We start from the raw sequence: 144,179 nt of genomic DNA on the forward strand, positions 1-144,179 counted from the left end.
AGAAGCCTAGGGATTAGAGAAACTACAGGACGTATTTGAAGGTGAGATTAAACCATGAAACTACACTGTGTCATGCGCGGCACCACTTTTAAAACCTTGACGGTGTAATGTGACCAGTAAACATTTCATAATACATATGTTAATATGTAAGAATAGGTCTAACGTAGCCCTTGTATTAAACTGCAGTGGGAATAGTAAGTTTGTAAGTTGAAACATAGAACCCTAAATTCTAGGTGTGACATCCAGCCCACAGTAGATGTTACTATTGTGGAACTACATCGAGCTATACTAACAATAGTATTTACAAGTGCCCATCGTGGATGTTGGGTGTCAAGATACGTCCTTCAAGTTATCTGAATACCCTAAATTACTATGATAGTCCAGGTTTAGGGCCTATTCCATTTCATAACTCTCTCAAAGTGCAAGAATATGTCAAAAACGACTTAAGCGCGCGAATACACACACACACATACTCACACTACAGGTTTGAGGATGGTTGACAGCAACAAGCATGCAGTTTAGGCTAAAAGCTTTTCATATGACTAGGGTCGCGCACCTAGTGGTTAGAGACAAAAGCAGAGAATACCAAACTTGATCGATGGTTCGAGACTATATAGAGATCCCTAGGTATTATCAAACCAATTACTCGCACAAAGTGTGTAAAACTAGGGCAATTTCGAACTAGATTATACACCGGCCTTTATTCAAGGGGCTGTTATTTGAGGTGAGATTATTTCTTATACTAGTTTCATTAGCTGGTTAGTTCTTTGACCAGTGAGGTTCTTTTTGTCTCCTCTAAGTTACTGTGAAGTCAATGTAAGTAAGCCTTTCTGCTTCGTGGACTGTCATTGTGAACTTAACGTGAATAGATCTGTTTGATAATAGATAAGAATAAAACATGGCAATATATACAGATAATTAAGTATCGCAAAAGGAGCGGGTTTAAAATTAATTTTCTCAAAGCACCAGTGGTGTGTTTAATCACATACCATCATGGTAAAGTGTCCCTTCAGAAGTTATGGTGATTTTATTTTAAATATTATCCTAAATAAATTGTGTCTACATACACGGGACCTGGTTACACTTTTATAAGCCTTTAAAATCCTTAAGCGACTAGATGAAAACGTAGTGTTTAGAAAATGTTATAGGCCTAAAACTAATGTCTTAGGATAAGCATAATTATAATCATTTTTCGTCAGCTTATAAAAGGTTCTCGCACGCTAACGATCTACACGTCACTGCTCCTACACAAAACAATTCAAAGTTCCAATGCTCCTCGTTGGACTCAGCAGGTAGCCCGATGTGGCTTTGCTATAAGAAAAAAACACGTTTCAATCCCGAAAGTAGGTGACAGCATTACATATGACCTGAATTAAGGATTTGTTAAAGACAATCGACTTGTGGTAAATTTATTAATATGGTCATAATTCATAATACACTAAACTTCCAGTTCTATGTCCATCGTCAGTGTATCAACAGTACACGTAGTGGAAAATGTATCACGTGTGGTAAGCAACATTTTTGGGTCATCAACAACACAAACCTTTCACGAATCACAACGATCACAAAACGAAACACCTGCGATAAGAGAAAAGCTTGAAGATTAAGATAGATTTTCTATGGTGGAAAATTCATTTTAAGGTCCTAAGTTTTCAGTGGAGAAACATCGACTTCTTTTCTTCCAACGAGCAGTTGTTGTCCATTAACGTTCTCAAACCCAAACTGTCATGACATCAAATCTTGGTAAACTGTTACAGTGGATCCAAGGTGTTGTTTTTGATAAGAGCACTTTATAAGTAAAACTGGTCATAGAAATTAGATGTAATAAAGTTGAATTAACTGGATTTATTAATCATTTCAAATTGTTCGAAAACACGTGCTACTGATAACGCTCTTATTCAATTACACTGGCTTGAAGTAAAAATAAGATATTTTCATGTATGACCGGCCCCTGAGAGTGAGCTTACAATGGTGCAAGTAATAACATCTGACACTACAAACATCACGGCAATAGAATAGTTTGGTTATAAACACCCTAATTTAGCAGTGTAAGACTAGAGGGAAGGAAACTAGTCATCACCACCCGCCACCAACTCTTGGACTACTTTTTTACCAACGAATTGGCTGTCACATGTTCTCATCAATACCTTTTAAGGTTTATTTGCTAATTCATAAAGAATATTTTATGTTCATACCAACAGCTTTGAAGGGTTGTTTGCTGAATGTTTTCTTTATGTTCTCAACATCTTTTAATGTGTCAATTTGGAGTTCTTTACTTTAAATTGTTTGCAGTTATAAACTAAGATTTCGCAAACATACTACTAAGTATGTAACTAAGTGTGACGGTTGATTAAGTGAAAGTAGACATTGTGTATTAGAAACTTGTATGTAGTATAGAGGCTGTGAAACTAAAACTACTTAAAGAGAACTTTCCAAACATCTAACAATGTTAACATTCATAAAATATCACATCTTTAGGCCTAGTACTTTAATGGTTGTAATAAATTTTGTTTGTATTTTTAATACCTTTATATTTTTGTTGAAATGGTAATTTCAGGGAGAGCTGGACTCGAATACAGTTCCAACTGAACTTATGACTTAACCAGAATTGTCATTAGTTGTTCAGATACGCTCAGACATTGTGTGAAATGTCTCTCGTCAACTCTAGATATGGTGTAGTTGGCATGTTATATTGTTTCCTTTCACTTCATAGAACCTGCAAGTCAGAGAAGTTGGAGTCATAAAATTGGGTTTTTAATTTTGGTCTTACAGCGTCCTCCCATTGTTCATCCAAACAAAGTTGTCGGTGTTATTGTATACATGTACACATGCATAATTCAACAATTCCTGTATTACAGACTTGATTTTCACTTGTTCTTAACTGAAACTGAAACCAACACCACATGGATTGTAAAGAAACAAGTGACTTAATGAGAATAGCACTACAGTGTTTCATTTGTTACATTTTGAAGTGAAACACCTAGAGATCAGAATTAGAATTATTAAAAATACCTACAGGTTAAATCCTGAGTTGTAAAACCACATACATATCAGATTTAGAGCTGTTAAGTATACAGATTTGATAGAGGTGAATGTGAACACGAACACGTTATTTTTTTCACATTTTTAAAACTAACATGGATTTTAAAGTGTAAATATAAACCATTCCACACCTATGTTTGATTTGAAAGTTGGAAATTATAAATTGTAAACCTTATTTTTTCCACACAAATTTTGATTTCTGTATTTCAGATTCAAAATAGCATTTAAAATTTACCTTTTGTTTCTCACAAGTCATTACATAAGAGGCCTTTCGTTTAATACCAGAACTCTTCAGTTGTGCTGGACAATAAGAGACAAAACATTCCAGTAACATGTTTATTTGGATTCATATAGGTTGTCTCTTCAAAATTAAGCATTTACTTTGGTTATCAACTTTTGATAGTAGTTTTTGATGTATTTTTAACACTAAAATCACGAGTACAGAAACTGTCATGCTTTTGACAGCAACTTTGGGCAGGACAAAACTCAGAAAATGTCATTTTGACCATGATGATAGTTTTATATATTTATATCATGGCAGGGATTCTGTTTTAAAGAAAAATAAAGCCTTCGTCAACTGGGGTGTTTAGGGATATAGTTATCCCCTTTCTCTCTGCTCATGAATCAATATATTATTATCACGGTAATTTAAGTTTTGTATCAAGTTCATTTTAAAATTTTGGAGATTAAGTTTGAAAAAAGTAGGAAGCGTCAATATTTGGCAGACAACAGCATGACGACAGCATCTAACTACAACACGACGACTCTTACAGACGACAACATCTAACTACAACACGACGACTCTCTTACAGACGACAGCATCTAACTACAACACGACGACTCTCTTACAGACGACAGCATCTAACTACAACACGACGTCTCTTACAGACGACAGCATCTAACTACAACACGACGTCTCTTACAGACGACAGCATCTAACTACAACACGACTCTCTCTACAGACAGCAGCATCTAACTACAACACGGCGTCTCTTACAGGCGACAGCATCTAACTACAACCGGCGTCTCTTACAGACGACAGCATCTAACTACAACACGACGTCTCTTACAGACGACAGCATCTAACTACAACACGACGACTCTCTTACAGACAACAGCATCTAACTACAACACGACGACTCTCTTACAGACGACAGCATCTAACTACAACACGACGACTCTCTTACAGACGACAGCATCTAACTACAACACGACGACTCTCTTACAGGCGACAGCATCTAACTACAACACGGCGTCTCTTACAGGGCGACAGCATCTAACTACAACACGACGTCTCTTACAGACGACAGCATCTAACTACAACACGACGACTCTCTTACAGACGACAGCATCTAACTACAACACGACGTCTCTTACAGACGACAGCATCTAACTACAACACGACGTCTCTTACAGACGACAGCATCTAACTACAACACGACGACTCTCTTACAGACAACAGCATCTAACTACAACACAATGACTCTTTTACAGGGACAACAAATTAGTTGGAATCCATAAAGCCAGTGTCTCAAAATTAGCTGTAACTTTCACTCTAAGGAAGATTAGCAGCACATCAATGACACTTAGAACACTGTTTACACTGAGTGGAAACAAAAGAGTACATCAGCTATTTCGTATGATTTACACTAGTTGTTGTTGACTAATGATACATAAGTACATCAACTACTTGGTTACAGTGAAAAACAAGGTATCTTATTCCTACTGTTGTTACATCTCCTTGTCCTCTTTTGATTGGGTTCCAAAATATTAGAAGAACGCCTATCATTTTACCTTCAACAGGAATTTCATTATAACTCGATTCACGTTTGCACTTCAAGTAAACATCATACTTTCCAACGTTAAATGTGAAACTTAAAACTAGGATAAATACGAGTTTGAGACCTTCTCCCAATATATATTTATTAGTTTACAACTTGAAACAGGATCTTAATATGTTAAACTACTTTTTAAGGAAGCATTGGACGTTCATCAAAATATTGACACAAATAACACGTTTAGATTTTTCAGTAAGATGTGAATCACTTATCACATAAGTTGTATTACCTGAAAGTTCTAATATCTACTTATCAATGAAAAGCAATTTTAAGACTTATTAGATAATATGACAACTAAAACAGCCACTAGTTTTTTTAATTTTAGGGTTAAATAAATGTATTAAAAACACAAAGTTGATTTGAATTTCATTTATTAACCCAAAGAACAGTACAGTGGGAAGAAATCACAAAACATCTTTGATTTGATCACTCTAACAGAGCTGATCTCTTCTACACTTGTCAATATTGCAGATTACTGAATATTCTTAATAAGAAATCCGTTCATGGAAACATTTGACCAAAATCTGTTATACATGTTTCAATCTTATAATTAATGTACTAAGAATATTGGATTCTACATTGAGTTTTAATCTCATTGTAACTAACAATTCTTTTTCCATTACCTCACCTACCACTTCTATCAACTACTTTGAGTTAAGACATGCCCAGTCACATGTAACTCAACACTTTTTTTTACCTCTGTACTTTGACAAAGTTTAATCATATGTCAATAACCATATGGTGTATAAAACCTTATAAATATGTTTGACATTGTTTTGAAAGATCTTTTAAACCACATAGTATTAAATATTTAGCAATAATGAAAACAGCACAAATCAAACAATAACAAACAGTGCAGTATGTTAAAGCATTTCTACCAATAAGAAAACTTTTAACAGTAGATTCAAGACGAACAGCTGTTACTTTAAACACAATAAATATAGCCTGAATATTCCCTAGCTTGCTCTTCAAACTGAAATTAACTATTCTAACCAAGAGTACTGTATTATCTTGATAAATATGAAAGAGTGTTATTCTAACCAAGAGTACTGTATTATCTTAATAAATATGAAAGAGTGTTATTCTAACCAAGAGTACTGTATTATCTTAATAAATATGAAAGAGTGTTACATAATATATACACAAGTAAGAGATGACAGTTAACATCTACTGACAAAAGCAATTCCATATCACAAAAGTACAGGACCCCAGCACTTCTACCACAGACTATCACTTCTGATAGCACTGCAATAGAATGTCCTTTATTTTCACCAACAAAGAAACAGAACATTAGTATCCTCTTTCCCGATACAGTTAGCTACCAATGACAGAATATTTAACCGAAAAAAGAACAAAGCTGCCGCATTAGTCTTAAAACAGTAGGAACGTAATTAGTTATCTTAAAGAATCCTGTTCTTACGAAGAATGCTCGTTAGATTTCAATCTGAGCCCCCACATGCACTAGTATTTACACAATGACACCAGACAAGAAACTACTGTCTACTATGTAAGAAGTTGTACCATTTAACCATTATATTAACATTTAAAAAAGGGTGTGGTTCTCGCACACACACATATAGAAGTTAGATCCACGTTTAGTGTTCTTTGCAGAGATTAGAAAGACCTGCTCCAGATTAGTGTCTGGCAGAACAAATTTAAAAAAAAAAAAAACGAAGATGAACTAAACAAGACTACAGATGTGTGTAGGATCATTAATAGCCACCTTCCTCTGCAGCTGAAAAAACAAAATGATGGTTTCGTTAACCCAATGATAGTTTTAATAAATACTCAATCATAAATAAATTATAAGCATTCAAAACATTTAGCTTTGATAATTATAACAAACATATAATACCATAACAAAACCTTTCATTTATCCATGCGTTTACCCTGTTATCTTTGGTACAAAAATATTTTAATAGTTGATTTCAGTGTGTTCCACCTGTCGTGAAATGTCATAATCAAATTGCTTTAGTTTCCCTAATATTTATTTATCGGTTTTAGTAATTGTTAAATAATATTCTTTTTACTTGTCTTTACCAAACAAATTTGATTACATAAAAGAAAACTGTTAGTTTGTCCTGAATACCTGAATACGGTTTTCTCAGAATTCCTTCATTTTATTCTTTCATAAAAATGTTCACCGTAATTTATCAAAAACAATCTCTCTTTTTCTGACTACACTTTTTTTAAAGAGCAGACTAAAGAGACAGCCTATCTTCTTGAAATTTTGGTTAGAACGAACATGGTAGTCTTTTTCACAGATTAAAATAGCTGAGAAAACCACTAGGAGAATATTCTTAGTTGTTGATTGGTTGTTTACGTGTTGCATATTGAAGTAAGAGTGTACGTAAGGTATAGTTTCCACAAATGAAAAGAGGTGAACATGGAAACTGTGTTTGATTCAGTACACAAGTCATCTCAGTAAAATAATATGAGATTCTTGTTTTATATTCTAGCTTGTTAATATTAATAATTTGAGTTCGTAATTTGTACAAAACTACAGACTTAGTATTTTCACATCACAAACATCTAATTTTAAACAGTGCTACATTCAATATACCATCTAACTCACTAAAATCTATATTTGTTATTTTAATATTTACTTATAAATTAAGATATTAATTCATGTATAACATTAAAGTTTGAATTATAATCAACAGTTTCATTCCAAACTTATTGACATTAATTTGTAAAATAGTAGTTCAATAACATTTTGAATTCAAGTCAACAAATGTGATGACATATGACCTTTGATGTGTGACCTGTGGTGAAAGGGTTAAATACATATTTAGAAATGCATGTAACTCAATGTTAAGTGTGTATTACGAAATTCTTGCTTCTTCAGTAAATTTGTAGATGATTCTTGAACATAAGGATCAATCTAGATACACATGTAAATACCAGTATTGTTGTCTAAACAAACATTCGTAGAAAATCTCCTTTCAAGCTTATAAAAGGTAACCAATGTAATATGGAAAAACAGCATATTGTTGGTTTGCTAAACTTAGCATATTATAAATCTTGAAAGCTGTAATTGTGATGAACACTTATTAATCTAGAAATTACAGATACTTGATCAGGAACATTTATAAATTTTGAAAATTATAATCTGTTTAACTTTAGATGTTAGTATTTCCATCAGGACATTAAACATTTATGTCAGTGAAATGGCAGTTTGTAAATGGTGTGAGACCAGCCAAGAACAGAGTTACGTGTTAAGTGAACTCAACTTGAAATTAATTCACTCATTGTGAGCTGTCGATAACAATTCAATTCCACACCAGAGAGAAGCCTTGGGACAGTTTGTGTTGTAAAACAGATGTGTTAAAAAGAAAATTGTATCAATCTTGTTCGTAAATATAAAGTTGATAAAAATCGTCATTCAATTAGCTTCTAAATTAAAATTTCAAATAATTTGAAATTGTAATACGTACAGTTAGCAGCTACTACACACACGTACTGTTCCCTGAAATTCATACTATTAACTACTACTATACACACGTACTGTTCCATGAAATTCATACATACAGTTAACTACTACTATATACACGTACTGTTCCATGAAATTCATACATACAGTTAACTACCACTATACACACGTACTGTTCCATGAAATTCATACATACAGTTAACTACCACTATACACATGTACTGTTCCATGAAATACATACATACAGTTAACTACTACTATATACACGTACTGTTCCATGAAATTCATACATACAGTTAACTACCACTATACACACGTAGTTCCATGAAATTCATACATACAGTTAACTACCACTATACACACGTACTGTTCCATGAAATTCATACATACAGTTAACTACCACTATACACACGTACTGTTCCATGAAATTCATACATACAGTTAACTACTACTATATACACGTACTGTTCCATGAAATTCATACATACAGTTAACTACCACTATACACACGTAGTTCCATGAAATTCATACATACAGTTAACTACCACTATACACACGCGTGCTGTTCCATGAAATTCATCATACCACTTACACAAATTCACATACAGTTAACTACTACACATGTGCTGTTCCATGAAATTCATACATACAGTTAACTACTACTATACACACGTACTGTTCCATGAAATTCATACATACAGTTAACTACTACTATACACACGTACTGTTCCATGAAATTCATACATACAGTTAACTACTACTATACACACGTACTGTTCCATGAAATTCATACATACAGTTAACTACTACTATACACACGTACTGTTCCATGAAATTCATACATACAGTTAACTACCACTATACACACGTACTGTTCCATGAAATACATACATACAGTTAACTACCACTATACACACGTACTGTTCCATGAAATTCATACATACAGTTAACTACCACTATACACACGTACTGTTCCATGAAATTCATACATACAGTTAATAACTATCACTATACACACGTACTGTTACATGAAATTCATACATACAGTTAACTACTACTATACACACGTACTGTTCCATGAAATTCATACATACAGTTAACTACTACTATATACACGTACTGTTCCATGAAATTCATACATACAGTTAACTACGACTATATACACGTACTGTTCCATGAAATACATACATACACATACATACATACAGTTACCTACTACTGCACACACGTACCTCCATTACCACACCATGAATCATAAATCTGAGTTCATTAACTATTGTCATTTTGATTGATTTAGTGTTTTATGGCACAAAGCAGCTCGACTATCTGCGCCAAATGTCCAGTAAAAAGGTAAAAATAAATTAAATGTAGTAAAATACAGAAAAGGAAATGAAGGTAAAACAAGACATCATTGAAAGACAGAAAAAGCATAAACCCAATGTTGACACCTAGTCTACAATGTTAAGAGAGAAAACAGAGTAAGATAAGTTGTAAAGGACTTTCTCTAGCAAAATGGTAATGATCATAACCCTCCAGGAAGACTAACAGGTAAGTAATAAAAGTGTCAAAAGACATGCAGCAAAACTGTAATAACAACTCGCCAGGACGACTAACGGGTAGTTCAAACAGCAGCGTTAGTCACCTGAAGTTGGCCTTTCCAGTCCTGGTGTCGAGTTATTTAATGTTCTGGCCATTGTCCAATGTCAAATTGAACTAGAGAGATTGAGACTCTGAAAAGGGAACCACAATTAAAAAGGTGTAATGAATAAATATCAAACACTTAAATGAGATTAAAAAGATTAACGGCCATTAAAAAACTAAAAACTTTATCAAGGTGGACAGTGTCACCATCACCAATAACACTGTCCAATGTTACAGACAAACCCTGGGACAGAACATGTTTAAAATAGTGCCATCGTTGAGAGTCGTAACGATGGCAAGAAAGTAAAATATGGTTTACAGTGATGTGAGTGTTACACAAACTACACACTGGTGCAACAGTTCCAGATAAAAGAAAACAGCCATCGCCAAAGCCCAATATAGGGTTTTATTTGAAAAAGCTTGTTGTCACGTTCCTCACTCCAAGTGGACTGTTAGCTGGCATGGAGCCGAGCCTTGAATACAGGACCACAGTCCATGTATGGAATAGGCACAGCAGTGATAGTGCCAGAGCAGATAGATTTAGCTGTGGTGTCTGCAAGCTCGTTCCCACAAATACCAACATGGCCTGGTATCCAGAAAAACTGGATAAAAGTACATGTTAATGAGAAATGGGCCAGTCGGTTTTGAATATCAGTGAGAACAGGGTGTGATCCAATGTGAAGTGATTCCAAGGCAAGTAGAGAACTAAGGGAGTCAGTATAAATAGTGCAGTCGGAGTACTGCTTAGCTTCAATATGATCCAGGGCATACAGTTCAGCAGTGAATATAGAAGCTGTAGAGGGGATTCTGCACACAACCACTGAGCCACAACAAACCATGGCAGAGCCCAGAGAATTACCTGATTTGGAACCATCTGTATAAATTAGAATGGAATGATTGTTCGAAAGATGTTCAGTAAATAAAAGACGGTACTTCCAATCGGAAGTATTTGCCTTTTTCAGATAACTAAAAAAAAGGTCACATTTGGGGGCTGTAATAAGCCATGGGGGATGGGCTGACCAGTGGATTCTGCAATGTTATCCAAGGACAGACCCAATTCATCCAATTTCGCCTGGATGCGAAGGCCAAAAGGAGCAATGGCAGATCATCTGTTCTGAAAAAGTATGGCCCATCGAGGAAGGAAAACACATCCCCAGGTGGGATATTTTGGTAAGGAATGAAGTTTAGAAGCATACAGTAAAGACAGCTGCAAACAGCAGAGGTGCAAAGAAGGTTCGTGAGATTCCATATATAAGCTCTGAACTGGGGAGGTGCGGAAAGCCCCAGTGCAGAGTCAAAGTTCTTAATGATGAATGGGGTCCAGCATCTTTAAGGCCGAGGGTCTGGCAGAGCCATAGACCATTGATCCATAGTCAAGTTTTGAACGAAAAAGAGCACGATATATCTTTAACATAGAACATCGATCCACTCCCCAAGTGGCAGAAGAGAGGACACAGAGGATGTTCAGTGCTCTTGTGCATTTGACCCGTAGCTGCTTTAAGTGTGGTTGGTATAAAGGTCAGCTTACCGTCAAAGATAAGCCCCAAGAACTTGGTTTCAGGGACCACTGGCAGCGAAACTTCACCAATACGGAGTTCAGGATCAGGGTGAATACCCCCCGTTGGCAGCAAAAGTGCATGCAAACGGTTTTAGAGAGAGAAAAATTAAAGCCATTCGCTGCAGTCCACTTCAATATATGATTGAGGTCAGTTTGTAGTTGCCGTTCAATATATCTCATGTCTCATGTCAGTCGTCGACATAGAGCCCGTTTACAACAGTGAGAGGAAGTTGTTCAGTGATGGCATTTATCTTTATACTGAAAAGTGTGACACTCAAAACACAGCCCTGAGGGACCCAAAGTTCCTGTACAAAAGAACAGGAAAGTGTCGAACCAACACGAAATTTTTAATAAACATGGGTAAGTGGTCACATAGCCCATATATATATATATGGAGGTCTCGCAAAATGCCATACCTCCATGTTGTGTCATAAGCCTTATCAATGTCAAAGAATATTGATACAAGATGTTGGTGTTTGAGAAAGGCTTCTCTGATTGATGTTTCAAGTCGAATTAGGTGGTCCGTGGTGGAGTGCTGTTGTCGGAACCCACACTGGGTGGGTGAGAGAAGGTTGTTTGATTCGAGGAACCAAACAAGACGAGCATTAACCATCCTCTCTAAGGTCTTACAGAGACAGCTCGTCAAAGCAATTGGACAGTAGTTTGAAGGAATCTTGGGATCTTTCCCAGGTTAAGAGAAAGGTAAGATAATAGCCTGGTGCCAGGCATCAGGAAAAACATTCTCCTGCCAGATCCGGTTAAAACCAATTAGAAGAATATCAAGAGAAGCAGGAGATAGATAGCACAGCATGTCATAGTGTACATCATCAGGTCCAACAGATGTACTGCCAGACCAATGAAGGGCCATTTTCAGTTCCACCACTGTAAAAGGACAATTATAGTCAAAGAGACAATCAGTTTGAAAGAAAAGAGGTGAACGCTCTGCCCAAGTCTTGATGGCCAAGAAGGTGGAGTAACAAGCAGAATTGCTAGATACCTGGCAAAAGCTTTCACCTAGAGTATCGGCGATGCTCCAGACATCAGCTACCTCTTGGCCATCAGAGAGTAAGATGGAGAGGGGGACAGAATTGTAGTGCTCACTGACCTTTCGAATCCTGTCCCATATGACCTTGGAACTGGTGGTAGAAGATATGCTAGTTGTGAACTTAATCCAAGATTCCTTCTGGCTTTGACGTCTTACCTACCTAGCACGTGCACGGGCCGTTGGAAAGCGATGAGGTTCGAAAGTGTGGGATATCTACGGAAAGTATCCCAGGCCTGTTTTTGAGCCTTCCGTGCCAAGTGGCAAGCAGGATTCCACCATGGACAAAGATATCGTGGAAAACGCGTCAAGGTTTTAGGAATACACTGAGCAGCTGCTTGTATAATACAGTCAGTTACCGCTGCCACACAGTCGTCTATTGATGGCTAATTCACGATGGCAGCTTCAAGTTCTGCGAGAGTAGTGAAAGTGGACCAGTCTGCCTGATCCAGCTTCCACCGGGGCACGAGGATAGGGTGGCATCGACCACGGCCAGTCTCTCTCAAAAGGATCGGAAAATGATCACTGCCTAGTGGATTATTGTCAACCCTCCATGAAAAATGGGAAAATAATGAAGGGGAGCACACCGAGAGATCAATAGCGGTAAAGGACTGACTAGATGCATGAAAATAAGTGGAAGAACCAGTATTGAAAAGAGGGGTTGTGATCAGAGAGCATCCGCTCTACAGAGTGACTCCTTCTATCAATAACAGTACTTCCCCAGAGGGGATGATGTCCATTAAAGTCCCCCAGGATTAGAAAGGGAGATGGCAACTGTTCAACGAGAGAATCAAGGTCTGATTGATCATATGTCTCTCCAGGGGACAAGTAGAGAGAACAAACAGTGATGGTACGACCCAAGGAAACACGGATGACTACAGCCTTCAAGGGTGTGTTGATTGACAAAGACAGGGTGGGCACATGCTGATGAACCAATAGTGCCACCCCTCCATGTATTCGGCCATCACACAGCCTGTCATTTCTGTACAGAGAAAACTGCCGAATGGTGACTGTATCAGCAGGTTTTAGAAATGTTTCTTGTAAGGAAAGACATACAGGATGGTAGGAAGCAATCAGTGTTTTCATATCATCCAGATTAGAACGTAAACCTCGACAGTTCCATTGTATCAAGGTGGCCATTGTTAATGACGGGTAGGCGAAGTGGCTGGAGAACCCTTCTGTTTACGACCACGTCTTTTTTCCTTACTGTCCTTATTTGGAGGAGGTCTATCAACCTCCATGGATCCTGCCCTGGGTCGATTGGGCAGGTTTTTGTTATTGGAAGGGGAATCTAGTGACTGAGGATGCAAACGAATGATTGTTTTGCATTGTGGGGTTGGAGAAAAAGATGTATCAGAAGAAATGCCTGTATTTAAAACCGAAGGATGTGGATCTTGAGGTTTGTTGGAATGTATAAGAGGAACAGAGATGGGTGTAGAAGTCAATTCATCAACCTTTTTAACCATGGAGGCCAAAAGGCTTTTCATTTGTTTTGAAAACAGAGAGATCTGTCTGCACTCCCACTGTAGTTGTGGAACGAAGTGCAGCAGCATATGTCCGAGATGGAGTGGTGGACAGCAATTTCCGAGCCTCAGGATAACTAATGTTGTGAGTCGTTTCCAAATGCTGCACCTCTTTTTCCTCCAACCATTTTGGACAAGAACGAAAGTAGGAAGGGTGGGAACCATTGCAGTTGACACAATGTGGGTCCATGTGACACTCATAGGCATAGTGGTCCTTGCCATCACAATGAGCAAATGTCAGAGAACCACGACAGGATGTCTTTGAGTAGCTGAACCTCTGACATTGGAAACACCGGAGAGGGTTTGGAATGTATGGCCATACGCTGCAAATTAGATAACCGGCCTTGATGGTGGCAGGTGCAAGTGGTGATGTAAATGTCAAAACGAGGGTATTTGTTGGCAGTGTAACTCCATCTTTGAGAGTGGAGATGCGCCTCACTGCAGAAACTCCTTGAGTGGAGAGACCAGTGGGAATCTCTGACTCGGGGACGTTCTTCAAATCCCTTTCAACAATAACTCCTCGTGAAGAATTCAAGGTAGCATGGGGTGTAACCTCAATAGGTATATCCCCAATTGCCTTTGAATTCAAGAGGAGTTCACTGTGTTGGGATGTGGATGTTTCAACCAATATGTCACCAGATCGAAGTTTCTTTACTGACTTTGGAGAGCCAGCAAGTCCCTCTTGTCCCTTCTGAATAAAAAAAGGGGGAACATTTACCCTAAAGGTTTTTCTAAAAGAGAATGTAATATAAGAAAATGAGGTACGTGTGTTACAGATGTTGAAGATTGCTGTTCTGAGTCTTCAAGACGTGGTCGTTTACCTATTGACTGTTTTTTCACTATTTTATTTAAATTTTTTGTTCATAGGATCCATAGGAAAAAAGGAAAATTTCGGTACCCACTGACCCCACCCACCATGGAGCCCTATGAGGGGACGCACTACAATGTCATGCAAGGACATTGCAGAGACACCAGGGTTTTGTGAGCACTATACCCAAACACCAGCATCAGACACAATGTCCACAACACCCATTGAAAACTTCCAACACTGGTACTTGGTTGACTCTAGCCCAAGTGGACTAGCCGATTGACCCAAGGGGGGCCACCCAAAGGCCACCCGTCTACAGGATCCTCTCCTCCCCTTCACGGGTCACCACGCACAGCAAACATGTGGGTGGATGTTTAGATCCCAGAGAAAGGAAACTGAAAGAACAGAACCTTCCCTGGGAGGTTCCCTCACCACGTACAGGAATCCGCACCGAGGGGATTGTCATTTTAACCCCAACACAAATTTGTTTGATGATATGTAAATAATACATATTTACTTTAATTATGTCACACTCTTCTCTTGAGTTAATAGCTACGGTAAAATGATTCAAGTGTTGTCCAGCACATATATTATTTACGTTCATTTTTATTTAACTTTTTATAAACAAACTTACTTGATGACCTTTAAAAAAACATTAATTAAATACTGTTATTTTGTACAAAGTATTGGTGGTTATTGACAAATAACCTACCGAAACCTTAACAAATATTGTTAATATGTGAACACAGAAAGTGAACTTACACTTCGAAACATTTGATGATTTTTTCTTTGCTTTCAGGGCTGCTAGCTCAGCTTCTGTGATGGTCTTCCCTAAAATAACATATATCAAGTTATCAGTAATTCCTGTTCAATAGATATTTCTGTTCATTTTATTCAAATGAAGTGGAAGAGAATGTATGAGAAATAATAAGAGTACAGAACCTTAAGTTAAACTGTTTAGAAACTGTAGAGAGATATGGTCATACAAGATTACATAATAACAGACAATACTGTTTCACAGACAAAAGCATTACAGATCTTACCCCCAACAACGACTCTTGCTTCTCCAGTATTCCTGTTGTTCATAGCCCTGAAAATGAACACACAACAGTTCATAAGAACATTAAGTGAATCAAACCTTTCTAATTGAGACTTATATATTCCATGCATCTGACAGATATTTTACAGCATTTGTATAGAGACTGGTGACACAGAATATTATATTAGTACTGGTAGAAACATTTAACATTTTTAATCACCTGAAAACGTTTTGTCAAACTATTCAACAGAACAGAACAGATGGTTTAAAATCCCAGGTTATGATAATTTTGAAAATATGTAATATCCACATCTCACTCCATCTCTTATGAATTAAAGAAACTTTTTTTATTTGCTGCACTACTTTAAGAGAACCAATTAACACATTTCTTACGTTATTAACAAAAATCTTTTTTCTGGTTCATACAGTCTATTTATTTATGGTTTTATACAAAAATCAAAGACGACTTTTGTGTTTTACACTTTGTATCAAAACTTCATAAAGGTTAAAGACCTGTAAAATCTATGTGAAAACTGGTGTTCACTGTAAACAGTTTTAAGTACCACTGAAGTTTTTCTTACATTTTGTCCATGGCCATACCACCACCACCTCCACGTACACCCATACCACCACTCATTGCAGGATTATGTCCGGCACGAATTGGCTTAGCTGATGAGAGAAAATAATTGTTAATTATAACCGTTTTTAGAATATATATACATGTTAGTGAAATTAAATAATTTGTATTTATGTGAAGTTAAATGAATAAATAAAATCATGAGGAAGGACTGCATTAAAAACAACAAATCTCAACTTATGATTAATTATAACTATAAAATATTAATGCTATAAACCAACACACATTAACATGAAATTTTTTTTCCCACATTAATGTGTTTTGGTTTATGGCTTGAATATTTTATGTTTATAATACATGCACGCACGCACGCACGCACACGCACACACACACACACACATACATATATATGTCCTGATGACCTAAAGAAATGCTCAGGACACCTGGTACTTTTATGAAATCACCTCACTGGAGTTTGCTATTCCAAGGTACTGTGCTACTCAAAGAATCAACAAACCTATCTGTTCAATACTGCAAACATAAATAGTATTATGTAATGTGTCTAACAAAATACTGGTGTCAGACTTATACTGCTGTAATTTTATTGTTCGTCTGTACACACACACGCAAAAAATATATTCTTCAACAAACAGTTTAGAAAATGTATTCATACCAGGTTGGCAGCAAAATGGGTGGCAACCACCTATTAAAGAAACTTGGAGAAATAAATTGGTGACTATACACTCTGTTTATGTAACTCAAGTGTTGAGAACAGCATTTAAAAAGTCTTCCACATTAATCTTTCAAGTACAGTCATCATCACAGTTCTAGTAGTGTTCCTTTAATAGGCAGTTGCCACATTCCACAGTCACCATGTTATTCATTCAATTGTTTTTCTTGTAATGCCATTAGCAACATATAAATTATTCTAGCTGGTGACGTATTTATCTCTGTGTACCAACAGATGACAAAACAATGAGTAGAAGGTAAAAAAAAAAATATAATTATGGACAGTTAAGGTGGCTGTGATGAAAAACCACAAGCTTTAAAAGAAAGACTGCAGCTGAACAATGTGTTATTTTACTTTTCATTTTGTTTGTCTAAATTTATATCTTCCTTAAATATTTTGTTAATTAATATATATCACAATTTTATTTTTCCTACATGGCCTTTCCTTGTTAAACTCTTCTGTGAGTCCAGTTAAAATAAACTTTACTCTTACTAATTTGAGCTGCATGACCTCTCTTTGTTAAACTCTTCTGTGAGTCCAGTCAAAATAAACTACATTTACCAATTTGAGCTGCATGACCTCTCCTTGTTAAACTCTTCTGTGAGTCCAGTTAAAATAAACTACACTTACCAATTTGAGCTGCATGACCTCTCTTTGTTAAACTCTTCTGTGAGTCCAGTTAAAATAAACTACACTTACCAATTTGAGCTGCATGACCTCTCTTTGTTAAACTCTTCTGTGAGTCCAGTTAAAATAAACTACACTTACCAATTTGAGCTGCATGACCTCTCTTTGTTAAACTCTTCTGTGAGTCCAGTTAAAATAAACTACACTTACCAATTTGAGCTGCATGACCTCTCCTTGCTAAGCTCTTCTGTCTGACTGCTTCTTTGATTCTGTCCACCTCAGTCTGATATCTAGAGGATAAACCAGAATACATTTAACACACTTTCAACTGTACAAGAGAAATCTTCTTAATAACCATAGTATACAGTAAATGTGTGTGTATCCTGTTTGATTGTTGTTTTTGTTTATTTGTTTTAAATCTGGAAGAGACGTAATATGGCTTAAATAGTCATGGCTGAAGAAAGTGTACAATGTATTGACAGTTTATGACACTACAATTCAAGGTTCATCTCCAGTGGTGGTTACAAAGACAGCTTACTACAGAGTTAACATGCAAGCATCAGCCATTCCACTGACACAGATAACAGCCAATAGTAGGCCTAGCAAGTATGAAGTTTCAGCACTATATTCATTTAAAAAGCATAATACTTCAGATTTGTAAAGGGTTGTTTACATTGTAATATTAAAAACTGTTACACGATGTAGGGCTATTTTTGGAAGGAAACAATTGTGCCATGTGAATGTGATGTTTTCCTGAAGGAATAAGTAACAAACCACTGTTTAAAAGCACCAGGAATATCTAAAACTAAAAACCACAGAACCTACGTTTTAAGCCCATAATATTAAGATACACGAGAATAAATACCTCTTACGATCTTTCATAGCACTCTCCTTAGCATCTTTCAGGGAAGATTCCAAACACTTCACCCTCTCCATAGTTGCACGTAATCTTTTCTCCAACTTAGGTAACTCACATCTCAAGTCAGCATTATCCCGCACGAGCTGATTAAAGAAATGAATGCTAAACTTATTAACCTTTGGGTAAGTTCTAAAGCTACTCCTGTGATACATAGTCAAATAAAGAATCTCATTGATAATTTATGCAGTTAAAAGGTGGAAACGTTTTGAGGCTTCTAAAGTAAACAACCTGAAATTAAGTCATTTTTACTTATGTTTTAAATAAATATAATACTTATTTTGATAAATTTATTTTAAAAGTGATCTATACATATTTAAAAAAAATCCACATTTATTACAAAAATACATACGTCAAATTTTTAATAATGCAAAACACTGATTACCATAACAGTCAGTAACAGTATAAACTGTTATGCAATTGAAAACATAACATGTTTAAAAATAAAAACCAAACAAATTAAACTACCGCTCGTGGGTTGTTGTTTTTTTAACAAGAGGTGATGAGGGTTAAGGACATTATGTCATCAGTGTTTTAAGGCTGTACTAGGTGGCTCATCTATCTCACCTGCTTATGGACTTTGGTTAACTGGTCCAAGTTGTTCTCCAAGAAAACTATCTTCTGTTTCTGAGCGGGACTTCCGCCAGTATCTTCATTCTCGTCTCCAGCAGCAGACTTTTTCACTCGACTCTGGAGGTCTTGAACAAATAATCTACGCAAGTTGTGGAGGGTCTGAAGTTCTTTGGCCTAACAATTAACACAGAGTAACACATGTAAATAAATCTTTAATGGTAAGTTACCTTTGTTTCACCCATGATGATTAAACTTTAACAAAATTTACAGTAATAATATTACAAATAATAACCGTACTCATATAATTAACTAACTATGCTACTAAAATAAGGCGATCGAAACTCTTTTCATATCATCAACAACATCTTATTGGCTTAAAAAAAAAGTACCATAATGATAACTCTTACCAAAACAATATTTTTTGCCTTAGTAACAACCAACATTTGTAGATATTTTACCGGTTAGGAATCATTAGCTGGTGCCATTGTGTTTTAAGTTGTAGAATCCGAGAATTATCTACAACAACATATACATGATACCATGCGAGATAATAAAAAACCTTGTGGGATAAAACTATATTTAGATCTGAAGGATAATTATGCAAAAATAAAAGGTCTAAGTATGGGGAATCCCGTAACACTAGCTCTAGTCAACATTTTTATGACGCAGATTGAATCTAAAGTAACAAATTCAGCCTTACACCCACCACTATACTGGTACAGGTATGTTGATGATACAATTGTTGGATTATCATCTACAGAACATATATTTTGTTTATTCAGCCATGTCAACTCAATACCTAACATTAAGTTCAGTTATGACCAGGAAAAAAACTAACCAAATAGCATTTCTCTACCTCAAGATCACTAGAACTGATACACAATTCAAAACGGAAAAATCACCCATACTGGATTATATATACCCTGGGACTCAGCACATGACACAAAACAAAAACTCAAGGTATTAAGAAACCAAATAAACACAGCCACGAAACTATGCTCACCTGATAAAATTAACAATGAAATCAACAAAATGAACACTTCATGAACATCAACAAATTTCCTCCAAAAACCGTGGAAAAAATTATACGCACACACCTAGACAAACAATAAATCTCAAGATACAACAAACAACAGAACCTTACACTGCTGCATACCGTATGTTCCCAATATCAGTGAAAAAACAAACAAACAAGCAACAAAAACAGTATTTGAAGAAAATTTATAACAAAACACAACATTTCAGTAAACACCAAGTTTACTCAAAAACCAGATACAAAACTAAAGTCCTTAATATGTAAAAACTACACTGACAAACACAACACCAACATAATTTATGAAATACAATGCAACAAATGCCGTGACTTCTATGTTGGAGAATCAAGCAGAAATATGGAAACTAGATTCAAAGAACACAAAAAAACACCTTTGCACGTTTGTGAACACTGCAAATCAAATAAAACACAACATAACCATAGAAAACACCCAGATATTAAATAGGGAAACAAATATAAACAAATGCAAAATCAAAGAAGCCCTACTTGTACAGCAAATAAAGCCAAAATTAAACTAATATAAAGGAACACCTTTATACCAATACTAGTTAATAACCTAATATCCACCTGCAACGCCCCCTACAATCCGGTACTCGTTTATACTATCAACCCTAAGTCATGTGTCCATCAACGGTCACATTTAAACTCTCTATCTTGTTTAACCTGAAGATGACATAGGAAAGACAAAACATTGTTCTCTCCTCATCAGTAAAAGTGTTAATACCCATACCAGCCATTCTGAGATACATTTTTATTTCAAGTGGGTTTCTCATCATCCAGAAATGAAGGATAATTAGTTTTGTTGATTTATAAATCTTTGAAAATTACAATAAAAAAATTATAGTTGAGAGGGCGCTACTACACAGCTGTGTTAAGACGCACATGCATTTTGAATATCAAAAAAATTCAGCATTGTCTTTGATACAGAGTTCAAGGTATAAAACTAGTGATTGTATTAATACTTAAGTTATTTTTGCTAAACTACAAAAATCCAAAAGAAAGACAAGCTTCCCAAAAAGACAGGTTTGGCCAATCAGTATGACAACAGACATCAAACAAGTGATAAAAATAACGTGATCACTTACCACAGTCTCTTCTAACCCTTTCAGATCTTGCCGAAGCTTGTTCCCGTCGGTCATTGAGTAAACTGCAAATAGATGGAAGTAAAAAGTTAAGCCTAAAACAATAATAAACTTAACATTACATACAAGGATACACCAAACTTCTATAATGTTAAGAAATCAGGAAAGCTGCCACAAAGAACAGTATATTTTATCTTATGATACGCTGAAGCAGGATGTTAGGCTAAACTTTCAGGATTATTATTTAACCCTTTCACAACAGATCGCAGGTCAAAGGACATGTCACTGTGTTTGTTTACTTGCATTCAAAATTTTACTATACTACTATTTTGCAAGTTTTTGTCAGTAAGTCTGGAATCAAACTGCAGATTATAATTCAAATTTTAATATTATATGATTTAATTTCTTAATTTAAAATGAAATATTAAAATAACATTTAAATATAGGTTTTGGGAGTTACATGGTATGTTGATTGCAGCACTGTTTAAAATTAAATGTTTGTGATGTCAAATTACTAAGTCTGTAGTTCGTATAAATTAGGAACTCAAATTACTAATATTGAAAAGCTAGAATATAAAATAAGAACCCCATATTTTTTTATTTTGCTGAGATATGGCTCATGTACTGAATCAAACACAGTGGCCCCCATTCACTTCTATCCAGTTTTGAAAACAGCCTACTTGCTTCAACATATAACATGTGTGTAACCAATCATTCAGCTCAGATTGTCCCCCTAGTGGTTTTTAATCCAGTTTAATCCGTGAAAAGGCTACCCCATTCTTTCGAACAAAGATTCCAAAAAGGTAGGTTGTGTCTTTAGAGTGCTTCAAGTTTCTTTTTTTTTTTAAATCTAAATGCATCTTAGTTACTAAGTTTAATAAAATATCATGGTATTCTATGGTAATAGTATAGTTATTTAAAACTGTATACATAAAACCTAAAAAAAAATTTGTTTGATATCACCCACGTGTGAAATTTACAAAATATAATAACTGAAATGTAGCTGTACATTACAAAATATAATAACTGAAATGTAGCTGTACATTACAAAATACTAGTGCACCAAAACACAGTCGAGACAGGGAAAACTAAAAGTCAGTTTTATATTATAGGACAGCGTGACATGAGTGCATGTGCACTACATCAAGTTGTGTAATGTAAGCTAGACATGACTTGAAGGTCAGTATAATAACATATAATGTTATGAGACTTAGGCTACTTAGACTCAACATTTGTGTTATAACATGTGGTCATTCTATCTGGTATGAAAAAAACATAATTTATACTTCCCAAGTTTTTTATGACAGTTACGAAGTTGGTCAAGTGACAGACCCCACATTGTTATAGAAAATAACATGAAATGTAAAGTCTTACTGAAAACAAAAGTTTGAAATGTATTTAGGAGGTTTAAAAGATTACATAAATAACATTTGAGATTTTTGGAACGAAGAATAGTTGTTGTTTTTTATCACAACACAAAATCACTTTGCACTCAGACTAGTAACAGATTCGATATTTTCACAAAGAAATCTTTAATGAAAATATTTCATTAAAAAATTTGATTTTTTGTATGCAAAATAATTGTAATCTTTACTAAAAAGTTACCATATTTTATGAATATACACATGCTGTATCAAAAGTTATAGTGTGAATACTTAACATGTGCATACGTGTAGAGGAACCCGTGTATATTACTCCGAGCCTATTGAAAAAAGGTTATATATCATAAACCTAACATGAGGAACAGGAAAAATATTTTATTTTAAAAATTAATTATGAAAACAAAGATTGATTTACAAGAAGAATAAAGAAAGGGTAATATTTGTCAAGACAAAACTTTACTGTAAAACTACTTACGTTAGTTCTTGAAGTTTCTGGCTTTTTTCTTGTTCTTCTTGTTTCAGTTTTTCGTACTCATTATGTAACCTTTCTTGTGCTAAGGACAGCTTCTGGTTTATGCTAAAAGAAGTAAAAGTAACATTATAAGCACTCAAAAACTGTAACGGAAAATACAGGTTTTCACACTACACTTAACATTTGCAAGTAACTATTTCCTACATATCCAACATTAATTTATTTATCTAGGAAGATTCAAGTGAACAACATTTTAGACTAAGAAGTAAATATCTGTTTGTTTGTTCTAAATCTTACGCAAAGCTACATGAAAGCTATCCGTGCTAGCCATCCCTAATTTAGCAGTGTAAGACAGCTTGTCATCACCACTCACCGCCAATTCTTGAGCAACTCTTTTAACAATGAATAGTGGGATTGACTGACATATTATAATGCCCCCATGGCTGAAAGAATGAGCATGTTTGGTGTGAGCAGATTTTGAACCCGCAACCCTCAGATTACGAGACGAGTACCTTAACCACCTTGGCCAGGCCAGGGCCCAACTAACACTATAGTAATACATACTCTTTCAGTTCATCAATTTGTTCTTGTTTCCCTGAAACTTCATTTCTTAGTGTTGACAGCTGTTTCTGGTGGGCATCTCTGTGTTTCTCTATCTGCTGTTCTAATGCCGTCTTCATCTTCTCAGCACTATCCTTCAACTTTTCTTTTTCCTTCGAAGCCATTATGTGCATTTCCTCTGTACAAGGAATAAAAAAATATTGTTTCATATATCAATCAATCACAGCAAAGGTATCATTACAGTACGCTTCCGCCAAAACGCTCCCTTTCTCTTTGTCTAAGTTGTATGTTTTCTTCCTACCAAGGATTCTTTGCTTGAGAAAAACAGTTTTACATGTCTGTCTACAAAACCTAGAAATGATGTGCAGTCTTCACATAATTAATTTAAAGGTGATCCTTGCATACAACTGATCATTATGAAGTGAAAACCTATTCATGAAATGCAAGTGCTGAGACTTTCTAACAAATAAATACAACTAACAATGAAAGATATGTAAACTGAATTCTACTTCTTTTAAGGTATCCAATAACAAACTATTATTCAAAAAGATGTTCCTGGTGAAACCAGAAAATGCTGATACACTATGTCTGTAAGTTTTGTTTTGTTTTAGTAGTTTCCTAACACTCACCTGTACAATAAGAACTGTAAAAAAACATTTAATACATGAATACAAGGAACTATATTCCAAGCACAATTCACAATCAGAGGTTAAATGTTTTGTGCCGATTTTTGATATTCACTAACAAATGTACACCTATCGTAAAAACATTGTACAAAAATTGACAGTTATTTAAACCACATGAATTACCCACCAATCACATCCGCATCTAGAACCCCAAGATTTTGGGCCAAGTGGGTATGCTGGAGAAATGAGAGTTTTCAAGGGCTTCTATAACAATGATTTGAAATCCCCCTTGAAAATTGCATGTAGGGAGGAGAGGATCTCCCCGAGTACCTCACTAATACTGATCTGACAAAACTCACACGGATCTAACTATTAATGTACAAAGTCAACCAAGTTTTTAAACTTATTTCACTGTCAAACTGTTTAAACAACAACTATAATTTCTTGCAAGGAATGAGGTTCCACAATGAGTTCAATAAAACTATACCATGTATCACTTTCAAGTTTCTTTTATTTCTGTGGGGAGATCCACAGAACAGATTTTCTACAAATAATAAATAAAATAAAAATGCTGAATGTAAACAGTTACGTTGAAAAAAGCCATGACATTGTTTGAAAAATAAAAATGTAGTAAGATCATTCTTAACAAGTTCTTTAACAAAATGAAAACCCCACAAGAACTGTTTGAATAATATGAAGGTACAATAAATTTTGGAAAACATAGGTGGCAGAAACAGATGGTAGGGGGGATGTTTTTTTGTGTTTTTTTGCAAAATAGTAAAATGTTTCTCTTCAAGAAATAAAAAAACTCTAAAGTGTAAAATGTAATAAAGTTGGTAATGACTAAAAATATAAAGTAGGTTGTAGCTTCCAGCATTCTTTCTGGCTCAAATTAAGTTTGCATTCTTTTTCTTTCTTTCTTTTTAATGAGTGGAAGCCCTTTGTTAATTAAAAGTGTTTCTACCACCTATGTTAGAATACCTAATTACGCTACACCGTAAACCTTACCGGCTGCTTTCAGTTTAGCACACTCTTCATTCAGTTGGTCGACAGCTTCCTCCAGGGTTCTCCTTCTGTTTTCTATGTCTCGCATAGATTGTTGAAGAGACTTCACCTTGGCTTCATACTAAACAGAAAATGCATTTTAATAACACAGACCAATATTAGTTAATTTCAGGGGAGGAAAGAATTAGAAGTTTCTAAGATTTTGTTGTTCTCTATTGGGTGTATTTTATGTGAACTATTTCAAAGTGAGATGAAAACACACACATACATATTTCATGATATTAGTTCTGTAACTGTAATGGTGATTCCAATACAGCAATGCTCAATAAGCCTTCCATTTTTCAGCTTTCAACACAAATCGCTTAACTAGAAAATTAAAACAAGGTCTTTCTCTTAACCAGAGATAAAATCTTTGTGTTTTTTTTTGGGTGGCAGACCAGGGATTGTTGCTTGAAAGTGTTGTATACATTGTTAGAAAGTTCAAAATCTGTTGTGTCCAAAGATACAATCAATATAATAGTGTCATATTTTTGATTCTCAAATGAAACTGTGGAATCTTTATTCACTGATTGTTTAAAATCAGACACCTTGACCCTGACCTTTGGTCTGGCTGAAGGCTACCACTACTACTGTCCTTGTCAGGTTGTAAGTTGAACATGTTGGAATCTTACACGTGCATGCAACAGAGGGAATAATAAAGATTTATGACAATGTATTGAGGATAAACAAACTTCCAGTCACGGTCAGCAAGACTTACAGTTATCTGTTGAAGATCTTACCTGAGAAACAGATGCAATGATAGACAAACTACTGTCAGTATTAAAGTATGGGTTTCTCCTGACCATATGGTCAGTCATAACCTGGTCAATATTCGTCTAATTGGGAAAAGTGTAAATTTTTATTACTATATATAATTTTATGCTACACCCTGTACTAGTTTTTCAAACATTAAACAAATTATAAGACTTGTTACATCCAACTCTTGTCTCTGGTTGATGAAAAGATCTTATATTAACATACAGTAAATATTAAAATATTATTTTACAGATTCAGAAACTACACATAAAGATAACATTATCATAAAAATAATACTAAGTAGAACTCAACCATATTTAATATACACAAGTTTTACAAATAATATACAACAATAACTATTCAACTTTAGAACTGACAACTTTATAATAGTTTTCACAAAAACAGCCAGGTACGTTTTGTGTGTTAGAGAACTTATTTTACGCAGTAAATCAGTTACTACACTCATCTGACTGATCAGTAACCAGCTTGTACTTTGTTTCTTCAACTAATTTCACACAGTAAATCAGTTACAACACTCACCTGACTAATCAGTAAACGGCACTCTACCAGTTCCTTCTCATTGGCTTCAATCTTTTTATTACAGTCTGACTGGAAAGTCTCCAACTGACCACAGCGCTTTTAAGAGAAACCACAACAAACAATTATGCTTCTATATAAGGAATACTAATTGTGTCTGTATGTCATAGATGTTGTATCCTAAATATAATATATTTAAACCAAAATCAGTAGTATCTATGTCTTAGTTCAATTACTAGTTTTATAAGTTCTGTTTGGGTATTATATTGTTCAGTTATTGGTGTAAAAGAAATAGAAAACCTAAGAAAGATAAACAGGATATAATATGACAACTGTTTCTCTTGTTTGACTTAGTTTAAAAATCTAAGAACATTTTTGTGTGCTGTTAATAGAACAGAACAGACATTTTTCTTTTAAGCATAATAATTACCATACAACATCTCAACTTTAAGAATGTCATATTCTCCTGTATAATGTTTTAAAATTTCTCTATACTAACCTTCAGAAACTTTAACAGTGTTATCTACTTAAATGAATGAACAGAAATGTTCTTCAAAAATATTAAACTATAAAGAGTTAAAAGCTTGACATATCCTTCATTTTAGAGCCATTTTTGGAAGCACGACTAATTGTGATTGTGGCCAAATATACCACTTACAGCAAGAATATCTTAAACAATAAATTGATGGATTCTTGTTATTGTGAGTATGAATATAAATATGAAATCAACTATGTTTGTTACTACAATAAATTTTAATTCTGTTCCAAATTAGGTAGTGTGCTTTTATCAATAGTCAAGAATAATTATTAATACTGTCCAAGACTAAAGCAAACAAATGTGAATATTAAAAATGTAACTAAAGAAGACTGGAATGGATATTAAAACTGTTTTAAAAATGGAGAACAATGTTTTGACCTTCTTAGGTCATCTACAGATTTAAAAAACCTGTTAACTTGAAGATGTCCTAGGAAGATCAAAAGGTCGTTCTCTACTTTATTTTTAAAACAGTGTTAATACCCATACCAGCCTTCTTGAGTTACATTTTTACTTCAAGTGGGTTTCTCGTCATCATGAAACAAACATTAAGTACAAACTGAAAATTACAAACAACAACACTTTAGGTAGATGTTTAGAAATTTATTGAAGAATAAAAAACTGACATGTAGCTATCCATCCCACCCTGAAAGCTTCTTACCTGAGCTAACGCCTTCACCTCAGACTTCATCTTACTAATATACAAACGCAACTGTAAACTCTTCTTCAAGTTTTACATTTACATCTGTTGTAGGCTGTCAAGAACAAACATTACAATAATATTAATACATCAGTAACCATACTAATAAAACAGTCATCTGGACATCTACAATTAGTTTTATCATAATAATACCAGTGATAAGAATGTTTTTCACATATGCTTTTTTAATTTTAATCCTAAGTGGAACTTACTACCTTAACTTGTAAAATAATAAACCTAAGCCTTCAGTTGAACAAGTGAAAATTTAAATACATTACAATGGATCTACCCAGTTCAAACGTTTAAATTAAAATTTTTATATAACGTCTTCAACCACTTGCATTTCTACACATACAGAGAAACTACGAACAAATGAAACAAAGAATATGGTAACTTTTAAAGTATTGTTGATGATCCAAAAGTGTCAAAAAACAGCTCTGAATATTAGAGAATCTGTCATTTAACTCATACTTGAAGTTAGATTATAAAACCTATTCTATTGTTCTTCAGCTAGTGGTTGATAGACATTTTTCAGTAAACAATTATTAACAAACTAAGATTTTGACTGAATTTTGTTTACACTTTGAATACCCTAATAACTTAATGAAGTTTAATTTCATTACCAATGATTATTATATAATTAAGAGTATTCTGCATTTATACTGGAGACATTAAAATACCACAGTTAACTGATGCCAAAGTGGCATAACCAACGACTGTTGAATTAAAGTCACCCATGTGAATAATAAAAAAGCGTATTTTCACAATGTGCTTTCACGGGATTATTAAATTGAAATTATAAACAAGGTTTTAAAAGATGCTTACTAATCAGTAGGTAATTCATAGTTTTTCTGTTGTAGATCTTTCTTACAAACTTACGAATAACAGTAACAATAGTTAATGTTTACTTTCAAGATATAACAATACTGAAAAGATATAAACAAATATTGTACAAATAATTTTACTATAATGTCTCTAGTAACAATAAAAAGTGCAACACAACTCTTACAAAGTAAGAAATCATTGTATTAACTCTACACAAAACCCATGAACCTGAACATTTTTTAACCCCTTTTGGGAATAAGACGTCTTTTTTCTTTCACTTTTTTCATTGTTACATGTTTAAATCATGTTGTAATACTTAAAAATTACAACTAGAAGTTTCAGAATAATATTTTAGCAAACATCACACAAGTCCAGTAGTTATGGTAGAAAGATTTCTTAACACTCAGTTAATTTCTGTATCTGTTGAATGTTTATAAATAACTACTTAAGTTCAAGTTCGTTACTTTCATGTCTGCAGCATTTCCACCAATAACAGTCCCAATCTCTCCAAGGTCCTTTAGTAAGTTCGTTAACATTTCAGTAATTCTCTTCCTCTGGTGAACATTTTGATCCTTTTGTTGCTGCAGATCATTCTGAGTTGTGTTTAAGTGAGACTAAACAGAAATTAAAAATTCATGATTTAGAATGATATATCTAAAGCTTGATGGTATATTTATATAAGTAGTAAATCTGGAGGTTCAAGAACAGATTTATAATTTACTATAATCACATAATTCATGATACTTGTATCATCTTTATGTTACTCCCCATTTTTACTTAAAATAACTGTGTCAAATTTATGATTTTTTAAAAATTAATTCATCAAACCCTAATTTTATTTTATATCAGCAGTAGTCTTCCACCAATTTTTTAATCACATCTGACAGTTATAAACATTCCAAGATCATCTAACAGAGAAAGAATTTCAGATACGTACCAGATTATAAAATAAATATGGCTACAGATTCTAGCTCAATATCAACCCTGAATCGTAACCTTACTCAAAGCTACACAGAACAACACAGATTCTAGCTCGATATTAACCCTGAATCGTAACCTTACTCAACACTACACAGAACAACACAGATTCCAGTTCGATATTAACCCTGAATCGTAACCTTACTCAACACTACAGAGAACAACACAGATTCTAGCTCGATATCAACCCTGAATCGTAACGTTACTCTACACTACACAGAACAACACAGATTCTAGCTTGATATTAACCCTGAATCGTAACCTTACTCAACACTACACAGAACAACACAAATTCTAGCTTGATATTAACCCTGAATCGTAACCTTACTCTACACTACACAGAACAACACAGATTCTAGCTCGATATCAACCCTGAATCGTAACCTTACTCAACACTACACAGAACAACACAGATTCTAGCTCGATATCAACCCTGAATCGTAACCTTACTCAACACTACACAGAATAACACAGATTCTAGCTCGATATTAACCCTGAATCGTAACCTTACTCAACAATACACAGAATAACACAGATTCTAGCTCGATATTAACCCTGAATCGTAACCTTACTCAACACTACAGAGAACAACACAGATTCTAGCTCGATATCAACCCTGAATCGTAACCTTACTCAACACTACACAGAATAACACAGATTCTAGCTCGATATTAACCCTGAATCGTAACCTTACTCAACACTACACAGAACAACACAGATTCTAGCTCGATATTAACCCTGAATCGTAACCTTACTCAACACTACAGAGAACAACACAGATTCTAGCTCGATATTAACCCTGAATCGTAACCTTACTCAACACTACAGAGAACAACACAGATTCTAGCTCGATATTAACCCTGAATCTTAACCTTACTCAACACTACAGAGAACAACACAGATTCTAGCTCGATATCAACCCTGAATCGTAACGTTACTCTACACGACACAGAACAACACAGATTCTAGCTTGATATTAACCCTGAATCGTAACCTTACTCAACACGACACAGAACAACACAGATTCTAGCTTGATATTAACCCTGAATCGTAACCTTACTCAACACGTTCTTGTCCACCACTTTACAATGAAACTTACCAGTTTTTCATTTAATTCTTCACTAAGGCTCTCGTACTCTCTGTTCTTTGTTTCAACCTCCTGTGATTTTTGGTCGTAGTTCACAGCCAGCTCCTCCAGAGCTTGAAGGACCTCCTTTACCTCCTCCTTGGCAGATTCATTTTCCTGTTGCAGCTTGTTCATTTCCTGCTGAAGGTTCTCGTAATCTCGACGAGTGGTCATAATCAACTGCAGAAATAACAGTTATAAGTGGGTTAAAGTTTTCGTAAACACTTCTCATGTGCAAGCCTGTTTATTAATGTATTGCTAAGTAAAGTGTAAACTCATTAACTGATGTGTAAATCTATTATTTACATTGTTATAAAGTTAAAGTAATACATAACTCGATTAAAAACATTAAGTTTCAAATAAAACACAAAATAGATATTTCTGAAAACATCTTAAACAATTTAATCTTTAATAATGGTAATTTATATATTGGCCACAAAACATATTACTGGATTTATTAATTAAGAAACACTACAAGAATTCAAGTCTGTATGAAAACAGTGAACAGCTTTGTATAGAATATTTACCATCTGGACATTTACCCTAAATAACCTTTTTTTCAAATCTAGAAGCATGCTATTAAGAGCTGTGAACACCGAGATAAAAAGAATTACTGTCTCTTTAAATTTGACTTTTCATTAACTGGTTACAGTAGAACCTGGATGTTTTATTATCTGGTTAAAGTACGATCTCAGCTTTTCCTCACCCGATCAGAGTTCAACCTGAGCTTCTCATTGCTTTGTTAAAGTAAAATATATTCATACCTCTCCCTGCTCTAACATCTGTTCCTTGAAAGACTCAATCAGCTGACTCTGGCGATCTATTTCATCATCTTTCTCATCCATTTGTGCATACAGGCGGGCCCTCTCCTCTTCAAACTTAGCTCTTTCCTCATTGGTCATTGGTTCAGCAGACACCTGAGGTGCTAGATTTGGTAAACTGACCACAGAAGATGATTCTGAGAGACTCAAAGTGCTGGTCTCCAAGTCTTTACTAGACAGTTGTTCATCTTGAGGCACCGATTCACCTGAACAAAAGATAACATTTGTTAATTCATGAAGGACTCCTACAGTTCTGTGAACATTCTAAGTGCTGTTGCTGTTCAGTTTCTCTACCTTGTTTTAATTAAGACACTTCTACCCATAACTTCACAGCACCCCTAGAAGAAAACTACAGCACCCTAGTTGAGAAACATGAATTAGCTGAACACAGTTCTGCTTGTATACATTTGCTCATGAACAGAGTTCACCAACATAAAATAAATACCCTACAAAAGCAATGATCAAACTTTGTTACTTTTATGAAAACTCCAATAAACTAGAAATATTAAGAATTATTGTAGAACACAACTGACAATTTATATCAAAATTAAGTCCTTTACTGTCAACACCACTCAGCTTAATTAGTCGAATGTCTTTATCAACATTTTGCCAATTTTCGATGTCAAAGATGCTCAGTTTATTAACAACTTGAGCTTTTCCTAAGTCAAAAGACTGTTTCTCTAGTAAGGATTTGTTTAAAATATTTCTTGAAGACTTTGCGTAACCTTCTATTTAAGATACATTTAAGACTCTAATTTGTTGATAGTTTATTTTAATCTTAAGAGGCTATTAGTTTTAAATTTATTTCATAATACCACTTACATTAATCCATTTCAGGTATTTATCCCTCCTTTACTGATGACGTTTTATCACTATGTCACTCTCTTAATATAAAACATTATTCAGAAGTATGAATTAACTATTGTTCTTGTATTCGTTACTCAAATTATCACTTCAATCATACATTTGTTTTTATTTCTCTAGTGTTGTCCTTATTCAAACAACACTTATGTTTGTCTTTAAAGAAAACCCATCTACAGCCAACATTATTTCTCTCACAGAATAACTACTACTAACAAACTAACCATTTCTCTCACAGTATAACAGCCCCTAGCAAATTAACCATTTCTTTCATAATACAATAATTGTTAGCAATTAACCATTTCTCTCACAGTACAATAACCACTACCACACTAACCATTTCTCTCACAGTACAATAACCACTACCACACTAACTGTTTCTCTCACAGTATAATAACCACTAGCAAACTAACCATTTCTCTCACAGTATAATAACCACTACCACACTAACCGTTTCTCTCACAGTACAATAACCACTACCACACTAACAGTTTCTCTCACAGTACAATAACCACTAGCACACTAACTGTTTCTCTCACAGTACACTAACCACTAGCACACTAACCGTTTCTCTCACAGTACAATAACCACTAGCACACTAACTGTTTCTCTCACAGTACAATAACCACTAGCACACTAACTGTTTCTCTCACAGTACAATAACCACTACCACACTAACCGTTTCTCTCACAGCACAATAACCACTAGCACACTAACCGTTTCTCTCACAGTATAATAACCACTAGCAAACTAACCATTTCTCTCACAGTACAATAACCACTACCACACTAACAATTTCTCTCACAGTATAATAACCACTAGCAAACAAACCATTTCTCTCACAGTACAATAACCACTAGCAAACTAACCATTTCTCTCACAGTACAATAACCACTACCACACTAACAATTTCTCTCACAGTACAATAACCACTAGCAAACTAACCATTTCTCTCACAGTACAATAACCACTAGCAAACTAACCATTTCTCTCACAGTACAATAACCACTACCACACTAACAATTTCTCTCACAGTACAATAACCACTAGCAAACTAACCATTTCTCTCACAGTACAATAACCACTACCACACTAACAATTTCTCTCACAGTACAATAACCACTAGCAAACTAACCATTTCTCTCACAGTACAATAACCACTAGCAAACTAACCATTTCTCTCACAGTACAATAACCACTACCACACTAACAATTTCTCTCACAGTACAATCACCACTAGCACACTAACCATTTCTCTCACAGTACAATAACCACTAGCAAACTAACCATTTCTCTCACAGTACAATAACCACTAGCAAACTAACCATTTCTCTCACAGTACAATAACCACTACCACACTAACAATTTCTCTCACAGTACAATAACCACTACCACACTAACAATTTCTCTCACAGTACAATAACCACTAGCAAACTAACCATTTCTCTCACAGTACAATAACCACTACCACACTAACCATTTCTCTCACAGTACAATAACCACTAGCAAACTAACCATTTCTCTCACAGTATAATAACCACTAGCAAACTAACCATTTCTCTCACAGTACAATAACCACTAGCAAACTAACCATTTCTCTCACAGTATAATAACCACTAGCAAACTAACCATTTCTCTCACAGTACAATAACCACTAGCAAACTAACCGTTTCTCTCACAGTACAATAACCACTAGCACACTAACCGTTTCTCTCACAGTACAATAACCACTACCAAACTAACAATTTCTCTCACAGTACAATAACCACTAGCACACTAACCATTTCTCTCACAGTACAATAACCACTAGCACACTAACCATTTCTCTCACAGTACAATAACCACTAGCACACTAACAGTTTCTCTCACAGTACAATAACCACTAGCACACTAACAGTTTCTCTCACAGTACAATAACCACTAGCACACTAACCGTTTCTCTCACAGTACAATAACCACTAGCACACTAACCGTTTCTCTCACAGTATAATAACCACTAGCATACTAAGCTTTTCTCTCACAGTATAATAACCACTAGCACACTAACCGTTTCTCTCACAGTATAATAACCACTAGCACACTAACCGTTTCTCTCACAGTATAATAACCACTAGCACACTAACCGCTTTCTCTCACAGTATAATAACCACTAGCACACTAACCGTTTCTCTCACAGTATAATAACCACTAGCACACTAACCTTTCTCTCACAGTATAATAACCACTAGCACACTAACCGTTTCTCTCACAGTATAATAACCACTAGCACACTAACCGTTTCTCTCACAGTATAATAACCACTAGCACACTAACCGTTTCTCTCACAGTATAATAACCACTAGCACACTAACCGTTTCTCTCACAGTATAATAACCACTAGCACACTAACCATTTCTCTCACAGTACAATAACCACTAGCACACTAACAGTTTCTCTCACAGTATAATAACCAGTAGCACACTAACCATTTCTCTCACAGTACAATAACCACTAGCACACTAACAGTTTCTCTCACAGTACAATAACCACTAGCACACTAACAGTTTCTCTCACAGTATAATAACCAGTAGCACACTAACCATTTCTCTCACAGTATAATAACCACTAGCACACTAACCATTTCTCTCACAGTACAATAACCACTAGCACACTAACAGTTTCTCTCACAGTACAATAACCACTAGCACACTAACTTTTTCTCTCACAGTATAATAACCACTAGCACACTAACTTTTTCTCTCACAGTATAATAACCACTAGCACACTAACTTTTTCTCTCACAGTATAATAACCACTAGCACACTAACTGTTTCTCTCACAGTATAATAACCACTAGCACACTAACCGTTTCTCTCACAGTATAATAACCACTAGTACACTAACCGTTTCTCTCACAGTACAATAACCACTAGCACACTAACTGTTTCTCTCACAGTATAACAACCACTAGCACACTAACTGTTTCTCTCACAGTATAATAACCACTAGCACACTAACCGTTTCTCTCACAATATAATAACCACTAGTACACTAACAGTTTCTCTCACAATATAATAACCACTAGCACACTAACCGTTTCTCTCACAGTATAATAACCACTAGCACACTAACAGTTTCTCTCACACTATAATAACCACTAGCACACTAACCGTTTCTCTCACAGTATAATAACCACTAGTACACTAACCGTTTCTCTCACAGTACAATAACCACTAGCACACTAACTGTTTCTCTCACAGTATAACAACCACTAGCACACTAACTGTTTCTCTCACAGTATAATAACCACTACCACACTAACCGTTTCTCTCACAATATAATAACCACTAGCACACTAACAGTTTCTCTCACAGTATAATAACCACTAGTACACTAACAGTTTCTCTTACAGTACAATAACCACTAGCACACTAACTTTTTCTCTCACAGTATAATAACCACTAGCACACTAACTTTTTCTCTCACAGTATAATAACCACTAGCACACTAACTGTTTCTCTCACAGTATAATAACCACTAGCACACTAACCGTTTCTCTCACAGTATAATAACCACTAGCACACTAACCGTTTCTCTCACAGTATAATAACCACTAGCACACTAACTGTTTCTCTCAGAGTATAATAACCACTAGCACACTAACCGTTTCTCTCACAGTACAATAACCACTAGCACACTAACAATTTCTCTCATAGTATAATAACCACTAGCACACTAACCGTTTCTCCAGCGGTTCAGTTCTGCTTCAGCTCGTGAAAGTTGACTCTTCAACTTAGCATTCCTCTCTTTCTCTCTCTCATATCGACGTTTCCACTCTTCAGCTGTCAGTTCTTCATTCACAATCACATTATTCTTAATTGTTTTAGCTCTGAAAGAAACATGAAAAGGGGAAAAATATTTACTTAATAAAACTTATGTAGCAATATACCAAAATAGTCAGAAAAGCAATGAAAATATTATTAAAAATTTCACTAGTCTAAGGTAAACTGAAAATTATGAGAGTTTTCTTTATTTCGTTGGTTTAGTGTAACACTACACAATGAATTACCTGTACTTTGTCCACTGTAAGGACCCAAACTTCGAATTGTACTGTTAAAACTTCACAAGTTACCACTGACTCACAAAGAGACATGAAGAGTCTTACCAATATGTTGAATGACTTCTTGTTACTAACATTTTAAGAATACAAACATAAAATGTAGGTTGATCTTCACTTATTACAACTTAAAATCAAATGGTTGAATATTATAATAACAAGTCTGCACTAAAGTAATGTAGCAATAAATTATCACTAAAATATTCAACAAGTTGGTCCATTTAAACTGACAGAACACCAAGACTGAAAACCCAACATCTGCACACTTCTGAATAAAGTCAATGAAGTACAGTGAAATTAAATCTTTAATATTAGTTGGTAGATCATCAAATCCTTGCTTACAAAACTAATAAAAAGCAATATTCTTGCAGGAACTAACTCTATGAGGAAAAATCAATGAATGAAAAGGTGGAATTTAAAAGGAACTTTGTTTTTTTGTTTGTTGAATTTCATACAACGCTACTCGAGAGTTATCTGTGCTAGCCGTCCCTAATTTAGCAGTGTGAGACTATAGGGAAGACAGGTAGTCATCACCACCCACTGCCAACTGTTGGGCTATTCTTTTACCAACAAATAGTGGCATTGACCGTGACTTTATAACACCTCCATGGCTGATTACAAGTCAAGTGCCTTAACCACCTGGCCATGCTGGGCCAAATTTGAAAGGATTTTTTTGTTTGTTTGTGATAACTTTTCATGCTATCTTTTGAAGGTTATTTCTGATGTAGCTTTTAAATAAAACTGTAAAATGAATCTTGAACATTCAAAGATATATAATTACAACAATTAATTTCTTATCCCTAAAAAGTTAACTAACAAAATAACTGAACCATGGAGTTGGCAACAAGCCATACCTCAAGTCTAAAATACAATTAAAATAACTTAAGCATATTCTGTGAATTACTTACAATACAGAACTAACTTCAGTGTAAAGGATACTAAAGAATAAACTGGCACATCTAAGTGATTATTCTTGAAACTTAGTTTGTCCAATATTACGATCAGATGCCCTTCATCAAACAGAAAAGACCACCACACAACATAAACTAGAAAGAGTTTTTCAACTAAACATGTTAATATATTCTTTACTGTCATTTGATATTTTTCTTCTCATGTCTTGCAAAACAATAAACTTAATAACTTCATGTCTGCCAACATTATTGTTTACTTTTCATTATACTTGTAAACCAAAAAGCAGTGAAAATAAACAGGTATTAAACTCCTAATTCTTGTTTTCTGAGGAACACTTAGAAGCTATAATTATAATAATAAATATTATTTTATTTATTTATTTTAAAACATTACTTTCAAAATACCATCAATATTCTAAAATACATCACAAAGAGCAGTGAAAAGTAAATTTGTGAAATTTATTAATTAATACATTTGATCTGTATTCATCAATCATTCCTGTTTGTTATTCATTAAAACCAAAAAGGTTTGATCAATTTGAGATACACTAGAGACAACACCAACAGATCTTACATCAAAGATAATTTACTTAGAGTACTAACATCTGGGTACAAACACAACAATTAGGCATTTCTTACCTCCTACCAAAATCCAGGGTTGACTTAGTCTCTGTTTCATTGTAAGATGCAGGAGAACAACAGATGATAATCGTGGTACGGGAGTTTCCTCCTAAACTCTCCTGAAGGATTCGGGTAAGTTTACTGTCACGATAGGGTATGTGGCTTTTCTATGCATAAAACAAATTGCAAAACAATGAGAAAAAACATAATTACACTCATTTTACTAAACAGTTCTGGTATTCTTACAACATCAAACTATTCTGTTTTTCAGTCTTATCAAACACTTAAAAATTGTAAAAAAAAAGGTTATATATTACAGAGTAGCTTTTTTTTAAAATAATTAATTACAAAACACAATAATAACAATAATCTCACATAAAAATATTTTACACAGAATACAGCAGAGAAATGTAGTAATGTTTTAGAATGACATTTCTCTGCTGTATCCTGAGTAAAATGTTTTAACTTAAAAAACTGTTATATAAAAGTAGGATTAAGATGTCTCTTACATTTCCGTCAGCTAGGGCTGAAATAACATTGCCTAAAGCAGAGAGAGATTTATTGATGTTCTTGGCTTCGTCCAAGACCATGCCCTCGGCTCCAGTTTTACTCACCTGCATGGAAAGGTCTTTATTAGAGGAAATTTGATAAAAAAACAAACAGACTACTTAACACTAACTAAAGATAAATGTACAGACAATGACAATACAAGATATGTATTTATAAAGAAAAAATTATATACAGCTAAAACATACTGTCTATATTTAAAACAGACTTAATAATAGCTAGATCCATAGTATGTATATAGAAACAAAGATTTAATATTGACTAAAGATATACTTGTTTACGTATAAAACAATTTAATATTGACTAGAGATACTTGTTTACATATAAAACAATTTAATATTGACTAGATATACTTGTTTACATATAAAACAATTTAATATTGACTAGATATACTTGTTTACGTATAAAACAATTTAATATTGACTAGATATACTTGTTTACGTATAAAACAATTTAATATTGACTAGATATACTTGTTTACGTATAAAAGAGATTTAATATTAACTAAAGATATACTTCTTTACATATAAAACATAAAATGTGTTTATAAAGAACAAGGTAACTCTTTGTTTTAATATTGACTAAAGATATACTTCTTTACATATAAAACATAAAATGTGTTTATAAAGAACAAGGTAACTCTTTCTGTTTTAATATTAACTAAAGATATACTTCTTTACATATAAAACATAAAATGTGTTTATAAAGAACAAGGTAACTCTTTCTGTTTTAATATTAACTAAAGAAATACTTCTTTACATATAAAACATAATATGTGTTTATAAAGAACAAGGTAACTCTTTCTGCAGTAGAAAAGTTTCACTTGATTATTTCCTCCACATAATAACAAAACTAGTTAGTATTTACTCTTGGTTTAATAAAATGACGTTCAGTATTTTATTCAAAAGCATCAGAAATACTTCAACATTATTTTAATTTTTTTTTATAGTGTTGATCAGAAAGTTCAATTTTATATATTTAGTCAGTTTCAACTTGACTAGTTTTCTTTAACATGTTTCTTTTGTCACTTTTGTTTACCAAATGCAGTAATCACCACTTCCAGCTATAAATCACAAAAACAGACAAGACATTGGATATCTTTTCTAATGCTAATCTAGCTTCAGGTTCTCTGGCTTGTCACGTTTTCAACAAACTGCTTTCACCACTTTATATTGATATAAAAAGTTTATGAACTGTTCTGTTCAACTGTATTTAAATTTGGTTTATGGCCATTTTCAAAACTGGACTTTTTTAGTGACAGTTCAAACGCCATGTTGTGAAGCCACAAAACAAAGGTGGAAACAAACTGCTGTGCTTATAAAACAACAGAATTACACAAACTAAACATGTTGTGAACTAAACAAACTAAATAATGTTGCAAAGTGATCAAATACTAATTCCAGCATATTTCTTAATTAAAATTATTTAAATAAACATAAAATTACTATTTTTACTTTAATTGTGAAACTGTATGTGCAGGTGGTGAACACATCATTTGAAGGATCGCTCAATCGAGTTGACACTGACTGAGGGTAAAATGAACACTTATAAAATTAATGTTGATAAAATGTCTCGAAAGAAAAACATTTAATAATAAAAAACTGTGTCTGTATACCTCACTATCTGAATAAAAATAATTTTTTTTTTAAGAATACAATAAAGTTAAAAAAGTTCTTTAGCAGTCCATTTTTCTAAACAAAAAAAAAGTGGTTAGTGTTTGTTTCTTACAGCTACAACCAGGTGTCCAGATCTCGGTATATACTTCACTTTTCACAAAAGATGGTCACTTACTTTTTCACTTCCAGCTAAATCCACCAAGTACAGTTTACCACTTAACTTCTTCTGGTTCTCCATGTGTTCCTGTTTGACATTTATAAGAAAGACGCTGTGACTCCGGGAGCTGTGCTCGTTCATATCTACCGGTAACGAGATTGAAAGCCATACAATCAGTTTTACAACTGTTTTCTCCATCCTGGAAGACTCTTATTCATACAATACAACAGAATATGGTACCAAAGCCAACTATATTTAGATGTTTGTTTTTCATTTTATGGAAACAGTTTTGAATAATTTATTTTTTCAACATATAAGATCATTTACAAGCATAACTACATGGAAAGGGGGGCTAGAAAAACTTCCTCAGGGGCTAATAACACTTCCATTGACCCTAATCATTTGTGTACCAGCAAGAAGAAAAAAAACATTATAATGTGTTATATTTTACAATGACTTTTAAGTTGATTTCTACACAATAAAACATATTTTAATAATGACTACACTATAAATGTGAATGGTTAAAACATACTTTTAAGTTGATTTCTACACAATAAAACATATTTTAATAATGACTACACTATAAATGTGAATGGTTAAAACATACTTTTAAGTTGATTTCTACACAATAAAACATATTTTAATAATGACTACACTATAAATGTGAATGGTTAAAACATACTTTTAAGTTGATTTCTACACAATAAAACATATTTTAATAATGACTACACTATAAATGTGAATGGTTAAAACATACTTTTAAGTTGATTTCTACACAATAAAACATATTTTAATAATGACTACACTATAAATGTGAATGGTTAAAACATACTTTTAAGTTGATTTCTACACAATAAAACATATTTTAATAATGACTACACTATAAATGTGAATGGTTAAAACATACTTTTAAGTTGATTTCTACACAATAAAACATATTTTAATAATGACTACAGTATAAATGTGAATGGTTAAAACATACTTTTAAGTTGACTTCTACACAATAAAACATATTTTAATAATGACTACAGTATAAATGTGAATGGTTAAAGCATACTTTACTTTTTTCAACGTAAACGTTAAGCAGAATGACCTACTTGTCACAGCTATGTGTCTGTTTGATTTTCCTTCATCAATAACTTCCATTACTTCTTCAGGGCTAGTAACAAATCTCTCTGATGCACCCTATTGGCAAATAAAAATTTCATCCATAGTTCTGTTCATACTAATTCATGACAACGTTTAAATATTTGTATTGTTTATAAATTTTTGTTAACACACGAATATACTCTTAAAAATAAAATAAAAATAGAAATTACACCACCCTTAAAATACTTAATATACATTTAAAGAAACCATGCACAATATTATTTTTGAATAACATTTTAAAAAATAATTTGTCATTTTATCCATTTTGAAATGCATTAAAATGTTTGTTTGTATTATGTTAAGCTATGCATTGAGCTATTTGTGCTCTGCCCACCACGAGTTTCTAGCACTGTAAGTCCACCAATGTGCCACTGTGGGGCATGTTAAAATGTTATCAAACCTTTACGATCTTGAAACAGCAACACCAAAACATGACTGAACCATACACAAGAAATGCTAAATAGGGAAACCAAAGCTACCACATCGACAGGAACAAAATTACATTTCACAACAAATTTCAAGGCACAGTTTTAATGTATGCATTAAAATAAACTAGAATACTTTTAAAAGGGCAAGAGAAATAAAATCTAATTCAGATTTATGTTTGTGTAGCAGACAATTAGGTTGTTTATTATGTGTAACATAAAAAGCTAAAACATTGTGTAAAGTTTTGATCGCGTTAAACATTACAGGTTATTAAAAATAAAAGACAGGTTTAAAGTTCACCAGAAACTAAGGTGTATGTATTAAGAGCTCTATTTAAAACAGTAAATATTTTACTTCTATACTTTTAAGAAACAAAACACAGCCTCTCTCAGATCAAGATTTGTAAACAGACACCTAATGGAACAACAGATTAAACTAGCTACCAATAATGTGATACAACAAAAACACTGATTGTTTCAAAGATCGCATATCATGTTCCTAAGTGAAGAATGCTAATCACAACATGTTCGTGCAAATAATCAATAAAGTGTGTGTTTGTTTACATTAGTGACCAGAAAACCGATAGCCCAATGTACGTCCCTAATTTCAAACTGGTTATTAAACATGTGAAGTAATTTAAATTTATTGAACTGTTCCACAATATTTTCAAATAAAATAACATTGGTATTGTTTTAGAAATAATTTCAGGTAATTTTTTAGTGACAGACACAAAATAAATGAGCAAAAATAATGAAATTATGAACACAAATTTTTGTTCACTTTATCTACTTCAACTTAAAGTAAGCTACTTCAAACTTAGACTTATTTAAGAATCCATAGTATTATCAAACATACTAGTGTCATGTTTTAAAATTACTTTTGAACACACCTTTGTGAAGACTGAATGGAACATAGAAATTTTGTTTTCTCACTAAATATTCATAAAAATTAGCACACAACTTTATAAAGTGTGTTTTGACAACAAGTACCACCTCTCAACATTCACACCTGCACAGAACTGAGTTTCTCACCACACACAGAGCCTTCAAGAGTTTGGCAAAAGAAAAGTGTGTGTTATGACAAGCAAGCCAAGGTGGCCAATTACATTTGTTATTTGATGTCTCTATCATAAAACCAGGGTGTCTTGTTTATCTCAAGAACTCTTCTCAGGATAAACTACCAAACAAAATGACAGTCTTAGTGAAAAAGAGACATCTGGTCACCCTAGTTTATAAAGTGCAAACACAAGTTAGTTAATGAATGCTTCTAAAGCAACATAAATATATATCTGTTATACACAAGAATATGTTCCAGAAACACAACTCGGCTTCTTTCAGTGTCTGTAACACTAACAACTTTCTTCCAACATTTATCAGTTTAAAATACAACCCAACTTTTCCCAATAATCATTTTCTGTTGTCTGTAACAAATATCTAAACCTTTTAATAATGTATAATAATATGTCACAAGAAATGTGACCTTGTACGTTTGTAAAGTTTGACCAATAACTATTTACTCTAGTCTGTACCAACATCTAAACACTATTAAAAGGAACATTCACAACAATAAATCTTACCTTTACATAAGGAACTCGGTTTTTGTCTTCATGCACTGATAAGTTAGTTTTTGTTACTGAAAAACAAAGGAAACAAATTAAGTTGTATTAATTGTATTTTTTACAAATTATACAATGAAACAATGGAATGCAGCTAAGCAATTCAACGTACAATATGTTGCTCTAATTGTATCTCTACATTGATACCCATTATTGGAGGACAACCTATATGTAATATTTTTCATCACCAAGTTTACAACTTCCATGTTTCCTTTAATTGTAACTACCAATCATTAATGGGTTATCACAAAATTTAGGGACTATGCTAAAATTACACAGTTGGAGACACTCGTCAGAATGTTAATAATTAATAGCAGTTTAAGTTTTTATAAAGTTTTAGAAATGATGTAATATTGTTATACAGATTAATTAACCAAATAATTCACCACATACACAATGATCATTGTTAGGTACTTTTGTTGTTGTTCCTACAAATTAACATATTATTTACAAACTATCAAGTACTTGTTCACTTTACTGTTAAGAGAAAGTCAAGTTTACACTAACCTGCTACTTTACAGAAATTAATTTGAAATTTCATGTCTCATTTATTGACATAATATTTAAACACCCAAGCTGTTCCATATAAATGTAATTATATATAGAATAGCTTTGAACAACTTCACTCTACAAATACGTGTATTATCACACATAGGCTGTACTCTACAAATACGTGTATTATCACACATAGGCTGTACTCTACAAATACGTGTATTATCACACATAGGCTGTACTCTACAAATACGTGTATTATCACACATAGGCTGTACTCTACAAATACGTGTATTATCACACATAGGCTGTACTCTACAAATACGTGTATTATCACACATAGGCTGTACTCTACAAATACATGTATTATCACACATAGGCTGTAAAAAGTAAGGACAATAAATTACAAAAAACTGTAAACAATTTATTATTATACATATAGAAAATAACAAGAACATACAATACTACTGTGACAAACTGTGGAATGTACAAGAAAAGCTAAGGTAACTAGGGGAAATAACCAATACATAATACGGTTTTATCACTACACTGTTGTACTTATGGTAACAATTATAATAAGAAATATTGTAACTAAATTGTATTAGTTACAGAAATAACCAATACATAATATGGTTTTATCACTACACTGTTGTACTTATGGTAACAATTATAATAAGAAATATTGTAACTAAACTGTATTAGTTACAGAAATAACCAATACATAATATGGTTTTTATCACTACACTGTTGTACTTATGGTAACAATTATAATATGAAATGTTATAACTAAACTGTATTAGTTACAGAAATAACCAATACATAATATGGTTTTATCACTACACTGTTGTACTTATGGTAACAATTATAATAAGAAATGTTGTAACTAAACTGTATTAGTTACAGAAATAACCAATACATAATACGGTTTTATCACTACACTGTTGTACTTATGGTAACAATTATAATAAGAAATGTTGTAACTAAACTGTATTAGTTACAGAAATAACCAATACATAATATGGTTTTATCACTACACTGTTGTACTTATGGTAACAATTATAATAAGAAATGTTATAACTAAACTGTATTAGTTACAGAAATAACCAATACATAATATGGTTTTATCACTACACTGTAGAACTTATGGTAACAATTAAAAAAAATGTTGTAACTAAACTGTATTAGTTAGAAAAATAACTGTGACATGAAACGTTGTAACTAAAAACTGTATTAGTTAGAGAAATAACTGTGACATGAAACGTTGTAACTAAAAACTGTATTAGTTAGAGAAATAACTACGACATGAAATGTTGTAACCAAACTGTAATAGTTACAGAAATAACTACGATATGAAATGTTGTAACTAAACTGTATTAGTTACAGAAATAACCAATACATAATATGGTTTTATCACTACACTGTAGTACTTATGGTAACAATTATAATAAGAAATATTGTAACTAAACTGTATTAGTTACAAAAATAGACATAAAATAAAAACCTTACAACCCGAGCTCTTTTGAAAGGTGAACCTCTCATCCTCAGTTTTCTCCTGAAAAAGAAAATTCCACCTTTCGAAAATACTCGAGTTATAGAGGTTTGTATTGTGACTTATTAAACTTACATGTTTTTCCAACATCATGAAGTTAGTTATTATAGTTGTGGAAATAATCAGAATATTTAAAGACTATCACATATTTTCCATATGCTTTAAACAAGTACATGTAAAGACCAGTACTCTTGACTTACCATCCAAAAGATCCCTTATCTTGTCCAGATAAATTTCAAAGTAAGATACCTGCACAAATAAACAGGATTAACCATTACACTCTAGAACAGGGAAATATAATCTACTGAACTGTATACTTCTATAATTTACACATAATGATAAAATAATTTCTAAATGTTTAGGTTATGCTTACAACCAGCCAGCAACAGTTTATCAAATTTTATGGATTAAAAACAAAACTAGAAAATGTCATGTTGTAATTTTTTATCATAGTTCATTTTTCAAAGCTGTACCCCTATGCACATATTAGAAAAAAAATGAAAACATCTCTTCAAAATGGTTTAGTATAGTGTGGGACCTTTCATGAGCTGTTAAAACTTAACACTAAACAATAATGGAATGTTTCAACAAGAATGTTATACTTTCTTATGTAATCTACTACATAGACTCAGAGCAGTATTGAAGTATGACTCACAGAAAATAATACCTTGTATGCAAGAGGCCAAGAAAATACAACTGATAGAATCACAAATGAGCCTGTAGCAACTGTTGTAGTATTGAGTGGATTGTTACCATTCTGAAAAATACTGCCAAAACATGAGCAACGGTGGCATCTTGTAGAACAACCTAGTATCCTAAGTAGTTACCGTGATGTCTCACAGGACATATTTAGTCTCCTAGTCAATTTTGGTAGTGACTGTGGTGTTTCACAGGATACATTTAGTCTCCTAGTCAATTCTTGTTGTTATAGTGACTATGATGTGTCACAGGATACATTTAGTCTTCTAGTGAATTCTGGTAGTGACTGTGGTGTTTCACAGGATACATTTAGTCTTCTAGTCAATTTTGGTAGTGACTGTGGTGTTTCACAGGATACATTTAGTCTCCTAGTCAATTCTTGTTGTTATAGTGACTATGATGTGTCACAGGATACATTTAGTCTTCTAGTGAATTCTGGTAGTGACTGTGGTGTTTCACAGGATACATTTAGTCTTCTAGTCAATTCTGGTAGTGACTGTGATGTTTCACAGGTTATATTTAGTCTTCTAGTCAATTCTTGTTGTTATAGTGACTATGATGTGTCACAGGATACATTTAGTCTTCTAGTGAATTCTGGTAGTGACTGTGGTGTTTCACAGGATACATTTAGTCTCCTAGTCAATTCTGGTAGTGACTGTGATGTTTCACAGGTTATATTTAGTCTCCTAGTCAATTCTTGTTGTTATATTGACTATGATGTGTCACAGGATACATTTAGTCTTCTAGTCAATTCTGGTAGTGACTGTGGTGTTTCACAGGATAGATTTAGTCTCTTAGGCAATTCTGGTAGTGATTGTGGTGTTTCACATGATATATTTAGTCTCCTAGTCAATTTTTGTTGTTACAGAGACTATGATGTGTCACAGGATACATTTAGTCTCTTAGTCAATTCTGGTAGTAACTGTGGTGTTTCACAGGATACATTTAGTCTCCTAGGCAATTCTGGTAGTGACTATGGTGTTTCACATGATACACTTAGTCTCCTAGTCAATTCTTGTTGTAATAGTGACTATGATGTTTCACAGGATACATTTAGTCCTCTAGTCAATTCTGGTAGTGACTGTGGTGTTTCACAGGATACATTTAGTCTCCTAGTCAATTCTGGTAGTGACTGATGTTTCGCAGGTTATATTTAGTCTCCTAGTCAATTCTTGTTGTAATAGTGACTATGATGTTTCACAGGATACACTTAGTCTTCTAGTCAATTCTGGTAGTGACTGTGGTGTGTCACAGGATACATTTAGTCTCCTAGTCAATTCTGGTAGTGACTGTGATGTTTCACAGGCAATATTTAGTCTTCTAGTCAATTCTTGTTGTTATAGTGACTATGATGTGTCACAAGATACATTTAGTCTTCTAGTCAATTCTTGTTGTTATAGTGACTATGATGTGTCACAAGATACATTTAGTCTTCTAGTGAATTCTGGTAGTGACTGTGGTGTTTCACAGGATACATTTAGTCTCCTAGTCAATTCTGGTAGTGACTGTGATGTTTCACAGGTTATATTTAGTCTCCTAGTCAATTCCTGTTGTTACAGTGACTATGATGTGTCACAGGATACATTTAGTCTCCTAGTCAATTCTGGTAGTGACTATGATGTGTCACAGGATACATTTAGTCTTCTAGTCAATTCTGGTAGTGACTGTGGTGTTTCACAGGATAGATTTAGTCTCCTAGGCAATTCTGGTAGTGATTGTGGTGTTTCACATGATACATTTAGTCTCATAGTCAATTCTTGTTGTTACAGTGACTATGATGTGTCACAGGATACATTTAGTCTCCTAGTCAATTCTGGTAGTAACTGTGGTGTTTCACAGGATACATTTAGTCTCCTAGGCAATTCTGGTAGTGACTATGGTGTTTCACATGATACATTTAGTTTCCTAGTCAATTCTTGTTGTAATAGTGACTATGATGTTTCACAGGATACATTTAGTCTTCTAGTCAATTCTGGTAGTGACTGTGGTGTTTCACAGGATACATTTAGTCTCCTAGTCAATTCTGGTAGTGACTGTGATGTTTCACAGGTTATATTTAGTCTCCTAGTCAATTCTTGTTGTAATAGTGACTATGATGTTTCACAGGATACACTTAGTCTTCTAGTCAATTCTTGTTGTTATAGTGACTATGATGTGTCACAAGATACATTTAGTCTTCTAGTCAATTCTTGTTGTTATAGTGACTATGATGTGTCACAAGATACATTTAGTCTTCTAGTGAATTCTGGTAGTGACTGTGGTGTTTCACAGGATACATTTAGTCTCCTAGTCAATTCTGGTAGTGACTGTGATGTTTCACAGGTTATATTTAGTCTCCTAGTCAATTCCTGTTGTTACAGTGACTATGATGTGTCACAGGATACATTTAGTCTCCTAGTCAATTCTGGTAGTGACTATGATGTGTCACAGGATACATTTAGTCTTCTAGTCAATTCTGGTAGTGACTGTGGTGTTTCACAGGATAGATTTAGTCTCCTAGGCAATTCTGGTAGTGATTGTGGTGTTTCACATGATACATTTAGTCTCATAGTCAATTCTTGTTGTTACAGTGACTATGATGTGTCACAGGATACATTTAGTCTCATAGTCAATTCTTGTTGTTACAGTGACTATGATGTGTCACAGGATACATTTAGTCTCCTAGTCAATTCTGGTAGTAACTGTGGTGTTTCACAGGATACATTTAGTCTCCTAGGCAATTCTGGTAGTGACTATGGTGTTTCACATGATACATTTAGTTTCCTAGTCAATTCTTGTTGTAATAGTGACTATGATGTTTCACAGGATACATTTAGTCTCCTAGTCAATTCTGGTAGTGACTGTGATGTTTCACAGGTTATATTTAGTCTCCTAGTCAATTCTTGTTGTAATAGTGACTATGATGTTTCACAGGATACACTTAGTCTTCTAGTCAATTCTGGTAGTGACTGTGGTGTGTCACAGGATACATTTAGTCTCCTAGTCAATTCTGGTAGTGACTGTGATGTTTCACAGGTTATATTTAGTCTTCTAGTCAATTCTTGTTGTTATAGTGACTATGATGTGTCACAGGATACATTTAGTCTTCTAGTGAATTCTGGTAGTGACTGTGGTGTTTCACAGGATACATTTAGTCTCCTAGTCAATTCTGGTAGTGACTGTGATGTTTCACAGGTTATATTTAGTTTCCTAGTCAATTCCTGTTGTTACAGTGACTATGATGTGTCACAGGATACATTTAGTCTCCTAGTCAATTCTGGTAGTAACTGTGGTGTTTCACAGGATACATTTAGTCTCCTAGGCAATTCTGGTGGTGACTATGATGTGTCACAGGATACATTTAGTCTTCTAGTCAATTCTGGTAGTGATTGTGGTGTTTCACATGATACATTTTGTCTCATAGTCAATTCTTGTTGTTACAGTGACTATGATGTGTCACAGGATACATTTAGTCTCATAGTCAATTCTTGTTGTTACAGTGACTATGATGTGTCACAGGATACATTTAGTCTCCTAGTCAATTCTGGTAGTAACTGTGGTGTTTCACAGGATACATTTAGTCTCCTAGGCAATTCTGGTAGTGACTATGGTGTTTCACATGATACATTTAGTCTCCTAGTCAATTCTGGTAGTGACTATGGTGTTTCACATGATACATTTAGTCTCCTAGTCAATTCTTGTTGTAATAGTGACTATGATGTTTCACAGGATACATTTAGTCTTCTAGTCAATTCTGGTAGTGACTGTGGTGTTTCACAGGATACATTTAGTCTCCTAGTCAATTCTGGTAGTGACTGTGATGTTTCACAGGTTATATTTAGTCTCCTAGTCAATTCTTGTTGTAATAGTGACTATGATGTTTCACAGGATACACTTAGTCTTCTAGTCAATTCTGGTAGTGACTGTGGTGTGTCACAGGTTATATTTAGTCTCCTAGTCAATTCTTGTTGTTATAGTGACTATGATGTTTCACAGGATACATTTAGTCTCCTACATCATTCTTGTTCTTGTAACAACTGTAATCTCTAAGGTTGCCTTTGTTATGAGTATCTTGTAATGGTCTTTCACCTTAATGACTGAAAAAATAACATGTTCATCTGATGGTGGAAAAGAAAGAACATTTAATGTTCACTCATTTGATGTCTTTTTTATTCTCCATGTGTCACCAGTTGATGGTAATGACTCAACTGTAATGTTTTTAAATCTTAATTTTATATAAACAAAAACATAATACAGAAAGGTCAACACTTTTGTATACAGTACATGATAAGACAAAAAAGTTCGGAGCTCAGGTCACAGCCTTTTTCCAACACTGGCTAATGACACCCAATATTGAATTTTCAGCACATTTCACTAGCTGTTGTCTTTCTGTTTCTTTCCATGATATAATTTAGTATGTAAATTTTGGTAACTGTTGTCTTCCTGTTTCTTTCAACAATGTAATTCAATGTGCAGCTATTTCAGTCAATCACAACATGAATGTCTATACTATATTAAAACTGACTGTCATTATAAGGCTATATGTGATTGGTGCATTCACTGAGCAAAACGAAGGATGATATTCAAAGAAACAGAACTTTTTATATTCTGTTCAACCCATAAAATATAACTGGCCTTATCATCTACATGGGGGTTTTGTTTCATAATTCTCTAAATGTTGAAATACTAACCCCATAAACATTGGTCATGCACTGGTGAATAAGTGGACAAAGAATACATATATTATACAAACAAATTAATAAAAAGTTACCATATTACTGAAGAAAATATTCTACTTTTATTGTTAAGCATACTTTCTAGTTTGAGTAACAAGAGGGCCAGGAAAATCCTAGTTTACAAGATGATTTTGTGAGCTAATGTTAAAACTCCCATCCATATCGGGTAAAAAAAACACTGGATAATAAAAACGCTACAAATACTTTCCAAGATAAAACAGCCAGTCATTCACTTGTTCTTATTTCATATGTTTACTCTAATCAACATTATGTCAATCATAATAAGAGTTGGTTTATAACACATGAGCTACTAATTATATACAAAGCACAGTAAGAACCGAATTGACAAACATTCTTTATCTGGACACATTACAGTAAATGTATTATGACTTGTTATTATACAGAAGATAAATGGACACAACCAGAGTTAACACTACCTTAATATGAAACTCTACATTTTCATCCATCGAGTAGATATAATTAAATATATCATTAACAATACGTGGAATTATCCCCTGCCGGATTGAGTCATCCAACACACCCTGTAAAGTCAAAAAGGTTATTAGATTTATGCATATGAAAACTCAAATAGTATCATTAAATGTATATATATATATTAAGCTCACAGTTTAAAACACTCTTTAACCAAGAATTTATATGACCTCAAATACCAACTTCATCTCATATAATTTTCATGAACAAGCTAAAACTGAAATATTTCTTGTACCTAAAGTAAATACATTCTAGATGAAATATACTGAAATGAATTTTATCCAACATAACCATCATTTCTCCAGTAAGGTCAAAAGTAAGGTGACAAAGTTTATGATCAATATTTTCTTTTTAATAATTTTCTACATAAACCAACATTAATTAATTTTAAAAACTTCTCAACTGGTTTCATTCAATTAATTCTGACAATTTTTTATAATAATATGATTATGTGAAAATTTCTGTAAGATATTAAATTAGATATTAATGAACATTTGAAAAAGAAATTCATTATTCACTAACTCTAAGAATTTATATAGATATAGGACGTGAAGTTATTTTGTTTTAAGTATATTATATAATATTAGTATCTATTCAAAACATGTAGGATCCAAAACATATCCCACTAGTAAACTAACATACCACCAGGTGGATTTATTGAGAACGTTAAGGTTTTATATTTTTTGTTATTTTCTGTACATTACAGAAAATAATTACATTTTGAGATGCATCATTACCGAAAACTTTAAAATTTAATTTTAAATAGTGCTACTTTGTGTGAAAATTTGGTGCAGATGTAACATTCTATGCACTCAATCTTAATTTCAACTTTCTGTAAATGAACCAAATTTCACACCCAAATAATCAGGGTACATAATTTTTATTGAACTACAAGTTGTGTGAATGAACCATATTTCACACCCAAATAATTAGAGAAGATAATTTTTATTGAACTACAAGTTGTGAATGAACCATATTTCACACCCAAATAATCAGGGTAAATAATTTTTATTGAACTACAAGTTGTGAATGAACCATATTTCACACCAAAATAATTAGAGTAGATAATTTTTATTGAACTACAAGTTGTGAATGAACCATATTTCACACCCAAATAATCAGGGTACATAATTTTTATTGAACTACAAGTTGTGAATGAACCATACTTCACACACAAATAGTTAGGGTAAATAATTTTTATTGAACTACAAGTTGTGAATGAACCATATTTCACACCAAAATAATTAGAGTAGATAATTTTTATTGAACTACAAGTTGTGTGAATGAACCATATTTCACACCCAAATAATTAGAGAAGATAATTTTTATTGAACTACAAGTTGTGAATGAACCATATTTCACACCAAAATAATTAGAGTAGATAATTTTTATTGAACTACAAGTTGTGTGAATGAACCATATTTCACACCCAAATAATTAGAGAAGATAATTTTTATTGAACTACAAGTTGTGAATGAACCATATTTCACACCCAAATAATCAGGGTAAATAATTTTTATTGAACTACAAGTTGTGAATGAACCATATTTCACACCAAAATAATTAGAGTAGATAATTTTTATTGAACTACAAGTTGTGAATGAACCATATTTCACACCCAAATAATCAGGGTACATAATTTTTATTGAACTACAAGTTGTGAATGAACCATACTTCACACACAAATAGTTAGGGTAAATAATTTTTATTGAACTACAAGTTGTGAATGAACCATATTTCACACCAAAATAATTAGAGTAGATAATTTTTATTGAACTACAAGTTGTGTGAATGAACCATATTTCACACCCAAATAATTAGAGAAGATAATTTTTATTGAACTACAAGTTGTGAATGAACCATATTTCACACCAAAATAATTAGAGTAGATAATTTTTATTGAACTACAAGTTGTGTGAATGAACCATATTTCACACCCAAATAATTAGAGAAGATAATTTTTATTGAACTACAAGTTGTGAATGAACCATATTTCACACCAAAATAATTAGAGTAGATAATTTTTATTGAACTACAATTTGTGTGAATAGACAAATAATTAAGGTAGATTTTTTTATTATTGAACTACAGTTAGTATATGACCTGAACTATTCTCTTTTGTTAAAACAATTTCAATAAATTATCTTGCACTTCTGAGACTGCATCTCTGAGCCTATTCTGTGTTAATATCAATTGTTTTTACAAAAATAAACCGAACTATCTTACATTGTGCACTTTATGATATAATGTAACGTCTTCCAATCTCAGTACATCTTATATATACATAAGCATGGACAAGAAATTTTACCAAGCTAGTATTTACAAGCTATTAAATGTTAACTTACTTCCATCGTGTGTGTTTTTCCACTAGATGTCTGGCCATAGGCAAATATTGTTCCATTGTAGCCCATGAGGACATCTGTAGTACAGTTAAAATAGCAGCAGAATTATTTATTTATTAACAAGAAAATTTATAATATACCTGATTAACAATGATCAAAATATATACTGACAAACTGAAGTTTAGGTATCAAGTTTGAACATTTTTAAAACAACAATCTGAAGTCCTGTCTCATTCAAATTTAACACTGTATATGGGAGAATAACAAACATTCTAGAGAAATACTTAATGTTGTATATGGGAGAATAACACACATTCTAGAGAAATACTTAATGTTGTATATGGGAGAATAACACATATTCTAAAGAAATACTTAATGTTGTATATGGGAGAATAACACACATTCTAAAGAAATACTTAATGTTGTATATGGGAGAATAAAACACATTCTAAAGAAATACTTAATGCTGTATATGGGAGAATAAAACACATTCTAAAGAAATACTTAATGCTGTATATGGGAGAATAAAACACATTCTAAAGAAATACTTAATGTTGTATATGGGAGAATAACACACATTCTAAAGAAATACTTAATGTTGTATATGGGAGAATAAAACACATTCTAAAGAAATACATAATGTTGTATATGGGAGAATAACACACATTCTAGAGAAATAATTAATGTTGTATATGGGAGAATAAAACATTCTAGAGAAATAATTAATGCTGTATATGGGAGAATAACACATATTCTAAAGAAATAATGTTGTATATGGGAGAATAACACATATTCTAAAGAAATAATGTTGTATATGGGAGAATAACACAAATTCTAAAGAAATAATGTTGTATATGGGAGAATAACACACATTCTAAAGAAATACTTAATGCTGTATATGGGAATATAAAACACATTCTAGAGAAATACTTAATGCTGTATATGGGAGAATAACACATATTCTAAAGAAATACTTAATGTTGTATATGGGAGAATAAAACACATTCTAGAGAAATACTTAATGCTGTATATGGGAGAATAACACACATTCTAAAGAAATACTTAATGCTGTATATGGGAGAATAACACACATTCTAAAGAAATACTTAATGCTGTATATGGGAGAATAACACATATTCTAAAGAAATACTTAATGCTGTATATGGGAGAATAACACATATTCTAAAGAAATACTTAATGCTGTATATGGGAGAATAAAACACATTCTAGAGAAATACATAATGTTGTATATGGGAGAATAAAACACATTCTAGAGAAATACTTAATGCTGTATATGGGAGAATAAAACACATTCTAGAGAAATACTTAATGCTGTATATGGGAGAATAACACACATTCTAAAGAAATACTTAATGCTGTATATGGGAGAATAACACACATTCTAAAGAAATACTTAATGCTGTATATGGGAGAATAACACATATTCTAAAGAAATACTTAATGCTGTATATGGGAGAATAAAACACATTCTAGAGAAATACTTAATGCTGTATATGGGAGAATAAAACACATTCTAGAGAAATACTTAATGCTGTATATGGAAGAATAACACATTCTAAAGAAATACTTAATGTTGTATATGGGAGAATAAAACACATTCTAGAGAAATACTTAATGTTGCATATGGGAGAATAAAACACATTCTAAAGAAATACTTAATGCTGCATATGGGAGAATAAAACACATTCTAGAGAAATACTTAATGTTGTATATGGGAGAATAAAACACATTCTAGAGAAATACTTAATGCTGTATATGGGAGAATAACACACATTCTAGAGAAATACTTAATGCTGTATATGGGAGAATAACACACATTCTAGAGAAATATTTAATGCTGTATATGGGAGAATAACACACATTCTAGAGAAATACTTAATGCTGTATATGGGAGAATAACACACATTCTAGAGAAATATTTAATGCTGTATATGGGAGAATAACACACATTCTAGAGAAATACTTAATGCTGTATATGGGAGAATAACACACATTCTAGAGAAATACTTAATGCTGTATATGGGAGAATAACACACATTCTAGAGAAATATTTAATGCTGTATATGGGAGAATAACACACATTCTAGAGAAATACTTAATGCTGTATATGGGAGAATAAAACACATTCTAGAGAAATACTTAATGCTGTATATGGGAGAATAACACATTCTAAAGAAATACTTAATGTTGTATATGGGAGAATAAAACACATTCTAGAGAAATACTTAATGCTGTATATGGGAGAATAACACACATTCTAAAGAAATACTTAATGCTGTATATGGGAGAATAACACACATTCTAAAGAAATACTTAATGCTGTATATGGGAGAATAACACATATTCTAAAGAAATACTTAATGCTGTATATGGGAGAATAAAACACATTCTAGAGAAATACTTAATGCTGTATATGGGAGAATAAAACACATTCTAGAGAAATACTTAATGCTGTATATGGAAGAATAACACATTCTAAAGAAATACTTAATGTTGTATATGGGAGAATAAAACACATTCTAGAGAAATACTTAATGTTGCATATGGGAGAATAAAACACATTCTAAAGAAATACTTAATGCTGCATATGGGAGAATAAAACACATTCTAGAGAAATACTTAATGTTGTATATGGGAGAATAAAACACATTCTAGAGAAATACTTAATGCTGTATATGGGAGAATAACACACATTCTAGAGAAATATTTAATGCTGTATATGGGAGAATAACACACATTCTAGAGAAATACTTAATGCTGTATATGGGAGAATAACACACATTCTAAAGAAATAATGTTGTATATGGGAGAATAACACATATTCTAAAGAAATAATGTTGTATATGGGAGAATAACACACATTCTAAAGAAATACTTAATGCTGTATATGGGAGAATAACACATATTCTAAAGAAATACTTAATGCTGTATATGGGAGAATAACACATATTCTAAAGAAATACTTAATGCTGTATATGGGAGAATAAAACACATTCTAGAGAAATACTTAATGCTGTATATGGGAGAATAACACATTCTAAAGAAATACTTAATGCTGTATATGGGAGAATAACACACATTCTAAAGAAATACTTAATGCTGTATATGGGAGAATAAAACACATTCTAGAGAAATACTTAATGCTGTATATGGGAGAATAACATATTCTAAAGAAATACTTAATGCTGTATATGGGAGAATAACACACATTCTAAAGAAATACTTAATGCTGTATATGGGAGAATAACACATATTCTAAAGAAATACTTAATGCTGTATATGGGAGAATAAAACACATTCTAGAGAAATACTTAATGCTGTATATGGGAGAATAACACATTCTAGAGAAATACTTAACACTGTATATGGGAGAATAACACATTCTAGAGAAATATTTAATGCTGTATATGGGAGAATAACACACATTCTAGAGAAATACTTAACACTGTATATGGGAGAATAACACATTCTAGAGAAATATTTAATGCTGTATATGGGAGAATAACACACATTCTAGAGAAATACTTAATGCTGTATATGGGAGAATAACACATTCTAGAGAAATACTTAATGCTGTATATGGGAGAATAACACATTCTAGAGAAATACTTAATGCTGTATATGGGAGAATAACACACATTCTAGAGAAATACTTAATGCTGTATATGGGAGAATAACACACATTCTAGAGAAATACTTAACACTGTATATGGGAGAATAACACACATTCTAGAGAAATATTTAATGCTGTATATGGGAGAATAACACATTCTAGAGAAATACTTAACACTGTATATGGGAGAATAACACATTCTAGAGAAATATTTAATGCTGTATATGGGAGAATAACACACATTCTAGAGAAATACTTAATGCTGTATATGGGAGAATAACACATTCTAGAGAAATACTTAATGCTGTATATGGGAGAATAACACACATTCTAAAGAAATACTTAATGCTGTATATGGGAGAATAACACACATTCTAAAGAAATACTTAATGCTGTATATGGGAAAATAACACATTCTAGAGAAATATTTATTCCTGACAAATGACATATTTCAAACCTTCTGGTCTTCAAATAAAGAACAAAGACAAACTTATTTTATAAAAACAATTTAACGTTTTATTTAAACAAAAGAATTAAAATCAGTTCCTGAGTCAACATATAAATGTTACAGAAACTGAAATAAAATATATTTTATTGTCCGATTTCAGCAGAATAGTATGATGGGTAGGTTTGTCTTCTCGTTTTGTGTTGTGTTTTTGTAACACTAAATCCACATAAAATATTACAGGAGAGGAAAAACGAATGTTTTGAGTAGAGTAAATCACGTTTACGTAAACCCTAATATTAATTACGGTTTAATTTATTGTTTCCCACCAGAGGTACATTTTAACTATGACGTCATACCGAGATATTATCATCACCCACTCATAATATTTATCTAGTCAGCTGGGCGGTCGCGTCTTGAATGAATCAATACATACGTCACCACCGCTGGCGCCAACACTGTCTGGGATAGAACGTACAGTGGAAGACGCGCTACTAAAGGGTATCACACAACTTCCCTGCATTGCAGTCTTGACAAAGCAACGAATACGTGGAAAATTCCCTACCTCAAGTCACCCGATTCCAAATACACGATACATATATGTATACGTGTGTGTGTGCGTCTAAAAATACTGTAGATAAAAGTTACTCAAACCCTTCTAATACACGTGTTTCCCATGTTACCAGGAGTTTGTAGTTGATGCATTATATCAGCGGTACTGAAACGTATTATATTTCGTTATTACATTTACCACAAATCACGCGCTTCAGTATTTCCTTATATATTTACGTTGTTTTAACTAACACGTAAGCTTATTAAATACAGACACACCAGACGATTGTAAATTTGAAATTATTTATGTACTGTGACCAACAATATGTTTTAATAAAATTTTGTCCGTAATCAGTGTATACGTGAATAGAACTGTGTTCCGCGAAACGGTTTGTTAGTGTATACGTGAATAGAACTGTGTTCCGCGAAACGGTTTGTCAGTGTATACGTGAATAGAACTGTGTTCCGCGAAACGGTTTGTCAGTGTATACGTGAATAGAACTGTGTTCCGCGAAACGATTTTTCAATGTATACGTGAATAGAACTGTGTTCCGCGAAACGGTTTTGTCAGTATATACGTGAGTAGAACTGTGTTTAGTTATTCAACTCTCAAATCAGACTTTTCATACGTTTCGCTAACGCTAGTAGGAGGGGGGGGGGTGAGGTATTATTTCATGCTGGGTAACTCTACGTTTCTGCCAGTGAAGCTACGTTTCCGACGTATAATACAAAGTGAACTCTAGAAGTAATAGTAGGTTCTATCGGTTCTATTTCTGTTGAACTTGTCCTCGCGACTAGTATGTTACTAAATTAGTTAGTTGGTCCTATCGACCTGTTTCTGCTAAGGTTGTTTTTCCGACTTGTATGTTATTAATAACTCAAGCAGTTTGGTACATTCTTTGTTTCTAGTTAAGGGAAATTTTTCATCTGTGCTGTGCCACAAGCAGGTATCGAATCCCGAGTTTTAACCTCACAATCCCACAGGCTTACCGCTGGGGGCAGCACTTCAAGATTAGAAAGTAACTCTCGAAAGGATATTCAGACGCAAAGCGTCTTCTCAATATAAAAAAATAGTTGTTTTTGTTTTATTATATCTACACGTCGTGAAATAAACTATTTAATAATTGGCCTGCTAGTTTTGAAAATGAACAATTAATTTTAAACGAAACGTATATTTCTAGGTTTTCAAAATAGTAATTTCTATATGACAATAGGTGTAATGTGGTTTTTCTCCTGAAGTAATATTTATGACTAGAGTACAGACAACACTTTTTCTTTATATACAAACACTATTTACGATGTACTAATACCATCGCTGTGACACAAAAACACAACATAGAATTCAAACCCCACGAAACAGTGCATAAACGAATTTTAATTTTTCGGTACACATTTCTTTCCGGGATTTCGAACGATTTTTGGAATGCAATTAATGATAAAGCTAACCCTAAAAGGCACGCTAGCGTTACACTAAGAAACATACCATAAAACGAGCTACAAACTGGATCACAGAACACAAAAGTTACCTTTAACAATGGCTTTCGCTGCTTCATTGTATACCTTTTCTTGGGTGGCGTTTGGTTTGAAAACTTTGTCGTACAGATACACCTTATTCTGTCAGGAAAAAACCAAAAACGAATAAAATATATTTCATTCAAAAGAAATAGTTTTATCAGATACCAATTAATCAGTGTTCTGAGTATCAGTTATTTAAGGAGGGAAGGCTTTATCAAACTGACGTTTTTTTTTCTTGATGATAATGTATATGTTCCAAAATATTGTTCTTTTCAAACATATTTAACTATCAGACGAGTTTTATCCACCAATCATTTTCTTTGTTAACTGCTTACCAAAGATTCATTTCCGAACGAAGTTGTTAAGTGCTAACATATCTTACTGGCTGAACCAGGTAAGTAAAGAGCACAGACTGTGTAGGCCAAGGATTTATTATTGAATCAAGTTTTAACTATATACAAGATTCAAGTTTCCAGTTTGAAGCCTACTTGAAAGCGAAAGACGACGACAAGACCAGGCACTATATAGTGCAAAGATACACATTGGCTATCTGCACTCTGTTCACCGTAGGGGATCAAATCCCCGATTTCTAAGAGTTGTACGTTCGTAAATTTACTGCTGACCCACGGATGGACTTTACATATGTATGAACTAAGTTTTTCTTAAATACACTGAAACAATGTAAAAAAGGCACAATGTGTATATGTATACATACACTTAACGTAAGAAGAGTACCACGCATGCGCACACACATAACATACGAAAGATATGACAGAAAACTGCAGTTTATTTCGTAAAATAATTTTTAAAAACACATGATCGTTATTTTGATAACAGGAACAATTAAACTGAGGTCTTGACGCTGTGAACGAAGCACTAAACCACAAAGATAATCGCTGTTATGGTCTATACTGTAAAACAAAAAGTTACGATGTTTTAACACTTGCTGACAACTAAATAAAAACACTAAGAAATCAACTGTTCTGTATCGTTGTAAACAGTTTGCGCCATGCTTAAAAGAATTCATCGTCTCAAACCAAAGTGTATGAGTCATTGACCCCCATTTATCCTCAACCATGCAGAATGCCAGCAGACGAGCTGGTCTCTCTATACGTGACTCACTTATGCTCTAGTCCCCTATCCCGACGATCGACCCCATCAGGTGCATAAACAACACGTGCAGTGGATATAGCAGATGTAGTGTGGTTAAGATACAACATAACACTGTCCTTTGCTTTCACTCACAATTTTAAAATTACTAGCGTAGTTTTTTACCCGTAGATGCTATGATTGGGTGAGCGATCCAAAAACAAACTGCTTTGTTGGTTCTTGTAACTGATAGTAACTTCAAATAAAATAATTACACAAAGCTAGGTGTATTACCGTAGGGCCCTCCGAAAATGTTCCACTTTAATAGTACGTAAAACCAAAATTAAAAGTAACAAATATTTGTATTCCTTAATTTTGAAGTTCGTATTACATGCTGTGCTGTAAACCAACCGAATGAATAATTCTTCTTAGGATTCATGATATAACTTTGCAGTTTTTACGGTCTATCATATGACGCCATTTTAGTGTCTACTGACTGACTGACTGACTGACAACACTACTATATTGTAGAATGTGTGGTTAAAACAGATGATTCCTCCAGGCAGCCTTCGACCACATTTCGGGAAAATAATAATTATATATATACAAGTATAGCCTGTCAATGTAATTACATCAAAGGATGTGGTCGGATCTTCACCATAACTGGGATGGAGATTTATTAGGATCATACAAGGGTACATATAAATTTTCAGTTTTAAGTTTTGCGGTTTTCATGGGCTTTTTTACCACTACTTTACCTCCTGAGGATGGATTTTCACCAAATTTGGCGTGGGGGTTCAGTGGGTCTATGTCAAGATATATACTTAAGTTTTACGTTTTGTAGTTGTTATGGGTGTTTTCACAATGACGCATAAGAGAAACAAGTTATCATGTCCTAAGATAACATTTCGTTAACCATGAACAGGGGACGGGTACTCCAGCTAATTTAATATACAATTTGTAATTAATGCTAACATAAGAATCAAATGTCAAATAATTAAACATAATAATATTAATTACAGCTCAACTGAATCACATCCGAACAGTTGTTCTCCACGAGAACTGATGATATAAATATCGCCTACACCATTGCTACGTCTGTTGTATCCCAATCGGCCAGGTGAGTCATAGAACTTTCAAAAGGCCTCTTCGGCACCAGCTACAGTGTGGTTGTTCTCCGTTGCCGTGATTGAGAATAAATTTGAAGGTCACGAACAAGGTAACTTTTTAACAAAATGTACCGATTTTTTTTTTGTTCGTATCAATGAACAAGTTATTGAACATAATACGAGGCTCCTACTCAACAGACAAATAGGTCATTAGACACACACTGTTAGGTGATTTTCTATTGTAATAATTCCAAGCTTCAAATTGCTCAATAAGTCACGACAACAATTGGTCAGTTGTAAAGGTCAACTCTTTCCATATTCGGCCACTTACCTATTACGACGTGATTAACACTTCTTTTTCTAACTCTTCCAACACTTACAACCGGTGTTCTTAAAACAATTTGATATCAATGAGCTCTCAACACCAAGTCAGTATTTTAACACCACTGGATTGTCGACAGCTGTAATCCGATATAAGTACACAACAGGAAAAAGTAGAATACTAGACATGTGTGACTAGTTTGGGCGTAGCCAAAAATACACTTTGTGATTTGCATTGATTTTTGTACATACAAGTTAAACGTTAAAATAATAAGTAACTCAAAACACTTCGAGAAATACACTGTGAACTTAATTACCAGAACAATTATTATGGTATGAACGTCTTTATCAATCTGGAGAAGCATGATCTTAAAGAATTAATACTTTAATATTAGGCCTATTAGATCTTTTAACACTACATTCATCATGAATACTCTGCCTAAGCAATCTTTCAAAGAAAAGTGTATAATAACAGTATTTTCCCCTCGGATCCATCGACAACGACGTGTTTTGATCAATCCAGAGCGCTTTGGGCCAGCTTTGGGTTTGTTTGTTTTTTGTTGTTGTTTTTTTAAGTTCGCGCAAAGGTACACGAGGGCTCTACGCTAGCCGTCCCTAATTTAGAGGTGTAAGACTAGAGGGAAGGCAGCTAGTCATCACCACCCACCGCCAACTCTTGGGCTACTCTTTTACCAACGAATAACGGAATTGAGCATCACATTATAACGTTCCACCGCTAAAAAGGCGAGCATGTTTGATGTGACGGGGATTCGAACATGCGACCCTCGAGTGCCTTAACCACCTTGCCATCCCGGACCCAGGCCAGCTGGCATACAACAAAGACAACACTACTTACATAAACCATTTGACACAACAGTTACGAAATACCTATTCTAAGTATGCTAGTTTTCTCCCGTTCCTCTTGCTGGAAAATCTCCAAAGGTCTGAATAAGAAATTCAGTGTTCAAAATATAACAGATCTAATACTAATGTACTGTGACAAAAATTAACCAAATCTTGAAAGTGTGAGAACCCGATCCCATGTCTTTACAAGTAAACAGAACTATTCTTTTAACAGGGGCTAGGGGCTTCTCAATACATTTAAATGTACACGGCTATTCATGTTAATCTCAATACTCAAGCACTTCATTATAAATTTTAATAGTAGTGTATCAACTGTTTAGCATAAAGGTACATAACATATTGCCATTGGTATAAAAACCCGGTATTTTACGTTGTAAGCTCTAAAGTCACAGAGAGGGCGCTCCCGACAGCATAAAACATTTGTGTCTGCTATATAACAATGCTCCGTAATTCTCAGTTACTCGGACGATATTAAATAAACAGAAGAGAAAAACAAAACGAATTAACGAATCAGAGATAAAAAAAAAAAGGCAGGTGAGGACATACATACACACGTCTATCGCAAGTATCAAACAAACTGCAAATCCTAAGAGATTTCAACAGGAATTGTACCTTCTGAAAGTTTTTTTGTTTTTTTAAGATATTCGGTAATTATCACGACAACTCGTTTGTGCAACTACGTCATAAAAGAATAACAGTGTCAATATAAAATCGACGCCACATTGTAATATATCACAAAAACGGACAAAATAGAAATCCTACGTGTTTATACGTACAGTGGCTTGTTTGGATAAAAAAAAAAAAAAAAAATCATTGAACACGTATAACAAAAGAGATGTTTGCCTGAGCACATAATTTGCTTTTAACTCGGTACACGATTCTACTCGATGTCGCCTGTCGGTACTAAAGGCGTGGCATTATTGAACCGTACAGGTGTAATATGTGGCTGGAAAGACGTTGTTAGCCACTAATCGATATTCTACACAGTTCTATTTGTTTCGAATATTCGCACAAAGCCATAGCTGTCCCCTAACTCTGAACTGATAGTCAACAGTAGCAACCGCCAACTCCTGAGCTACTCTTTTGAAATAGTGGTATCCGAGTACCACTTTTATAATAATACATCCACGGTCCAAAGTACGAGTACCACTTTTATAATAATACATCCACGGTCCAAAGTACGACTACCACTTTTATAATAATACATCCACGGTCCAAAGTACGAGTACCACTTTTATAATAATATATCCACGGTCCAAAGTACGAGTACCACTTTTATAATAATACATCCACGGTCCAAAGTACGAGTACCACTTTTATAATAATATATCCACGGTCCAAAGTACGAGTACCACTTTTATAATAATATATCCACGGTCCAAAGTACGAGTACCACTTTTATAATAATATATCCACGGTCCAAAGTACGAGTACCACTTTTATAATAATACATCCACGGTCCAAAGTACGAGTACCACTTTTATAATAATACATCCACGGTCCAAAGTACGAGTACCACTTTTATAATAATATACCCACGGTCCAAAGTACTGAGCGCTATTTTGTAGTAACAAGACGTGAACAATGGAACTTCAGATTCACTGTCCAGGACAACAACGGACCTAGTAGTCCATCTCAACTGTTCTGTACCATAAATTAACTTCAAAAAACAATACTTATGTGACATCCCTTGCAACTCGTGTACTTATCTAGCTTACTGACCACTAGCATACATTACAAAGAAACACATTCACACATATAACTACATTTCGAATCTTCCAACCCGTACAGAAAGAGTAAGTCAATTCATCACTTAAAGTTTCTACCACTACGTAAACTATGTAACGACTAATAATCGAATTCCAACACACAGATGGTATTCCACTTGTACTAACATATCACCAAGATAATAAGATCAGATTACAATTACAGAATATTTACTTAACACCCGACCATTAAATTTATTGCCCACCCATTATTTCTTACAGGCATGACAAAATCTAGAAGAAATCCTGGTTCACAGTAACCTTAAACAAAAACAGAATAATACTCTAGACACTAACACGTGTAAGCAGATGTGTCACCCACCCACACAACACTACACATATAAAAAAAAGAACACAACTTTCGACACAAGACAATCCTTTACATGTACCACTGAGTGTAAAATTTACTGTATAATTTACAAAAGATGCAACAGTTAGTATACTGAACAAACAGCCTGGCGACTCAGTGATCGAACACGATAACAACTAAACAGTCTTAAACTGTGGAATCAAGATACGCCTACAGACAAACATTTCACCATAAACAACCATACAGTTGAGGACTCTTCAATTCTTGGACTTACTAGTGGACCGACAGAAATTCACAAAAGAGAACAATCTGAGGACTCAGATTAGTGTACAATCTGAGGATTCTACATCTGGTTTAAATGAACGATTTCTTTTCCTGAATATTACCATTTCCCATTTTTTGTTTAAACTTCAATTGCTACCTACTTATCTTTTCATGACTTGTAACTTATGTAATAGATATAGAATTTTCACGTTCAACATCCAAATACTACGCACGCAAGTTCTCTGAATTCTGCGCATGAGTCTTTGTTGTAAACTGTACGATCTGACGAAGAGCGTCGGCTCGAAACGTCATCCATCTCTAAATAAAAATATATACAAACTTGGCGATTGTTCAACCTTTAATTTTAACCATTCTAGTACCCCTCCTCTGAACTCTCAACAACAATTCAGTGTCTCTCCTAAGGTAAAAAGCCCAAGACTGAACACAACATTCCATACGTGGCCTAACCAGTGACTTGTATAATGAAATTACAACTTTTATACGTGGATTCAATATTTCTATTTGTGTCACCACTAGCAACAACACACTACTTGGATGGCTTCAGAGACTGACCGTTAAACTAAAAACGATTGATATTTGTACGGAAGTGTTTGAAAGTTCCAAAATAAACGAACTACATGTGTAGATGTACAGCAGAATTAAAACAGCGACCTCAAGCTCCAATTCCTTCAGAAGTATTTTCTTCATCAGGGAACTCTGGCATGGAACCAAAAATTCAAAAAATATTTCTGTCTTTGGAGTCGTCTCCGAATTCTTACAATGTCTCTGTAGTAATCCACAATGTTACTTTCCATCAAATTGTTGAACACTTTATAAACAAACGTAGCAGATCCTAATCTTTTAATATCCAATCTTCTGTCGTGATCATTACTATGTACAAGCTTTATTTGCAGTGAGATAACTGTCTATCAACACGGATTACATTAAAAACACGTGTCGAAAACGTTACCACTACCATACCATAAATACTTTATGATCGACATTACGTTACCCAGTTCTCATACTGCGACATATGTACAAATTATGTATTGTACAATAACTTAATTTCGTTTATTTGAATTTCGTGCAAAGCTTTTAGCAGTGTAAGACTTGAGGAAAGGCAGCTAGTAATCACCAGCCACCGCCAACTGTTGGACTACTCTTTTACCTACGAATAGTGGAATTGACCGTTATATTATTTTGCTACTACGGCTGAAAGGGCGAGCATGTTTGATGCGACGGGGATTCGAACCCGCGACCCTCAAAATACGGCCTACTGTCACCAGGTGAAGGAGAATTTGTAGAGGTTAAATTACATTGTCCATAGTGACTGACCTGTAACGTTTAAAGCCTGATATGTGTTTAAAACGGCTGGTATGGGTTGAGAAAAATGTTTTTTTTATATAGAGGAGCGAACAACGTTTCGACCTTCGGTCATCGTCCGGTTCACAAAGAAAGAGGTAACTGACTGATAGCTAACCACATGCGTGAAGGGGGTTGTGTAATTAAGTGTAGAAATGTAGAGGGCGCGCTCAGATGTTTGATTATATTTATTAATATAGGTATAAAGGTGTTCCTTTGTATTGGTTTATTTTCTCTACAAGTGGGTTTTCTCGTCATCACGAATTATTATTCCGTTTAAAATCTGCTTTTAATTGAGAAGAAAACAACAAAACGTTTTATTTATATGTTTTGATTAGAGCTGACTTTTAACTCGTCATCAGGGTTGAAAGTTAACCCCAATAAAAACAGGATGTCACGTGTCAAAGCAATATCTATTTCACGAAGTGCTTACTCTAATTTTGTTCATCAGCCACGTTAAATAATGATGACATAAAGGGGACACAAGATTCTGTCACGTGAGACCACAGGCGGAAGTCGAAATACCTCACTTCAAATCTTATTGAATTTATGACTAACAGATTCGAACCAACTGATACGATAGCGTAAAGAAACTAATTCAATTGTAACTTATGTTTTCAACCACCTTTTCGAAGGGTCTCTGCATCCTGTACAGCTAGACAGTGAAGACACTTCAAAATGACAATAATTTACTTGGAAGTAAAAACTTAGAGAGGAAATTTTATTTAAAACAACTGTGACACAAACCCTACGACTAAAGTTTTACATCTACACCGCTAGGTTTCTAACAACCAACATTTTTCCTTCTATCTCTTGCTACTTCTTTTGTTTTCGTTTTTCTTTCTCTTTATATAACAAGGGTTATCTGAAGAATAACACAGATATTTCTCTTAGTAATTATTACATCTAGAACTTGAATTCTGTTCTGTAGCGTATACTTCATACGGTTGTTAATCGTGTTCTTACGACAAATTATTTAGTACAGAGTATGCAGTCTTTTTTTTTTTTTTTTTTTTTGCTTTTCACCTCACTAACTTCACATATAAAGTTTATACAACCTGCAAATTGAAATATTTAGATATAAAAAATAATGAGTGATTACAACTTGCATATCTTCACACAAAACGTAACCTTGTTAAATCTGTTCTAGAATGTTTTTATCGTGACTATTATTTCATTAACGATATAGGTCTCACATACGTTTCCTAGAATAAAATAAAACAAGGTTCGTTTGGTTTTGATTTCATTTTTTTTCTCACAAAGCTACTCAAGAGTTATTTGCTCTAGTGCTACAGTCGTATCTGTTTTTGAAATGACAGACCTGGGAAAAGGCAATGTCAACAGCACCCACCGCCAACTCTTGTCTCCTGGAATAGTTTGTTGTGCACAAAGCTACACAAAGGGCTATCTGTGCTCTACCCATCATGGGTATAGATACCTGGTTCACAGAAGTACAAGTCCGCAGACTATATGTCTGGGAACGCAGAATAGTAGGAACTGACCGTCACTCTTATAACACATACATGACTTGAAAATGCGGAGCGAATTTTGTTGTTGTTGATCTCGTGTTGGAGATCAACAGATTCCCAATATTCCTGTAAATACAAGCTAATGGCTGTTTCCATGTCACCTCTGCCTCAAACTTATAACCATATAATACTGATTGACGACTTAACAAGGGTCTTCAAGAAACCTAATTTTTAAAGATGTTACCTATGGTAATCGAGTTAAGTTCGTCAAAAATCATCCCAACCAGCCTCAGACGTACTCGTATTTTACATTTAACAAAATAAACACAGGTTCATTTTTCTCTGTAATAAGTTTTCGATTACCTTCTTCCACCACCTTCACGCGTCAGACTAGAAAAAGCGCAGTGTTACTAACAAACACAGCTACACTCAAATCTTATTACCCTAACACTAACATATTTTGAATGTTACAAATGGTCAGAATAACAAAAACGTACAGTTCACGTGAATTTCGTCACGAACCTAACATTACACCGATCGTAGTTTTATTTTACACAAGTTGTTAAAACCAGTTGTGGACTTCGGTGAACGACTGCAAACGTGATATTAAAACGGTTAACATGTACACAGAAGTAAGCATCAGAATTACGTTATTACACGACCTTACAACCAAATGTAACTACCATGGTGACTTACGAAATTATTCAGACTGTACAGGAAATATGGTAGAAGTCATATTCTGTGAACATCGATTTTCTGTAACGTCTACAAACCGAACTAACGCAGGCCCAGCGTCAGTTTTACCTCTAGAAAAACGATGTTCATTGTGTTGTTAATCCAACCCATGTTCATTGTGTTGTTAATTCAACCCATGTTCAATGTGTTGTTAATTCAACCCATATCTGTCTGTGTGTGCGTAACTAATACCCTGTACAAATACGGCAACCCGAAACTACTTTTATATAAGAACTTAATGAAATACGCAAGAAGTTGTACGGTTTACTCATTTAATACAGTTGTAACATCACACAACAAAAATCGAAAACTTGTCTTTATTGTTATGTGGAGTTCACTGAACATATCTGTATTCTTATGTGAAGTTCACTGGACATATCTGTATTCTTATGTGAAGTTCACTGGACATATCTGTATTCTTATGTGAAGTTCACTGGACATATCTGTATTCTTATGTGAAGTTCACTGGACATATCTGTATTCTTATGTGAAGTTCACTGGACATATTTGTATTCTTATGAGGGGTTCACTGAACATATTCTAGTAATTTATCTGTGAACACAAAGTCCAGCCAATATTAAAATTAGGTATTATTCTAACTACGCCATTAAGAAACATACTTAATAGTTCTACAACAGTTCAAATATTTATTCTCCTTACTGTATACATTTTCATTATTTTGTTTTGTTCGTTTAAAGAAACACCCCAGACTGATGTACCCTCTTACTCAAACCTGTCCAGTTAACCAAATCCGGATTTCGATTCCCCGCGATGGACAGGCCACAGACAGCTTCCTGTGCAGCCTGTGTGAATTTCGTCAGCTAACACTAACCGCTTCTTTTCACTCTACAGGTTGTTATTTGACCAAAAGATAATTTCAGTGATTCATATCATGTGAGAAATGTTAATGGTTCAGTAAACACGTACGTGGAACTTTCTTTTCGGGAAATTTCCATTTCGATACAGACTGGCGGCAAGTTGATGAACTTAAGTGGTTGAATGAATTACTTAAACCTGCAGAGTATGGCAAAATGTGTTGCAGCAACAAAACTCTGGTTTGTGTGGTCTTTTTGTTGGATATTCCAGTCGTTCAGAATTTTATCAACTCCTATTGCCAATCGTAGAGTTACTCTAAATAGGATTAGACCAATAGAACACCAGCTGACTGTTCTACCAATAAAATACTATTACAAAGTAGTGACGTCTCAGAATGACCTATAAAGGGCCCCAAATCTTAACCATGAATAATATTTTTGAAAATATTTATCGAATAAGTTGAAAGATAATACAACAGTTTTTTTTTCTCTTTCAAACATCGTGGTATTCTCACGTTTAAACTATCTTCTCTAAGAGTATAAAGTTGGACGCAATAATACTGAACTTAACTAACACAAACACTCAACTTGTGACAAAAATGTAAAATATTTATTTTAATCAAAAACAAAAACAGTGTCTCCGGTTTCTGCTTTTCTGACACAAGATGGTCTCCTTTCACTCGACTCGTGAACTGACCAATTGATTTCTTCCGTCAAGAAGTGCTCCCATCAACCATTTGAGATCCCTTGCATACATATTTACCAAAATCTAAATAACCCTTACATCTAACTTTTCTTACTTAATGGGAAAACATGGAGTTACCCACAGCGACTAGAAATATTCCATGACATTTTCATCCAACATCAGGGTAGACTGTAACATGGAGATATCAAGGCACTTACTATCGACTTCCCAGTACAACCTATCATCCTCTATCACCAATGGACAGAACAAATGTAATCGACATAGGCTAGCAAAGAAACAAAAGTAACTTAAACGAAATTAACTTAATGAATTTTTCGGTCACGTGTTAAGCAGAAAATACAGATTCAGAATAAACAAAATATTTTGAACATTTTCCATTAAGGTATTTGCTTGTTTGTTGAATGTTAGTTCAAAACAACTTCAGGGCCATCTGCACTAGCCGTCCTTAATTTCGAACTGTTCGACTAGAAGGAAGGAATCTGGTCAACATCACACACTGCCATCTCTTGAGCGATTCTTTACCAACGAATACTGGGTTTGCCTTAACATTATAGCGCCTCCACGGTTGAAAAGATGATCACGTTCTGACACAGGTTTCAATCCCGAGAGCCACAGATTGCGAGTTCAGGGCCCTAACCACAAGACCATGTCGGTTTCCATTAGAATGGGAAAGTAGGAAACGCACAGTTGGATGGTTGTTTGGCGTTTTACGGTGCAAAAGAACTCTGGCATGCCAGCATAACACACGACCAACAACAAACAAGCCTTTAAAACAACAATGAAAATAATGATAATTGCTAGGTGTGAACATCTTGCTGACAGAGAGTGATTATAGTTCATTACGTCTGTCATAAAACAACAATATTAGGCTTAGGTTATTTCTAAACACTATACAATTTACTTAGTTCCCAACAGATGGCTTATACACATAGCGTTCCGACCACAGCTGTGTTTGTTGTATCCCAGCTGGCCTGATGAACTCTGGTATTGAGTTAAATGCGTCGTCAGCAAATTAGCAATGTAGACAAGATTGCACGAGTTTATCCATACACACAATAATCGCACCTATGGTTTACTGTAATATTTCAAGTATTACATTTTAATCAAACGTACATAAATTAGCATTAAAACCGATAACTGATATTTGATAACAGTTTAATTAAATTACTATTAAGTTATTAGTATGCATACATGGGAGGTGAAACAGTAAGGATTTGATAGCAGAAAAGTAAACACTTATTAATTAACATATTAAAATGTATGTCAGAGATTTTCAAACTGTGATTTCGTACCACTGGTGACATGTGGATCATGTTGATCGAACGTGAAATAATGTAAAAAATCATAAAAACATGTTAAAAACACACAGTAACCTCCTCACTTCTAGTCTCGCCAGTTCCCTTCCCTTCAAATTAACAAAAATATTACCATATATTTCCCAACTGCGGAATAAAAAAATACTTTTTCTTTTTAAAATCAGGTCCGGGTTGGTATTTCAAAAACAAAGTACACTGAAAGTGGTGTACGAGACTCAATGGAAGAACAGTAAGTCTTTGGATTATGACGCTAAAATCTGGAGTTCGATTCCCCGCAACAAACATAGCAGATACTCCAATGTCGCTTCGCTCTAAACAAATCGAGTCTGAACGGTTTGAGAATCACGAGGTTAACCCATTCTGAAACAGGACAACCCTAAAACCCGTTACGAAGTTTTAGTAGTGACTCGATACTCAACAGTACGAGAGCGAACAACCAACATATATCACAGCCTAAACGTGCCCTTCATAAAGCAACTTACTGAAATATCACGAAAAGAAAGGGCACAATCAACTTCAGGTGAATTACGTGTTCGAATGTTCTCGAGCGTAACAAAAGTCCTTCTATAATTACGTATTACCTAGTTTTTAAGATCCCTTTCTGTAAGCTATTTTCTAAAACTACACGTGTGAAGTCTGGAATACAGTAATATAACGTTACCCAAATGTAGGTCACGCTTACGTGTAGTGAGCAGCTGTAATCAAACTGTTACTGAAACGTGTAACAATTAGTCATATAATAAAGTGTAAAGGTGAGATTGGAAACCGAAAAACGGTTGAAAAATGAGGAGACGCGTAGTGGAACGTGTGATAAAGTTGAATACAAACAAGTCAGGTATACAGTCCAATATCGATCTGACGGAACATTTTCATCACGTAGAGCTAAAGGGAAACGTGTCCCAACCTTTGACAGATAATGTATGGAAGCTATTATAAAGATCCATATCAGACTGAATTAGTTCGTATCCACCATACTTTCCATCAAAGTTGGGAACTCAGCTACGTTTATTTTTTCAACAGTTAAAGCAGTGAACGGAGTAGCGAGTGTGGAGACTACATAAGTCACACGACAAATATGTTACACGTTGAAACAGTGAAAGACACGAAGTAGGGAGGGTGGAGACTACATAACAGTCATACTACAAATATGTCACACGTTGAAACAGTGAAAGGTACGAAGTAGGGAGGGTGGAGACTACATAAGTCACACGACAAATATGTTACACGTTGAAACAGTGAAAGACACAAAGTAGGGAGTGTGGAGACTACATAACAGTCATACTACAAATATGTCACACGTTGAAACAGTGAAAGGTACGAAGTAGGGAGTGTGGAGACTACATAACAGTCATACGACAAATATATCACACGTTGAAACAGTGAAAGACACAAAGTAGGGAGTGTGGAGACTACATAACAGTCATACGACAAATATATCACACGTTGAAACAGTGAAAGACACAAAGTAGGGTGTGTGGAGACTACATAACAGTCATACGACAAATATGTTACACGTTGAAACAGTGAAAGGTACGAAGTAGGGAGTGTGGAGACTACATAACAGTCACACGACAAATATGTTACACGTTGAAACAGTGAAAGACACAATGTAGGGAGGGTGGAGACTACATAACAGTCATACGACAAATATGTCACACGTTGAAACAGTGAAAGGTACGAAGTAGGGAGTGTGGAGACTACATAACAGTCACACGACAAATATGTTACACGTTGAAACAGTGAAAGAAACGAAGTAGGGAGTGTGGAGACTACATAACAGTCACACGACAAATATGTTACACGTTGAAACAGTGAAAGACACGAAGTAGGGAGTGTGGAGACTACATAACAGTCACACGACAAATATGTTACACGTTGAAACAGTGAAAGACACGAAGTAGGGAGTGTGGAGACTACATAACAGTCACACGACAAATATGTCACACGTTGAAACAGTGAAAGACACGAAGTAGGGAGTGTGGAGACTACATAACAGTCATACGACAAATATGTCACACGTTGAAACAGTGAAAGACACGAAGTAGGGAGTGTGGAGACTACATAACAGTCACACGACAAATATGTTACACTATATGTGTAAAACGGCTGGTTTGGGTTAAGAAAACGTTTTATGCAGATAAGCGAACAACGTTTCGACCTTCTGCATTGTGGACCTGACGATGACCGCAGAAGGTCGAAACGTTGTTCGCTCCTCTGCATAAAAAATTTTCTCAACCCAAACCAGCCGTTGTTACATATATATTTTTCTCTACAAGTGGGTTTTCTCGTCATCACTACATATGTTACACTATCTTACTGATCAGATAAGTAAATTATCGTGTATTCTACTCTTTTTTTTAAATTAACAACAAACAAATTCATAAACTCGATAGAATTTCAAACGACCAACTAGGGTTGATGGTAAGGTGGGGGCTAATTGGGGCTGAAGTCACCACAAAATTTACTTCAGCCTTCGCACCCAATGAAACACTGCTCACCGTTGTATCAGGTTTACTTTCTCACCACTGGAGTACATATACCTACCCACGAGATATAGGGTGAAGCCCCTCACAGGGAAGAGGCTGACGTCACTCGTGTAACAAGAAATGTGCGAGGCATCAATAATTGGGGTACTTAATAGACGTTACTGGTACTACAATACTGATTACTGGTACTTCAATTACTACAATACTGGTTACTGGTATTTTAAATATTCAATGCTAATTATTATTTGGTGATACAGTGCTGGATCCAAAAGCCAGGGATTGTTATGTTCTGTGTTGACACCCATTCCCCTTTTGTTATGTTCTGTGTTGACACCCATTCCCCTTTGTTTCAACAGTACAACTCCTTATCAAACTGGTTACTTAACACGGTTACCGTGTTAGTCAACTGATGAAAACATCACTGCTTCAAGTATGTTACTGTAAATCAGCTCTTCATACAGTCAGGTAATGACAGTTTTGTTTTAAATACAGCGTCAGAGTCCTGATTACAACTACATCGATCCACATTTAAATATAACCGCATAAGAAAGCAACACAGGAAGCTTTAAGTATGGAGGAACATTCCCCCATGATGTGGGGGTGTAGTACCCCCTTGCAACCTAGCGAAGCTACAACAATGAAGCTGTTTTAATCCAATAACAAATATAAACATCACACGCTTCTATTTTCAGGGGTACATATGAAGTGTTGTATCAGTATCTATATATATATATATAAAAGGGCGGGACATCCAACGGGCTTTATGATACAATAAAAAATGCTTAAAAAGTACAAAAAACAAACTATCTTCTAAAAGTTAGAGAGGGGAAACTAAGACCCTACACACAGTTTCTCTTTCAGCCATCATAGATTAATTTACTATAATCCTGCCTAAAATAATTAAGTGGCGCGGCTATTGAAGATTCCCTCTTGCTTTTGTTTTATGTTCAGGTACAACTGTGAAGGCCTGGTCTCCACCAGAACAACACAATCCACGATTCTCTTATTTTAATATTTATGCAAGTTGCGTCACCTTCATAAATATCATAACTGTGGTCTCCAACTGAAAAATACTTTGATAATGTTATGTTACATAGAGAAGTAATTTATCGCACTGAGCAATATTACTTCAAAACCAGGTTTTACAAAACAGAACACAAGACAAAAAATAACCGTCGCATCTTGGAAGAAAATTTATTCAAATATTATCTTAACAACAAATAACTAGGTTTACGAGCAGAGTTTATCAGTGCATGCTAGGAGCACGCATTACCCACTCCCACCCCCCATAAAATTACTTCAGTAAACGACTCATGAATCTAATTAATTACACCAGGCAAGCGTAACATCCGGGAGCCAAATACTGAAGCGTTTACGTCACTAGATTGGTGTATATCTGATAGAATAAATCTTTCTGTGATCTACAATTACATCAATAGTAAACGAATACTACAAACGAAGTAACCCGTCACAGAACTGAGGCGACTTGGGTAAATCTCATAGCGTTAAACAAGCAAGTCGAGCGTTGTAGCAGAAAGAGGGCGAGTTTACACATAACTCTCTCAACGAATCAAAAATCAAATACTGACTATTAATATTTGACAACCCCTTGTAGAATCGAACTTTCTGTTCCAACAAAGCTTGAAATCACCAGTGAAGGGGTGTCCAGTTCCGAGAAGTTGTGAAAATTAAAACAATTTTTGATAGTTTTCTTGGATACGTTTGTTCTTTTTCTTTGATTGTTCATTTAATTGTACTTTATCTGGCTTTACAAGTAGCAAAATCAGTATAGATTACAAGTAGCAAAATCAGTATAGATTTGGTACGTTTCGAATGTTGCACAAAGTTACATCTGGACAACCCGTGCCACGCATACATAATTTAGCAGTGTAATACTACAGGGAAGGCAGCTAGTCATCACCACCCATCGTCAATGCTTGGGCTTTAGCAGTGTAATACTACAGGGAAGGCAGCTAGTCATCACCACCCATCGTCAATGCTTGGGCTACTTTTTACTAACGAATATTGGGATCGACCGTTACATTATAATGGCTCCACAGCTGAAAGAGCGAGCTTGTTTGGTGGAGCGGAGAATTACAACCTTCAAGTTTAGAGTACAGCCCGAAAACATGGAGTTGTTTAATCACATAAAAAGCTTACATAAACTTTAAAGTCGTTACTTGTTTAATGTTATAAAATATCAAATAATTACCGAAATTGAAAAAATGCACAGAAACAAAAGAGTTGTGTTTTTCTTTTTTTTTAATTAGAATGCCAGACCAGTAAAGGTTTATAAAATACTCTACGAAACCTAATTTTTAAAAAATGTACATTTGAAACATTTCTGGTATAAGCAAAGATATCTACAAATAATATCCTATCTTTGGGTATCAGTTCATTATGGTATATATTTCAATGCTTCATCATGGTATATATTTCAATGCTTCATCATGGTATATATTTCAATGCTTCATCATGGTATATATTTCAATGCTTCATCATGGTATATATTTCAATGTTTCATCATGGTATATATTTCAATGCTTCATCATGGTATATATTTCAATGTTTCATCATGGTATATATTTCAATGCTTCATCATGGTATATATTTCAATGCTTCATGGTATATATTTCAATGTTTCATCATGGTATATATTTCAATGTTTCATCATGGTATATATTTCAATGTTTCAAGAAATAAGTAAGCCAACCACTAACCTACGTCCAGTCCTTTATCAAAATTACTTATCAATTATTCTGCAAGACAACTAAGTAAGCCAACCACTAACCTATTCCAATGCTTTATCAAAGTGACTTGTCAGTTATTCTGCAAGACAAATAAACAAACCTACGAATTGCTAAAACTCTAGTTCAGTTGGTAGAGCATTCACGTGTACTGCAAGCGATTTCGGTTTCGAACCCTGCACGCCCAAGAGGCGCAAATATTGAAATTACCACATTACTACAGAGGTGTCTTTCTTAAGGTGCTTCTAGTCCAGAACAGCTAGAACATTCAAAACACAAATATTAAGCCTACTATGATTCAAATCGTCACATCACATAGCTGTTTATACAACGCTCTAAAACATTAGTACAATGAGAAATTATTTCGGCTAGCTCTTTTTGTTGTTGCTTCACGCTGTAGTGAATGTATCTACTATACAGTAGATGCTACCATTCAAACGTGCCCACCAACTGTGTCTTTTGTCTTACAGCAAAGCCACATTGGGCTATCTGCTGAGCCCACCAAGAGGAATTGAACCCTTGATTTTAGCGTTGTAAATCCGGAGACATACCGCTGTACTAGCGGGGGTCCCCACCAACTGACGACTGCATATAAATGTGAGGTATTATGAGTTATTAAATCATCCACTAGAACCTCAAAGCAACACATTGCAGTTGTATAGCACGAAACAGTCAAGCTGACGAGTGAAACCTTTTACTTAGATTATGATAATTAAAAATATATATAATTATCATCACATAAACATCTTTCAAGGATGTTTTTTAGCACATTTCAAAATGCAGTTCGCTCATTTAAATATAATAACGGCAGGAGAATTTCTTTGATTTATATGGTAGTACAAACATAAGAAATCTTTATTATACGAACATTGTGATCGTTTTAGTGGTTATTAGTTCATAATTAATTATTAATTACTATTTCTATCGCTATAGTTAATTAGTATGAACTTTCAGATAACTTTGAGATGTTTTCTAAGGTGTTTAGTCTATTGCTCAAAATTATAAATATAATTTTCTCTACACAACTGGTCAGTCTGATGGTCAGATGTTTTATTTAATGGACTTTCTTCTTCAAGAAATGTAAGAATATTTTTATGTTTCAAGATTGGGGGATGTACCCTCAGGTCAGGAATACATTACGGTTGTCAAACAATGTCTGTCTTTCTAAAGGAGAGCTGACTGTTTGCTATACTCACCTGGAGCTTTGATGGATATGATCATCAGTGTTTTAGTGATCTTCCTGTTTGTTTATATTGTTGTGTTTGTGTAGTAGACAAGCTTGTTTTTTGTTTCATGGATATAATGACCCATGTTTTAGTGATCTTCCTGTTTGTTTATATTGTTGTGTTTGTGTAGTAGACAAGCTTGTTTTTTGTTTCATGGATATAATGACCCATGTTTTAGTGATCTTCTTGTTTCTTTATATTGTTGTGTTTGTGTAGTAGACAAGTTTGTTTTTTGTGTCATGGATATAACGCCCCGTGTTTTAGTGATCTTCCTGTTTGTTTATATTGTTGTGTTTGTGTAGTAGACAAGCTTGTTTTTTGTTTCATGGATATAATGACCCATGTTTTAGTGATCTTCTTGTTTCTTTATATTGTTGTGTTTGTGTAGTAGACAAGTTTGTTTTTTGTTTCATGGATATAACGACCCGTGTTTTAGTGATCTTCCTGTTTGTTTATATTGTTGTGTTTGTGTAGTAGACAAGCTTGTTTTTTGTTTCATGGATATAATGACCCGTGTTTTAGTGATCTTCTTGTTTGTTTATATTGTTGTGTTTGTGTAGTAGACAAGCTTGTTTTTTGTTTCATGGATATAACGACCCGTGTTTTAGTGATCTTCCTGTTTGTTTATATTGTTGTGTTTGTGTAGTAGACAAGCTTGTTTTTTGTTTCATGGATATAATGACCCGTGTTTTAGTGATCTTGTTTCTTTATATTGTTGTGTTTGTGTAGTAGACAAGTTTGTTTTTTGTTTCATGGATATAACGACCCGTGTTTTAGTGATCTTCCTGTTTGTTTATATTGTTGTGTTTGTGTAGTAGACAAGCTTGTTTTTTGTTTCATGGATATAATGACCCGTGTTTTAGTGATCTTCCTGTTTGTTTATATTGTTGTGTTTGTGTAGTAGACAAGTTTGTTTTTTGTTTCATGGATATAATGACCCGTGTTTTAGTGATCTTCCTGTTTGTTTATATTGTTGTGTTTGTGTACTAGACAAGCTTGTTTTTTGTTTCATGGATATAATGACCCGTGTTTTAGTGATCTTCCTGTTTGTTTATATTGTTGTGTTTGTGTAGTAGACAAGTTTGTTTTTTGTTTCATGGATATAACGACCCGTGTTTTAGTGATCTTCCTGTTTGTTTATATTGTTGTGTTTGTGTAGTAGACAAGCTTGTTTTTTGTTTCATGGATATAATGACCCGTGTTTTAGTGATCTTCTTGTTTCTTTATATTGTTGTGTTTGTGTAGTAGACAAGACAAGTTTGTTTTTAGTGTTTCATGGATATAACGACCCGTGTTTTAGTGATCTTCCTGTTTGTTTATATTGTTGTGTTTGTGTAGTAGACAAGCTTGTTTTTTGTTTCATGGATATAATGACCCGTGTTTTAGTGATCTTCCTGTTTGTTTATATTGTTGTGTTTGTGTACTAGACAAGCTTGTTTTTTTGTTTCATGGATATAATGACCCGTGTTTTAGTGATCTTCCTGTTTGTTTATATTGTTGTGTTTGTGTAGTAGACAAGCTTGTTTTTGTTTCATGGATATAATGACCCGTGTTTTAGTGATCTTCCTGTTTGTTTATATTGTTGTGTTTGTGTAGTAGACAAGCTTGTTTTTTTGTTTCATGGATATAATGACCCGTGTTTTAGTGATCTTCCTGTTTGTTTATATTGTTGTGTTTGTGTAGTAGACAAGCTTGTTTTTTGTTTCATGGATATAATGACCCGTGTTTTAGTGATCTTCCTGTTTGTTTATATTGTTGTGTTTGTGTAGTAGACAAGCTTGTTTTTTGTTTCATGGATATAATGACCCGTGTTTTAGTGATCTTCCTGTTTGTTTATATTGTTGTGTTTGTGTAGTAGACAAGTTTGTTTATATTGTTGTGTTTGAGTACTTGTTTTTTGTTTCATGGATATAATGACCCGTGTTTTAGTGATCTTCCTGTTTGTTTATATTGTTGTGTTTGTGTAGTAGACAAGTTTGTTTTTTTGTTTCATGGATATAATGACCCGTGTTTTAGTGATCTTCCTGTTTGTTTATATTGTTGTGTTTGTGTACTAGACAAGCTTGTTTTTTTGTTTCATGGATATAATGACCCGTGTTTTAGTGATCTTCCTGTTTGTTTATATTGTTGTGTTTGTGTACTAGACAAGCTTGTTTTTTGTTTCATGGATATAATGACCCGTGTTTTAGTGATCTTCCTGTTTGTTTATATTGTTGTGTTTGTGTACTAGACAAGCTTGTTTTTTGTTTCATGGATATAATGACCCGTGTTTTAGTGATCTTCCTGTTTGTTTATATTGTTGTGTTTGTGTACTAGACAAGCTTGTTTTTTGTTTCATGGATATAATGACCCGTGTTTTAGTGATCTTCCTGTTTGTTTATATTGTTGTGTTTGTGTACTAGACAAGCTTGTTTTTTGTTTCATGGATATAATGACCCGTGTTTTAGTGATCTTCCTGTTTGTTTATATTGTTGTGTTTGTGTACTAGACAAGCTTGTTTTTTTTGTTTCATGGATATAATGACCCGTGTTTTAGTGATCTTCCTGTTTGTTTATATTGTTGTGTTTGTGTAGTAGACAAGCTTGTTTTTTGTTTCATGGATATAATGACCCGTGTTTTAGTGATCTTCCTGTTTGTTTATATTGTTGTGTTTGTGTACTAGACAAGCTTGTTTTTTTGTTTCATGGATATAATGACCCGTGTTTTAGTGATCTTCCTGTTTGTTTATATTGTTGTGTTTGTGTACTAGACAAGCTTGTTTTTTGTTTCATGGATATAATGACCCGTGTTTTAGTGATCTTCCTGTTTGTTTATATTGTTGTGTTTGAGTACTAGACAAGCTTGTGTTTTTTGTTTCATGGATATAATGACCCGTGTTTTAGTGATCTTCCTGTTTGTTTATATTGTTGTGTTTGTGTACTAGACAAGCTTGTTTTTTGTTTCATGGATATAATGACCCGTGTTTTAGTGATCTTCCTGTTTGTTTATATTGTTGTGTTTGAGTACTAAACAAGTTTGTTTTTTGTTTCATGGATATAATGACCCGTGTTTTAGTGATCTTCCTGTTTCTTTATATTGTTGTGTTTGTGTACTAGACAAGTTTGTTTTTTGTTTCATGGATATAATGACCCGTGTTTTAGTGATCTTCCTGTTTGTTTATATTGTTGTGTTTGAGTACTAGACAAGCTTGTTTTTGTTTCATGGATATAATGACCCGTGTTTTAGTGATCTTCCTGTTTCTTTATATTGTTGTGTTTGTGTACTAGACAAGCTTGTTTTTTGTTTCATGGATATAATGACCCGTGTTTTAGTGATCTTCCTGTTTGTTTATATTGTTGTGTTTGTGTACTAGACAAGCTTGTTTTTTGTTTCATGGATATAATGACCCGTGTTTTAGTGATCTTCCTGTTTGTTTATATTGTTGTGTTTGTGTACTAGACAAGCTTGTTTTTTGTTTCATGGATATAATGACCCGTGTTTTAGTGATCTTCCTGTTTGTTTATATTGTTGTGTTTGTGTACTAGACAAGCTTGTTTTTTTGTTTCATGGATATAATGACCCGTGTTTTAGTGATCTTCCTGTTTCTTTATATTGTTGTGTTTGTGTACTAGACAAGCTTGTTTTTTGTTTCATGGATATAATGACCCGTGTTTTAGTGATCTTCTTGTTTCTTTATATTGTTGTGTTTGTGTACTAGACAAGCTTGTTTTTTGTTTCATGGATATAATGACCCGTGTTTTAGTGATCTTCCTGTTTCTTTATATTGTTGTGTTTGTGTAGTAGACAAGCTTGTTTTTTGTTTCATGGATATAATGACCCGTGTTTTAGTGATCTTCCTGTTTGTTTATATTGTTGTGTTTGTGTAGTAGACAAGTTTGTTTTTTGTTTCATGGATATAATGACCCGTGTTTTAGTGATCTTCCTGTTTGTTTATATTGTTGTGTTTGTGTAGTAGACAAGCTTGTTTTTTGTTTCATGGATATAATGACCCGTGTTTTAGTGATCTTCCTGTTTGTTTATATTGTTGTGTTTGTGTACTAGACAAGCTTGTTTTTTGTTTCATGGATATAATGACCCGTGTTTTAGTGATCTTCCTGTTTGTTTATATTGTTGTGTTTGTGTACTAGACAAGCTTGTTTTTTGTTTCATGGATATAATGACCCGTGTTTTAGTGATCTTCCTGTTTGTTTATATTGTTGTGTTTGTGTACTAGACAAGTTTGTTTTTTGTTTCATGGATATAATGACCCGTGTTTTAGTGATCTTCCTGTTTGTTTATATTGTTGTGTTTGTGTACTAGACAAGTTTGTTTTTTATATTGTTTCATGGATATAATGACCCGTGTTTTAGTGATCTTCCTGTTTGTTTATATTGTTGTGTTTGTGTACTAGACAAGCTTGTTTTTTGTTTCATGGATATAATGACCCGTGTTTTAGTGATCTTCCTGTTTGTTTATATTGTTGTGTTTGTGTACTAGACAAGTTTGTTTTTTTGTTTCATGGATATAATGACCCGTGTTTTAGTGATCTTCCTGTTTGTTTATATTGTTGTGTTTGTGTACTAGACAAGCTTGTTTTTTGTTTCATGGATATAATGACCCGTGTTTTAGTGATCTTCCTGTTTGTTTATATTGTTGTGTTTGTGTACTAGACAAGCTTGTTTTTTGTTTCATGGATATAATGACCCGTGTTTTAGTGATCTTCCTGTTTGTTTATATTGTTGTGTTTGTGTACTAGACAAGCTTGTTTTTTGTTTCATGGATATAATGACCCGTGTTTTAGTGATCTTCTTGTTTCTTTATATTGTTGTGTTTGTGTACTAGACAAGTTTGTTTTTTGTTTCATGGATATAATGACCCGTGTTTTAGTGATCTTCCTGTTTCTTTATATTGTTGTGTTTGTGTAGTAGACAAGTTTGTTTTTGTTTCATGGATATAATGACCCGTGTTTTAGTGATCTTCCTGTTTGTTTATATTGTTGTGTTTGTGTAGTAGACAAGCTTGTTTTTTGTTTCATGGATATAATGACCCGTGTTTTAGTGATCTTCCTGTTTGTTTATATTGTTGTGTTTGTGTAGTAGACAAGCTTGTTTTTTTGTTTCATGGATATAATGACCCGTGTTTTAGTGATCTTCCTGTTTGTTTATATTGTTGTGTTTGTGTACTAGACAAGCTTGTTTTTTGTTTCATGGATATAATGACCCGTGTTTTAGTGATCTTCCTGTTTGTTTATATTGTTGTGTTTGTGTACTAGACAAGCTTGTTTTTTGTTTCATGGATATAATGACCCGTGTTTTAGTGATCTTCCTGTTTGTTTATATTGTTGTTTTGTGTACTAGACAAGCTTGTTTTTTTGTTTCATGGATATAATGACCCGTGTTTTAGTGATCTTCCTGTTTGTTTATATTGTTGTGTTTGTGTACTAGACAAGTAGACAAGTTTGTTTTTTGTTTCATGGATATAATGACCAGTGTTTTAGTGATCTTCCTGTTTGTTTATATTGTTGTGTTTGTGTACTAGACAAGTTTGTTTTTTGTTTCATGGATATAATGACCCGTGTTTTAGTGATCTTCCTGTTTGTTTATATTGTTGTGTTTGTGTACTAGACAAGCTTGTTTTTTGTTTCATGGATATAATGACCCGTGTTTTAGTGATCTTCCTGTTTGTTTATATTGTTGTGTTTGAGTACTAGACAAGCTTGTTTTTTGTTTCATGGATATAATGACCCGTGTTTTAGTGATCTTCCTGTTTGTTTATATTGTTGTGTTTGAGTACTAGACAAGCTTGTTTTTTGTTTCATGGATATAATGACCCGTGTTTTAGTGATCTTCTTGTTTCTTTATATTGTTGTGTTTGAGTACTAGACAAGCTTGTTTTTTGTGTTCATGGATATAATGACCCGTGTTTTAGTGATCTTCCTGTTTCTTTATATTGTTGTGTTTGTGTACTAGACAAGCTTGTTTTTTTGTTTCATGGATATAATGACCCGTGTTTTAGTGATCTTCCTGTTTCTTTATATTGTTGTGTTTGTGTATGGATATAATGACCCGTAGACAAGCTTGTTTTTTAGACAAGCTTGTTTCATGGATATAATGACCCGTGTTTTAGTGATCTTCCTGTTTGTTTATATTGTTGTGTTTGTGTACTAGACAAGCTTGTTTTTTGTTTCATGGATATAATGACCCGTGTTTTAGTGATCTTCCTGTTTGTTTATATTGTTGTGTTTGTGTACTAGACAAGCTTGTTTTTTGTTTCATGGATATAATGACCCGTGTTTTAGTGATCTTCCTGTTTGTTTATATTGTTGTGTTTGTGTACTAGACAAGCTTGTTTTTTGTTTCATGGATATAATGACCCGTGTTTTAGTGATCTTCCTGTTTGTTTATATTGTTGTGTTTGTGTACTAGACAAGCTTGTTTTTTGTTTCATGGATATAATGACCCGTGTTTTAGTGATCTTCCTGTTTGTTTATATTGTTGTGTTTGTGTACTAGACAAGCTTGTTTTTTGTTTCATGGATATAATGACCCGTGTTTTAGTGATCTTCCTGTTTGTTTATATTGTTGTGTTTGAGTACTAGACAAGCTTGTTTTTTGTTTCATGGATATAATGACCCGTGTTTTAGTGATCTTCTTGTTTCTTTATATTGTTGTGTTTGAGTACTAAACAAGTTTGTTTTTTGTTTCATGGATATAATGACCCGTGTTTTAGTGATCTTCTTGTTTCTTTATATTGTTGTGTTTGTGTACTAGACAAGCTTGTTTTTTGTTTCATGGATATAATGACCCGTGTTTTAGTGATCTTCCTGTTTGTTTATATTGTTGTGTTTGTGTACTAGACAAGCTTGTTTTTTGTTTCATGGATATAATGACCCGTGTTTTAGTGATCTTCTTGTTTCTTTATATTGTTGTGTTTGTGTACTAGACAAGCTTGTTTTTTGTTTCATGGATATAATGACCCGTGTTTTAGTGATCTTCCTGTTTGTTTATATTGTTGTGTTTGAGTACTAAACAAGCTTGTTTTTTGTTTCATGGATATAATGACCCGTGTTTTAGTGATCTTCTTGTTTCTTTATATTGTTGTGTTTGTGTAGTAGACAAGCTTGTTTTTTGTTTCATGGATATAATGACCCGTGTTTTAGTGATCTTCCTGTTTGTTTATATTGTTGTGTTTGAGTACTAAACAAGCTTGTTTTTTGTTTCATGGATATAATGACCCGTGTTTTAGTGATCTTCTTGTTTCTTTATATTGTTGTGTTTGAGTACTAAACAAGCTTGTTTTTTGTTTCATGGATATAATGACCCGTGTTTTAGTGATCTTCTTGTTTCTTTATATTGTTGTGTTTGTGTAGTAGACAAGCTTGTTTTTTGTTTCATGGATATAATGACCCGTGTTTTAGTGATCTTCCTGTTTGTTTATATTGTTGTGTTTGTGTACTAGACAAGCTTGTTTTTTGTTTCATGGATATAATGACCCGTGTTTTAGTGATCTTCCTGTTTGTTTATATTGTTGTGTTTGTGTACTAAACAAGCTTGTTTTTTGTTTCATGGATATAATGACCCGTGTTTTAGTGATCTTCTTGTTTCTTTATATTGTTGTGTTTGTGTACTAAACAAGCTTGTTTTTTGTTTCATGGATATAATGACCCGTGTTTTAGTGATCTTCCTGTTTGTTTATATTGTTGTGTTTGTGTACTAGACAAGCTTGTTTTTTGTTTCATGGATATAATGACCCGTGTTTTAGTGATCTTCCTGTTTGTTTATATTGTTGTGTTTGTGTACTAGACAAGCTTGTTTTTGTTTCATGGATATAATGACCCGTGTTTTAGTGATCTTCTTGTTTCTTTATATTGTTGTGTTTGTGTACTAAACAAGCTTGTTTTTTGTTTCATGGATATAATGACCCGTGTTTTAGTGATCTTCCTGTTTCTTTATATTGTTGTGTTTGTGTAGTAGACAAGTTTGTTTTTTTGTTTCATGGATATAATGACCCGTGTTTTAGTGATCTTCCTGTTTGTTTATATTGTTGTGTTTGTGTACTAAACAAGCTTGTTTTTTGTTTCATGGATATAATGACCCGTGTTTTAGTGATCTTCTTGTTTCTTTATATTGTTGTGTTTGAGTACTAAACAAGCTTGTTTTTTGTTTCATGGATATAATGACCCGTGTTTTAGTGATCTTCCTGTTTGTTTATATTGTTGTGTTTGTGTAGTAGACAAGTTTGTTTTTTGTTTCATGGATATAACGACCCGTGTTTTAGTGATCTTCCTGTTTGTTTATATTGTTGTGTTTGTGTAGTAGACAAGTTTGTTTTTTGTTTCATGGATATAATGACCCGTGTTTTAGTGATCTTCCTGTTTGTTTATATTGTTGTGTTTGTGTACTAAACAAGCTTGTTTTTTGTTTCATGGATATAATGACCCGTGTTTTAGTGATCTTCCTGTTTCTTTATATTGTTGTGTTTGAGTACTAAACAAGCTTGTTTTTTTTGTTTCATGGATATAATGACCCGTGTTTTAGTGATCTTCCTGTTTGTTTATATTGTTGTGTTTGTGTACTAGACAAGCTTGTTTTTTTTCCTGTTTCATGGATATAATGACCCGTGTTTTAGTGATCTTCCTGTTTGTTTATATTGTTGTGTTTGTGTACTAGACAAGCTTGTTTTTTTTTCATGGATATAATGACCCGTGTTTTAGTGATCTTCTTGTTTCTTTATATTGTTGTGTTTGTGTACTAAACAAGCTTGTTTTTTTGTTTCATGGATATAATGACCCGTGTTTTAGTGATCTTCCTGTTTGTTTATATTGTTGTGTTTGTGTAGTAGACAAGTTTGTTTTTTTGTTTCATGGATATAATGACCCGTGTTTTAGTGATCTTCCTGTTTGTTTATATTGTTGTGTTTGTGTACTAAACAAGCTTGTTTTTTGTTTCATGGATATAATGACCCGTGTTTTAGTGATCTTCTTGTTTCTTTATATTGTTGTGTTTGAGTACTAAACAAGCTTGTTTTTTGTTTCATGGATATAATGACCCGTGTTTTAGTGATCTTCCTGTTTGTTTATATTGTTGTGTTTGTGTACTAAACAAGCTTGTTTTTTTTGTTTCATGGATATAATGACCCGTGTTTTAGTGATCTTCCTGTTTGTTTATATTGTTGTGTTTGAGTACTAAACAAGCTTGTTTTTTGTTTCATGGATATAATGACCCGTGTTTTAGTGATCTTCCTGTTTGTTTATATTGTTGTGTTTGAGTACTAAACAAGCTTGTTTTTTGTTTCATGGATATAATGACCCGTGTTTTAGTGATCTTCCTGTTTGTTTATATTGTTGTGTTTGTGTACTAGACAAGCTTGTTTTTTGTTTCATGGATATAATGACCCGTGTTTTAGTGATCTTCTTGTTTCTTTATATTGTTGTGTTTGTGTAGTAGACAAGCTTGTTTTTTGTTTCATGGATATAATGACCCGTGTTTTAGTGATCTTCCTGTTTGTTTATATTGTTGTGTTTGAGTACTAGACAAGCTTGTTTTTTGTTTCATGGATATAATGACCCGTGTTTTAGTGATCTTCTTGTTTCTTTATATTGTTGTGTTTGTGTAGTAGACAAGTTTGTTTTTTGTTTCATGGATATAATGACCCGTGTTTTAGTGATCTTCCTGTTTGTTTATATTGTTGTGTTTGAGTACTAAACAAGCTTGTTTTTTGTTTCATGGATATAATGACCCGTGTTTTAGTGATCTTCTTGTTTCTTTATATTGTTGTGTTTGTGTAGTAGACAAGTTTGTTTTTTGTTTCATGGATATAATGACCCGTGTTTTAGTGATCTTCCTGTTTGTTTATATTGTTGTGTTTGAGTACTAAACAAGCTTGTTTTTTGTTTCATGGATATAATGACCCGTGTTTTAGTGATCTTCTTGTTTCTTTATATTGTTGTGTTTGTGTAGTAGACAAGCTTGTTTTTTGTTTCATGGATATAATGACCCGTGTTTTAGTGATCTTCCTGTTTGTTTATATTGTTGTGTTTGAGTACTAGACAAGCTTGTTTTTTTTTTTTTTTTTTTTTTTTTTTTTTTTTTTTTTTTTTTTTTTTTTTTTTTTTTTTTTTTTTTTTTTTTTTTTTTTTGTTTCATGGATATAATGACCCATGTTTTAGTGATCTTCTTGTTTCTTTATATTGTTGTGTTTGTGTAGTAGACAAGTTTGTTTTTTGTTTCATGGATATAATGACCCGTGTTTTAGTGATCTTCCCGTTTGTTTATATTGTTGTTTGTGTAGTAGACTAGTTTGTTTTTTGTTTCATGGATATAACGACCCGTGTTTTAGTGATCTTCCTGTTTGTTTATATTGTTGTGTTTGTGTAGTAGACAAGTTTGTTTTTTGTTTCATGGATATAACGACCCGTGTTTTAGTGATCTTCCTGTTTGTTTATATTGTTGTGTTTGTGTAGTAGACAAGCTTGTTTTTTGTTTCATGGATATAATGACCCGTGTTTTAGTGATCTTCTTGTTTCTTTATATTGTTGTGTTTGTGTAGTAGACAAGCTTGGTTTTTGTTTCATGGATATAACGACCCATATTTTAGTGATCTTGTTTCTTTATATTGTTGTGTTTGTGTACTAGACAAGTTTGTTTTTTGTTTCATGGATATAATGACCCGTGTTTTAGTGATCTTCTTGTTTCTTTATATTGTTGTGTTTGTGTAGTAGACAAGTTTGTTTTTTGTTTCATGGATATAATGACCCTTGTTTTAGTGATCTTCTTGTTTCTTTATATTGTTGTGTTTGTGTAGTAGACAAGTTTGTTTTTTGTTTCATGGATATAAAGACCCGTGTTTTAGTGATGATATTGTTTGTTTATATTGTTGTGTTTGTGTAGTAGACAAGTTTGTTTTTTGTTTCATGGATATAAAGACCCGTGTTTTAGTGATGATATTGTTTGTTTATATTGTTGTGTTTGTGTAGTAGACAAGCTTGTTTTTTGTTTCATGGATATAATGGCCCGTGTTGTAGTGATCCTGCTTTTTTATCTTACTATCATATCGCTCAGTCATTTGAAATAGTTGACAGAGCCCTTTATCATTTGCGGCTACTAGGCCTGACCAATGTTTCTAAGCTGTTTATTATTATATTACTTTTATAACTATTATTTATTACTGCTATAGATTGCTCATTTATGAGTGTTTTGTGTGTTTAATAAATAAATTTTAAATAATTCTTTTGAAATTCTTTTGCATATTCTGAATTCTTACTCATGAATGCCGTTATCTGCATTGTTTTTGTCTTTGCCTCAGCCTTTTGTTGGTGAGATGCCGATTTTGTATGTCTGGAACAATCGTTTATCCCGCCATGTGACAAACTGTACAAAACGCAGGATTGTCACTGACTTTTGATGCAATGACCGGATATTTTGCACTATACTCTTTCCTAAATTTTTGATTCACGGTTTTATTCCTTTTTGATTTGCCATAAACAAGATAATCTGGTGAACGAGGATTCTTTTTTTACCAACTTGTGAACGATCGCATTGGTATTTCTATGCCGCTTAGAAATACCCATCTACGCGAGCGCTGATTGGCTGACAAGCACTGATGACGTAACTATGTATTCCCCCATGTACCCAGTATGGAAAAGCAACGCACTTAAACTATTGGTAGGCGTCGGAGATACAAATATTTTTTATTATTTCAAGCAAAAACATGATTATCGCAAGTAGCCATTTGGACTGTCTTTTATTTATTATCAAAATTTATTTCTATCTCACTAGAAATTGTCTTTTCACCCCTTTCAAGGTCTGGGAGGAACAATTTATCACTTTATTGTATAGGCCTACAAAATATAATAATTTGGGAGTTGCAACAAGTCGTGATATTTGTCTGTTTGAGCGTATAGTCGTAATGTATACACCAAAATCGTAATGGTTGGCATCTTTGGAAATGCTTGTTGTTGTTTGATAGCTGTGATGGCCTGTGTTTCAGTGATCCTGCTGTTTGTTTATATTGTGTTGTGTTTGTATACTAGAAATGCCTGTTGTTTGAGAGCTGTGATGGCCTGTGTTTCAGTGATCCTGCTGTTTGTTTATATTGTGTTGTGTTTGTATACTAGAAATGCCCGTTGTTTGAGAGCTGTGATGGCCTGTGTTTCAGTGATCGTGCTGTTTGTTTATACTGTGTTGTGTTTGTATACTAGAAATGCCTGTTGTTTGAGAACTGTGATGGCCTGTGTTTTAGTGATCGTGCTGTTTGTTTATACTGTGTTGTGTTTGTATACTAGAAATGCCTGTTGTTTGAGAGCTGTGATGGCCTGTGTTTTAGTGATCGTGCTGTTTGTTTATACTGTGTTGTGTTTGTATACTAGAAATGCCTGTTGTTTGAGAGCTGTGATGGCCTGTGTTTTAGTGATCGTGCTGTTTGTTTATACTGTGTTGTGTTTGTATACTAGAAATGCCTGTTGTTTGAGAGCTGTGATGGCCTGTGTTTTAGTGATCGTGCTGTTTGTTTATACTGTGTTGTGTTTGTATACTAGAAATGCCTGTTGTTTGAGAGCTGTGATGGCCTGTGTTTTAGTGATCGTGCTGTTTGTTTATATTGTGTTGTGTTTGTATACTAGAAATGCCTGTTGTTTGAGAGCTGTGATGGCCTGTGTTTTAGTGATCGTGCTGTTTGTTTATATTGTGTTGTGTTTGTATACTAGAAATGCCCGTTGTTTGAGAGCTGTGATGGCCTGTGTTTTAGTGATCGTGCTGTTTGTTTATACTGTGTTGTGTTTGTATACTAGAAATGCCTGTTGTTTGAGAGCTGTGATGGCCTGTGTTTTAGTGATCGTGCTGTTTGTTTATACTGTGTTGTGTTTGTATACTAGAAATGCCTGTTGTTTGAGAGCTGTGATGGCCTGTGTTTTAGTGATCGTGCTGTTTGTTTATACTGTGTTGTGTTTGTATACTAGAAATGCCTGTTGTTTGAGAGCTGTGATGGCCTGTGTTTTAGTGATCGTGCTGTTTGTTTATACTGTGTTGTGTTTGTATACTAGAAATGCCTGTTGTTTGAGAGCTGTGATGGCCTGTGTTTTAGTGATCGTGCTGTTTGTTTATATTGTGTTGTGTTTGTATACTAGAAATGCCTGTTGTTTGAGAGCTGTGATGGCCTGTGTTTTAGTGATCGTGCTGTTTGTTTATATTGTGTTGTGTTTGTATACTAGAAATGCCCGTTGTTTGAGAGCTGTGATGGCCTGTGTTTTAGTGATCGTGCTGTTTGTTTATATTGTGTTGTGTTTGTATACTAGAAATGCCTGTTGTTTGAGAACTGTGATGGCCTGTGTTTTAGTGATCGTGCTGTTTGTTTATACTGTGTTGTGTTTGTATACTAGAAATGCCTGTTGTTTGAGAACTGTGATGGCCTGTGTTTTAGTGATCGTGCTGTTTGTTTATACTGTGTTGTGTTTGTATACTAGAAATGCCTGTTGTTTGAGAGCTGTGATGGCCTGTGTTTTAGTGATCGTGCTGTTTGTTTATACTGTGTTGTGTTTGTATACTAGAAATGCCTGTTGTTTGAGAACTGTGATGGCCTGTGTTTTAGTGATCGTGCTGTTTGTTTATACTGTCCCGTTCGTGTACTGAAGAAAGTCAGCCAGCATAGCTATGTTTTGACTTTTATTATTGTTGAGAATCGTCATGGGTTTTAAAGTTGATTTCTGAACACTAAACTTCAGCTTTCAGGTATTTTATTGCTGTTTGTGATTGAGTGGTATCTGGTTTGTGAGATAATGTACGAGCTCCGAGCTGGGCAAGGAACACAAAAACTTGATGCCAGATGACCCTAATAACCTACTCTTAGAACCTCACCATGCTTGGACGATTCTCCGGGTATGTTTTAGTCTAAAAAAAAAAAAAAAAAAAAGGACAGACGTTTATATCCCCACCCCCGAGTCCGTCTACCAAGTTTGGTCTAGCTAGCTCCAAACGAACGTGAATTAATAATATACTGGCCATATTTATATTACCTCTTGGTTATATGGTGAAATGTAAAGTATACAAATATTACACGTGTTCATTGAATTTGAATATCTTCGTCGCGAAACGGTGGGTTATCGTTTTTATGAAGTTACCCCTATATTTCGAAATTGCTTATTAGTTACTGTCTACCACCAACATATGACGCACTAGACGTGTGCCTTAAAGAGATGAGGACTGTAAAACTAGAGTTCAGTAAACTTTTTTAAAATTCCAGATATGCCACAACTATTCGCTTTAGCCTCCCGAAACGGGTAGAATTAATAAAATTAATTAATAAGCTGTGTGCAGAAAAGACACTTCCTTTTTTGGTCAGAGCAACTCGTGGATGTATGACGTAATTCAATGCTTCCTTTAAAATGCAGTTCCAATCCACAGATGGGGTTCTAACACCTACCACGATTATATACGCAATCACAGTCAAGCTGAATATTTATTCTTCTCTGAAAACCTTTTTACTTTAAGAATATTTTTATTAATTCGGATTTGGTTGAATGTAAGCCTATACGATCACATAACACAATAAGCGGAAATCTAATGTAAGACTAGTAATTACCATTAGATTAATTCATCATCACATTCCAATAAATCACAATTCTCCTGTAGTCAGAGGTGTTTCTAGATGCTTCACAAATTCGGGGATAGATCCCAGGACTCGCGGGAATTTTCGGCGTTTCGTTATGACCGATCGTGATTTTATATTCTTATTGTTTTCAAGAAAACCGAATGAAATCGGAGGCCCCACTAACCGGTACTTATTCACTGGATGACTGAACATTAGGTGCACGCGGAAAAATTACTAAAATATCATAAAGTTGTGCTTATCAAAACAGATTCACGTTATAACTCCATATCAGTTGGTCGGAGTAGCTGACCAGTTGAGTAAAGTTTTTTCGAATATCAGGACGTAACTAAAGAATAGTTATATCTGTGTTGGTCGTCGTCTCCAAATTTTAGCCCATACACTAAAAAGAAACGCAATCACTGCTGTACCCGCCGCCAATTCTTATTATACTGTAACAAATATTGGGATTGGACTGTCACTCTCATAACGCACCAAAGGCTCTAAAGGGCGGAATACAATTTTGCGGGAAGGGTACACAAACCATGGACCCTATGATTCACAGTCAGACATATGAACCAATAGGTCACCACCGGCTCAAGAAACGATGCCACCCCACATATGCGTTATACCTTGATAAACTAGTATGATTAACATTTTAAGAGAAGGTAATCCTACAGTTACCTGTCAGAAATTACCATCAAGTTCCAGATATTTGTGACCAGTCAAACTCGTGATTAAAATATAAATTTGAATCAGAGAAAGGCTACAATATTTACATCTTGTGTGACCAAATATTGGTGGAAATGTTTCGAATGCAACATTCATCCCACACAGAGCGCCCTCTACAAACTTAGTGATTTAATGACTAGGAAATAATTATCAAAATAAAAAAAATATAAGCAAGTTTTTTTTGTTTAATATCTTGTTTCTAGTGCGTTTATCTCCCCCCCCCCCAAGATACAACAAATGTTTAAGTTGTAATTAAAGTAGTAAATAAATATGCTTTCTTTTTGTTGTATTGAAGTTTCGTCAAAATCAGTTTATTCAAGTACAAATTGTATTGTGTCCATTTCAACATCTATTTTACTAGGACATCTTCCATATTTTTTATCACATGGTTTGTTTGATATATAAAATGTTGTTCTTGTTTTGTTTTTTGCCAAGTGATACACCGTGATGCTTCTTTCTAATTAGTTATCGTAAGTTTATCTAATAAATATCATTATTGTTTTTTGTCCGTTGGATATTTATTTACTTTATAAGTGATTAAGTCAAGATTTTTCTGAAATGAAAAGCTACAAAACAAAGAATGTGAAAGAAGCTAAAGCTAAATACACGCGTTTTAGCATTAAGAATTTGTCTAAACTCACAACTCGCCACCAGAGTTCAAAATAGCCACAGAATAGAAAACAGGATGTTCGACAATCAGTTTCGTCTTTTCTCAAAAATCGCAAGTTACGAGTAGGCTTAACAACGAGTGCAAAATCTTAATATATCGCTGGTAGTATGCACATACACATATACAAAAAAAGTGACAGGTATTTAGTTTTTTAAAGAAAAGAATACCCTTTTCTAGACTATGGTGTTCAGGTATATTAATATCCAACCACACTCACGAAAAGGATAATTTTGCTGGGTTCGTAGGGTTAAAAAGAGTTTCAGAGATGATTCGTATTAGCTCGTTGGCTAATATGGCTGATGTCCGGGAGGCAGAAAGAATTCTGAGGTTGAAGACGGCATTATTGAAAAGTAACAACACAACAATCGACAAAGCACATCTCAATAAACGTCCTGTAAACAGAGCCACCTAGTGGCTGGATTCTGTATATAAAATGTTGGGGCGTGTGATAAGAAAATCCAAGAGCGCCATGAAATTTGTTGGGGGTAGATCCTGAGAGAACTCTCTATTTTTCTTGGTGCATTTTCCAAATATCAATAACAGAGTAGGTTGGGTCTATCAAAAGAAGGTCACACGGAAAACTTGTAAAGTTTTATAATTGATGAGTTCTGGTTTTGTACGAAAGGCGCCTTGTGCAAGACAAAATATAAACTCGAAATACTGTTTTTAAACACAAAAGGTTTTGAGTCTTAATTAAAAGGAATGTGAACAAAACAGATGTAGTTAACTTGAATTTTTACAATAAAAAATTAAACCTAATAACCTCCAACAGTTCGCCAGCTTTAGCGTTTTAAACTATGTATATATATAAATATACACACACGTATATATTTGTTTACACTTACAATATTACGTATTCACTTTCAACGTTATGAAACTAGGTATACTTTAAAAATTATGACCGAAAAATGTTAAACATTTTGAAATCATATTTGTGAATCTTACACTCGTTATAATAAATTAAAATCACTAAGTTGTAATAATATGTGAATTTCAGACAGCTATCTTAATGCACGTGAATCTTCGCACTCGACTCATAATCTGAAGGTCGCAGGTTCGAATCCCCGTCACACCAAACATGTTCGCCCTTTCAGTCGTGGGGGTGTTATAATGTGACAGTCAATCCCACTATTCGTTGATAAAGGAGTAGCCTCAGGATTGGCGGTGGTTGGTGATGACTAGCTGCCTTCCCTCTCGTCTTACACTGCTAAATTAGGGACGGCTAACACAGAAAGGTCTCCTGTAGTTTCACACAAAATTCAGAACAAGCCAAACCGTGAATCAGCTCCAATGTTTTTGGATGTGCACGATATTAAGTAATCAATATAAACACACCGTATACCAGAAACAGAAAGTCCAGCACTAGTGACGTTACTACAATAACACACAGAGAGTGTAAGTTATAAAAGTTTAAAGTATTCATAAAAAAAGAGAGAAACTGGTGGTCGAGTTTAGGGGAAGTTCGGGTTCCACATCGCGTGGATCACTCGACTTACAGAAACAAAAAATACAACCACAACAAAGAAATCACCATAAGAAATCATTCATTTTTAGCTAGCTGAATATGTAAACATTTTGTTAACACAAAAGGTACTGACTACAGATGCAGAACAATGCCATCGGACAATAATAACAAATTTCATATCAATAGTCCCGCAGTGTTTATCTTACACTTTGAGGGACATCAAACACTTGATATCCACATAACTGATGCGAGAACAGTTGCGGTCCGATTTTTTTATAGTTTAACTTTTTCTTTCCTACGCAAATAACTTTAATAACTAAATAACTATTGTTAAACTCGGTGCTTTGGGCAGAGAAATATAGCACGTGACTAACTTGAGGCATAGCGTTAAAGAAGTCTTCTGTTACGAGGTTCAAACCCGACAGTGTTATGGTTTACATCAGGTCTCCGTTTCGTTTGATAGTTACGTCACAATAGCACTGATCAGTATTATTATTAAACCTCTCTTTACCGGCCCTACTGAGTTTCAAGCAGGAAGAACGAAACTGTTTATTACGAATCAAGTTCTACTAAATAAAACTAATTTATCAGCTCTTTTCAGATACAAAGAATAAAAAAAGAGCTCTTAAATGTACGAAGTATGAATCTGATAAAGTTATTACAAGTCACATTGTGACGTACTAATAAACGTCACTACCTGTTTATGTAGACACGGTTCGTCATCATGGGTGTTAAATACCTACCATAAGATTTTGGTATCCCTCAAACTGATACAAAAAAAAAAAAAAGTTTACATGGAACTTTTCTTCGTGTGTTTCCAAACATGATAGAATAGTGCTTTGTCGGTAGCAGCTATCAGTAAATAAAATTTGTTTACTGATTTCGGACGACGCCATACGAGGGCTATATTTACTCTAGCAGACCCTACTTTTGAAATAACAAATGAAAAACACCATCCATTGTTAACTCGGGTTTTTGTTAACACACCAAATATTGATTTCACCGCCATTTTTATAACGCATTCATACCCCCAAAATGCGTTATAAAAATGGCGGTGAAATCAGTTTTTGGTGAGATAACAAAAACCAAAGTTAGCAATGGATGGTGTTTGTCGTTTGCCATTATTTCAATCTTACCTACCTAACTTTGTATTTATGAGGTTCTATGGATGAGATTGAAACTTAAAGATTTTATGTCAACGTGTTATTGTGATGTAATACAAAACGAACTGTACAGATATAAGTAATATGTTGTCGGTTACGTTATTTCATGGTTAAGTATAACACTCTAGTAGCAGAAACAAATAAAAGTACTAATAACTGATACAAGTAACACCACAGAGACGATAACCAATGGGAGTATATCACACTCAAAAATCAATAACAGCTTTACATTACATATACACTATTTAACCCTAAGCAATTTTGTAAGAAGCATTAGAGAAACAAATGTCATTCTTACATTGAATAAATCTCGTACTCTGTAGCTTCAGGCTTAACATAAAACACTAAGCCAAACCGATGTGGGTGTAAGTCAATGTTAAAAAAATTTAAACTCTGAGCAAAAAAAAGAATATAGTTATTTATCTATTTGAGATATAATTATTTATCTATTTCAGTTTATTCCAAACAATCTTAGCGATAAGAAGCCGAACTGGACAAAGAAAAACTTAATATAGCGTATCACGAGTTCCAAGACTTAGGATTTTCACTGATGAGACAACTTGCTGGGAGGTTTCAACAAGAACCGTTCCCATTTCTTTAAGCGCTGGATATTAAGCAGGTCAGAATAAGTGTTTGAAAGCTAGAGTGTACGCCCATGTATCACTTGAAAAGACCACCACCATCAGGAGGTTTTCTTATGCTCGACAAGTGTAGACAGGTATCAACCACAACCAGAAAGATAAAGATGGAGCATACACGAGTTGTTTGTTTGATGTTAAGCTCAATGCTACACAATCTGCACTGCGACCACCACGAGTATCGAAACTCGGTTTTTAACGTTATAAGTTTTCAGACTTACGGCTGTACCACTGAAGATGGCATACAAGATCTCCTAGCTTGTTCTTTAAGCAAACATATGTTATCTTGCAAAACAATGACTGGATAACGTTCGTGTCAATAAAATACAACTCCCCACTGAAACAACTACGTATAAATGGAACCAAACACAAAGGGTTTACAGTTTGGGTTGTCTTCATACCAACAAGAGTCAACTCATTTAGTAAAACAGGAAACGTTGGTTCATCTGACTACATAAACTTTTTCCACAATTCCGGATTCCACCTTTCATGGTCAATGCCATGTGGTCAGTACATAGTCACTTTGACCTCATATATACCGATCAAACCTTTCCCCCTTTGATGAAATACTTACATTCCTGTCTTTATTTTGTTACTTCTGTCTGGGTCGCCAATGCAGTTTGATATACATTTCCATCCACATACAATAGCTTTCTTATCAATGCCGCTAATTCCACATAAATTCACTAAAAAGAGTCCATCTTGGCACCATCCCAACCTCCGGTAACCGCGGTCTTAGTTACACGTGTATTACCAGGACGATACTGTCCCCTCCTTTAAACTGTTATACCAGTTCAGGAAGTCAGCACGTTTGTAACTGAAGCATAGGACAGGTTGATAGCTGTAATACAGGCGTGTGTATGTGCAGATTTTTTTATATAGGAAAGTTTTCAATAATTATCTTTTTTATTCCTTTAACACCAGAACTTCTTGTTTGTTTTCGCTTGTTACACTTAGTTATGACAACATAAGATTCATTTACACGCAAATTTATTTATATTAATGATACAATACTTTGGTTCAAATGGTGTTGTATACCTGTACAACTTCCTGTGAACATTCAGCGCGTCCATTCTCCAATAAGCTCGTGAAAACTAGGTTTCCATGACAACGACGATTACTTTCTCATTTTCAACTCTTTACGATCATTAATTTTAAACTATTGCGATCCATAATGAACCATCTATCGTTATCACGCGTGCCAACTTGGAGAAGGCAGACATTCAGATATAACCAGTTCTAAACGAAAAAGTGTCATCGAACCATAGTGCATCACACAAACGGACATCAAGAGACCATCTGACCCTTAATTTCTGTCATGCACGCCCATTAAAGAGAAATTCACAGATTCAGACCAACCCCGTATTTTTCACGAATTTACTGATTCTCCCTCGTAAACTTCTGTAAAGTGTTGGTCTCCACGAATGACGCTGAAGTCATTTCGCGTGCTAATCACATCGTAAGAAAATAAATCTGTCTTAACAAACCTTAATATTCCGTCATCTCGTCTTACTGCCTTTACAATTCAGCACAAATCAGCCAGGAATGTTCACGCTACCAACCTTCATTCACTTCAATACGATCATCTTCCACCTCATTTAGGTCAGCAGAAAATCTGAGACTTCAGCCTATCTTGGACTTTCTCCACAAGATAACTTTTGTCCTAATAAACCTCCTCTGAACCTTTTACAATAAATCGATACATTTTCTTAGATACAAAGACCAAACCAGCACATGATATTCAAAGTAAGATCTAATTAGTTATTTGTAAAAAGTGAGAATTACCTTTTTCTACTTGTAATTAATGTGTCCGTAAGTACGTTCCCCAAATATTTTAGCTTTAGTACTAATAACAAAGTAATGACACTACCACATCAAAATTACGGTAATCTAAATTCATTATCTTCCACTTCGTGAAATGATGTCATTTGCCAAATATTTTTCTGATTTACCAATTGATCCCAGTTATTGTGCAATACTTCTATACAGCTCGAAATACCCAAGAATTCAATCCAGTTTATTCGTATACTAATCATGCCCCTACCAATAATCCTAACGCTTTGCAAACGTTTGTCCCTGAAAAAGAAGGGTCCACCTTTCTTAACTGCTTGGGTTATAAGGTTTTATCCTTATATATGTAAAGGTCATCGTCAGGGTCACAAAGAAAAAAAAGAGGTTACTCATTATTATTTCATCACAGGTCATCCTTTTATATTAAGATTTTCTAACCTACTTGTTTACTGACACCATGAATGTCCCTGTAAAAGACACTAATATAAATACGAAAAATTTAAAGACCCAAGAACCGATCCTTGAAACAAACCACGGACAAAGTTTGATTGACTCCAGTAATAACAACTTCTATTTCCATTGCCAAACAACCCTTTTATCCCATTCATAAATCATATCCAAACATTAGAAACGTGCAGTTCTTACATAATCACTATACAGCATCTTATCATAAGCTCTCTAAAAATACAAACACATGACGTACACACCCTTTCCATCAGACAAATACACTTAAAAAACGGTTAAAAGATCGATTGGATTATCAAAGATTCCTTTTATGGAATCGATGGTAACTTTCCTTCACAATATCGTATTTCATCAAGTAACTTGGCGAACTTTTTCACATCAAATTCCCCAGAATTGTTCCCATTATTAAGTACAGCCAACGACCTATCATTTTCAGGATAATTCCACCCTCCTCCGTTATAACCAGGAGTGGCCTCACCACAATCTTCAAACCACACACAGATCTATATATCGAATATGCTATACAATCCTTAACACAATGAAATGTCATGAAAGACCACCATCTACAAACATCTGAAAATGTCATAGCGGCTCCAACTCAGCATTAGTCATAACCAAATATAACATTCAACAGGAATTTTAGTTCCATGATCATAAATACATGTATAATCGAAAAGAATAATACATTGTTTTTGTTTAAACCTCGTCACAGTTAAATTGTCAGGTTGTTTTTTTCCTGGATATTTCCAAGGTCATTTGTACGAATGTTTTTGTATCTAATTTTGAAAATTTTCCGCGTCAGCGCCGATTCGCAAGAGTTCTTTGAACTTATTAGCTTCTTACATAGAGTGAAGGCCACAATGTCTGATAAACCAAATGATATATTCCCTTACAGTACACTAACCAGCTAAAATGATAAATCAGTCATTACACACCAAAATATGAACTCACTAAATTAGCTTTGTCTCATCACCATCACTGTGGTCAGAAGAGCGTAAATAAGTACGTGTATCGAACTTTGACCTTTACACATTTCCACAAATAAAGTACATCATGATGGGTTGTGATTTCAGTACAAACTTAGTAAATATCTGTTTATACTTCCAGAAATAAATCAATAAATATAAATATATTCATAATAATGCAAATATCTATTGAAATAACTTAATTATAGCAATTTTAGTTTTTAAAACACTTCGTGAGAAGTTTAATAAACTAAATTTCCTACTGTTTTGTTTGTCATCTCTTCATCAATTAATTCTTCATTCGGAATGAATCTGGGATTTCTAGATTTCCCAAGTTTTGCCTAACAGATTTCATATTTAAATGTTAACATTTTGGTAACTTTTTTCATCTTTTTCACAGTTTTTGAAAGAAAAATAAATGTATTATAAATACCCTTTTTATTTAGCTTTCTGACCTTTGAATTAATTTATCTGGCCAAGTGCCACAATAACTAAAACATGCTGACCACTGCTAACCCTGTTGTGGAGTTCTTCAGACCAAGATATATCATGAAATAATAACATCAAGATTACAAAGTCATTCCACTACCACACAATCACCTTAAAGTCAAATAGCACATGCCACAAACAAACCATTCCACCACCACAAGCAACCCTCATAGCCCTGATGAAAACCACATAATTACACACAGTTCTGTAGTCCAAATTCTAATTCATATCTTTAACACTTCTATTACCAGCTCAACCTTCTTAAATTGGGTATCGTTTGAGGAGACTGTAAACTATAATACTACACCTGTAGCAAGTTGAAATAAAACACCACTAACACCTGTAGCAAGTTGAAATAAAACACCACTAACACCTGTAGCAAGTTGAAATAAAACACCACTAACACCTGTAGCAAGTTGAAATAAAACACCACTAACACCTGTAGCAAGTTGAAATAAAACACCACTAACACCTGTAGCAAGTTGAAATAAAACATCACTAACACCTGTAGCAAGTTGAAATAAAACACCACTAACACCTGTAGCAAGTTGAAATAAAACACCACTAACACCTGTAGCAAGTTGAAATAAAACACCACTAACACCTGTAGCAAGTTGAAATAAAACATCACTAATAATATTCCATGGACTACCTTTATCACAGCTGAACACAATACTGAAGATCTGAAACATATCCAAATTCCTATCTCTTTGAACAACCACACACACATCAAGTGATTGTCATATATTGTATATTTTTTCATAACTTATTTTTCACATTTCAACCCAGTCAGGGAGGTTTCCTGTTCAAGTAATACCATTAAAGTATTATATTTCAAAGTTCCCTGAATAGAACTGTGAGATTGTGGGGAATTCACTTATCATATTCATCCAATCAGGAAAACACCCACTGATTACCACCTTCTACTTTCTTCAACAATTTCTTAAATATTCCACCAGTTCCATAAGAGCTTCATTTTCTGATTAAACTCTCACGTAGTTTGATATCAGTATTTCTGAGAATAAAAACAATCAAACAGAAGGTACACATCCTATCTAACAACTGCAAGTGACTCTCCATTTAGACTTGTACACATCCTATCTAACAACTGCAAGTGACTCTCCATTTAGACTTGTACACATCCTATCTAACAACTGCAAGTGACTCTCCATTTAGACTTGTACACATCCTATCTAACAACTGCAAGTGACTCTCCATTTAGACTTGTACACATCCTATATAACAACTACAAGTGACTCTCCATTTAGACTTGTACACATCCTATCTAACAACTGCAAGTTACTCTCCATTTAGACTTGTACACATCCTATCTAACAACTGCAAGTGACTCTCCATTTAGACTTGTACACATCCTATCTAACAACTGCAAGTGACTCTCCATTTAGACTTGTACACATCCTATATAACAACTACAAGTGACTCTCCATTTAGACTTGTACACATCCTATCTAACAACTGCAAGTGACTCTCCATTTAGACTTGTACACATCCTATCTAACAACTACAAGTGACTCCCCATTTAGACTTGTACACATCCTATCTAACAACTACAAGTGACTCTCCATTTAGACTTGTATTTCAGAATGGTGAATTAAATCTTGAGTTACAATTAAGTCGCATGATTTTTCATTGCCCCAAAACACCAGGTTGATATAATTATATGATAACATATGTCACATGGTGCAACTTCTGTATCTCTTGAGATACAAGTTGCTATGTCATTACAGCCACAATTAGGGTATCTCATTTAACAATGTACTGTCCAGAAACTGTAAGAAAAGTTTTGTGAAGTATGTCCAAAAAAGACTGCCCTGTTTTTATTTGGATGTGCAAATTTGGACACTCAAAAGAGAATCTGTCCACTAATAATGTACAAAATTATTTTTAGAGTTAAATCAATCACTTAAGAACAAAATTATTTTCATTCCTCCAAAAACAGTACAAGATTGCACAAAGAAAACAATTGAGTAAGCAATACGTATCAATACTCACCAGAACAATAAAGAAAAAAATGTACACTTAGAGAAAAAGGAGTCCAGAAAATTTTGTTTGGGAAAAGGATTACAAATTGATGTCAGTTACAAAAGTGTAATCAAAAAGCCATAAAATCTATTCCAATGCCCTTCATCTAACTAAGCAGTAGTTTCTTCAAAGATTTGATATCAAAAAATCAGTGAAGCAAGAGTTTCCTCCAGTGAAATCATATTAACCATCCAATACAATTTTAAGCTTTATTATGACTTTGCAAAGCATCTTTTATCAAACTTTCAAAACCTTTACAACCACTGATGTAAGGCTAATAGGCCTATAATTAATGTGACAACAACTCATATAAAAACTTTCCTTAAGTTAGGATTTGACATCTTGTTTCAAAGAGTGCAAAATAGCTTCCAAGCCCTTATTATGGTCTCTGATGGAAATCTTACCAAAGCAAGGCTCAGGGTTATTCCATTTTAACCTTGATTTGTACTATAAGAACAGTTTTCAACATATTCAAGAGATCTATGACACTCTATATTTACAAAAATCATTTCTTGTGGCTTGCACTGGTTGAGGTCTGATCTAAGTCTTTTAGTAATGAATGATGAACAACAACAGAAGTACTTACAATGAGAAAAATCATTCTTACAAACCATTCCATTACCAGTTTTCCTCTTTTGACTTAACTCTAAATTTTTCAGTAATTTATTTTTATTACTGCCTCAATTTCAATATGAACCCCAAAATGACTGCATCCATTACACCCTTCCCATCTTCAATTCAAAGTAAACTAACAAGATGTTTGAACAATCTCTAAGTGCAGATAGCCCTCAAGTAGCTTTGCGTGAAATTCAAATAATCTCTTACTAAATATTCATTTGTTTATCACTAAAAACATTTCACTTGAGCAAAAAACAATGAACTTTCACCAAAATCTTGACAAATGGGAGGAAAAACCCATGTTCAAATTAAACTTCGTCAGCCAGAAGTAAACTGATGAGCAGAAAAGTTGCATTGTTTGAACATTCTAACATTAAACTGTCATCGAAAGACAGTTTTAGTACTTTTAATCCCTGACCAGATATTGTTATTACCAGATCAGTCATTAACCTTTGGTATTATTGATTCCCAATATTTGGGTTAAACATTATTTAGGTACCAAAATAAAACTCATACAAATACAGAAATCAAAGATATTCCTATACAGTCCCATAAACCAAAAGTTAAGCCTAAAAGAAATAAGATATAAACTCATTCAAATGACATCACACAATCAAAAATCAGAAAAAAATAAAGATTCTGCACAAAGACAAAGGGAAATGAAATGAACTACACAAAACTAAATGAAAAACAAAACAATATTGAAAATATTATACAGAGTAGACTAAAAGTATTAGTGTAAAAATCACTTATAATTAGACAAACTGAAAATACACTAAACTCACTTTTCACAAATCAACAGCATTAAATTTATAATAAAATATCACCATGTATATGTAGCAATGATGTTACTTATGATTAATCATCTGTGATGCTATGGAAACCACAGGAACAACATGTTATTTAGATACTAAAAAAATAACTGTAAAACTAAGCATGAAAATATAAAATTATTGTCAAACAAAATTTACAAACACAAAGTAAATACGACTTTCCTGATTTGAATTTCACATCATAAGAAAACAGGTTATGTTCCTTTATATCTTGAAAACCAAACTTTAGTGACAATTACATAAGCAATTTTTGTTTGTTAGCTTCAAATTAATCTAGCTTGATATTTGTAAGGTTTGTTCTTTTTCAAGCACCCACTTTTTGTTCTAGTAGGCTTAGCACAATTTTTAGTTTTATAGAAAGTATGGCAACTAATCATTGTTATATAATATTGTTATACTATATTTTTAGTATAACTTTACATTGCAGCCACATTAATGGTATCAAATAGTTCATTACAAAATTTAACAAGTTACTTGACCTCCATGAATCAAGTTTTAGACTTGATTCTGTTGAGATCCATGAATCAAGTGCTTTAAATAATTAGCGATGCTTTAAATAACAATATGTAACACAAATTTGGTTCCTAGATAATATGTGTTATTTCTTAATTGCTTATGTTGTAAAAATACAGAAAATGACCATTATTCCCTTCAAACTTTGCTTTTGTGACCTGGATAATGAAATTTAGAAATCAACCTATTTTCTATGTAAAAACGGGAAAATTTGCACATTTTCATAAGGTCTGAATAAAACAACATATGAATCAAGATTTACATGTATTTATACTAAAGGTATACAAAAATGTTTAGAAGTGAGTAGTTTTTCAAGATTTGCGACTGTAATGTAAATCACTTTCAGATCAGCCCCAAATATAGTCTCCCATCATGTTTTTTTTATAATGATCCCAGGTCACAAAAGCAAAGTTTGAAGAGAAAAATAGGTCTTTTCCATTCACTTTAGGCATAAGCAATTGGGAAATAACACTTTCTGCCAAGGAACAAGAAAAAGTAAAAATTTTTTTAGATAGTGTGATCATAGACTATCATCACACGACTGTTACAACCAAGCATGTTTGTGTGCGTTTCACATGCAACTACAAAGCAGAATAAACAATACTGCTTTAATAAACCAAACCACATCATTTCAACAACTTGTGTTGTACTTATGAATTTACCTATATGTTCATCACACTTGAGACAAGAAACACAGATCAATGAACCCACCTACTAAGATACTGAATAAAACTGTTTTAAATAATGTACAAGCGTATATACAATTAAATTATCAAAATAAAACTGTACTATTTTAACCCTTTTGCTACCGTCTTGCTATAATATACACAAGTTCATCTACACATCTGCACGCATTAAGTATTTGCACTGTAACTTTTGATACATCAATCAGGTGTATCTTCACAAAATTTGGTAGATTTTTTAGAAAAGAATACAAATATCATGTATTAAAAAAATCAGATTTTTGAATAAAGTATTTTTATTAAAGATATGTTTGTGAAAATATTGAGTCTGTTTTGGTATTGGTCTAAGTGCAAGGTCATTTCATGTTATAATTAAAAAACAACAATATTCTTCATTCCAAAAATCTCAAATACAATCTTCGTAATCTCCAAAAACACACCAAATACATTCCAAACATTTGTTTTCAGTAAGACTTCATATTTCATGTTATTTTCTATACATTAATCGTGAGGTTTGCCCCTTGACCAACCTCATAACCATCATGAAACTTGGGAAATAAACACGAATTATGCTTTTTTGTGCTAGAATGACTACATATTATAACACAAAAATATAAATGTTTAGTCTAAGTAGCTCAAGTCTCATAACACTATATATATTTAAATATTTTATTATACTGACCTTCCACGACAACCTAGCTAACGTTGCATAACTTTCATTTATGCAGTACCTGTGTAATCGTGTTAGGTATCCTATAATATAAAAAATGACCTTTAGTCTTCCCTGTCCGGGCCGAGTTTTAGTGGACTAGTATTTTGTAATACACATCTACATTTTAATAGTACATTATATATGTATACAGATTATAATATTTAAAATTGAATTATTAAACTTATTTTTCTTAAAATACAGAGTAATAAACAGAGAAATAAAGAAAACAACTAACTCTTCTACCTACAATTTTTGTACTCGGCTGCTGTTGGACATAGGTTGCTAAGCCTTGTAAATTTTGCACATAGAAGATATCAATTTTTTGTTGTTGAACAAACAAAACATCATAAGTAACTAGACTCATACTATAGAATTCTACTAATTTATTAAGCTTAGTAACTAACATGTTTTTAGATTTAAAAAGAAGAAACTTTAAGCAGAGTAACAACACAACCTATTTTATTAAACTCTTCGTTCGAAAGAAACTGGTAGCCTTCTCACAGATTAAAATGGCTGAGAAAACTACTAGGGGAACATTGTAAGCTGTTGACTGGTTACTCACATCACGTATTGAAGTAAGTGTACATAAGGTACCGATTCCACAAATAAAAAGAGGTGAATGGGCCGTTGTGTTCGATTCAGTACATAAGTCATATCTCAGCAAAATAAAAAGATACAAGGTTCTTATTTTATATTCTAGCTTGTTAATCTGAGTTCCTAATTTGAAACAAGCTAAAGAGTTAGTAGTCTGACAACACAAACATTAATTTCGAACAGTACTGCATTGAACATACTATGTGACTCACTAAATTCTAAATTTAGGTGTTCTTTCAATGTTTATTTTTAAATTTAGCAATTAACGTGTATATAATATTAGTTTGAATTATAATCTACAATTCTTATTCCAAACTAATGAACATAATTTCATAAAACAGTAGTTCAATAAAATTTTGAATGTAAATGAACAAACATGATGACACGGCCTTTGATAAGTGACCTGTTCTGAAAGGGTTGTACTCTTTTAAACGATACTGCAGAAGTATACAAACAACTAAGTTACCAAAATAATTATATTGTACAGAACAGAAGAACAAATGAGTAAACTACTGTAGTACCTTATGTTGATTGAGTCTGTTTCTTCTAAAGTGAAAATTTATTGTAAGATTGCATGTTGGTTAACTTTCAACTGACAAGACAGTTTTAAAAAACGAAGACATGACTTCCTTCTCTTGTTTTAAAACACGAAGACATGACTTCCTTCTCTTGTTTTAAAACACGAAGACATGACTTCCTTCTCTTGTTTTAAAACACAAAGACATGACTTCCTTCTCTTGTTTTAAAACACAAAGACATGACTTCCTTCTCTTGTTTTAAAACACGAAGACATAACTTCCTTCTCTTGTTTTAAAACACAAAGACATGACTTCCTTCTCTTGTTTTAAAACACGAAGACATGACTTCCTTCTCTTGTTTTAAAACACGAAGACATGACTTCCTTCTCTTGTTTTAAAACACGAAGACATGACTTCCTTCTCTTGTTTTAAAACACAAAGACATGACTTCCTTCTCTTGTTTTAAAACACAAAGACATGACTTCCTTCTCTTGTTTTAAAACACGAAGACATGATTCCTTCTCTTGTTTTAAAACACAGAAGACATGATCTCCTTCTCTTGTTTTAAAACACAAAGACATGACTTCCTTCTCTTGTTTAAAACACAAAAGACATGATTCCCTTCTCTTGTTTTAAAACACGAAGACATAACTTCCTTCTCTTGTTTTAAAACATGAAGACATAACTTCCTTCTCTTGTTTTAAAACATGAAGACATAACTTCCTTCTCTTGTTTTAAAACATGAAGACATAACTTCCTTCTCTTGTTCTTGTCATATCTCCCCATATCATTTCCCCTACTATATTTTGAGAATTCAGAATAAAAGGCATCAGATACTGGTTCTTCAAGTCTATAAAAAGTTCAACAATTTATGATAGTTTCTTACTGATGGGTAAAGGCTGTTTAAAATGTAATGTACTACAACAAAAAAATATCCACAATAATAATAAATATAAAAACAGAAATATTCTAAGTTCACATAAAGAAACTAAGTGTATTACACTGCATCAGAATATTATGTTACTGTAAAGATGATCCATTGTGTTTTAGCATCCACAACCCAGAGTTAGCTGGCTTGATTATTGCAGGTTTCTATATGGCAATTAAAAACTATTTGGTGATTCACAGGGGCTACGTCATTTAAATATTTCTTCTTCAAAATTAGGATTAAAAAAAGAAAGTTCTTTATGTAATGAAAATTTACAATTTTTTGTTATATACTTCTGGCTTAGATCACTAATATGTGGCTAGTCTGGTTACCATCATTTTATGTATGGCAACTGGAAACTGTCTGACAATATACAGGTTACCTTATGATTTTTTGTCCATGAAACAGAGCACACTTCCACTTTTTAAGAGATCCTTAATATAAAGACAAATAATTAATCACTTAAATGAATCAATTATTCCCTTCCACAAAACAATATATGTAACAAGCATCTGATGACATCACAGGATTTGAATAACCAAAGAATGAAGGAAACGTTATCTGACATTGACCTTTATACAGTGTCTGCTTCTTTAACAAGAACCATCAACTGGTTATTATAGGGTAACTCACTAGGGTCCTGCACTCTCAATTTTTTTTTTCCATTATGAGGAGTCCCTGTAAGAGTCCTGTACGTAGAATTTAATAAACTGAAAAACAAAAGGCAAAAAAAACTTCAGTGTCATGTTTAGTTATTCATGTGTTCCACGGCAACTGAAAAGTTGACATATTTATTACCATCATCTATTACTTTTTCGTAATGTTATACATTTGAATGCTTCCATTCTGATGTATCTATAAACTGAAAACATCTTTTAAAACAGGAAACTCACAAGTTTATTTTGAGTGTTTCATCATTCCTGATGTACACGTTTTTCTTATAGCAAAGCCACATTGGGCTATCTGCTGTGTCCACAGAAAGGAATCAAACCCTTAATTTTAACATTGTAAATCCATAGGCTTACCGCTGTCCCACCAGTGGTCTCTTGATTTACAAAGTTAAAATCAAAACTAATTTGTACGAAATGTTGTGGATACGTATATAACTTGGCTTTAAGTTACAACCATTATGAGGAGACTTTTGTTTAAATTATTATAAAAGACAAAAATTGAAGCTATACTTAAAACTTCTGAACTCCTTACAAACAAAGCAAAACATTACACAGTCTCTAATAAAACTAATTTATCATTTTGACAATATACACAATACTTTTAGTTATACATTCAATGTAGCTCTTGTGTGACTTTATATCAACAGAACATTTTTTTTTTAACTTAAATATTTCCTTTGTACAGTTTTCTCATAAACAAATTCATAACTTTAGGCCTGTATAACATATAGGCAACTCTTATGAAATTAAAATATACTTATGTATACCTGTACCGATAACAATATTAATTTGAAGACATCACAGTTTTCTCCAACTCAAACCAGTAACTTAACAAGAAAAATTAACTTACCCCTATAGAAATACATTCTTCTGTATTTGGGTGAAATTTCACAACAAATTTACTCCCAGCCCTTTCTTCTGCATCATTTAAAGGTCGAAATCGACACACAACTTGAATGCTACACTCTGATGAATTATCCGTCATTTTCTAAACTTGGACTTAACCGTCAACGACTATAAATTATCAAAGGCTAAAACAAGTTATACGTAATAAATAAGGTTGTCGTAATTTCAAAATTAATAAATCAATCGTGGGAGTTAAACAAGCAATTATGTTACAACGATTGCTATTTTTTCTATAAAGACAAAGCCTAACTTAGTAATTAGGCTTACGAAGCACTTCGCCCTAACACTATCACTAGTATCAGCAGCACGGTACTTTGTAACGTAACACAAGCAAACTGATATTAGCTTATCCTAACGTTGATCAGCTGACCAATGGTAAAAAAAGCCCACCGGTACGCGTAACCTTGTATTTATGATTCATTTCGAAACGTTCCATATCTGTATCAGGCACCGAAGTCAATAATGGCGAAGTCCGATTTTACACTCTTAAGTTAAGAACTAGGTTCTACCTGCTCTACTTCGTAATTAAGCCGTTAAACTTATATAATCTGTATGCATGAAGTTCAAGATAAAATCGTTAAGAAAAATTACACTGCTATTTTATATCACAATTTTCACTACAGAAATAAATTTATGTTGTTTAAATTAAGAAAAAAACAACTGTATGCGATACAAAGTATGTCTACAGATTCTAATTCTGTTAAACATCTGCTATGATCTAACAATTTTCAACATCGTACACGCCTAACAACCATCCATGACTGAGAAAGTAATATGGTTTTATTACGTCATTACCGAAACTTCAGTAACTTTATATATAGTGCCATCTACCCATGAAATAAGACACTTTTAAATTAAAATAGTTAATTTCGACAATATGAATTTTCATTACTTCATAATTTTTTTATTCAATTTAAAGTAGCATTTGAAAATTTTGTTAAATATTATTATATCAGCTAAAAAATAAACAACAGACCCTTAAATTGATATAATTAAGTAATGTGAACAATATACATACAATTTAAATTAACGAATATTTCTTATTAATGCATCACTGACATACAATTTAAATTAACGAATATTTCTTATTAATGCATCACTGACGTACGTCAGTGCCTTTCGGTTCATGTTAGATATTACATTCGTTGCAACTGCTGTCAGTGAACGTTGGTTAACATTTCTCTTCTTTTTTTTAAACACAGATGGTAGCAGTTGCAGTTAAGTTTTAATAGTTGCGTTTGAGCATTTTTACCTGCATTTTGCTATAAATCACATGTTTTTTGTTGTTTCTTTCACTTGTCATTGAGCAATAACACAGACTTGCGAATTTAAACTTTATAAAAGTTGTTTTAGTTTTAATAACGAATCTTCCATAAATCATATGTACAGATTTCGAACATGGTATTCATTTTTTGCTATCACATAAGGATTTTTTACGAATGTGAAAGAAATAAACTTTTTAGATTAAATTTATCATAAATACAACAATATGTTCGTATCTTTTACACATCTTGTTGCCACATCGACGAATAAATAATATTGAAAAGAAAAATATAGTGTCAAAGTGCATGCACAAACAAATATTGTTCAGTGATGACATGTCATGCGGCCTGTTAACTGTTTACATACAAGCGGGATGTTTCTTGCGGGTTCTAGAACAATCAATAACTCTCACCATGGATCAAAAGAAATCTATAGCTAGTGGTTGTTAATACTTAAACCACAACAAAATGTGACCCGGTTTTAATTAAAATGATTCACTTATGTAAAATTACATATGATATTTTGTTAAAACTTTGTACGTGATGGAGAAAAAATGGATATCGTATTCGAATTCAATGTACAAAAATCTCTGCAGAATATGTAAAAACTATATATGAAAAAACGGCTCGTGTGGGTTGAGAAAATATTTTACATAGAAGAGCGAACAACGTTTCGACCTTCTTCGGTCATCGTCAGGTTAACAAAGAAAGAAGTAACTGACCGAAAGCTGACCACATGTTTGAAAGGGGTTGTGTAACTGAGTGTCGGAATGTAGAGGGCGGTGTTAGATGTTTGAATATATAATTTTATTATATTAATATAGGTATAAAGGCGTTCCTTTATATTGGTTTATTTTGGGTTTAAGTTGTTGTTTAAGTAAGGCTTCTCTAATTTTGCGTTTGTTTCTTTATTTAGTATTTGAGTGTTTTCTATGGTTATGTTGTGTTTATTTGGCTTGCAGTGTTCGAAAACGTGCGAAGGTGACTTTTTATGTTCTTTGAATCTGGTTTCCATTTTTCTACTTGTTTCTCCAATATAGAAGTCGTGGCAGTTATAACATTGTATTTTATAAATAATGTTGGTGTGGTGTTTGTCAGTATAGTTTTACATAGTATAGACCTCAGTTTTGTGCCTGGTTTTTGAATAAATTTGGTATTAACTGGAATGTCATATTTTGTTACTAGTTTTTGCCAAGTGTTGGTTATTTGTTTGCTGATGTCAGGAATATATGGTATACAGCAGTATATGGTTTCGTGATTTTTTGATTCGTGAGATATATTTACTTTAGTTGGTTGATTTTGCTTTCTGTCTAGGTGTGTGCGTATAATGTTTTCTACGGTTTGTGGAGGAAACTTATTGATGTTGATGAAGTATTGTTTTATTTTGTCTAATTCATCGTTAATTTTATCTGGTGAGCATAGTTTTATGGCTGTGTTTATTTGGTTTCTTAGTATGTTGAGTTTTGTTTTGTTTCATGTGCTGAGTCCCAAGGAATGTATAGTCCAGTATGGGTGATTTTTCGGTGGATTTCTGTTTTAAATTGTGTGTCAGTTCTTGTAATTTTGAGGTTAAGAAATGATATTTGATTGCTTTCTTCCTGTTCACATGTGAAGTTAATGTTGGGATGTATAGAGTTAATGTGATTGAAAAAATTAAGTATGTGTTCTGTAGATTTGAATCCCGCAACCGTGTCATCTGCATATCTGTACCAATATAGTGGTGGATGTAATGCTGTGTTAATTGCTTGTGTTTCAACTTGTTTCATAAAAATATTGGCTAGAACTGGTGATACTGGTTGCCCTTGCTTAGCCATTTGTTTGTATATAGTTTTGGTTGTTGAACATGAAGTTTGTCTTTATCGTGGTGAATTCTATGAGGGTTGCTAATTTGTTACTGGGAATTTCTATAGTTGGGTTAGGGTCTCGGATATAGAGTTCTAAGGCTATCTTGCAGGCTTCAGTTGTTGGAACTTCTGTAAAGAGGGATATAACATCGAAACTGGCCATTAAGGCTTTATGATAAAGTTGATTTAGATTAGACTTGAAATTAAAAGAGTCTTTGATGAATGAGCTGGCTGATGTTACATATTTGGAGAATGCCCATGCTATGTATTTACCAAGATTGTAATTAAACGATTCATATGTAGACATTATTGGTCGTAAAAACTTCAAGATAATAAAGCCATTGCACGCCTGTTTAATTAATCTTAGCTTAATGTGATATAACTTTCTTATAGAACACTACAAAAAAAATGTAAAGAGTCGAACACTTAAGGTCTCACAAACAACACAAAATAAATTCAATCAACTATTGAGAGAATATGTCCTATAGATCTCATCCCTAGAAACTTGAGTCTTCAAATCTAATTCTCAAATCCACTGTCCACGAATCGAAAGACAGCAGATGAAATGGTTATAAGCTATACAGCGATAAAGAATCTATTTTACATATTCAGTTTATAACCATGAAACTTGGTTTCAAAAATATAATTCAATAATTTTTCATTCTTTTTTTTCCTTCAGTGCTCACATATGCAGCTGAAGACTCCTCAGCTTTGAACATTTGACTGTTTGGTTTAATAACAAAAGACTCCACGCTTGATTTAAGGACAAATTTCATACTAAAGTCTGTTATTTATCAACATCTAAATATTTGCATGAAATATGAAGGAACAGCTGCCTTACAGTGAAAAGAGTTGGACACCCTATGAAAGCCTGTGTATTTTTGTAACATTTTTTGGATATATAAATATTTAATCTCAATTTTAACAATACTGAGACTTTTCAAGATCTTCTGTAAATGTAATTCTACAAAATGTATATTCTAACTGAAGAAAACGTTTGGACACCTACCTAATAGCTAGTGTTACCCCTTGGCTGAAATAACTGCAGTGAGACGCTTCTTGTAGCCATCTAACAGTCTCTGACATCGGTTTGACGAGTTTACTCCTCAATGCAGAATTCTGTAAACTGTGAAATGTTTGAGGGGTTCTTATGCAGCCAGTACGAACCACCCCACAGCATCTCAATGGAATTAAGATCTGGGCTTTGACTCGGCCATTCTCCATTTCTTAGTTTTCAGCCAGTCCTGGTGGATTTACTGGTATGTTTTGGGTCATTGTCGTGTTGCAGGGTCCAGTTCCGCTTCAGCTTTAATTTTTTACAGATGGACTCACATATTCCTCAAACACCCTCTGATACATGGGTAGAATACATGGTGGATTCTATGATTGTGAGCTGTCAGGTCCTGCTGCAGTAAAGCAACTCTAAACCATGACACTTCCACCTCCATGCTTCACAGTTGGTATGAGGTATGCTGTATTTGGTTTATGCCAAACATATCCTCTGTTCTTGTGTCCAAATAATTCAAGTTTGGACTCATTATTCAGTCCAGAGTCTTTGTCTACATTATCTCTGGCAAACTTCAGTCTGACCTTGATGTTTTCTTAGAGAGCAAAGGTTTCCTCCTGCACACCTCCCATGCAAGTTAAAACAGTCTCTTTCTGATTGTAGAGGCATGCACTTTCACAGTAGCTAGAGCCTGCTGTAGGTCCCGTGATGACATGTTAGGGTGTTTGGAGACCTCTTTTAGCATCTTGCGGTCTGCTCTCAGGAGTGAACTTCCTTGGACGACCAGACCTGGGCATGTTGGCAATTGTTTTGAAAGCCTTCCACTTGTTGACTATTTTTCGGACAGTGGATTGGCTGATTTCAAAATCCTTTGGGATCTTTTCAAATCCCACCAGACTCATAAGCTGCTATAATTTTCTTTCTGAAGGCTTCAGATGGCTCTTTTGCTTTCACCATGGTGTTCACTCTCACTTCAACAGTCAGGACACACACCAAACTAAATGTCTGAGGTTTTAATAGGGCAAGCTTCATTCAAAATGCTGAGTAACGATCTTCTAATCATGTGCACCTGGTGTGATACACCTGTGTGTGAGTTGAGCCATATTAAGTAGGTATAAATGTGGGGTGTCCTAACTTTTCCTCTGTTAGAATATGCATTTTTGTAGAATTACATTTACAAAGATCTTGAAAGTCTTTTCTTCAGTTTTAATGTTTAATTATATTCCTATAATTTCTCAGTATTGTTAAATTGAGATATATATATCAAAATGTTACCAAAATATACACAGACTTTCATAGAGTGTCTTAAATTTTTTACATGACTGTACACGTAGGCCCGGCATAGCCAGGTGGATAAGGCACTCGACTCGTAATTCGCGAGCTCGAATTCCCGTCACACAAACATGCTCGCCCTTTCATCCGTGCGAGCGTTATAATGTTTCGCTCAATCCCACTACTCGTTGGTAAAGAGTTGGCGGTGGGTGGTGATGACTAGTTACCTTCCCTCTAGTCTTACACTGCCTAATTAGGGACGGCTAGCGCAAATAGCCCTTGTGTTGCTTTGCGCGAAATTTAAAACAAAGCCTTACATGTACGTATAATGTTTCTTCTGGTTTGCTAAAAAAATGATTTATTTAAACAATATTATGGCAAAAAATGATTATATCAACAGCCTCAGAAGTTAATTTAACCATATTATTTCAACCAACTAAATTCAATAATTTTAAATGTTTTGAGTTATATGAGAGATTGGAATGATGTAGTTTGTTGTTTGTTATTAAGCACAAAGCACGGTTTTCGCAGTAATAATCAGCAGACGTGCCACTGGGAGCAAATTGAGATGACCACACTCACAAATTAATATCTAAACTAATTGAAACCATAGCAAGAAACACCGATAAAGTTCCATTCTATGCAAAATAAAACCTTCAAAATTCCTGGTATTCAAAACAAACAAACAATGTTACATGGTAGGTAATCTTCATAAAAAGGTCATTTTAGGAAAGTTAACAGCTAAAGATAAAGTTTATACTTGTTACACCAAAGTGATACGGAATATAAAAAGTGCGAAGTTTTGAAGTAAATACGACAGAAAATTTCACACAAAATAAACACAGACGTTCAGTAAGAACATTTCTAAAACACACTATCCATTGAAAACAAAAAAAATACTGTCCGTACGTTACAGAAAGAATCAATAAATAACCGTTTTATGTCAACAAAACCACTATAATTAACATTATGTTAAAGTGTTATGACGGATCTCTCACTGAAACATTACTTGACCTCAACCTCTGACCCATTAAGTAGATAATATTAAGTTTCTGAAAAGCAGAAACGAGACAAATCTACACACCTGGTGGATCTTTTTATATATTCTTCCTGATCACAAAGACTGGCGAAACAAAACGTTGATTTTAACCAGAAATCCTGCCCGAATTTTAACATTATTCAAAGCACTCGGCCCACTAAGGTGTAGAACGATACCTAGTGATTTCACTGCATTTAAGAGATCTGTAAAATTATTTTATTTCATACCACATATGTTTACAAACATTTACAGCGAACATATCGCTATTGTATAATAATTAGTGATAAACTCACGTTTTAAATAATTACACTGATCTGTGCAATGTTTACGCGTCTGATATTTCTTTATACCTATTTCATTTCTTTAAGCATTAAACATTTTATACATAACAGAAGGAACCTTCATATACAAAACTACACCATGGGCTAGCTATGATTTGCCCATCACGTGTATCGAATCTAGGTTTCTAGCGTTGTAAGTTATACCACTGTACCACTGGGGATATTGTTTGTTGCTTGTTTTTTTTTAATTTCGCGCAAAGCTACACGGGAGCTATCTGCGTTAGCGGTCCCTAATTTTGCAGTGTAAGACTAGAGGAAGGCAGCTAGTCATCACCACCCACTGCCAACTCTTGGGCTACTCTTTTACCAACGAAAGTGGGGTTGACCAAATATAACACTCCCCAGCTGAAAGGGCGAGCATGTTTGGTTTGACGGGTGTTCAAGCCCGTGCCCCTCGGATTATGAGTCGAGTGCCTTAACCACATGGCCATGCCGGGCCGAGGAACATAGAAATAAGTTCCAGTTACATGACGAATTCGACTGTGTCTGCGTAAAGTGCTGACGTCTGTCATCAATATACATAAAAATATAAAACGGAAAATCTCTGAACTTCAATTAATTTCTTACTGGTTTTACATATTTACAGTAAAAGAAAACATAAAACATAAGAGTTTCAACACCAAAATGATGAACACGTCTCGCAGCTTATGATTTTACTCTTGACACCTATTTTATAGTAACATAAGTACCTCCACCTATCGCATGATCGACAGATAATGCAGTTTTGATTACAATTACAAATTAATTACAGCAACATTATACTCCTATATAATGATGATCTGTCTCTAATTACATGAGCTCGGAGGTCAACTGTTATGTTAATTATGTAATGTTCATTTGTCTATCTGAAGATAATTCTTAATAGTAATTTTATAATCAGCATTTGAGATATATATATATATATATATATACAATTTCTGTTCACTCGACCCTTTTATGTTTACTGCCATTATACTCTTGCTTGATGTTAACATGATTACACTCTTACTTTTACCAACACTTAATATTAACATGATTACACTCTTACTTTTACCAACACTTAATGCTAACATGATTACACTCTTACTTTTACCACTTGATGTTAACATGGTTTACACTCTTCATTTACCAACAAATATTAAAATGATTGCACTGCTTTTACCAACACGGTGTTAACATGGTTACCTCTTGCTTTTACCAACACTTAATATTAAAATGAGTTGCACTCTTACTTTTACCAACCTTGATGTTATGATGATTACACTCTTACTTTTACCAACACTTGATGTTAACATGATTACACTCTTACTTTTACCAACCTTAAAGATGATTACACTCTTACTTTTACCAACACTTGATGTTAACATGATTACTCTTACTTTTACCAACATTATATTAACTTGTGATTACACTCTTACTTTTACCAACACTTAATGCTAACATGAGTTACTCTTCCTTTACCAACCTTAATATTAAATGGTTACACTCTTGCTTTTACCAACACTTGATGTTAACATGGTTACACTCTTACTTTTACCAACCTTAATATTAAAATGATTACTCTTACTTTTACCAACACCAGATGTTAACATGGTTACACTCTTACGTTTACCAACACTTGATGTTATGATGATTACACTCTTACTTTTACCAACACTTGATGTTAAAATGATTACCCCTTTTACGCCAACATTAATATTAACATGATTACCTCTTGCTTTTACCAACACTTAATGCTAACATGATTACACTCTTACTTTTACCAACGCGTGTTAACATGGTTTACACTCTTGCTTTTACCAACACTTAATAAATGATTACACTCTTGCTTTTACCAGCCTTGTGTTAACATGATTACACTCTTGCTTTTACCAACACTTAATATTAACATGATTACACTCTTGCTTTTACCAACATTATGCTGAACATGATTACATTCTTCCTTTACCAACCTTAATATTAAAATGATTATACTCTTACTTTACCAACACTTGATGTTAACATGGTTACACTCTTACTTTTACCAACAATATTAAAATGATTGCACTCTTGCTTTTACCAACACTTGTGTTAACATGGTTTACTCTTACGTTTACCAACACTTGATGTTATGATGATTACACTCTTACTTTTACCAACACTTGGTGTTAAAATGATTACACTTACTTTTACCAACCAATATTAACATGATTACACTCTTACTTTTACCAACACTTAATGCTAACATGATTACACTCTTACTTTTACCAAGCGGTGTTAACATGGTTACACTCTTCATTTACCAACACTTAATATTAAAATGAGTTACACTCTTACTTTTACCAACACTTAATATTAAAGTTATTACACTCTTGCTTTTACCAACACTTAATATTAAAATGATTGCACTCTTGCACCAACCTTGGTGTTATGATGGTTACCTCTTGCGCATGGGTTACACTCTTGCTTTTACCAACACTTGATGTTAAGATGATTACACCCTACCAACACTTAATATTAACATGATTACACTCTTACTTTTACCAACACTTAATGCTAACATGATTACTCTTACTTTTACCAACACTTGATGTTAACATGGTTACCTCTTCTTTACCAACCTTAATATTAAAATGATTACACTCTTGCTTTTACCAACACTTGATGTTAACATGGTTTACCTCTTACTTTTACATAATAGGTTGTTACACTCTTGCTTTACCAACACTGGATGTTAACATGGTTACACTCTTCCTTTACCAACCTTAATATTAAAATGATTACACTCTTACTTTACCAACACTTGATGTTATGATGATTACCTCTTACCACCACGATTAACATGATTACAGTCTTGCTTTTACCAACACTTAATATTAAAATGATTACTCTTGCACTTTACCAACACTTGGTGTTAACGTGGTTACACTCTTACCAACACTAATGTTAACATGATTACACTCTTAGCTTACCAACCTTAATATTAAAATGATTACACTCTTACTTTTACCAACATTAATATAAAATGATTACACTCTTACTTGTACCAACACTGTGCTAACATGGTTTACTCTTACTTTTACCAACACTTAATGTTAACATGGTTTACCCTCTTACTTTTACTAACACTTGATGTTAACATGGTTTACACTCTTACTTTTACCAACACTTGATGTTATGATTACACTCTTACTTTTACCAACACTTGATGTTAACATGGCTACACTCTTACTTTTGCCAACACTTGATGTTAACATGGTTACACTCTTACTTTTAACACTTGATGTTAACATGATTACACTCTTACTTTTACCAACACTTGTGTTAACATGGTTTACACTCTTATTTCTACTTGATATTATCATCGATCTTTTAAAGTTACTGTTTGTTATTAACCACAAAGCTACTCAATGGCTAACCTGTGTTCTGCCTACCAGAAGTATCGAAATTCCGGTTTCCAATATTAAATTCGCAGATATACCACTGGAGAGGGTGTTAAAGTTATATAAAAGTAAACATATAACAGAGATAAATACATTGAAGAGGATATTACACCTATTATTATTCGCCAATTACTGAATGTATCAAACAAAACTTCTAGGATAAGAGTGATAATAATAATTTGATATTTGAAAATCGATTTTGTCTGTTTCGGATACTTCCACAAAATTACACAAGAGGGCTATCTATCTGTGCTAGCCATTCTTACTTTTGAACTGATAGACTGTACTGAAAGCAACTAGTCAGCAGCCATCTGGTAGCATTGCAAAGATCTAATGATGGTCCAATAGGGTCGATGGTCTAAAATTCCCCGAAAAGGAATAAGTGATAGCGCACATTCGTATATTCCCTTGATACTGGTGGACAGTGGTATGTCTGCGGACTGTTTGTTTCTAACTCTCTGACACTAACTGCAAATACGCGTGACAAGAGTACTGTTAGAAAATTTAGATTAAGTATCCAGTACAAATCGTTTAGTTTCACTGTTTAAGGAAGGTGCAATGAAACTAAGTGAAATTTAAAACTAGAATGATGGTACTTAGATATACAAGTGAGTTTTGTACATGCATATAAGTCATATGTTTTCTCTTAACAATACCTTGTAGTTGAAAATGATCCAAACAACAAATATCAAATGGGGAAAAAAATCAAACACTGGACATCCGTTTATACGAATTCGGATCTGAAACTGTATGAAAAGTGAAGGAACACACAAAAGAAATTTATCAAAATTTGGATCTAATCAGTGATGTCGAAAACCCACTTGTAGAAATATATATGTAAAACGGCTCGTTTGGGTTGAAAATATTTTACGTAGAGGAGCGAACAACGTTTCGACCTTCTTCGGTCATCGTCAGGATCGCGAGAGAAAGAAAGAGGTAACATATATAAAATTTGGATTTGAATTTATGACACGAGCAAAGGTAAGAAAGTACAAAGGAATTACGTGAATTTCGTATATTGTGCACCGTCGTTTGTCTCAAAGTTTCAGATCAAAATTTAAGAAATTCCTTGTACTTTTTACCTTTGCTCGTGTCATAAATTCAGATCCAAATTTTATATATGTTACCTCTTTCTTTCTCTGATCCTGAAGATGGTTGTAAACTACAGAAACAAACGACGGATCACACAAATGAGATTCAATTCAGACTTCCTGATATTTTAAATAAAATATTTAAAACAGCGCCACCACATCTTCACGTACGAAAATATAAATAAAGAATAAAGCATTAAATCCTATTGTTAAAAAAATATTTAACATTAACTGCGACAAGTAATAGAAACAGTTGCACGAAATATTATTTTGTGTTGTCTATAAGTGATTGACATTCTTAATGTTTCCCCTTTATAACTCGCTCCCCTTAGTACAGTGGTATGTCTACAGATTTACAACGCTAAAATCAGGGGTTTGATTCCCCTCGGTGGGCTCAGCAGATAGCCTGATGTGGCTTTGCCATAAGAAAATACACACACACTTTGTAACTCCTTCAAAATAACCAACCTATGGCTAGAACTGTCACAGGTCTATAACAACACATACTTTATTTTATGAAATCTTTGTAGCAAAATGTAGCATTGGAAAGGAGATATTTCTATAACAATATATTCAGCGTATTCATGTTTAACAAAATTCTTTCAAACAACTACGTTTTGACTTACGGTAGTTTAGTGATAAGGAAAACTTTGTCATCTGTTAAAATTTATACCAACTTGTAGTAACAGAAGTTCATTACAGTAACATGTAGATTGTAGTAACAGCAGTTCATACAGTAACATGCAGGTAAAAAAATTGAGTAAATAGCTAGTTAAAACTGTACCAAAATGTAGTACCAATGTAAGCGAACAGAGAACTTTATCAGCTATTTAAAACTGTAACAAAATGTAGTAACAGCGGTTTGTACAGTCAGATATAGGTAATAAATTATAAGAAGAACTTCTTTAGCTGTTATAAAACTGCGCTCTATTTGGAATGGAAGAAAAATCAGCTTTTAAAGTTCTTTCTCGTTCCTATTAGCTATAAAGCTTAGAACAGCTCTGTTACCAAGAAAAGAAGCCACCTGGCCAGTAAAATGTTCAAAGAGAACTTTCTCCACAGTAAGAGTAATGGAATCTGACAGTGTCTTTGTCTGAGCATCTCGTTAGTTTCTCGGATCTTGCGTTCTGATAGAAATCTTGTCTCATTAAGAAAGTATATATTTTACACCTTAATAGTTTTTCCTGTCTAACTGGAGCCACCCTGAAATCGGCTAACAATGTTTTAGCTAAATTTATACTTTAAAGTATAACAGTGAATCAGTTGTTTTGTTTTCAGCTAAGCGTAGTTCTTCGATCTGTTCACTCACGCAGATGACAATATCTCCTTGTTAACAGCGTTTGGTTTAACATTTCCACAGCCCCAAACTTCGCTAAATGTGAATCACACTGAGTTACAAAACAACACAATTCGTGAGAGTGACAATAGCTTCTAATATTCACAATGTTGCTCAGTCGTGTGTTTTCTCGAAACTAGTTTCCACATATGGCGGACTGTGGATCCAAGGGTTCATGGCTCTCGTCCTTTCTTGTTTTCTGACGTAAGAAAAATAATCAAACCTTACTATTCGATAACAGTAGTCCCAGAGGCGTCGTGGGTGCTATTGACTGACTAGTTTCCTTCCCTCTAGTCTCTCAGTTGAATATTAGGGACGGCTAATGTAGCTGATTTGTGTGACTGTGGGGGAATATACTGAACGTAAGAGAGATGGTTGGCATGGAATTCAAATACTCTCAAACAATCGTTGCTGTTTAAAACTTGCAAATTTTATATTGTCTTGACATGTGTTACACTGCCCTCAAGTGGCACAGCGGTATGTTTGTGGTATCACATTGCTAGAACCCGGTTTCGATATCCGTGGTGGGCAGAACACAGATATATTGTGTAGCTTTGTGCTTAATTATAAACAATATTAAGAAAATGTGGCACGCTTAATGGTAAACACTTAATCAATAATTTTATCAGACAATACCATGTGTTAATTTAATATTCCGGAACAACATAAAGTGTGTGTACTTATATTATAGGTCGGTTTCATTGTGTATCGGAGTAACATTTTCGTATAGATTGTTTGAGCTAGAAGCACTTAATTTGGGGCACTTTTAGAAGTATTTCACGAAGACCCCTAATTCTGTTTGTGTTTCAAAGTACCGTTTCAGGATTCAGCTGTTAATTAATTCACATAAAATATATAACACGATACATGAAGACGTTTAGGCATTGGTTAATACTCATAATTTCGTATCAGTTGTTCTAATGTTCATAACAAGGTGGTGAATTGTAATGGTACTTTTATTATAGGTACATTTGTACCATCAATAACCTGGAGATTTTGTCGGCTTGCTATTTTTGCAACAGTATAGGATCTGTTTAAACAATAATTAACACTAGTGACTTTGTTTGGTCTGGTAATAAGTACAATCGAAGCTGTGTTTGAACAATAGTTAAACATACACGTAATTCTGTTAGACATACTGTTACGTGTATATTCAATTTAAACAATAGTTGATATTATATACTTTGTCAATAAAATTATTTTATCATCTTGAAGGTTAGGTTCATTGTTATTCTCTAACTTTATCGCCAAAATATCTAAATCTCTCCATTATACTCAACAATTTGTGAAAATAAGTTAATACTAAATTTTTATTTGCTATCACACATGTAAAAGTAGGGGTAGGTTTGAACATCAAATTTCTAGGTATTTGATAACCTACTACAGGAAAGATGACTTGAAAACTCTCGTCACGCTGAGTTTATAACACAAGAAAACTGAGAAAAACATCATATAAACAGAAAATGACCATTATTCCCTTTAAACTTCACTTGTGACCTGGATAATGAAATTTGGTTAATTTCTATATAAAAACGGGCAAACTTGCACATTTTCATTTACATAAGGTCTGAATAAAACATCATACGAATCAAGATTTACATGTATTTATACTAAAGTTATACAAAAATGTTTAGAATCGAGTAGTTTTTCGAGATTTCCGGCTGTAATGTAAATCACTTTCACGTATTAGCCCCCAAATATCGTCCCCCATCATGTTTACGTTATACGCTCCCAGGTCATAAAATAAAGTTTGAAGAGAAAATAGGTCTTTTCCATTTACCTTAGGCATAAGCAATTGGGAAATAACACTTTCTGCCAGGAACAAGAAAAGGTAAAAATTTTGTTACATAGTGTAATCTGTCTTCATTTACGCACGATCTGTTTGCTAATATTGCATACAATAAGAATCTAATTGTCAGACAGGTGGTAAGTATTTAATCATACGCTTGCTATGAATTTTATAATTAATTGTATTGTTAATTTTAATGAAGCAATGCGTAATATTTTTAGTAGATATGTACGAACAATTCAGATGCACACGATAAACTGTTTTAATTTTCCAGATTTAAGGATATTGTATTTTTTGTTTATTCTAAAAATGCTAGTTATAATATTTATTTTCTCACTTTATCTTTCTTACAACAATATTAGCGCAGATAGCCCTCATGTGGCTTTGCGCGAAATTAAAAACAAATAACAATATTAATAGTTCATCAGAAAACTATTAATTCTAACCAGAACGAAATTAAAATCTCGATATATGGAAATGTTTCATATTTATTAAACGACGACGTTAATAGTTAATTAATTTGTATTTTTTAAGCTTCTATGACAGGATTAACATTTTCTTAAACACGAACTTTTATTCTCCTAGGACGATATTAGTTCCTTGTTAACAAATAACCACTTGCACTCTCAAAAGACCACATTAATTCCTTATCGATCAGCAAAACATTTGACGCACAAAAAAGGCTTTATTATTTTTTATTTTTATTTTCTAAAGATGGCATTAATTCTTTGAGAATAAGAAGTAATACTAACTCTCGAAATACGATATTAATTCATTTCAATCACCAAACGATTCAAAAGAAAACATTAATTGCTCGTCGATCAGCAAACGTTTCACTCCTCAAAGAAAGTACAAGAATTCATTGTTTATTAAAATTTTTGGTCCCCTAATGCATTAAGTTATGCATCAAAGATAATATTAACAGCCTTATAATCGTCAACTTTCACGCTATAAAGACACGATATTTTAGCTTTAAACAGAAAAATTAGCATCTTGTTAGTCGCACACAGTTTACTCTCTAAAGTAAACAGGAACACTAAGTTGGTCAGCAAACCTTTTACTCTCCAAAGAAGACATCACTTTTTTTAACATCACAGTTCTTACTACAACAAGACAATATTAACACCTTGTTAATGAACAAATATTGTCACTCTGTAATTATCTATTCCTACTCATAAATGTGTCTCCACCAAGAAAAAAAAAAACTTCATAATTAGCAAACGTTTCGCTTTTAAGTCGAAACATTGGCATCTTCTTTGATCTGCAGATAGAGTCTAGACAGCTTGTTTGTAGGGAGTTTCCGTCTCAATTATTCTTGTGAATCAGTAACATGATGTTAAACATTAGTTCTAAAGTGTGTGTGTGTGTTTTTATATATAAGCCACATCGGGCTATCTGCTGAGCCTACTGAGGAAATCGACCCTTGATTTTAGCGTGGTAAATCAGTAGACTTACCGCTGTACCAGCGGGTGACAGTTTAAAGCGAATTTTAGGTAGCTGATAGAGTGTTCTCCAGCAGAACAGTGGCATGTCTGCGGATTTACAATAGGAACCGGGTTTCGATACCAGTAATGGGCAGAGCACATATAGCCCTTTGTGTAGCTTTGCTCTTGATATCAGACAACTCTAGTGGTGCTTTTATAATAAAGTTTATACATAGACGAAACCTCTGCCAAAAAATAACAACAACAACAACGGATATATTGGGTCTAAATTATTCCATACGCATGTGGCACAAAAATGCACAAAGAAGCAATGTTAATAAAGATAAGGTTTATAAGGAGAAGCCAAACAAATAATATTAATATATCACAACAACTAAAATAAAGTCATGTTGATACTCTCTAGAAATATTAGTCAAAAACGCAACTGAAACTTACTCGACTATCCGTTTTCTACAGCGGATAACAGAATACTACTTGCCACGTGGCTATTGTCTGATGATAGATTATTTTAGGGCGGTCAAAGACATTTTAAATTTGATTAAAATATGGAAAATAATTATTTTTTAAACTTCAAATTATGTCTCAAATGATTTTAATGAGAATAACCAGCTGGTGATGATTAGAAACTTGAAAGATGATGCTTAACCATATGTTGTGAGAATAACAAATCTCACGGATTAGCGGAGCACCAGCGGTCGGTAATTATTTTCAAAGGAGAGGCTAGACTTTCAATTTGTATTTCACTTCACGAGATTACTCAATGATACATTGATGCTAAACATAAAGGTGAAGCAGCAGTGGTTCATCAGGAAAAATGTATACAGTATTCATATGAAAACATAAGACGTTCTGTTCACGTTGATATTAAATTTATATGCTAAGCAATTTCTTCAGTGTAAATCACAAAGTTATACGGATCTAACTTCGTATTTAAACTTATGTCTAAATATGTTTTGATTAAAAAATTGTTTGTAAGCTTTCGCTCTGACTTGTAACAACTTTGATTGTGTTAAAGTTAACCTCTCGTTCTGATGTTAAAATGAACTATTAGGAGTTATTAAGTCAATAATCCTTGTAATTCCTATAGCAAAACGATTTTTTGGTGCCAGATAGTGGTACCAGGTTCAAACCTCGGATGACATAAAATGGCTTCCACGAGGTTAGAGATGAAGACGGACTTGGTCTATGAGATGTGGAGTAATGTTTGTTTTCAATTTTGCGCAAAGCTACACAGGGCCACGTGCGCTTGCCGTCCCTAATTTAGCAGTGTAAGACAAGAGGAAAGGCAGCCAGCTATTCATCACCACCCACCACCAACTCATGGGCTGCTCTTTTACCAACGAATAGTGGGATTGACCGTACATTTTAACGCCCCACGGCTGAAAGGGCAAGCATATTTGGTGTAACTGTGATTCGAACCGCGACCTTCAGAGCACGAGTCAAACGCCTTAACCAGCTGGGAGTGCCGGGCCATGTGGAGTAATATAACAGCTAAGTTGTCTGTAGTTTTCTTTTTTGTTAAAGGTGCCTTAATTTGTTATCCGAATAACTGTGATATTTTACTGTTGTATTTTTTGCTAAATTTTGATTCCCCCTAATCCTTAATGCGGTATGCATTTATATAAAAAAAATAGAAAATTAGTATTATAGTGCAACATTTAAATTTCACTGAACAAAATATAATACATGTATGTGTGTTTTCCTTATAGCAAAGCCACATCGAGCTATCTGCTGAGTCCACCGAGGGGAATCGGACCCCAGATTTTAGAAAGAGAAAAAAGTAATCAATTTTAAATTTAACAGTTGCGTTATTAAAATGACAATTAACTGACCAATTTTTAAGGTGTCAATAACTCGTGCATTTCCCATAACTGTGCCTCAAGGATTGCATTTAAGATATCTTTTCTAAAATGTTCAAATCTATCACGGCTGATCTCAATTCTCTTTTTTATGTACTGGTCAAGGCAATGGCTTTTAAATTATGTGTTGAGGTAAGTTGCTAGGAATGCCATATAAATCAAGGGTGAAAGGATGTCATCAGTAAAAAAAGTTTGGAAACCACTGGATTAAATCCTTCATTCATCCAGTAACCGTTCCTCAAAGGAAATTTGGGTGGTCTCTGGAAAGATGTTGCGTGTTGCATTGAACAAAAACAATATAAATGATAGTTTTGAATTTTTTTATTTGTATACCCTCGTGTCACAACGAGAAACAAGTGCAATGTGTTGTCATTGCATATAAGCGAACTGTTTCAAAAAAAAGCCATACTGATCAGGAAACTACACCATTTTATTAACAGTGTTTTCATGGTTCAGACACCCAGGATTGGGCTGTATGGCAGATCTTAATGGGCGTCAACCTTAGAAAATATACTTATGGTGTTGTATTGTTGACTTACTCTCCTAGACTTTTCGCTAACATCAAGTATAGTTTGCTGTGTTCTTGGTTATTTGTTTCCGTTCTTGTTCATTATTTCCAGGAGAGATGTCGCGCATTCATTTGGATAAGTAATAATAACCTGGTGCATACCTTCAAGGTTCATTTAGTATGAGTGCAAACTTTCAAGTTTCTGGGTTCTTTCCACTTTGAGTTATGGCGGTCACACGCATACATACAGACATGCCTTTTATCGTAACAGAAAAACCAAAATTATCAAAGAAATGGATTGTTTGTTTTGAATTTCACGCAAAGCTACACGAGAGCTATTTGAGCTAGCAGCCATTCTTAATTTTAAAGCAGTATAAGACTAGAGGGAAGGCAACTAGTCATCACCATCCACCGTCAACTCTTGGGTACTATTTTACCAATGAATGGTGGAATTGACTGCCACATAATAACGCCCCAGGCTGAAAGATCGAGCATGTTTGGTGGAACAGGGATTCGAACTCGCAACTTTCATATTACGAGTCGAGTGCCCCTAACCACTTGGTCATTCCGGACCTGAACTAATGGTTATATATGTCACTTCAGCATATTTCTGACTGCAAAGACCGCCATGCTCGCCCCTTTCAGCCATGGAGGCGTTACAATGGTTCTATTAATTCCACTATTTATTGGTAAAAGAGTAATCTAAGAGTTGACAATGGTGGCGATGACTATCGTATATAACCCTCGTGTAGCTTTGCGCGAAATTCACACCAAACTGACTGTAAAAGTTAAAGAACAGTTGGATAATCCTGAAGACATTCAGAAAGTGTTTTTTTCAATTTTCTCTTTTTTAATCAATATGAGTTTCATTTGTACCTATTGTATGATTTCTGTAAAACAGTGTAAAATAAGTCCTCCTCATAAATCAAGAAAATCAATATACCAATCAAGCTCCTCCATTATTTCTAATTACTTTCATAGCTACCCCAAAGGAAATCCATATCTACAAGAAAGAACTGTCAGTAAACTCACCTGTGTGCCAAGTTTGGTCCTAAATGTTTATGACTGTGAGTACAAATACAATTATAACGGTGTTCCCAAGATCTAGAAGAGAAAAAGAGAACACAAATTCTGATGCCATATTCGAGTTCGGCGACCATGTAAGCCTACTCCTAGAAAGACACAGTGTCCCTGTAACTTTTCTAGTGCATTCTAGCTACCCCAAGAAGAACGATGCCCGAATAAAGAGAATGAATACATTCAGCTGTGGTACCTGAGCAATTGTGGTAATTTTGGTCTCACTAGTTGTTTGGGCCCAGCATGGCCAGGTGGATTAAGGCGTTCGACTCGTAATCTGAGGATCGCGAATTCGAGTCCCCGTCGCACCAAATATGCTCGTTCTTCAGCCGTGATGGCGTTATAATGTTATGGTTAAACCCACTATTCGTTGGTAAAAGAGTACTCCAAGAGTTGGAGGTGGGTAGTTATGACTAGCTGCCTTACCTCTAGTCTTACACTGCTAAATTAGGGACGGCTAGTGCAGATAGCCTTCGTGTAGCTTTGCGAGAGATTCCAAAAACAAACAAACAAGCTAGTTGTTTTTTTTGGGGGGGGGTATGACAGAAACACAAATTTCGATGCGATATGAATTCAATGACCATAAAAATCTTATCTTTATGTATAGTTAATCTTCTGGAATCATTTTAATATTCTTTAGTTGTGGTCTACCTCATATAGATAAGGATATCTCCAAACAACCTCGAATCCGCATTCCAAGTTTGGTTCTGTTATTTCCAAAACGATAAGGAGAAGTTTGCGGAAAAAAAAAATCGTTAAACACAAAATGAAGTAGTACAGGATATCATACAACATACGTATTATGTTACCATGAGGGTCCCTGATGAATGGAAAATACGTTTACGACAAAATGCAATTAGCAGCTTCATAAGATCACGTTAGTTCTTGTTGTAACTTGATTAAAATATACTGGCTTATCTATAGTTTTCTACAGTGAGAATGTGTAGATATATTGACTAATCTGTGGTTTGCTACAGTGAGAATGTGTGAATATACCGACTTGTCTGTAGTTTGCTACAGTGAGAATGTGTAGATATATTGACTAATCTGTGGCTTGCTACAGTGAGAATGCGTAGATATATTGATGACTAATCTGTGGTTTGTTACAGTGAGAATGTGTGAATAGACTGATTTATCTGTAGTTTGCTGCAGTGAGAATATGTGAATATAGTGATTTATCTGTAGTTTGCTACAGTGAGAATGTGTGAATAACAACACAATAAACGTTTCCACTTTCCAATCTTACATATTAAAAAAAACTAATCTCTAAATTTAACTACGAACTGAGTTTCCCATGTTGGTATTTTTATCCTAGTCACCGTGCACATATTAACAAATAGTTGTAACGGATGGTGCACATATTAATAAATAGTTGTAACGGGTGGTGCACATATTAATATTTCTTTGCATTGCGCATGCCTTTAAACAAATAGTCCTCTGGACTAATTCCATTAACCTTGGATTCTGTACAACTGAAATAACCCAGTTCTGTTTGTTCACGTCAGAACTTTTGCGCAACGGTATACAATAGGTTTCCTGCGCATAGTCGTCTCTAATTTTGAAATGTTAGATCAGCGGAAACCAGCTTGTTAACTTCACCCAACGCTAACTGTGTGACAGAATATTTAGATCTGACCGTCACTCTTATATCGCGTACTACTGGCTTCCAAATGCGAATTGCGTTTCTGGGACAAGAGGACGTGAACCATAAGTTCTTAGATCGACAGTTAGAGCATGTTAACCACTCTATCTTACATATTTTTGAGCATGGAAGTCCTTACGAGTCATGAATTCGAGTTGAAAGCAGTCTAGTGGTTAAAGTGTTGAACAGTGAATCCGACGGTTAAAACTCATATCCCGTTGCTGCAAATTCGGCCTGGTGCGTATTAAAAGCGACTGTCAAGTCCCACTATTCAGGCGGAGCAATCTGAGAGTTGGTAAAGGATACTGTTGACTAGCTAGCTGTCTTCCTTTGTAGTCTATCAGTTCAAAATTAGAAATGACTAGCGAATATAGTATTACACTTTGAAATAAATAGATTTTAATCATTCCTGGCTTTCATATTGCGCGTGTTCATTTAATCAAAATAGACTAAAATATGTTGAGCGAAGAATCTCTAATGGAAATGTAAAGTCAATATTACAGTTACAAGGAACTGTACGGTATTTATACAACACCATTACATCGGAAGTTTCTTAAAGTTTGGTGATATATTTTTATCTTAGGAAAACTAGAAACAATAACCTATGTGCGCTGTTTCCGTTGCACGGATCGAGCCCCGAATTTTAGAGTAATAAACCACCTATTTCTCTCATTCTGAGCGACCAATGAGCATTAAAAGTTTTTCTACCCTTCCATTCATTTTATTATTGGAAATTTAAAATCATAACAGGATAAAATATGAGCATTACAGAAGCACGCAGTTTAAATCATATTTATACAAAAGGTTGAAAGGTTTGGTTTGGTTTAGTTTGTTTAAATACAAACGTCGGCCCGGCATGTGCAAGCGTGTTAAGGCGTGCGACTCGTAATCTGAGAGTCGCGGGTTCGCATCCCCCTCGCGCCAAACATGCTCGCCTTTTCAGCCGTGGGGGCGTTATAATGTGACGGTCAACCACACTATTCGTTGGTAAAAGAGTAGCCCAAGAGTTGGCGGTGGGTGGTGATGAATAGCTGCCTTCCCTCTAGTCTTACACCACTAAATTAGGGACGGCTAGCACAGATAGCCCTCGAGTATCTTTGTGCGAAATTCAAAAAAACAAACAAGCAAACACAACGTTTTTACAGTGCCTCAATACAATAAAGAACCGATAAAGGATAGTGGATGTACATAAAGTAAATCATAATTGTAATTTAGTATATTTAGGTAAATAAGAAAATAATAATATCCTGCAACTGGTGTAACACTATTTATTTTTGAAATTAATATCTATTCTTTCGTATTAGTTTTAATTTCACATATTTTTATACGTGTACAATATATTGTGAAAGGGTTGGTTTGAATTTCGCGTACAGCCATAGTAGGGCGATCTGCGCTGGCCGTCACTAATTTAGCCGCCACTACACACCGTCAACTCTTGGGCTACTCTTTTACCAACGAATAGTGGGATTGACCGATACATTATATGCCTGAAAGGGTGAGCATGTTTGGTGTGATGTGGATTCGAACCCGCACCACTCGGATTACGAGTCGAGTGTCTTAACCACCTAGCCCTGTTGGGTCAAAGCGAAAAGAAAATAAACTCTTACTTAGATGAAATTTACAAAACATGACTACAAGTATAACAGAATATGTTGGTGTCATTTACAAAACTTCTTGTTGGCATAGCAACGATTAACTAACATTCACAAGAAAAAAAATGTCATAGCAAACACGCAAACAAACACTATCAAGAAATGACACGTCATGCAGCCTGTTTGCTGTTTATATACTAGCGGTGAATTTCTCGTGGGTTATTGAACGAACTATAAGACTTTTACGTCGCAATTGATCTAGAAAAATCTATAGTCAATGGTTGTCAATAACAAAAGTGACCAATTTCAGTGAAAATGACACAACTTAGTGAAAAATGTTTAGCATAGAGATAAATGAACATCATTTTCGGATTCAGTGTACATGAATTATTGTCAAAGACAAAAAATTTCAGGTCAATAAAACCATCGTACGCCTGTACAAATGAAAGAGGTTAACGTTCGCGGGCGAATCAATGTCTCAGCCACACAATCGCAACATAGCTAGAAAAATAGAAAAGTCTAACATCTGTGTTTATCAGTGTTTGTTATCTGTAGAAAAATATGTTTGTATACTTGACTCTATTGTAAATTCGTCGAAACAAGGCTAAATAATTGAGGAACACCTGCAAAATTATGGGTTTTAAACATTTGTATCCCTCTAAATGTAATCGTATCACACACTTTGTTCGTATGCGTATGAAACCTGTAGAAAGGTATCTTTGTACTAAATCCCATGTAGATTAGCCAAAATACGGGGTGTCTGTTTTGTCCTAAAGATAATTGGTAAGACTAAAAGATTGAAATCTACCATTTTCGTTTGTCAACGTATGAGGCCTGTAAAAAATATCTTGTAATCACAAAATTGGGCAAAATATGGCCAAGTAACTAACCTTTAAACAGCTCCTAAAATTCTCTGCTGCTACTGCAAATCAATTCCAGTGTTTCCATCTCTTCCATCCTGCTCAGAGGCTGTCTCTTTCTTTTACCAACGAATAGTGGGATTGACCGTTACATTATAACGCCTCCACGGCTGAAAGGGAGAGTTTGTTTGGTGCGACGGGATTCGGACCCGCGACCCTCGGTTGCGAGTCCAACGCCTTAACCCACTTGGCCATGCCGGGCCTATGTGTTAAACACATGAGAATTTATATTTTTGTCAATTTTCATCTAGACTACTGTAATTATAACCACACAGGATCCAAAAAATACATTTTTAGTTGTTTGACTTTGAACCTTATAATATCTTCAAAAATAGCTATATAGAAAAGAAATATGAAAAAGATAACTAGGCTTATTGGACCGAGGTATAATTCTTCAAGTTTCAAATAACTTTGCCGAGAAATGAAAGAATAGCAGTTGATTAACAAGTGTTTGGAAGAAAAAAATAAATAGAAGGAACAACAGAGAAACGGTGTGTGTCTCTCTGGGGAGACATAAATATCAATATGTTCATATAAGCTCAACAGATGTAATCTCGCTGTTACACATGAGTGAAATATATCGTTTTTGTCTACCCTAGTGAAGACACAAAACTATTTCCTTTACCCACTCCGACAACTTGAAATATGTTTCATTAGTCTAATTTAAAAGTGAGTTTGTTTGTTTCTTGAAATTTACGCAAAGCTACTCGTGGGCTAGCCGTCCACAAATTAGATAACTGTGTAACTGTCAAACACGTTGGTATCCTAGGTAGCTCAACGGTAAAGTTGTAGACTTGGGACGCTAAAAATCGGGTTTCGGTCACGTGGTAGGTAAAGCACGGATAGCCTATTGTACAGCTTTGCGCTTCACAACAAAAAAACCGAGAATGACTTGGTTACTATTCAGTAAAGAAATCACCACCAAGTGTTAAATATATTTTTTTAGCTTGTCAAACATAAATCTCAGTAAATGTAGAAGCCAATAAAAGTTGTGGTTCTTAATATTGTATATAAAACACATAAATCGTGGGATCTTTGTTCTTGTCTCACAATTGGTTTTTTAAGAAGTCATACGTTCTATCATTAAAATAAAACTTCATAAAGTTTAAAGTATTAAAACTTACTACTAATGTGATACCTAACTCACATTTCCTGAGTTGGCGAAACTTTACCAAGTGCTATTGGGATTATGACCGAAAACATCGTTAAATGGGAGAGTACTGAAATAATGATTCACTTTGTGACTTGTACCAAGTTAAGTATTTCTTCGTCAGTTTTGTGTATAGGATTGGCTTTGTAAATTTAGTTACTATTTTCCTTTGATATGCGTACTTTACTAATCTTGGGATAAAATTTCTAATTCACTTATGTAATATACTTTGTTCATTTGTTTCTTGTTAAGTACAAAGCTACACAATAATGGACTATCTGTGCTCTGCCCAATGAGGGTATCTAAACATATATTTTAGCATTATAAATCTCAAAACTTACCTTTGAGCCTATGAGAGGCTAATGTAATACAGCAAAAGTTTTATTCAGAGACATAAATGCATTATTTATTTTTCGCAAATGTGCCTTTAAAAATGTCGTCATATGCTCAGATTTGGGGGGATTAATGTATTGTAATTTGAAATATCACCCACAGGCGTCGCTAGGTGCTTAAAAGATTAGGAGATCGGGTCCACAGAGGCGCAGAAATTTTCGGAATTTCAATATGATATCAATTGGGGTTAACTATTCTGATTTTTTTCAAGTTATCAATTGTGAATTCGGAGCACGGGTCCCGATGTCGGTGCCTTGTGAGACCTCTGATATCATCTGTTGTATTGAAGTGCTGTTAACATTATTCATTGGTATCGTGAGCGGGCACTGACGTTCCTTTGAATTCCGTATGTAGCAATTCGGATATTAACCAGCCAAAGATTAAAACCATAGGGAAGGTTTAAAGCGAGTCCGAAGCCAGGGTTCAATAGGACGCTTGTTTGATTGTTGTTCAACGTAGAAACACTATACTCAACCCCGTACCCAGGGGATGCGAACGATTCCTCCCCTCTCCCGCCGAGAGTTCCGCTCGCTTGTCATTTTTCTCTTTATTTGATAATGACCTCTCATTACATAATTGCTTTCGTAACGCTGTGCATACGCGTTAAAATAGCACTTTATACTAATCAGAGAAAAGTTACTAGAACTGTTCATTTGTAGTGATAATAAATAAACCAATACATATTTCGAAATTATTTTTTCGTCCCTGGACACTAAAGTTACACATGAAATGATCTTCACTTTGGACCAAAAATGACCCTCACACTTCGAGACCTGGCTACGTATGGATTTGGTTTAAAATAAAAGAGAAAGCTTTCATATAGACATACTTTCATGTCGAAAGAACAAAATAAAAAAACTACAAAGAGTAGTAACAGTTTTTATAGATATTTACCTCACAAATCACACACAAATTATCTTACCTTATTAGCAACAAACATCAAAAGTAGCAGGTAGAACATGGTGGGAAAGTCTACAGAAGCTCTTGAACAGCTAGCTGCAATAAGAGCTGTGTCTATCTCCACTTGTTGTAAACTGACCTTAACAGACATCCAGATGAATCTGGGCGCGCATCGTGCAATTTACTTTTAATGTTATCTCACTAGATGGCGGCGCTGTTCACCACAAAACTTATGTCAGTTGCATCACAGATTCGTATGTTAAAAGAAAGTTTAAAAAAAGTCGAAGAAAAGCAAAAAAAACACATAATTATTTTCTAAATGATATCGTCTCTAAACGGATTAACTTGTTACAGGCACAAGATTAATTGTTTATTTAGTAACATCAATTCATTAGCGAACAGCTACTGCTATGTGAATAGGATACTTTATTTTACGAAAAAAACAAAACAAAAAGGTTTTCACATAACATCGAAGCTTTGCCTTCGGACATTTCACCAAGAGAGTTTCTATTTTCACGTTAAATATATCTGTTTAGACTGTCAAAATGTTGGTGTGTTTGTTTGCTTTCATGAAATATATGTGTGTTAATGAAAACAAAATTGCGAAAAGATATTAAATTAATTATAAAACACAGGCTGTTGCGACCTCCCCAGCGTTTATTTACAGATGTTACAACATAATGGCCATGTTTTGTGTGATTTTTCAAAATAATTTTTATTATCATTTATTCAACTTTTCACTTCCGTTCATAGTGACCAGGAGCGTGTCAGACTTTTGACTGAAGGTCCGGAGTTCGAAATATGATGCAGTTGGGTATGTGCCATACTTTCAGCTCTGAGCGCGTCGTAAAGGTAAAGTCAATCCCGTTACTCGGTTCAAAGATCTGGACTAAGCTTGTGGCGGTTGGTGATGTCGATCTTTTGCCTGATCCTGGCCTGGCATGCCCAGGTAGTTAAGACACTCGACTTGTGTAGTTTAAATGCTACACAACCAAATAAATCATTCGCGTTAAGTCTTCTTGATACTGTAGATCTGGACACTTTTTTGTCATTTGGTACATAATTGTTTATCTCATGCTTGTGATTAATGACAGTCTTCTTTCTGTCTCGAAGATGGCCCGGCATGGCCAAGCGTGTTAAGGCGTGCGACTCGTAATCTGAGGGTCGCGGGTTCGAATCCCTGTCGTCTAAACATGCTCGCCCTTCAGCCGTAGGGGCGTTATAATGTGACGATCAATCTTACAATTCGTTGATAAAAGAATATCCCAAGAGTTGGCGGTGGGTGGTGATAACTAACTGCCTTCCCTCTAGTCTTACACTGCTAAATTAGGGACGGCTAACGCAGATAGCCCTCGTGTAGTTTTGCGCGAAATTCAAAACAAACAAACAAACATTCCTATTGATCTTGAGGAGCTTCTAATCGGCACGTTTAACCATCGTGCGTGTAAAGTACTGTTAAAGTTAACATTACTGTTTCGTTGACATAGTTAAACTGGTAACTTAGTCCAACAGTTGGCTTACTTAAACAGGCCTCCCAATGGTACTGAGGCATGTCTGCGGTCTTACAACGCTAGATACCGGATCGCGATACCCGTGTTGGGCAGAGAACAAAGAGTCCATTGTGTAGCTTTGTGCTGAGTTCCAAACAAACAAACATACTTAAATAGTTAACTTAAACAATCTTCTGTAACACACACACACACACACATATATATATATACATATCGTCAAGTACGATTTATTATTTATGTGCATATTCGTTAAGTTTTCTGATGGTTTTGTACGAGCTCTAAACAATATACAAAAATAGTTGAGAATTTCCTGAATCGGAGAAGCTACTTTATAAATCGCACTTTAAAATCCGAGTTGGAGTAGCCACTTTAGAAATCACACTTTAAAACCTGAGTTGGAGTAATCATTTTACAAATCACACTTTAAAACCAGAGTTGAGTAGCCACTTTAGAAATCACATTTTGTTTGTTTTAGAATTTCGCACAAAAAGCAACTCGAGGGCAATCTGTGCTAGCCGTCCCTAATTTAGCAGTGTAAGACTAGAAGGAAGGCAGCTAGTCATCACCACCCACAGCCAACTCTTAGGCTACTCTTTTACCAACGAATAGTGGGATTGACCGTCACATTATAACGCCCCCACGGCTGGGAGGGCGAGCATATTTGGCGACTCGGGCGCGAACCCACGACCCTCAGATTACGAAGCGCACGCTTTAACGCGCTAGGCCATGCCAGGCCCAAAATCACATTTTAAAACCCGAGTTGGAGTAACTACTTTACAAATCATACTTTAAAACCCCAGTTGGAGTAACTTTATTACAAATCATAAGTTTAAACCCGATACGGAGTAACTACACTACAAATCACAATTTAAAACCTAAATCGAAGTAACTACATTACAAATCACAATTTATAACCCCAGTTGAAGTAACTACATTACAAATCATAATTTACAACCCCAGTTGAGTAAGTACATTACAAATCATACTTTACAACCCCAGTTGAAGTAACTACATTACAAATCACAATTTATAACCCCAGTTGAAGTAACTACATTACAAATCATACTTTACAACCCCAGTTGAAGTAACTACATTACAAATCATACTTTACAACCCCAGTTGAAGTAACTACATTACAAATCATACTTTACAACCCCAGTTGAAGTAACTACATTACAAATCATACTTTATAACCCCAGTTGAGTAACTACATTACAAATCATAATTTACAACCCAAGTTGAAGTAACTACATTACAAATCATAATTTATAACCCCAGTTGACGTAACTACATTACAAATCATAATTTATAACCCCAGTTGAAGTAACTACATTACAAATCATACTTTATAACCCCAGTTGAAGTAACTACATTACAAATCTAATTTACAACCCAAGATGAAGTAAGTACATTACAAATCATAATTTATAACCCCAGTTGACGTAACTACATTACAAATCATAATTTACAACCCAAGTTGAAGTAAGTACATTACAAATCATACTTTATAAACCCAGCTGAAGTAACTACATTACAAATCATAATTTACAACCCCAGTTGAAGTAACTACATTACAAATCATAATTTATAACCCCAGTTGAAGTAACTACATTACAAATCATAATTTACAACCCAAGTTGAAGTAAGTACATTACAAATCACACTTTATAACCCGAGTCGGAGTAATTATCTTACCAATCAAAATTTAAAATTAAAGTAAGTCCAGGTACTAGAGTATCGAACTGACTGAATTATATTTAAAATTTTAGATAAATTTTTGTTTTTATTTTTAAAACCACACAAGTGTTATGAACTGTACTATTGTGCTTTTAAAACGTAAACTCGGGCACGGGCGGCCAGTTTTTATATGTGAAAGTATACATTAACAAGTTCTACGAATACACAAAAAACAACAACAAAAACAGTGCAACATAAAATGTACCCAAATCAATCAAACAAAGAAGGGAGGTTACAGACTTACAATAATTAACACTAATCGCCCTGTCTTTTGCGTCAGTTATTGATTATATAATAAAACCTTTCTAGAGCGTTCCTAAAACTCATAGGTTTAGGGAAGAGGGGTGGAGATTTTGCTAAAATTCATGAAATTGTGTCTCAAAATTTCTTAATATTTTTTTTTTGTGTGTGTCTTAACAACGAATTGAATTATGTAAGGCAAATGCTTTTGTTGCACGTTTCTTTTAATCAGTCTTTACCAGCCATATATCATGCAAGTTCTGTTTCAAGCCAGTTTTTCCAATGAATTTCACAATGAACATTTATTATTTCATATCATTGTTAACACAGGTAATGATAACTTTGGCGAGGACTAGGACTGGGAGAAACCAGGACTAAATAAAACAAAATAAAAAAGTCATCAACGAGTTTATTTGTTTGGAAAGATTAACCTATGAAACTCAAACATAAAATTACTAAATTTTACCCTATATTTATGCCTAAAGATACTTGAAAGCTTTGCGTAATTTTTCAAATTTTCGAAACATTTTGTTTTTTTCTCTCTGATTAATTTTTTAATGTTAGGCTTGCGAATATGTAGCAACATTTCGTTGCGACATTTGAAACCAGCAAACATAAAAGTGGGGCCTGGCATGGCCAAGCGCGTAAGGCGTGTGACTCGTAATCCGAGGGTCGCGGGTTCGCGCACGCGTCGCGCCAAACATGCTCGCCCTCCCAGCCGTGGGGGCGTTATAATGTGACGGTCAATCCCACTATTCGTTGGTAAAAGAGTAGCCCAAGAGTTGGCGGTGGGTGGTGATGACTAGCTGCCTTCCCTCTAGTCTTACACTCCTAAATTAGGGACGGCACGGTGCAGTGGGCTAACAACCTACTCACTTAAATACTTGTTGAAGAATCCGCAAGCGATTGCGGCCCTATGTTCCTTGATGGAATCTAATGGTGATAACTAACTAACTAACTAAACATAAAAGTGTTTACTGAGTAAGTGAACCTCATCTCAGTAAACAGAAAGGTTGACATTATTTTTAGTAGGAAAAAATAGGACCAACATTAACTGGCACACTTTACCTTCTATTACCATTTACCATAACAACAATAAAAGTCCAACGATGCGTAATTAATATGCATTCTGCTCAAACGCCACTCGAGGCCAAACTGTTCTTAAAATGTGAACAGCTATCAATAAAGTTGCTCACGTACACGGTTGATTGTCTTAGCTGCTAGTTTACTTTGATGTTAACCTTCTCTAAGAGACATACGTACACCTACATCATTCTGGTAATCTGACATACGTACACCTACATCATTCTGGTAATTTGACATACGTACACCTACATCATTCTGGTAATCTGAAAGCAGTTGAACTTCAACTCTTTAAAACATACTTTCGAAATGAAAATGGAAATTTATGAAAAGTTTTGTTTGTCAGAAGATTTGCGTAAGACTATAAAAAAGGGTTATCTGCAAATATGTAATTCCAATTTTAAATAAATTAGCTAGAAAGAAGGAAACCAGTCAAGAGCACCCACCGCCAGCGCTTGAGTTACTCGTATCTTCTGAATAATGGAATATAAACGTCACAAATACAGTGCACCTACAGGTGCGAAGCGCGTTTTATGGTAATTGGTTTCGAACCTAATCCTTCAGTTTGCGTATACTGACTACTAGGATACGCTCGTCACTATGAAAGGAAGAGAGTAACCAAACTGAGTGAAGTGAAATAACTACTTGAGTGTATTACGAATATTTACCAAACTAACATATTTTTGGTTAAGCCCGGCATAGTCAGGTGGTTAAGGCACTCGACTCGTAATCAGAGGGTCACGAGTTCAAATCCATGTCCCAACAAGCATGTTTGCCCTTTCAGTTGTAGGGGCGTTATAATGTGACGGCCAATCCCACTATTTGTTGGTAAAGAGTAGTCCAAGTGTTGGCGGTGGGTGTTGATGACTAGCTACCTTGCCTCTAGTCTTATACTTTTAAATTAGGGACGGCTAGCACAAATAGCTATCGTGTAACTATGCGCGAAATTCAAAAACAAACAAACATATTTTTATTCCGGTGGATTAGTTGTTGCTACTTATCAGCGAGAGCGTTTCTTTATATTATGGCATTTTATATTGTACGTAATTTGTACAGCAGAACACTTGATTAAGCCCCCTCCTCCATTGACACAGAGGTACAAATACGACAGAAAGTGTTCGTACTCTTGCGTGGTGAGTAGTTTTTTTCTCATAACTTAAAAGTATCATAATTAGGATAACGAAAGTATGGTATATTATACTAACACATATCTACATATTTTTTTTATGTAAATTGAACGACAAATAATCTGTTTATAAACAAATAACCAAACATAGGAGGGGCAGAAAGTGTTCGTGCGTCTACTTTAATGGTCAGTTGTGTAGCCTTTCAGGTGAATTACTTGGCGCAGTCTCTCCTCATAGCCCTCCATGATCGTTTGACAGTACTCGACTGGTATTTTCTTCCATTCTTCTTTACAGAAGGCCTCCAACTCTTGCAAGTTTTTCGGATGACGCTGATAAACCCTGGTCTTCAACTCATGCCAAACGTTTTCAATTGGGTTGAGATCGGGTGACTGCGATGGTCACTCCTGAACGCTTATATGGTTCCTCTGCAACCAGGATTGCACATATTTGGATGTGTGCTTAGGGTCATTGTTGTACTAGAAGATCCAACGACGCCCAAGCCGCAAGTTCCGAGCATCATTCTTGATATAAGTGCCTAATATATCAACGTACTCTTCTTTTTTCATGATTCCGTTGACGCGGTGAAGGCTGCCTACACCAGAAGAGCTGAAGGAACCCCATAGCATGATCGAGCCACCTCCGTGTTTAACTGTAGGAACGGTGTTCTTTGGAAGATTTCGTTCCCCCTTCTTACGGAAAATATTGCGAACATCATTGGGCCCGGCATGGTCAAGCATGTTAAGGCGTGCGACTCGTAATTTAAGGGTCGCAGGTTCGGATACCCGTCGCGCCAAACATGCTCGCCCTTTCAGCCGTGGGGGCGTTATAATGTGACGGTCAATCCCACTATTCGTTGGTAAAAGAGTAGTCCAAGAGTTGGCGGTGGGTGGTGATGAATAGCTGCCTTCCCTCTAGTCTTACACCGCTAAATTAGGGACGGCTAGCACAGATAGCCCTCGAGTATCTTTGTGCGAAATTCAAAACAAACAAGCAAACACAACGTTTTCACAGTGCCTCAATACAATAAAGAACCGATAAAGGATAGTGGATGTACATAAAGTAAATCATAATTGTAATTTAGTATATTTAGGTAAATAAGAAAATAATAATATCCTGCAACTGGTGTAACACTATTTATTTTTGAAATTAATATCCATTCTTTGCCTTCCCTCTAGTCTTACACTACTAAATTAGGGACGGCTAGCACAGATTTTCAAAATTCAAAAAAATAACAAAACAAACAAACAAGCGAACATCATTGTGGCCGAAAAGCTCGATTTTAGTCTCGTCTGACCAAAGAATACTCTTCCAATAGGTAAAGGGTTTATCTACATGCTTTCTTGCATACCTTAATAGTGCTTCTAAATGGACAGGCTTTAAATATGGAGTTCTACGAGGACGGCATGCTTTGAACCCAGAAGACCGTAACATGTTCGTAACTGTATAGGTGCTTACTTCAACCCCAGTTTCCTTTACCAGTTTCTGTATATCATTACGTGTTAAACGAGGGTTCCTACTGACTTCTCTGAGAACCTTCCTCTTGGTTCTCTCTGGAATTTTGGTGAGGCGTCCGGAAAGAGGGAGATTAGCAGTTGATCCTGTAAGCTTAAACTTGGCAATTATGCTTTGAACAGTAGATTTCAGGACATTAAGTTGTGTAGCGATGCCGGAAAGAGACACACGAGTCTTGTATGTTACAATAATTCGTTTTTTTTTTATCACTGGACAGTTATTTCCTGTTCGCCATGACGACCAAGCAGATAATGACGGAGAC

General features: G+C 34.2%; 1 pseudogene across 1 annotated transcript; it reads right to left on the reverse strand.

Moving 5' to 3' along the window:
• Nucleotides 1-5,234: 5,234 nt before the first annotated feature.
• LOC143234508 (kinesin heavy chain-like) lies at nt 5,235-111,616 on the reverse strand (annotated as a pseudogene). Its single transcript, XR_013018691.1, has 27 exons — nt 110,785-111,616; nt 60,312-60,399; nt 54,158-54,231; nt 51,758-51,862; nt 46,107-46,155; nt 43,827-43,882; nt 41,773-41,860; nt 40,694-40,818; nt 38,845-38,949; nt 38,354-38,502; nt 36,427-36,575; nt 31,790-32,052; nt 30,999-31,205; nt 29,386-29,535; nt 28,058-28,151; nt 26,865-26,960; nt 25,533-25,650; nt 23,902-24,076; nt 23,341-23,442; nt 21,487-21,548; nt 19,342-19,521; nt 18,724-18,860; nt 18,069-18,148; nt 16,506-16,593; nt 15,929-15,975; nt 15,648-15,716; nt 5,235-6,615 (listed from the first exon to the last, which is right to left on the reverse strand). The product of XR_013018691.1 is annotated as a kinesin heavy chain-like (transcript).
• Between the last annotated feature and the right edge of the window lie 32,563 nt (nt 111,617-144,179).

This window comes from Tachypleus tridentatus, chromosome 12 (assembly GCF_004210375.1).
Source record: "Tachypleus tridentatus isolate NWPU-2018 chromosome 12, ASM421037v1, whole genome shotgun sequence".
NCBI lineage: Eukaryota > Metazoa > Arthropoda > Merostomata > Xiphosura > Limulidae > Tachypleus > Tachypleus tridentatus.